We start from the raw sequence: 144,179 nt of genomic DNA, 5'->3' as shown, positions 1-144,179 counted from the left end.
GAAAACTCACTAAGCTCACATGTCAAGGAAGGTTTATTAACTCACCCAACAACAGGCTCCAGAATAGGTTCTGACTTTGGGGAAGACTTAACTGAGTGTCTCAAGCCTAGGAGTCTTCTTTCAGCATGATGACTTCAGTGCTTCTCAGACTCACATCACATACAGGAGGATAATGAAAAAACAGCAGAGAGAGTGAAATCTGCTTTCACAAGTTGCTTCCTCATGCATTACCTGGCTGCATATAGGGTACTCATTCTCAACTCAGTCTTTATGTTCAGGGAGGCAGAGAATGCCATTCATGGTATTAAAGTAGGAGAGCACAGCAGTAGAGCCCAGGCAGGTAATTTCATTATTACTATAAAATGGATGTAAGTTCTGTATTAGACAGGGTCCTCTAGAGAAACAGAGGGAATATATGGAAAGTTACTACATTGTCTTGTATAATAGGGAGTTGAGTGTTCAATAATGCATATTTTGTTGAAACTCAGTAGTTGTCCAGTCTATAAGTCAGATGTCCCAGCAGTCTTGATCCCATGCTGAAGTCATAAAAGTTCCCTTGAAAGCTTTTGGGATTCAGTTCATGTTAAAAGGCTATGGAAGATAACATCTGGTATTGGTGAAGCACAGCAAGCACAGTAATAGATATGTGTGGTCAGAGAGAAGAGACTGAGACCATAAATATGTAACACAGTCTTTCCCTTGACCCTCCCTAGACCTTGGCTTCTGTTGGAAAGTGAGGAGCACTTTGAAGTTGAAGCTCCAAAACCTCCTACAGTTAATACTCTCTGGAAATATTTACCTTCTGTGTCTACTAGGCGATTTCAAATCCCAGATGTTAGCAATTCCATGATGATTGGTGATCACAGATTGGAAAGAAAAACATCACAATTTTCAAATAGAATGAATGATAGGAAAATAAGATGTCTACCTGCTAAAATGGAAGTGCATTCATAATGGCTTTAACCTCTTTAAAACAGTACCAAGATTTAACTGTCAATCTAGGAATGAAAAGTTTAGCTCCTTAGATCATTTTCCAACATTTCTCTTCTGATTGCTTGGATGACAGACACACATCACCATCCCCAACCATTTCTCAGATTAATTGTACAGGAAAAGTCAGTTTCCAAAACTCCTTCTAATTCAAATATGTATCAATAGTTTCTCAACGTGAATTTTTTCCTACAGGATTTTCTCAAGTAAATGTTTAATTCTTCTGTTTTTATTGCAGTATAACTAAATCCTCCCACTCACTCAATTTCCCTTTTATTCTGATACTTGAATTTTTTTAATTTTCTGCTCAAATCTTACATTAAGTTTCATTTTGTTGTTATTTTTCCCTTATTTACTTTGTAAAAGCCAAATCTAAGTGTCAGAGAAATTGTCTTTTTTCTTCACTTGGTTTCAGATTCAATCTAGTGACTGAATTTAATAACTACCTAGAACTAGCCATAGGCTCCCTTGAACTAGGTGGTACAACATCAACACAAACGATACCATCTATTGGAAATCAAAGCAAGATGCTGGCCAGTGAGTATCAAATTCCAGTTACAGGAAAGACTACAGAATGAAGGTTTAAGTCCTAATGTTCTGTTTATCAACATGATAAATCATACATTGTGTGATCTGAACGAGCTACAAAGAACAGTTTCAAATGTGCTCACAATAAAGAAATATTGAGGAAATAGGTACACTAATTAGTCTAATTTGGTAACTATATAGGGCATAGGTTTATCAAAATATCCCATTATGCCCCACAAATATGCATAGTTATTATCATTATCTGTCATGTTGAGATGTAAAATAAAACTTTTAAAATCTACAATGATTATCAATTTAGATTTAAGGCACTTTTTATTGCAAGTTTTACTTTGTAAACACTGCCTAAAATATGTGGTCATTTATAACACACTGTTCAAAATAGCTTCTTTCTGTTCAGCTGAAAATATACCTTTTTATATCATTCTAAAGGTTTTGTACATTAATGTGTGTATATGAAGCTTAATTCTCTTCAATCATAGAGTAGAACTTGGGTTTTCTTTCATTCTTATAATTTGTTTCCATCTAAATATTTTGCTGTCTCAGTTCCAATTTCCCACAATGTAAATGTGAATATAGTGAATATAAATGATGTAAACAGTCATATATGTAGACTCATGGATGCTTCATTCTTGGAATAAATCCGATGTTGTATCTATGAAAGTCTAATTTTAAAAATTTCTCTGACACAATTAAAACTGAGTACAGCAAGACAGCCTTAATACACTTTAAATAAGTTTACACTTATAAACTTGATCATCTCCTCCAAAACCATATAAAATATTCTAAAAAGCATAATAGACAATATCTAAGAACAGTAATTTTTTTCCACTCATTGTTTGGTCTCTATGTAAAACTTTTGCTATTCCAGGAAAGAAAATTGCCAGCTTGGCAAATATTATTCAGACTGTGATGTGGCCTAAGAGGGTAGGTGTTGAAGATGAATCTGGATTCAAATCTTAATTGCATCACCTACTTACTGTGAAGATATAGGCAAGTTACCTCATCTTTGAACATTGGTTTGTTTCAGATTTTAAAAAGTGAATGTCCCCAAATCCATTTAGTCCAAACCTAAATCATAACAGGAAATAAATGAATGCTATTATTAACTCTTGAGTTACTAGTGTTTATTGAAAACTTTTATTAGAGTCTATATAGTTTGTATAGAAGATAGAGAAGAGAGAGAAACATGTAAAAACATATTTGGTAATAACAAATTAAATGTTTGAAAGAAAGTATCTTTACAGTAGAAATTAGAATAATATCTTTTTGATAGATCTTCCTGAAGTTGTCTTAGGTTATGTGTATCATCTGCAATGCAGATCTATGATAGATACATTTCTATATATAAGGTTTCAATGGAACACAAAAACTCATTTCCTTTGTTTATTTGTGTTATTACCTTCCACTGAGTAGAAGTAACAGATACTCATTGATCTACAAATTCTAAAAATAGTTACAATAAATAAAAATAGTTTTCCCTTAAGAGAGATGGTATACCTCAGGGGTAGGCCATCACTTAAGAACAGTAAAGGCAGAGTTGGAAGTATTGGTTGACGTGTCTAAATTATCTTCAACATCCATTTCAACAATCTTATAATACTGCAAATTAACCTCTAAATGGTTCTTGCAAAACAGATCCCCCTTCTTGACAAGATTGCATGTAAACTCTCAACTCAGCCACACAGCAAGCCCAGATACAGAAATTATAAAACAAGTGTAGACAAGGTGAGGAGAGAGAGGTGCAAGAGGCTGCGGCAAAGTGGAGCAAGTTGCTGAGTGACAGCTGGGGAGGATGTATCAAAAAGAGATGAGGCAGCGCTCAGGAGGACAGTGTAGTACTTAACAGTTAAGGATGTATAGATCATTGAATGGGGAATTCTTTCTTTCCTCTCCCATAAACTCTGATACCAGGGCAATGAACTGAACAGTTTCTTTAACCTTTTTATGATGAAATAAATTAATAAGGGTATTTAGGCCAGAGACATACAAGAACATAGCAAAAGTTAATGTTCTTTCTAAGATTTAATAATGGGGTAACTTATTATCTAGTCTCTTTGCTTCAGTTAACTAATTTGTCCCACAATAAACATCCTTCATCCATGAAATTAGTACCTATATGTTATGGATGAATACACTGGAGATTTCTAGAAGTTCAGTTATCTTCCTGAAGACCGTGAGTAAAAGAAAAGTATTTACAGGAACTCAAACAGATCTTCCTGACTCCTGAATCATATTCTCAAACATTTTCTTGACTTGTTCTTTAATTCTTACATTTTTTATCTTGGCCAAACACAGAGCATTTAAAGTTATCCTCTGTTAGAATATCAGTGAGCATTTTAAGTGTCCCCGAACTATGACCAGACTGTACAGCTATCAAGGGCAGTTAATAAAAAGATTGGAAACCTTGAAATGTTTATCATTTTTCAGTTATTTTAATCACTATTTTATAACTGCAGGATAGTGTATATCCAAAGTAAACTTTACTCAGTGAGTATGTTAGAGTACTCACTGAATCCTGGTGGGCTCTTAGACTTTCATTACTTAGCTTCTAGATGGAAGAGAAATGAATTGAGTCTATAAATGATTTTTAAAAGCACATTAAGACTTTGTGAAGTGATTTTCATTGTAGTGTGCCATCGCTTCACAAATGATGGAAAGCTGGCCATTTCCATAGATTAAAAAAGACAAACTGTCATCCAGTACTCTGGGGCAGTGAAAATCAATGAACTTAGAGTCATAAGCCTCAAGTCAAAGTTTAGCCCTGCTATGCCTATGGACCGAGGAAAGTCCTTAGAAAAGTTTGATGCTTTAAAAATATTCTTTGAGTTTTCCATAGATATTCATCTCCAACACTCCCCTATCCAACTCCTATTGGACATCCCTATTCCCTATTCTGGACTTCATTATTGCTTCTTCTTCTTCCCCTCTTCCCCTTTATTATCCTTCTTGTACCTCCTTTCCTTTTCAATAACTTTCTAAGTAAATTTAGCGCTGCCAGTGAGGGACTATAGAACCATTCATTCACTGGACCATAGTCAATCTACAAGGAACCACATCCTTGAAGAAAAATTACTCCCTCCCCAATAGCTATCAGTTAGTACTTAATTGCACCTCAGAGAGGAATAGGACCTTGTAAGCCTGCCCTCTATCCACATATTGGAATATTTGATGGAGGACTCTCATTGGTTAATAAAGAAACTGCCTTGGCTTTTTGATAGAGCTGGATTTAGATAGGTGGAGTAGACAGAACAGAATGCTGGGGAGAAGGGAAGTTAGTGAGACACCATGCCTCTCCTCTCTGAGACAGACACCATGGAGCCAGTCACAAGGTTATACATGCTGAATCTTTCCCGGTAAGCTACCACCTTGTGGTGCTACACACATTACTAAATATGGGTTAAAGCAAGATGTGAGAATTAGCTAATAAGAGGCTGAAACTAATGGGCCAGGAAATATTTAAAAGAATACAGTTTCCATGTAATTATTTTGGGTAAAGCTAGCCAGTGGCTGGGAGCCAGGTGTCAGGAAGCAGCCCGCTGCTCGTTTCTACAAATATTGACTGGCTTCATCTTGTATAAGTCTTGTACTGGCAACCAAAGCTACTGTGACCATATGAGTGCAGGAGTCCTATCATGTTTAGAAAACAGAATTCCAGTGTTCTACCAAATACTCAAAGATTTCCTGAAAGAACTCACTTTCCAGAGTTTCTCTATACTTACAGTCATTCAAAGTAATGCAGATAGTATTCCTCCTTTTTTCTGAGTGACATGTTCCACTGCATGATTGCAGAACTGGAATCTTCTTTGTTTGGATTCCAATTCCTCAGTCATCTATGTAAGCAGGAGAGGAAGTCAAAACAAGAAAGAACACGGATGGGCAGTAACTGTGCTGGGACTAACTGATGGCAAAGTAGAACATCAACGGTCTGTGAAACAAACTCTGCTGGGAGCTTAGGGCTGACTTATCTCTGCCTCTGAAGTTTCAAAGGAAAAGTTTCTTCTTGTCAAAGCTCCAGAATAGAAAAGAAATGGCATGCTATTTCTCTATCCCAGAGCAAAATAGCCTGAAGGGAAATGGCAATGGCTGAGGAAAACATCTTGTGCAGTTTCTGCTAGAAGTGCAGGCTGACACTGACCTTGCTCCTGACTCTTTTTTTTTTCTCCCTCCGCTGGTGATTCAATTCCTTCTTCACACTGAGAAACATTTGCAATGTTTCTGTACTGCAAATGTTTAGGGAAAAAATGTTTAGAAAAAATAACCAGCAGTGACTGCCACTCCACTACAGTCACGGTTGTCATGGTTTGAATCTGAAGTGTTGCCATAGGCTCACTCCCTTTATACCTACAAGTCCACATTGTTTTGGAAGGCTCTTGATTGTTTTGTGGTTTCAGAAGCAAATCAAAGTGGCGCCAGGAGGCTGTTCCTAGGCTGATTTGATTTAGCCCTGCCTGTTTTCCTTTGTTGCCCCTGAGTTTTAGTCCATCATGACATGGTAGGCATCCACCACATTTCTGCCATCATGGCTTAAGAGGTTCCACAAAGGACTTCCCCGTGAAGATGGGTTGGAAGCCTCAGAACCATGAGTGCAAATAAATCTTACTTCCCTAAAGCCCTTTCTGTCAGGTGTTGTGATCACAGTTGTAAACAGAGACTGTGCTTTTCATTTCCCAACCATTCAGACCCAAATAATCATATAAAAACTATATTAATTATAACACTATTTGGCCAATGGCTCAGGCATATTCCTAGAAGATCTTACATTTTAAATTAACCCATTTATATTATTTTATATTTTCCCAAGAGGCTCATGTTTTTTGGGGTTTTTTTTAACCTCACATCTTGATTCTCGGGCTGGTACATGGCATCTGCCTTCCTCTGTCTTTTTTCTCCCTCTATCTCTGTTTAGATTTCCTGTTTTGTTATTTTCTGCCCTGCCATAGGCCAAAGCTGCTTCTTCATTAACTGTAGTGAGGAGCTGTGGGCAGGCATGCTTTTCGTCCCGCCCGACTCCTGCATGGTTAGCTTTACAGCCGAAATAATTACACGGAATCTGTATTCTTTTAAATACTGCCTGGCCCATTATTTTCAGCCTCTTACTCACATCTTGACTAACCCATATCTAATAATCTGTGTAGCACCACAAAGTGGTGTCTTACCCGGAAGTTTCTAGCTTACGTCCATCTTGGGCTGAAGTTTCATCGCGTCTGGCATCTCTCTGAGGAGAGGCACAGCAGTCTGCCTAACTTAGGAGAGGTGTGGCATCTTACTGATCCTTCTACCTCACTTCTTCTTCCTGTTCTGTCTACTCCACCCACCTAAGGGGCGGTCTATCAAATGGGCCAGGCAGTTTCTTTATTAGCCAATGAAATCAACTCAAACAGAAGACTAACACATCAATTAACCAATGGTAATAAAACATATTCATAGCATAAAGAAGGGAATCCCACACCATCTCCCCTTTTCTGTGTAAATAAAAAGGAAGGTTTTAATTTTAACATAGTAAGATTACATAAAATATAACAGTATCAAGCAAGAATTAGTTACAATATTTTTTGTGAGTCTAAAGTTTCATATCTAATTTATATTTTATCATAACTAAGGTAAACTCAACTATCTGTCTTTAACTCCATCAAAGACCCCAGAAGGATATAGTATTACCTGAGTAAATAGGAAGTGCATTGTAAGCAAGTTCCAAAACTCTAGAACTGACAGAGATATCTCACTGCCTTGACAGTCACCCAGAGTTCTTTTGAATGTTGGGGCATCCATCTTCAGCCTACAGTCACATATTATCTGGCAAACATTTCCATGAAGCAGGAAATTTGAAAGACTCTTTTGTCTGTATTAGCAGTTTGTTAGTCACTTTCTTTTGTGTCCTGTTTGTGTAATTAGGACAGCATACTGTCAGAAGTTGAGGCAAAAGCATTTTCTTGCCCAGTAGCTTGCTTTTGTCACAAAGAAAGTAAGCTCCTTGTGGAGTTTCTTTGATGCCCGTTATCTTCTCTGAAGTAGATTAGTGCTTTCAGGAGCAGACATGTTTCATTGTCATAAAAAGAAGAACCTAAGTTATTAAAACATCTTAAATGCCATATTCTGTAGATTTCTGAAGTGTTTGAGGATGACCTGTCTATCTAAAATATATCTTTGCTTGATCTTTGAAACATAACTAATGTGACTACAAGTTCTATTACAAGCAGATTACACTACTAGGTGATTAACTACTAACTTATATTTCCTTATTATCCTAAACAGTTGGTAATAATAATTCTCAAGGACTGAAAATTTGCATTGAATTTTTAAATGAGCTGTAGACATACAATACATTGAACAAAATTAGAAATGTATGTACAGTATGTTTAAACAAAATTAATCTCAAATTTGTATCAACATACAAAATTTGTATACAGTGTACAAAAGTCCAATCCAATGTAAAACATTTAAAACTAATAGTTGTTTTTTAAAAGTAGATTAACTATTCTACCTTTATATATTTTCATATCATATCTTCCATTTTACATGAAAAGTAACTAACATGAAGGCTAAAGTGTGTCTGATTATCTCTAACTAAATACACACAGAGAGAGGGATTCAGAGAGATAGAGAGAAGGGTCATGATAGTGGCAACAGGGAGTTGACTGACTATTGCATACTTGAGACATATTCCCTTTGGTTAATCAACTTCCCTTTCCCTTTCTCTTAGCCCCTGGAAACTATAAACCTACTCTCTAATTTCATGAGTTGGAATTTGTAGCGATCAAATACAAGTGTAGCATATAGTATGTTTTCTTCTGTGACTAAACATTTTTATTGTAATATGATAATATTGTCTGTGTTCATCCATGTTATCACAAATTTCAGCATTCCCTTTTTTTAGAAGTATCATATTATCCTCCATCCAACTTCTAGATGTTTATGCAAAAGAATTAACCTCTGGATCTCCAGTAGGTAATAGCAGGTCATTGTTCTATGAAACTCCATTTGCAATAATAGAAGTGGAAACAACATAAATATCTATCCATAACATAGTAAATAAAGTAAAACTTAAGAATATATGTTGATTTGTGAACATATCTTAGAATGTTATTTGGTCTTTTAACGGTTGTATGTGGTCATTTAAATCAGAATAGAATCAAATATTTTAAGTTTTCTTTTGTTTTTAAATAAACTCCCAATATTTAAAAATAAAATATTTCCCACTCTTACAATGTAGATTTCTCCCTTGTCTTTGTAGTTCAGCAGCTTCATAGTGCTGTCCTACATTTCACTAAAGTGATTGCCCATGAAGCTGAGGAGGAGCTGCCTCACTAGGCTAGATCAGTACTTCTTGCTATATCAGTCCTTTCTGCTACATTTCTGTTACATTTCTGGGATGTCACTGGTAATATGAAAGGCTGATGTTTTTCAATTTAAAAAGAAAGAGGATTTTTTTTAAACTTCAGAGACGTATGTCCTTTGTCTGAGTCATCAGTCCCCAAGAAGAAAGCATACCCAGTTCTAACCCCCACCTGCCCTGTTCCCAAAACAGAAGCCTTTTAACATCAAGCAGAATGACTTAGGTCCATGTAGATCAAACATGAAAAATTGGAAATCACTAAAATATTAGTATCAGGAATAAAAATAATTTTGTTTTCATCATTATTGTGTCTCTAGTGCCCAAAATACTGCTGACATTTAATAGGTGCTTAATATATTCTTGTCAGATGACTATAGTAACTGAACTCATGTGATGGGTTCAAGAGCTTTAAGCATCATAAGTTAGTCTTAACAGTCTGTCTGAAAATCATTCTAAAGTATTATATTCAGTTGTAACTATGATCATATTTTGTTGGCAGAGGTTTCTGTCCCTCCTGGTCCTGCAGCCATTCAGTCCCAAAGAAACACAAAGAGGTCTACATTAATTATAAATTGGTTGGCCTAGTAGCTCAGGGTTTATTATTAACTTATACCTTAAATTAACTCATAAATCTTGTCTGTGCTAACCATGTGGCTTGGTACCTTTTATTAGCAAGGCATTCTCATCTTACTTCCTCTGTATCTGGGTGAAAAAAAAAAGGTGGGGGAAGAGTGCTGTGGGTCTTGTACCCTGTAAATATTTGTCACTTGTATGGTTTAATAAAATGCTGATTAACCAGTAACTAGGCAGGAAGTATAGGCGGAGCAACCAGGCAGGTGGGGTGACGAGAACAGAAGAATTATGGGAAGAAGAAAGACTCAGTCTGCAGTCATCACAGACACAGAGGTAGCAGGATGAGAACACCTCACTGACAAAAGGTACCAAGCCACATACATGACTAACACAGACAAGAATTATGGGTTAACACAGGATGTAAGAGTTAATAAGAAGCCTGAGCTAATAAGCCAATCAGGTTATAATTAATATAGACTTCTGTGTATTTCTTTGGGACTGAACAACTGTGGGACCAGGAAGAACAGAAACCTCTGTCTCATATATATATATATATATATATATATATATATATATATATATATATATGTATATATATGTATATATATATACACACACATATATATATATATGTGTGTGTGTGTGTGTGTGTGTGTGTGTGTGTGTGTGTTAGCAAACAGGTAAAAAACAAACCTCTAAGTCACTTGATTTCTATCCAGAGAGAGTGAGTGGTTAAAACACTGGGAGAGTCAAACTTTGTTCAAATATTTGTTTGACAGTAGGAGCTGATAGTGTTGCTCTACCTGTGAGTGGTATATACCTCTCAAAGTTGAAGACTGAGTAAGAGGACCTATTTAAGGCACTTGGCATGAGGTAGTAGCCAATAAATATGATGTATTGGTATTATGCTTAAAACTTGCTTTAGAATAGAAGTGAAAAAATTATGTTATGATGGTCAGAGAATTCATGTAGGCCAGTAGTGGTGGGAAACAGGGTTAATATTGAATATCTTAGGTAGTGAGCATTATATAATACGCGTTAGGCAGAAAAATTATTTAACCTGTACCTCCACTCTTCTTCCTCACCCCCACACACACATTCTGTGCCCTATAAAAAGCTTTGAGTAGCCCTCATGATCTTTATAGGTACTGGCAAATGAGAAGTCCAGGTTTTCTTTTAATTGTTTATTTTTGTTTGCTTGTTGGAACTACTGTCATCTTCTGTTTTAGACATTTAATTGCTTCCTATACTTGCCACAAAGAACTGAGAATAATACACCAATCAAAAAGAGTTTACCCCACTTACTTTGACATTACTCTAGTACTTCAGCTTTTTCAGAATAAAAGCCACTTGAGGCCCAAAGATAATCTAGAAACTTATTCTGAGAGCTCTTCCTTCATGAGTAGAGGAAAAGTGGAACATGTTGAGGTTTTCAAGCACTATTCTACTTGTACTATTGTAATCCATTTGTGCTCATTTCCATTCCAGTTTTTGGACTACATACCTAGAATGAATAAAAACCATTTATAGGAACAAAAAATTGTTAGCAGAGGCAGATCATTTATTCCTGGCTGCTCAGACCCAAAATAATCACACAAAACTTTATTATTTGCAATACTGTTTGGTCAATAGCTTAAGCATATTTCTAGCTAGCTCTTATATCTTAATTAACCCATCTCCATTAATCTGTGCATCACCACAAGGTCGTGGCCTACTGACAAAATTTCAGCAGGCCCCAGTGGAGGCATCTCTCTCCTGGGTGTCTACTTGACTTCTCCTTGACTCTACCTACTCTCTCTATATATATTTTTCCAGCTTGGCTGTATTCAATTAATCCATTGGCTGAAAGCAGCTTCTTTATTAACCAATGGCAATAAAACATATTCACAGCATACAGAGGGGAATCCCACCCACATCCCCTTCCCTTTTCTGTCTAAATAAAAAGGAAGGTTTTAACTTTAACATAGTAAAATTACATATAATAAAACAGTTATAAAGTAAAAATTATATTTACAATCTGCTTTATCTTTTAGCATAACTAAGGAAAACTATAATTATAACTATCTATCTTCAACTCAATCAAAGACTCAGAAGGATATAATATTACCTAAGCAAACAGAAAATGCATTGTAAGTAACTTCCAAACCTCTAGAATTGGCACAGATATCTCTGGACAGTCACCTAAAGTTCTTTTGTAATGCTGGAGCATCCATCTTCAGCCTACAAGCCCATAGTATCCGGCAGACTTTTCCATGTAGCAGAAAATTTCAAAGACAATTCTGCCTATATTGGCAGTTTGTCAGTCAATTTCTTCTGTGTCCTGAAGGATGTCTTTCAGACACTTTCATAAAGCAGGATCCCCAAAGGACCATCTCACCTTTAGGCAAGTTCAGCAGTCATTTTTCTTTAGGTCCTGCATGTCTTATTCACACAGCATAATATTAACAGTCCAGGCAAGAGCAGTTTTTTTCCAAAATGGCTAACAAACTCCATAAGAAGCCTTGTCAATGCTTATCTTCCTCTTGAAGTAATTGGTGCTGCCAGGAGCAGATCTGTCTCACTGTCATGAAAAGTCCTAAGTATTTAAAACATTTTAAATGCCATATTCTGTAATCTTTGAAAAATCAAAAGAATATCTATCCATCAGAAATACATCTCTGTACATCTAGAAAACCTAACTAACATGATTACAAGCTTGACTATTATAGATGACTATCTAAAAACTGTAGTTTTAATTATATATTACATTTTAAAATGAGCTGTACAAACACAATATCTTAATCAAGAGCAAACAAAATTGACCTCAACTTGGTGGCAAAAAATCAAGACCCATACCAATGCAAATCTCTATAGAATATCCCCCTTTAAATGTAAAGAAATATTAGATAGACGCCTCTGCCAAAGCCCGTCAAAACTTTGCCAATAGGCCACGACATCATGGAAGATTAATGGTGATGGGTTAGTTTAGGATATAAGAGCTAGCTAGAAATACACTTAAGCTATTGGCCAAGCAATATTGCCAATAATATAGTTTCGGTGTGATTATTTTGGGTCTGAGTGGCCATCAACAAATGAACAGCCTTTGCCAACAGAAAATTGTTGAACTAGCAACATTTTCAGCTTTTTCTCAACCAAGTACCTGAAAGAAACGATTGGAATTATATGAGCAACACTTGACCCAATTGATCTAGTTTGTACAAGAAAGGAATTCACAAGCTTTCCAGACAGATCATTTAACACACACACACACACACACACACACACACACACACACACACACACCACTTACTTATCCATCTACTCATTAAATACATAGTAAGTACTGATTGTCATTCTGGACCTACACCTGTTTAATACTGAGTAACATAGTAATATAATGCCACTGTCAGAAGGAATGTAGTAAGACATGGATCCCCATACCTACCGTCCTGCCAATCCACGTGAAATGTCTCTGGTCGAGGGGGGGGGGGTCCATAAAATAAATAGCAGCTTGAATTCTGGAGTCATACAGACCTAGTGAAGAATCCCACACAAATTATAAATTAAATTGTCTTGGGGAAATTAGTTAATTTCACTCAGCAATATCAACCCAGAAACTGAAAAAAAAAAAAATAGCATCTCTCAAATGTTGTTGAATCAGTGAGAAATGCATTTAAGGAATTGTCATCATGTCAGACACTCATGAGGATTGTAACTGAACATACATGAAGACAAATGGGATACCTATGACACTGTTCCACTGCTCAGTGGTCCTCATGAATGTTTTAGAATTATCTCAGTCTAGGAATTGACTCCATCACCACATAAATGTTCTGTCCTGCACAGATATTATAAAAATTAACCAATCTGAAAAAAATAACTAATCTGAACATGAGAAGAAAACCTTAAAATTTAAGTACAGATACAAAATGGGATGATTTAACATATATGCTTACATTAAAATTGTGAGTTCAAGGCCAGCCTATGCTACAAAAAAAATTCTTAAAAAAAGAAAAAATGAATATCCAATTTTGATTTGAGATTGGCAGTGGTAATCAAGCAAAATGCATAATACCCAATCAATAGAAACAATAATCATTAGTGGAAAAATTACAATGTTGTCCCAAATTATATTGTAGTTCTCACAATCTTGGATCAGTGAAAATGATTTGATCAAATTCAAACACTGGAACAGGAAACGATAGAGTCAAGAAATGCTAAAATAAGAAGACAATTTACTTGACACATTTCTAAGCTGCCTTTGTGTCTCAAAACAGAATTAATGTCATATAAGGTTTACTGGCTGTTATGTTCACAAGTGCTCCATTATGTCTAAAGATCCACATTTCACCTTTTTAATATAACACCATTAATGATGGAAAGACAAGCTTTAGAAGTGGCTAAACAAAATTAGCTGCTCATGCTTCATAAATTTAGAGGTCAATAAAATTTTATAAGAGATTTTCCCCACTTGGCTAGAACCACAGTTACTTTAATTACTATTAAAATTTAAATTTCCATGCAAAGGTAAATGTTTAAGCAGCTATCAAATATTTATGTTTTGCATGAATAAATGTATCAACATGTTTATACATGATGATATGCTCATTGACCAAGATTCAAGAGCTTCAGAGGATTGCTAAAAATAACTGAAATTCTCAACCTTATTTCAGGTAGCTGTAGTCAATGCTTAGTCTCATACATAAACTTGCATAATTGCACACATACTTTTTCCTTTCCATAAATGAGATTACATTAAACACATTATCCTTGAACTTTTTACATATAGTGTATTTTACTGGTCTGTGTATGCTTTCTGTGAAGAGCCTCCCTCTATGTATTTAAACATTTTACTTAATAACCATCACCAGGTTATTTCCAAATATTTGCTATTTCAGTGGGTACTAAAATACACGTTTTTATTAATGTCTTAATGCATATGGGTGAATATTTCTTCACATTAAATCCCTATATCCCAAATATAAAATTATAATAATAATCCTTAATGCATTTGAAATGTGATATTACATTAAATTACCCAACCAAAAGTTTTTAGACCAACTTATTTTTTTTCTTTTTTTTTTCTCTTTTTTTTCATGGTTTATTTTTTTCTCATTTTTTTTATTAAAAATTTCCATCTCCTCCCCTTCTCTTCCCCCTTCCCTCCCCTCCCTTCCACCCATACCCCCACTCCACCTCTCTCCAAGACAAAGAGCCATCAGGGTTCCCTTCACTTTGTTAAGTCCAAGGTCCTCCCAGCTTCCCCTAAGTCCAGGAAGGTGAGCAACCAAACTGACAAGGCTCACAGTGAGCCCGTCCATGCTGTAGAGTTCATGTTCATTGCCATTGTCCTTGGTTTCTCAGTCCTCCTCCACCGTCAGCCACATTCAGAGAGTCCGGTTTGGTCCCCTGTTCCATCAGTCCCATTCCAACTGGACTTGGTGGTCTCCCGTTAGATCTGTCCCACTGTCTCAATGGGTAAACGCACTCCTCACGGTCCTGACTTCCTTGCTCATGATCTCTCTCCTTTTGCTCCTCATCAGGACCTTGGGAGCTCAGTCCGGTGCTCCTATGTGGGGCTCTGTCATTTTCTCCATCCAATGCCAGGTGAAGGTTCTATGGTGATATGCAAGATATTCATGAGTATGGCAATAGGATCTGGACATTTCTGGCTCCCTCTCCTCAGCTGCCCAAGGACCTAGCTGGGGGCGTCTTCCTGGACACCTGGGAACCCCTCTAGAGTCAAGTCTCTGCCAACCCTAGAATGGCTCCCTTAACTAAGATATATAATTCCTTGTTCCCATAAGGGCAACATTGAATAAATGGGACCTCCTGAAGCTGAGCAGCTTCTGTAAAGCAAAGGACACTGTCACTAAGACAAAAAGGCAGCCTACTGTCTGGGAAAAGATCTTCACCAACCCCGCAACAGACAAAGGTCTGATCTCCAAAATATATAAGGAACTCAAGAGACTAGACTTTAAAATGCTAATTAACCCAATTAAAAAATGGGGCACTGAACTGAACAGAGAATTCTCAACAGAAGAAGTTCGAATGGCCAAAAGACACTTAAGGTCATGCTCAACCTCCTTAGCAATCAGGGAAATGCAAATCAAAACAACGTTGAGATACAATCTTACACCTGTCAGAATGGCTAAAATCAAAAACACCAATGATAGCCTTTGCTGGAGAGGATGTGGGTACACTCATCCATTGCTGGTGGGAATGCAAACTTGTGCAACCGCTTTGGAAAGCAGTGTGGGGGTTTCTCAGGAAATTTGGGATCAACCTACCCCAGGACCCAGCAATCCCACTCTTGGGAATTTACCCAAGAGATGCCCAATCATATTACAAAAGCATTTGTTCAACTATGTTTATAGCAGCATTATTTGTAATAGCCAGAAACTGGAAACAACCTAGATGCCCTTCAGTGGAAGAATGGATGAAGAAAGTGTGGAATATATACATATTAGAGTACTACTTGGTGGTAAAAATCAATGACATCTTGAATTTTGCATGCAAATGGATGGAAATAGAAAACACCATCCTGAGTGAGGTAACCCAGGCCCAAAAAGATGAACATGGGATGTACTCACTCATAATTGGTTTCTAGCCATAAATAAAGGACATCGAGCCTATAATTCGTAAAAAATCCTTGAGAAGCTATATAAGAAGGTGAACCCAAAGAAAAACATATAGTTATCCTCCTGGATACTGGAAGTAGACAAGATTGCCGGACAAAAAATGGGAACATGGGGGTGGGGTGGGATGGGGGGATGGGGGGATGGGGAGAGAAAAGTGTGAAGTGGAGGATGGGAAGAGCTTGGGGGAATAGGATGGTTAGACCAATTTATAATCCCATTGCATTTACTAGAAATATTTCAAATGGCAAAATCCTACTTAAAAGTAATCTAAAGAGATGAGGCTGCTGTTTGATTTTAGAGGATTTGCCTATCCTAACATATTTATGCAAGGCCCTAGATTCAGGCCCTGAACCACAAAATAAGACAAAAAATAAAATTAATCTTGTGGGAGCCCATGAATGTGGATATGCTCAATCTTAACTGAAGGTCAGAAAGTTCAGGCCTGTTCTTGCTCATTCACAGTTATGACAGGAAGTTTGACCCAGAGTGTGACTGCCAACAGGATGCTTGCTTGGGCTAGGGTGTGATCACTACACATCCTGGCCAAACAACAGACTACTTAACTCACAATATAGTTACTCAGTGTTTCAGGTATTGAAAAGGCAACTACTTTGTTTGTTTCTGTTTTATATCATGGTAAATAAGTCTTTCTCCCCCCTTCTTCGATTAGGATATATAAAGTTTATAAATATAAACACGGGCAAATTCAGTATTCACTGGGTTGCCCTCCCGACTCTATTCTGTGTCTCTGTTTGCTCCATCAAACATTTCTAATCCACATATTGCCACCCTGGAACGTACAAACCTGTCAAGGCTAGACCCTGACATAATCTTAAAGAATGGAAGTTTAATTTTTGTCACAAAACAGTAGGTCTGCATGTAAGCCTCTACTGATACTTGGATAACCTAAAATTTTCATAACTTCCTGTTTGTGAGTCTCTTGATGTCATTATGATGACTGGGTGACAGTGGTTACTCCACTGTCTACATCCACAATGAAATGAATTACACAGGAGCAGCTACACAGTTCCCTCTATTTATCAATAAACACTTTCTCACACACCTTCTCATTAAACTTATTACTCACTAAGCCTCTGTATGACTTTTTGTTAGTACAATGTCATTTGGCCATCATAACTATAAAAGAGACTTGGGGAAAAGGGTGTTTATATTTCTAGCATTTAGAGTTGATGTAGACCAGAGGTATAGTAGTATATACCAAGGTCTTTTAAAAAAGATTGAAATATTTGAAAATGCCCATCTTATTGCATTTTTCCAGCATTAAAAACTCAAACTAACTTCTCAGTTTTAGGATTACAGAAAGACATATATGACTGCAGTGATTAATTTAGCTGTTCACGTAAGTTTGAGCCTATTTTTATTCTAAAATAGACATCTGTAGCGATGCTTCTCTATGAATTTCAACTTTACACTATTCATTTGTGAATCATTTGCATATTCAGGATTTAGATGGAACATACAGTCTAGGGTTATTAAGTCCCAAAATTTGAAGAACTAAGTAACTAAAATGTCTACCAAATGGGAGGTAAGCCCCTGAATACAAACTTCCAAAGAAAGTTTGGGCTTTTTTTAATCTATAACTACAATGAAGAATAATAAGAGTCTTTCCATAGTTAGTACACCACCTCAGAGGACAAACATAAATAAGAAGGTGCTACATAAAGTCCTGATAAGTCAGTGTCGAGATCAGGTATGCCATATGTGACCAACCTTAATCATCATTTAACATTGCCAATGTTTTTGACCTGCATGTCTAAAGATTAACTCAGCAGATCTCTAGTACATGTGCAAATTTTGGCTTCAGTTTTTTTCTTTTTCTATTGTTTCATACCCTTAGCAGGGTCCACAGTTGAATTTAAGGATTTGCAGCCTTCAGAGGAGACAAGAAAATTCAGATGGGTGCTCTCCATGATGCACCAAACACAAAAGGAAAAGCAATGGCAAGAACTCTAATCAAACTAAGCTCACTTCAAGATTGACATAGGTGCTTGTACACACTCAAAATAAAAAATAAATTAAAAGGTAGACAATATAACAACATACAATTGTATAGATTTTTCAAGTGTTAATGAGAAAAATAACTATCAGTTAGCTACTATTATTGGTTTAGAATAAGCATCTTGGATGAACTAAATATCCAGAGCAATATGCATTTTTGAATAGATATCAGTGTTATTGTATACATTACCTGAGATAAAAAGTTTCAATGATGTTGAGAAAGAGCCAGAAAATTCATCACCACCACCTGGCTGGTGAAAATGTTTTTAAAGAAGGAAAATTAGGAAAATGCAGTCATATACCCTGCTCAAGATTTTTCTAGAGTCTAGAAAAATGTTTTTAGCCTTAAATATTATTGATATAGAAGTAGTTAGAGCTCTCCTAAGGCACAGACAATAGGCATGAGCAGTCCAAAAATTAATTCACTAGTATAACACTTTCATAGTCACACAATAACTCATTAGTAACATCAATCAATAAACTTTTATGGACTGGTGTTCTTGCTTCCAAAAATGATTTTACACAAACAAGATATGTTTACATGTGAATAGACACACATGCACACACATATTTTTACACCATTAAATTTACATATCATTTTTAGATGTCATGGGGGCATTATAGGCCTCAATTTACCAGGAATGTGCCTATAAGGATTAGTTGATTTATGCAATTAATGTTTGCTGAATGATCATCACTCTGTCCACTCACCACACATTTTTCCACTCCCATCCCACCCCTTTAATAATTTAACATTGCTGCCTGTCATTTGATGACATAATGTCATCCAGCATATCAAATTAATGGTCTGTGTAACCAAACCTCCTCAGAACCTAAAAAAAAAAAAAAAAAAAATTGTTAGAAAATTGAATTATGGGACTGCACAGAATAGAACAGACCAAGAGGTGGGTGACCAGATCCCTAGCTGGACAGCCCAGTCTCTAGACCCTAGATCCCAGGGCAAAATCCTGGGCCCCTCCCCCACCTGCCTCAGCTTCATTAACCAGGCAATAGGCAAACACCTGCAGGCAGGCTGCTCAAACACCAACCCACATCGATCAGACCCTGTGATCTACAAGTCCCACTCCACCCCAAACCCTACCATCCCTGGAGACCTCAGTGAATCCCTGCTCTCCTTCAGTGACAAACCCTGCATAGAGTAGACCAAGAGAATCTCCCTAAGAAACAGAGAGCAACTGTTAATGATCAGTTCAAAAGAGGATCCCAGAGACATAGACACTGACTGCAAGGATTGGACCAAGAGGCAAAGATACTGCCTGCAACATTTGGAGAAAGAAATGGGTAGGTGCCAAAGCAAGAATACATTCAACAGCCTAAAAAGCAACATGACAACACCAGAACCCAGGGATCATACAACAGGAAGGTCAGAATATCCTAACCCAGAAGAAAATGTCCTTAAATATAACTTTATGAAGATAATAAGACACCCTTAAAGAGGAAATGAAAAATCCTTTTAAAGAAATAAAGGAAAGGACAAACAAAAATGGAAGAAATCAGTAAATCTCTTAAATAAACCCAAGGGGAAAAAAACAATCAAACAGGTGAAGCAAACAGTTCAAGCAGTTCAAGACTTGAAAACTGAAATAGAGGCAATAATGCAAACACAAAGGGAAGGTATTGCCGGGCGGTGGTGGCGCACGCCTTTAATCCCAGCACTCGGGAGGCAGAGGCAGGCGGATCTCTGTGAGTTCGAGACCAGCCTGGTCTACAAGAGCTAGTTCCAGGATAGGCTTCAAAACTACAGAGAAACCCTGTCTCGAAAAACCAAAAAAAAAAAAAAAAAAAAAAAAAAAAAAAAAAAAAAATCACAAAGGGAAGGTATTCTGGAAAAGAAAAATCTTGGTAAATCAACAAGAACTGTACAGATGCAAGCATAACCAACAGATTACAAGAGATAGAAGAGAGACTCTCAGGTTCTGTAGATACTGTGGAGGAAATACATTGATCTATCAAAGAGAATTTTAAATCCAACAAATTCTTAACACAAAACATTCAGGAAATCTGGGACATGATAAAAAGACCAAATTTAAGAATAATAGGGATAGAAGAAAAAGTCCAGCTTTAAAGCACAGAAAATATATTCAACAAAATCATAGAAGAAAATTTTCTCAAGCTAAAGAAGGATATGCCTATGAAAGTACAAAAAGCTTAGAAAACACCAAACAGACTGGAAAAAAGTATTCTTGCTATATAATAAATCAAAACACTAAACATACAGAATAAAGAAAGACTATTAATAGCTGCAAAGGAACAAGGCCAAGTGACAATTAAAGGCAGACTTAACAGAATTATACCCTACTTCTCAGTGGAAATCCTGGAAGCAATAAAATCCTGGACAGATATGCTACAGACATGTAAAGACCATGAATGCAAGCCCAGACTGCTATACCCAGCAATGCCTTTAATCATCATAGATGGAGGAAATAAGATATTCCACAACAAAACCAGATTTAAATAATACATATCCACAAACCAAGCCTTACAGAAAGTACTAGAAGACAAACTACAACTCAAGGAAGTTAGCTGTACCCATAAATACAGAGGCAACAGATAAACTCATACCAACAAACTCCGAAGAAAGGAAACACACACACACTACCATCAAAAATTATAGGAATTGCCGGGCGGTGGTGGCGCACGCCTTTAATCCCAGCACTCGGGAGGCAGAGGCAGGCGGATCTCTGTGAGTTCGAGACCAGCCTGGTCTACAAGAGCTAGTTCCAGGACAGGCTCCAAAGCTACAGAGAAACCCTGTCTCGAAAAAAAAAATTATAGGAATTAAAAATCACTGGTCATTAATATCTCTTAATATCAAGGAAGTCAATTTACCTATAAAAAGACACAGACTAACTGAATGGATGCAAAAACAGGATTCATCCTTTTGCTGCATACAAGAAACATACCTCAAACTCAAAGACAGACATTATCTCAGAGTAAATGGTTGAAAATAATTTTCCAATCAAATGGACTTAAGAAACAAGTGGGTATAGCTATCCTGATATCTAACAAAATAGACTTCAGGCCAAAATCAATCAAAAGAGTTGGAGATGGAACTTCATACTCATCACAGGAAAAATTCATCAAACTGAAGTCTCAGTTCTGAACATCTATACCCCAAACCCACATATGTAAAATAAACATTACTTTAAAAAAAGAAAAAGAAGAAAGAAAGAAGAATAAAGAAATACTCCTAAAGCTTAAATCTCACATTAAACCCCACACGCTAATATTGGCAGACTTCAACACCCCTCTCTCATCAATGGACAGGTCAGTCAGACAGAAACTTAACAGAAAATGAAGAAAACTAACAGATGCCATTGCTCAAATGGACTTATAAACATCTATAGAACATTTCACCCAAACCCAAAAGAATATATCTTCTCATCACCTCATGGAACCTTCTTTAAAAATTGATCACGTATTCACTAACAAAGCAAATCTCAACAGATAAAAAAATGGAATAACCCTGTATCTTATCAGATTACCACGGCTTCAAATTAGAATGAAACAACAACACCAATAGCAAAGAGCCTAAAAACATGGAAATTGAACAGTGATCAGTTGACTCACCCTTGGGTCAAAGAAAAAATAAATATTGAAGACTTTCTAGAATTCAATGGAAATGATTGTACAACATACCCAAACCTATGGGACACTATAAAAGCAGTGCTAAGAGGAAAGCTCATAGCACTAAATGCCTACATAAAGAATGTGAACAAATCACACACCAGCAACTTAACAGCACACCTGAAAACTCTAGAACAAAAAGAAGCAGACTGACCTGGAATGAGTAGATGGCAGGAAATAATCAAATTAAGGGTTAAAATCAATAAAATAGACACAAAGATATTGCAAGGAGAGAGCTGCTTGTTCATTCCCAGCGGCCTGGCTAGGTATGACCCGAAATAATCACACAGAAACTGTCTTAACTAAAACACTGCTTGGCCCATTAACTTCAGCTTCTTATTGGATAACACCTACATCTCAACTTAACCCATTTCTATTAATCTGTTTATCACCATGAGGTGGTGGCCTACCAGCAAAGTTTCAGCATGTCTACCTCTGGCCACAGATCCATGGCTTCTTCCTAACTCTGCTTCCTTTCTCCCATAATGCCATTTAATTTTCCCCACTTACCTAAGTTCTCCCCTATCAACAGGCCAAAGCAGTTTCTTTATTCATTAACCAATGAAAGCAACACATAGAGAGAAGGACCTCCCACACCACAAAGAAAACAATACAAAGAATTGATAAAACAAAGAGTGGGTTCTTCAAGGAAAATCTGGAAGATAGACAAACCTTACTCAAACTTACTAAAAACTAGAGAGAGAATATCCAGCTTAACAAAATTAGAAATGACATTAGAAGGGGACATAAATAAAAACAGACACTGAGGAAATCCAGAGAATAATTAGATCATTCATCAGAAACTTATATTCTACAAAATTCGAAAATGCAAAAGAAATGGACAATTTTCTGGATAAGTACCACATGCCAAAATCAAATCAAGACTAGATGGACAATTTAAATAGAACTATAAACCCTGAGGCAATAGAAACAGTCATCAAAATCAATTAAAGCCTAGGGCCAAACTGTTTCAGCACAAAATTCTACCAGAACTTCAAAGAAAAGTTAATTGTTTCACACAATAGAAACAGAAGGAACACTGTCAAACTTTTTTATGAGGCTACAGTTACCTTGATACCCAAACCACATTAAGGAAGGGGATTACAGACAAATCTCCCTCATGAACATTGATGCAAAAATACTCAATAAAATACTGGCAAACCAAATCCAAGAACAAATCAAAAAAAAAAATCATCCATCATGATTAAGTTGTCTTTATCCCAGAAATGCAGGGATGGTTCAACATATAAAAATCTATTAATGTAATACACCATATAAATAAACTAAAAGAAAAAGTATGTGATCATCTCATTAGATGCTGAAAAATCAATTAACAAAATCTAACATCCCTTTATGATAGAGGTCTTGAAGAGAGCAGGGATACAAGGAAAGTATCTAAACATTATAAATGTAATATACAGCAAGCTGACAGTCAACATCAAATTAAATGTAGAGAAGCTCAAAGTGATTCCACTAAAATCAGGAACAAGAAAAGGCAGTCAACCTTCAACGCAGTACCCGAAATTCCAGGTAGAGCAATAAGACAAGAGGAGTTCAAGGTGATATAATTTGGAAAGGAAGAAGTCAAACTTTCGCTATTTGGAGATGGTATGATAGTATACATAAATGACCCCAAAACTTCAACTGGAGAGCTCCTACAGCTGATAAACACTTCAGTAGTGTGGCAGGATACAAAATAAACTCAAAAAATCAGTATCCCTCCAATATAAAAATGATAAAGGGGCTGAGAAAGAAATCAGAGAAATATCACCATTTACAGTAGCCAAAAGTAGCAAAATATTTTGCAGTAACACTAACCAAAGAAGTGAAAGACCTGTATGACAAGAACTTTAAATCTTTAAAGAGAGAAATTGAAGCAGATATCAGAAAATGGAAAGATCTCCCATGTTCTTGGATAGGTAGTATTATCATAATAAAAATGCAATCTTACCATAGGGAATCTACAGATTCAATGCAATCCCCATCAAAATCCCAACAAAATTCTTCACCGACCTCAGAATGAACAATACTCAATTTCACATGGAAAAACAAAAAGCTCAGAGTAGCCAAAATAATCCTGTGCAATAATGGAACTCTTCCGGAGACATCATCATTCCTGACATCAAGCTCTATTATGGAGTGACAGTGTTGAAAACAGTTTCATATTAGCATAAAAGCCTACAGGTGGACCAATAGAATCAAATCCAAGACCCTTATATCAATCCACACATCTATGAATTCCTGAATTTCACCAAAAATAACTAAAATTAAAATTATAAAATGGAAAAAAGAAAGGATCTTCAACAAATGGTGCTGGCATAAATGAATGTCAACATGTAGAAAAATGCATATATATACATATATATACATATATATATATATATATATATATATATATATATATATATATATACCCATGCATGAAACTCAAGTCCAAATGGATCAAAGACCTCAATATAAACCAAGCCACACTAAACTTCATAGAAGAGAAAGTGGGAAGTAGCCTTGAACACATTGGCACAGGAGACCACTTTTTGAATATAACACCTATAGCACAGACTCTGAAATCAACAATAAATAAATGGAACCTACTGAATCTGAGAAGATTTTGTAAGGCAGAGACCCACATTGGAGCACTGGACTGAGTTCCCAATGTCCAGTTGAAGAGTGGAAGGAATGAGAATATAAACAAAGAGGTCAAGACCGTGATGGGTTTGCCCACTGAAACAGTTTACCTGAGCTAATAGGAGTTCACCAACTCCAGCCAGAATGGGAAGGAACAAGCGTAGGACCAAACTAGTCCCTCTGAATGTGATTGACAGGTGCATGACTGGGGCAGACTGAGGGCCATTTGCAATGGCACCAGGATTTATCTCTACTGCTTCTACTGGCTTTTTGGGAACCTGTTCTCTTTGGATAATACCTTGCTCAGCCTAGAAATAATAGGGAGGAAGGACCTTGAACCTTCCCCAAGACAATGCCTTACCCTCTCTGAGGATTGGATAGGGGTGGGTGGGAGGATGTGTGGAGGAGTGTGAGAATGGGAGGGAATGGGAACTTATATTGGTATGTATAACGAAAAAAGGTAGTTTGTTTTCTTTTTAAAAAAAAAATAAAGAAAAATGAGGTACAGATATGAACAGAATTCTCAATATAAGAATCTCAAATGGCCAAAAGACACTAAAGGAAATGTTCAACATCATTAGCTATCAGGGAAATACAAATCAAACCCTGAGATACCATCTTCAACCAATCAGAATGGCTAAAATTAAAACCACCAATGATAACTTATGCTGGAGAGGATGCAGAGTAAGAGGAACACTCCTATATTGCTGGTGTGTGTAAAAACTTGCACAGACACTTTGGAAATCAGTATGGTAGTTTCTCAGAAAATTGGGAACCAACTTCAAGACCCAGCAATACTACTCTTAGGCATATACCCAAAGGATTCTTAATCATATTGCAAGGATATTTGTTCAACTATGCTCATAGCAGCATTATTTCTAATAGCTAGAAACAGAAACAACCTAGATATCCCTCAACGGAAAAATGGATAAAGAAAATGTAGTACATTTACACAATGGAATACTACTCAGCAGTAAAAGTCAATGGCATCTTGAAATTTGCAGACAATTAAATGGAATCAGAACAAAGAGAAACATGGTATGTACTCACTCACTCAAATGTGGATATTAGACATAAAGCAAAGGATAACCAGCCTATGGTTTATGACCTCAGAGAAGTTTGGTAACAAAAAGAACCCTAACAGAAACATTCATGGATCCTCTGGACAGGGGAAATAGGCAAGATCTCCTGAGAAAGTTGAGAGCATGGGGGCAGGGGGAGAAGGGAGGGTGAAGGGCAGGAGGGGTGAAAGGCAGGGGGAAGGAGAGCATGAGGGAAAGAGATGGTCAAGATGGGGGAAGAACAGAGTGGCAGAGCAAGCAAAGAGATATCTTTTTTTGTTTGTTGTGTTTTGTTTTTACTTTTTTTTCATGGTTTATTTTTTATTTAAAAATTTCCATCTCTTCCCCTTCTCCTCCCCCTTCCCTCCCCTCCCCTCCACCCATACCCCCACTCCCTCCCTCTCCAGGCCAAGGAGCCATCAGGGTTCCCTACACTATGTTAAGTCCAAGGTCCTCCCAGTTCCCCCCAGGTCCAGGAAGGTGATCAACCAAGCTGACAAGGCTCCCACAGAGCCCATCCATGCAGAAGAATCAAAGCCCAGCACCATTGTCCTTGGTTTCTCCGTCCTCCTCCACTGTCGGCCACATTCAGAGAGTCCGGTTTGGTCGCATGTTCCATCAGTCCCATTCCAACTGGAGTTGGTGATCTCCAGTTAGTTCTGTCCCACCGTCTCCATGGGTGAATGTACCCCTCACGGTCCTGACTTTCTTTCTCGTGTTCTCTCTCCTTCTGCTCCTCATCAGGACCTTGGGAGCTCAGTCCGGTGCTCCAATGTGGGGCTCAGTCATTTTCTTCATCCATCGCCAGGTGGAGGTTCTTCTCAAAGAGATATCTTGATTGAGGAAGTCTTTATGGGGTTAGCAAGAAAGCTGGCACTAGAGAAATTCCCAGGAATTCACAAGGATGGCCCCAGCTAAGACCCTAAGAAATAGTGTAGAGGGTGTCTGAATTGGCCTTCCCCTGTAATCAGATTGATGACTAACTTAACTGTCATCATAGAAACAGCTGATAGAAACAGATGCAGAGATCCACAGCAAAGCAGTGGCCTGAGTTCCCAAAGTCCAGGCAAAGAGAGGGGGGAGCAACTATATGAACAAACGGGTCAAGACGATGATGGAGATACACACGGAAACAACTTACTTGAGCAAATGGGAGCTCACTGACTCTGGACTGACAGTGGGGAAAACCAGTATAGGACCAAACTAGGCCCTCTGAATGTGGGTGACACTTGTATGGTTGTGATTGTCTATGGGGCCACTAGCAGTGGGATCAGTATTTAGCCCCATTGCTTAAACTGGCTTCTTAGAGCCCATTCTCCAAGGAGGGATACCTTACTCAGCCTAGATATATGGGGAAGGCCTTGGTCCTGCCTCAAAGAGATATGCTAGACTTTGTTGAGTATCCATGGGAAGTACTGAGGAGTGGGGTGGGGAAAAAGTGGAGGGAGGAAGAGAAGGAGAGAGAGTGGGAACTGGAATTGGTATATAAAATTGCAATTAAATAAAAATTTAAAAATTTAAAAAAGAATAGTGTTTGTCACATATATAAGAATCAAAATTAATTTATTAATTTTAGAAAAGGAAAATTGAATTATGAAACATTAAGTATCCAACTCAAAAATCTGAAAGATTTACAAAGTAATTTCAAAAGATTATATTTTGTAGATAAAATTATGTTGTCCCAAAAATGGTTTGGCTATTCTTAAAATATGCTGGCTCTTGTGGACTCAAATTTTGAACCAGGTTGATCTGAAAAAAAGATCACAGAGACCTGGCAGCCTAGAAGACTAATTACAGGAATGTTTGCCACAGGCATTTTGTGGTAGAAGCACAAGCATACACTGCTGAGGCAAATAGAAAAGCTTGGTTTTAGTTATTAAAAATGTTGGTTAAAAAAATAACAATTGTACAATTAGAGATATGTTATAAGCAGTACAAACTAAACACTTTCCATGTCCTAAGATGAAGAAGGAATTAATAAAAGAATTTGGGATCCTGAGCATGAGTAGGTGACTCAGTGAGTAACGTGCTTGGTGCAGAAGCATGAAGACCAGAGCTTGGATCCCCAACATCCAAGTTAAAAATTGGGCATGGTCACGTGTACCTGTAGGTCCAGCACTGCAGAGGCAGAAACAGGTAGGATCCGTGAATCACTGGCTCGCCAGTCTAGCCAAAATGGCAATGTCCAAGACCAGTGAGAGACCTTGTCTCAAACAGTAAGATAGATAAGAAACAAAGAAAGATGTTCTGACATCAGCCTCTGTCCATGGCAGGTGTCACAAGGGCAAGTGCAAGTACACACAAACACATGTGCACACACACAAACACATGTGCACACACACACACACACAAACACATAGTTGAGGTCCCATCAGAGACACCAGTGTGATTTTCTACAGAAGAGAGCTCATATAGTTCCCTATTCTGTTAGTGTTGGAATACAAACTCGCCAAACCCATTGATGCCTCAATATCACATGGACTGAGCTGTCCTAATTATTATGCAGTTGAAGAAAATGAATGGAAACCACACTGGAAAAGAAAGATCATTTATTTTCAGACCATGGGAAATTTCTATCATCCCTTGGGAATGGAATTGCTTAGAAAAACAAATGAAATTTAATATGGTAGCTTTATGATATAAATTTAATTTATATCTATAATTTAATTGACTGACATACATGCTTATTCAGGCACTTAGGTACAGAATTTGGCGAGCAATTGGTCATTTGTCTCTTATGTCCCTTGTTCCAAACAAGATCCCATTTGGGGTCCCTATGTCTTCTTTTTATACCTTATCTAGTTCATTTGGTGCTATTTTTTATACAGTAATTGTCTATTATTAGCAAACCTTGATGAAAGCATTGTGATTAGCTAAAGCAGATTCATTTCCACGTCATCAGTTTGGTTCATTTGAATCTGTACTCAGTGCTTCTTTTTAACCACTTCTTTATTTAAATAAATTAAAAAGAAGCATCAAAATATCTTCTCTATGCTCATGGCAGAAGGGGTAAATCTGAGGCTCTTTGGGGTTATGTTTTAATCCATTTGTAGGTCCTTCTAAGTGCCTATAAATTTATTTATGTTAAGAATATTTTTAGACTTTAGCTTTATGTCCAATCTGGATTCAAAGGAAGTTTAAAGCGAACATTTCTCCCTCATTGAAGTATCAAGTATCAAATGGTATTTGATGTCCAAGGAACTTGTAAAGCCTTCATTTTCCTTTGAACAAAGAAGGTCATAATTTTCCACAATCAAAAAAGGATATGAAGTCCCAGTTTCTGGGTTTTCGTCACACATGCTCCCCCTTCACTATAACTGTTTCCCTTCTAATTCTCTTCTGTTTCTTAGCAGCTTTCCCACACCAAGATTCCTTGGACTTCTTCACTAAGGTCAGTCTGTAGTTTCACATGCCCAGTGATAAGGAGGGGCCAGTATGTGGATGCAACACTTGGGGTTTACATGGGGATTGGAGGTTCAACATTGCCCTTGAGAAAGATAAAGCACTAAGAAATGAGCTCATTCACTCACAAGCATAAGGATGGGGGGGGGGGTAAGTTCAGTCAAACTCCTCCACATGTCCCCTAAAGCTTTCTTTCTTATGTGCTATAATAAAAACAGCATTTGGGTGGGCATTTGTTTGGTGGTTGTTGTTGTTGTTGTTGTTGTTGTTATCTGTCCCTTTATGACACTGTGATTTAAGAAGATGATAATTAATAAAGTCATTATGATAATGGTTGGGACATTTTCAGAGTTGTAAAATAAACACACACATTGAATTTATTCCTCTTAATATTACCATTAATTCCTCCATCCTCCAAGAAGTCCAGAAATAAATAGTTTAGTCACTTCTATATTGAAATATATTCTTTATATTGTTTGAGAGAAGTTCTTTATACATTCCCATGGCTGGCCTGGAACTCACAGTATAGACCAGGTTGACCACAAACTCAAATCAATATTCCTGCCCATGCCTCCCAAGTGTTGGAATGTGGGCCCATATTTCATATAATTTACAGGCAGGCTCACTGGCCACTAGGCAGCTGCAATCCTGCCAAACGAGCCAGACAGCCACCTAACAAAGGCCAGGATGTATTACTCCTTCTCCCTTGTTAAAAGGTAGATCGCCAGGGGAGAGGTGTTTTCCAAAGCTGGTGAATTAAGTTCCAGGTGTTTCCCAACCCTGCATACCCCAGAAAAAGAATATTAATAAGGATCCACCTTGGTTTACCTGGGGGGTTAAAAGGTGTTTTATATCTTCAGGTAGATCTTCAGGATGGAAGAAGCCAGAGATGCCCTTCCAATATGAGTGTGTGAACTGTGTCTCGTAATTTCTTGCGTCTCCATACCAGTCGAGTTAAGAGAAAAATAGTTTCTATGTTGGAACCTACGGGCTCTGACATTGGAACAATCATCATGTTTAACCTAGAAATGCTTATGATAACTTATACTTGACCAGCACTGTGTAATTCCTAACTTGCTGTGGGACAATGGTTTTACCCTGTAAAGATTGTTTCTTGTACTTGTTTAGTAAAATGCTTATTGGTCAGTAGCCAGACAGGAAGTATAGGTGTGGTGACCACGCAGAAAGTAGAGACAGGCAATAAGAACAGGAGAATTCTGGGAGAGGAAAGCTCATTCTGAGGTCGTGACCTAGCCTCACAGGAAGCAAGATGTGACTGCCTCGCTGAAAAGGGTACCAAGCCATGTGGCTAAATCAAAGAATTATGAGCTAATGTAAGTTATAAGAATTAGTTAATAAGAAACCTGAGCTAATGGGCCAGTCAGTTTATAACTAATGTAAACGTCTGTGTGATTCTTGGGGACTTAACAGCTACAGGACCAGATCAACACTAACTCCCAGAAATTTTAATAAGTATCAAAGGCAATCATGTTAATACTACCAAAATCATAAGAGGAGAGATGACTTAATGGGTAGAAAAACTTGCCGTATTGTACAAAGATGAGTTCAAGTCCCCAGAGCTCTGATAGATCTAAGTGTGGTCGTACATATCTGTTATAGCACTGCGTCTGTGAGAGTTGCTCTCATCTCTTATGTTGTCAGGAGACACAGCTGCAGCTCATGGACCAGTTGACCTTGAACATACAGCAGAAAAATGACAGGAGTCCCTGTCCCAAGCTGGGGGCATAAAGAAGATCACCAGCTCTTCTCTGGCTCTCACATATGGTGTGGCACCTGGGCACACACCATATGTAATCATCTCTCAGCAGCTATTGTGACGTTGAGTTGCTTTAATATCCTTTCTCTGTGCATGAGACACATACACTTGAGAAAGGAAGGGGAAAGATTACAAGTCCCCCAGTGATGTTTGGCTTGTTTGTTTGCATTCCCATCCCTGTGGCCGGTTTGCCTTTCCACTGCTCATGCATTTCCACACAGCAGCAGAAGCTTCGTGCTCAGTGGAAGCATTCACAATTTTGGCTTTAAAGTGATCCTGAGAAATTATGTAAACCAACTCAAAGTCTTGATTGTAAACCATGACTGTTATTGTAACCAACCTGGTCCCCTTTTCTCTGTACTGCGTTTCATTTTGTTTCTCTCCTTACAGTGAAGGAAAACTAAATTTAATTTTTCCTGCCTTGCTCAGCTCTTTCTTGCAGCTGAGGCAGCAACTGATGGAGTAGAAGGTGGGGTCTGAAAGCATGCCCTCATTTTGTCATAAATTTATCTCAAAAGTCTTGTATTCAGAACACATTTTTAAACTCTGCTTTGAGTATCCTATTGTAAATACCAAAGTAATGAACAGTGAGGTTAAACTGGCCGTTTCTACTGATGACTGAAGGAAATCTAGATGCCATTATCAGTGGCATCACATTTTCATGACGTTAAAATGGGGTCACAATCTCCATATATCTAATCAGCTTTTGCAGAATATATGTATTAAAATACTTATCATGCAGGAGATATCTCTGATAAACATTTTACTATATATTACCTTGTAGCTAATATAATTTCAGATTTTGTTCCTTCAAGTATCTTAATTCCTTTGGGTTTTTGTAAGGAAACAGATTATGCTTGGAATTTTAAAAAAACTGTCAACATAGATATTTGTCACTCCGAGTTCTGGAATACCTGAGCTACTCCCTTCATAGACGCTACCTTCTGACTGTAAACGTGAGCGACCTAAACCTCATATTGAATGTATGCTAAAACACCTTCTTTGGTTTTTTTTATTTTAAAATCTTTCATGTGACATATTTTGATCATTTATCTACCTCTGCCACAAGTGGAAGAGTGAGGAACTTTGGAACATTCAGTCCTACCTGAGAAGTCTTTATCGAGATAACCCCTTTTTCAAGGCTCAGGATCAAAGTGGAAGGGAATTGACTTGTAAGAGTCAACAGTGACAGAAGATCCCAAAGAAACAGGACCTTCCAGACACAGTAGGACTGATACACATGTGAACCCACAGAAACTGTGACAGCACAGACAAGCCCTGCATAGATTCAAAACCAGAAAACACCTCAACTGAGAAGGGAAAGTAGATAAAAGGTCCCGCCACTAGACAAGGAGCTATTTGCAATTAATACCTGCTGGAAAGAGAAAATTAGTTTTCTCCAATGGCATGTCACTGAGTATACCAACCACACTCCAGGACAAGCCTCATGCCCAAGAGTAGATGACAAACACCAAATGGACTCCTTTCTGTTACTGGTATTGCTACCAACATTTCCACCCTGAAACTCACAAAGCATGAACCCCGAAGTCACATTTTGTCAAAAACATTAGTGATTCAAATTTTCCCTTATTTTCCTCATTCTCTTAAATAGTTTCACTGGATTTATAACTGTGACTCAAAGATCTGATGTTGTTCAACAAATTTTCTTTTGTTGCAGGTGACATCATCCTAATTTGAGATAAAAGAAAATAAAACTTCTGCAGTCAGAAATTTGAGGTTCTGGTTACGTAGGGAATTGTATATCACTGCTTGGTCAAAAGTAAGACATTAGCCTGTACATACAGGAAGTGAGGTGATTGGTAGAAGGCGGGTTGGTTTGTGTTTGTTCTTAGTGTGGGGATGGAGGGAAGGAAAAGCCTGAGGTCACAGAGGAAATTATCAGGAACAGCAATTTTTGCTTTTCTTGCAGCAGCTAGAAGTGTAGCTGAGGTGCTCTGTGATGGTGAGTTACATCATATCCATTTCTGGTGCCACAAACACCACCACATGAAACTGAATCGTCATCACACACTTCTTCACCCATATGACAGCTGTTTTGTTTCTTGAACCTACAAGCATTCTAGGAATTGACCTGTGTGCTGTGTGGGAAAGAGATACCGTGTGTGTGTGTGTGTGTGTGTGTGTGTGTGTGTGTGTGTGTGTACACTCACGCACCTGTGTGTTCAATCTTGAAGATGAAGAAAAAGAGAAAACCTGCATTTTATAAGACCTTGGGTACGTGTGTTCTTCTGCACCAAGTTTGCTCTTTGAGGTGATCCATTCAGCACAGACAAAACTTTACTGTGTAGCATAAAAATATAACTCTCCTGAGAACTTACTAAACTGCCTGAGAAAATGCTGGAACAATGATCCCATCGCCTTTCATGAGAGTCATTCACTAGGGAAAGTGTAGGCCATTCACCCTTGTGGTAATGACCCACAGCAGTAAACACAACAGGTAGAAATAAAAAGAAAACAGCAGGTGACTCTCGAGCAGCCTTTAATTAGACATTCTTCTTCACATCGTATCCTTGTGTCTCTGTGAAGACAGAAATCTTTGAATTGACTTTCTCTGCATTCCCTTTCCTGGAGCATAACGAGATGTAAGAATTTTTTGCCTGTTTGTAAGCAGTCTGTCTGAGACAGTAACAGAGCCTCTGAAGATGGGCACACTGTGCATCTCCAGGCAATTTGAAGGTTTTTCAGAGAAAGATAGTCAATAGACATAACTTGAAGGATCTTGAGATATGAAACCAAAAAACGACATTCCAAGAAGAGGAAAAATTATAGATTTATTTATTTTAATTTTTTCATAATTTTTGTTACTCCATCTCGCATTTAAACTGAACTGTAATGCTCTTAAAGACTATTGTAGCTTCGCTCAAAATTTGTGAAAGAAAACATTAATTTCAAGTTACTTAAGTAATTCTAGAAAAATAAATAAATATTTAGTTATTTTAATAAATTTAATTTGCCAATTTAAATGTACATTTTTATACAGTGACTTGATAGAATTTAATTATCACTAATTGACTCAATCAATATTTAATAATATGCATTAACTTCAAAGACAAGGTCTCCCAATAAGCTTCTATATTTAACATACACTTAAATCAAAACTCTAAATCTCATTCTTTTAATAATATATTTGAATATTATCTAGCACTTTGTAATAGTGTTGATTAGAAAGTGTCATTTAGATGGTAACCCATAAAAACAGGAAAGAAAAGAGTTTTGCAAATGTAAAATTCTGCACATGTAGGATTTTATGTTTATAGCTGTATATACCTGTATATACATAGTATAAATGTTGTTTTATGAATATACTATATATAATGATACTACATTTATACCTTATATAAGAGGCACATATTAAACATCTCAACTCAGTAAATTCGGGTGACATTTCTTTTTCCAGAAAATACAAATTCTGAAATTGCAATGGCTGTTTACAAAAGAGCTGATATACTTATGATGTCAATGAACTCCCAAAGCCCAACCCCCTTCCAATAGCTTTGGAATGTAGGGCACTGGGAAACCAGAGTTTATATCAGGAAGGATTCAAGCCTCTACACAAGGGGGTCACAGAGGTGGGTTGTCTCTGCTTCTTTTCTGCAGCTTGAGGACAAGCTCCCACCTCTTCAACAGGCTCTGGGATGGTCCACTATCTTAAAACCAGAGCTGCAATCTGCTGGCCACTTGCCCTTTAACTTCAAAGTCTAGAAATATGAGAAAAAAATGAAGAGGTAAATATAAAAGAATTCAATTTTCGTTATTCTGACACAGTGACACAAAAAAACTAAGTCCCCAAACAAGCCAAATGGCTCATTGTTCATTGTTCCCAGACATCTTTCCCCCTTCTCTTCAATGAAAATCTTAACACTTTAAAACAAATAATTACAGAACACTGAGTGGGATATCATCTTAACAGGTATTATAGACACTATCACACCCCTTTTGTATTTATTTTCCTTTCAAATCAAAGAGAAAGCACCCCCCCCCCCAAGTGTTGGAAAGCTGCTCTGACTGCATCTGTGCAGTCACGGAGGCTGGGGTCTAGGTATGGACAATAGGAGACAATTAAACTGTGAACTGCAAAGCTGTTTATCAAAATCAACCCTACTGAATAGGGAGGGACAGTTGTTATATTTGGGATGAAATGTTATGCTGGAAATATTTCCTTGGTGCCAAGTGAACATCTGAACATTTAAAGCCAAATATGCTAGCAGATGTTTCTAGAATAGGAGCATTAGGGAGCCAGATCTCATTTCAATTAGAAACACATTTTTCATTGTTTTAAAAATAACTTTTACAAGCCAGTGAGATAGTTCAGTTTGTAAAGGTGCTTGCCACCAAAACTTAATGACCCTAGTTTAATCCGTGGAGTTCACATGTTGGAAAAGAACCAACTGCTGGAGGCTGTCCTAACTGGCACCATGGAGTTCACAGCCCACACACACACACACAAACACACACACACACACACACACACAAAGTAAATGGTATAAAGCCACAACTTCTAAGAGGTTATCATGTTACTCATAGATCAGTGCATCTCCAGACCCTCATCTGATAAGTTTCCATGTTCAAGAGATGGTGATTGACACAGAGATCCACAACTGTCCAAGATGCCAAGAATAAGAAATTACTGAATGCTCAGTCCCGACAAGACATATACACTGTGCTGCCCCCTCCGAAGGCTCAGGGACCATTGCTGATGAGGGAGTAGAAGCAAAGTAAGAGCCAGAAGTGGTGGATGGTGGCAAGGAAACTATCTGCTAGATACAGCAGGGTAGCTGCACATATGAACTCACAGTACTTGCTCACCTTGTCTTCTTATACTTTTTTAGATGAAATTTGTCTGTTCTTTATATTTTTCCTTTTTCTTGGTGTATATATGTGTGTGTGTGTGTATTGTTGTTAGAAACTGAACCTAGGACCTTACACATATCAGGCAGACATGCATCACTATACAACACTCCAACCCAGAAGTTTAACTTAAAATAAGAGTGGGATTAAAGTTCTCTGGGGGAAAACCACAGAAAGGAACTGTTAATGTTTTCTCATTGTCATATTGGGGATACATTCTCATGCAAACAGAGATTTTGATGATGTTTCCCAGCTCCCCAGACCCAAATAATTACACAGAAACTTTATTAATTGCAATATTGTTTGGTCAATGGCTCAGGCATATTCCTAACTAGCTCTTACATCTTAAATTAATCCATTTTTTATTACTTTATATTTTACCATGAGGCTCATGGTTTGTTACCTCACATCTTGTTTCTTGGATTGCTACATGGCATCTCTCTGATTCTGCCTTCTTTCATCTTCTATCTCTGCTAGGATTTCCTGCTTTGCTGTATTCTTCCCTTCCATAGGCCAAAACAGCTTCTTTATTAACCAATGGTAACAAAACATATTCACAGCATACTGAGGAGAATCCCACATCATTCCCATCAACTTGATTCACCATTGCTGGTGTTAACCTTAGCCTGAGGTGGCATCATGAAGTTTCTCCAATATAAAGTTCATCTTATTATCTGTGAGAAAGTTCTCTGAAAAGAAATGACTCTTCTCAAATCTCATATCAAGGGTGGACAGCTGTGGTTCTCTTTGTGGGGGAAAGCACATAAATAAATCCCTAGGAATTCTCAGCAGATTCCTCTTCTCCATTTATTTACTTAACTATCAATTTATGCCAACAAGGAGGTAAATAGTTGTTATTGTTATACTTGGAGCTTTACTATAACATTTATTTATTCATTCATTCATTCATTCATTCATTCATCGCTTGCTTACACAAATTGTTTCAACGTTAGACAATACAAGAAATTCCCATTCATTCCTAAGCCTCTTCAACTGAAGAGTGGAGTTGCACTATTTAAGCAAATAGCTACACTACAAAAAATCAATAGACCAGGCTCATCTTGTGCATTCTCTGCCTCAATTCTAAAACCAATGATTTCCCCTGAGAGTCTCTGCTTTCTTTCAGTGAAGAATCTTATCAAACATTAGGTTGCAGGCATGTTGCTTGCTAGCCCTGTCAGCCGAAAAATAAAAATACAAGTATATATCCAAACTCATAACTGCAAATGTTTCTGTGGGCTGATCTGTGGTTGCTTATAGTCAGTGGCATCCAATGGCTCTACAGGTATTTCAGAATGCCCATATCCCTTTATGGTGTGGGTGTGAGATGTCACTTACAAGCTCCTTTGTTTGAATATTTTGGAGATTTTTGACCTGGTGCTGAAAATTTCTGAACTATAGGTGAAAATTAACACATCCTCCTTTTTAAAGTTATTTTCTTGAATATTTATCACAATTATGAAAAGCTTATTGACATGATAACATAACCTAAAAATTAGATGGGTTACAGCCATGCCCATGAGATAAGGGAGACATGTTTATTTGCCAAGGAAGATGTTGAACATGAGAATCTGTTGGGGAAAAAAGTTAAAATTTGCCATAAGATGACTGTTTCAAAAGATAATCCTAAGTCTCATCTAAAATTAATGCTTTGGTCAATTTTTGAAAAGTGTGAGAAAGTACATAAAGTTTTTTTTAAAAAAAATAGCTCTTGTCCAAAATTTAACGTGTCATCATGAGGGTGGAAAATGGCCTGAGTTGAGAGGCTGCTGTTATTCAATTTCAGCCATCTGCAGAGGACCCTTTGTTCTGAGCTGCAGACATGCGGGTTCCTGTCAGGCAGGACTTTTGAGTCATCATTAATCACACTGACTTTCTGTCTGATAGATCCCTTCATCCACAAAACTACAAGACTGAGAACACACCCAAGCCCTGTCAGAGAACAGTGCTGGTTTCCAACACCAATCATAATCATGCCTATTTAGCAACTAATAGAATTACCAAAACCCAGGAGGTTTAAAGCTAAATACTTGACCTAAAGTTTTCATAAAATTCTCAGAATACCCTTTAAAAACACTTGAACCTGTTTTCTGAGATTGGAATCTTAGTTTGGCCCAAATGAATGCAATCTTCCTTGTTTCAACTCGGTTGACTTTTAGACTAGGTTGACAACCCATAGAAATTGCCAAAGCTTCATCAGGTACTTTGTCTACAAGTTGAGTTAATATATGTTTGACAAAGAAATGCAGATTTCTTTCCAAGACAGTTACACACATTATCTCTCTGGCTTCACATGCTACAAGTGAGGCCAACAACTGCCCCACTCACCTGAGATGACCTGCCCCATATACCTGTTACCTTTACGGATCAGCTCTTCAGCCCTTGAGAAATCTACACATCCCACTACCTTTGTGAGCCACAAGTACTCTGCTAGAAAATGATGAAAAGGGTTATTGATTTTTCAAGATGAAGTGCAGTATAAAAATTTAAGAATCTGAGAGCTATTATAGGAGGTATTTGGAAAGCTTTCTCCCGAGGCATTTTAGCTAGAATCGGGATGCTCAAGTGATGAAGTCTTTATTTCTGAAACCGCTTACACTAATGGCATACTGTAGCATAAAGGTCTACACAGATGATCCATGTAACATAAAAAAATGAAAAATAAATTATATGAGTTAGTTTGGGGACCTACCCAAGACAAAAACATAATGGGAGTCAGATATAGTAGTGCTCACCTATAATCCTAGCATTGAGAGACTGAGGCGGGAGTATGGTGAGCTCAGGGCCAGCCAGTGATACAAAGTGAAGACTTATCTCAAAAAAACATGTAAAACCAACACACACTCAGATACTCAAACCTTCATACACTCACATGCATTCATCCAAACAGATACTCTTTCACTCATATTATATACTCACACACACCCTCACACATATACACTCTCATACACACACATGCTTATACACACATATATACATACACTCACACATATACACACACTCTCACATACATACATACACACAAACAAACACTGACATATAAACATGGTTATATATACATAAACACACACATATCTACACTCACAATATATATTCACACACTCACACGTATACACACAACCACACAGATATGCATTCACATACACATATGTACTAACACCTACATTTACATACATATATTAACACACATTCATACACACATACACATTTATTCAAACACATACATTCACACAGTGAACTCACACACATATACTCACACATACACAATGTAAAAAGAAAATTAATGGGAGAACAAACATCAGAACTCCAAATTTGGACATCTGTTCTTAAACATAAGTTGCCATTTGTTCCTCCAAAGCATTACAGGATATGCATATTTATCAAATAAAATAAATGTAAAGAACACATAGCATTATTTATTCGACTTAAATGTTTTTTAAAAGATAATTAAATAGTGGCCATTGAGAGTTTCTCTTCATTATCTTCAAACAACTGTGACAGTAGAAATGGATGACTCTCTGGGGGAAATGGGTTGCAGGATGTCTTGAAGGATCTTATGAGAGAGTTACCATCTCTATCGGCTTCAAGAAATGTGGAAGAATTTTGATATATGGGCATACATTGCAAGAAAAGGCAAAAAATGAGTGAGCAGTTGGAGAACATTTGCAAGACATGAAGTAGAGTGTTCAGTGTGGCTGGACACCAGCAAGCATATAAGGAAAGGAGTGGAAGAGCAGGGAGGAAAGACAGGATGTAATTGGCTGGAGTCCTCTGAATGCAATTCAGGAAAGTCATTTTCTGTCACTATTTGTTTGTAAAAATGTGACACATTATTAAGCTGTGCTTCAGAATATTTAAGTATGATAGCAGAATATGTAGAAGAAATCCTGGAGGTAAACACTTGACTTTGAGGGTGAATAAAGTTAAGAAGAGTAGGAAAGCCCAGGGGACAGATGGTAAATATGGGGAATGGGAGGAGCTACCCCCCCCCCAACAGTGACCATAGGACAGAGTGCCAGTTCTCAGTGTACTTAATGGCAACGCACAGTGTGCCTCAGAGCCTGCCCTCAGCAGTGGTTCATTGTCTGATTACTTTCTTTAGTCAAAAGAGACCTGGCTCTTTACTTCTGCCATCAATCACTGGGAGTAACAGAAAACCTGTACTAGAAAAAAAAAGAAGGGGTTTCAAATTCAAAAACTTGGATATGCATGCAGGTTCACCCAGTTATATATACTTGAGTTTGGGGAAAATATGAAATCTTTCTGAGGTTCAATAAGAAGACAGGCATTGTATGTGATGTATGTGGTATGTGTGGGGGTGTGTGTACATGTCTCTATGTGGTGTGTGTGTGTGTGTGTGTGTGTGTGTGTGTGTGTATCACAGTAGGTACACAGTCAAGGGGAGCCTTCTACTTGCATAACTAGCATTGCCCTGGGATGGAAACGTAGCCAACTTTGAAAGGCCACATCAGGCAAGCTGTCTGTGGCTCACTTCTACATGGCCTCCCTAATTGTGACTAGAACAAAACAAAGGCCATTATTTTTTCTTCTTGCTTACACATATTTGTGCCATGTTTGTCAAATGTTCAGGCAGGGAGAAATCAATTTTTCATAGCTTACTGGTGTTTTATGCCAAATGAGAGACAACTCATTCAGGTAAGAGATAAAATAAAGAGAAATATGTTCCGCTTATTCCCAGTCATGGTTTGGTTTGCCATGACAACACATGCTTTCTATTACACATTTTGTAGACCCCCTCTAACCTCCATCTGCCATTGTGCTGCTTGAAACACCCTGCATCATGCATTTTTAACAGGTAATGTCTAAACAAAATTTCAGCTTCAGAGACTGGTTTGCTGCTAACTTTCAGGGCAGAAACAGATTCAGAAATGATATTATATAACATTTGCTAAGTGTTAAATGTCCTATGCTGGGGATGTTCTGAATTCTATTCAACTGTCTTTTTTCAAATCCCATTGAAAGCTTTGCTCTGTCATCTGGGTTGCCCAGCCTCTATTTTACACACTGAAAGTCTAGCAATTGAGTCATTGTCCTTTTTCTTTAATGCACTTTATCTGCATGTCTGCTGCTTCCCTTGATTACATGGTACAATTTCTTGACTCTTTATACATCTACTAATTTTTCATTGCATGCCATTTGAAAGCAGTTATGGAGACTAAGTTTATATAAGACTCAAAACATGTGTCCCCTTTCTTCAGGCTGGTCACTTAAAGCCTATTTAGTTGATTCAGTCTCCGGTTTCAGTGTCTCAGGAGTAAAGTAAGTTTTGTAATCTCTTCAAGAAAAAAACTATGTGTTGTGTAATTGTGGGAATATATTGTAAGAAATATATCATTGTGTAATTTTAACATTGTACAAACACAGCATGTAATTTAGAGAAACTAAAATAGGCATGGCATCATTCATATTGATCAAAATGTCACTTGCTGCACATAACTGTACTTCTCAGGAGTGGAACATTTTTTTCTAAGTACTCTCAAAGACTATATAAAATTGTGTTATCTTTTTCTGCCCAGTGCCCACACCTCCCATGTCACTTTAGCCATGTTGGAAAAATCAATGTTGCAAGAGAAAATCTTCTAGATTTTAGAATGCCATGGCAGCATGAATATCACATGTTCCATCAATGCCCCTTTCTCCCAGAAATAGAAATATCATACTAGCCAAATGACCTTGATTCTGACTTGGAAAGTGTCTCCATGTAGTGGGTACGAAAGATATTTATCTCATTTCAATTATGAAGGTCTCTTTTCTTGAGAATATTAGTCCATTTATCCCTTTATGGTTCTCATACTTCTCCAATATCTGAATTGAAAAGTCTAAATATTTTATCAATTACGGTTGCATGTCTTGCAGAAGCTATGCTTTCTTATTATTTAGTTTTGTCATATTTGGAAATAGAATTTTTTAATAAATTTGTCTTATTTTTCATTCTTATGCTGTGATGAGACACAATGACCAAGGTAACTTAAAAAAGAAAGAATTTAATTTGGGGTTTACAGTTCCCGAGAAATGTGGAGTTTGAGGCCATTAGGGCAGTTAGCATGGCAGCACACAGACATGATCCTGAGAACTTATATCTGAGCCACAAACATGAGGCAGAGAGAGAGCAAGCTAACTGGAACTTTGAGGGGGGTTTTATTTTTTTCTTTTTTTTCTCATTTTTTTATTAAAGATTTCCATCTCCTCCCCTCCTCCTCCCTCTTCCCTCCCCTCCCTTCCACCCATGCCCCCACTCCCTCCCTCTCCAGGTTAAAGAGCCATCAGGGTTCCCTTCACTATGTTAAGTCCAAGGTCCTTCCAACTCCCCCTAAGTCCAGAAAAGTGAGAAAACAAGCTGACAAGGCTCACAGTGAGCCCGTCCATGCTGAAGAGTCCAAGCTCATCGCCGTTGTCTTCGGTTTCTCAGTCCTCTTCCACCGTCAGCCACATTCAGAGAGTCTGGTTTGGTCACCTGTTCCATCAGTCCCATTCCTTCCAACTAGACTTGGTGGTCTCCAGTTAGTTCTGTCCCACTGTCTCAATGGGTGAATGCACCCCTTACGGTCCTGACTTCCTTGCTCATGATCTCCCTCCTTTTGCTCCTCATCAGGTCCTTGGGAGCTCAGTCCAGTGCTCCAATGTGGGGTTCTGTCATTTTCTCCATCCAATGCCAGGTGAAGGTTCTATGGTGATATGCAAGATATTCATGAGTATGGCAATAGGATCTGGACATTTATGGCTCCCTCTCCTCAGCTGCCCAAGGAACTAGCTGGGGGCATCTTCCTGGATACCTGGGAACCCCTCTAGAGTCAAGTCTCTGCCAACCCTAGAATGGCTCCCTTAATTAAGATATATAATTCCTTGTTCCCATATCCACCCTTCCTATATCCCAACCATCCTATTCCCCCAAGCTCTTCCCATCCTCCACTTCACACTTTTCTCTCCCCATCTCCCTATCCCCCCATCCCACCCCACCCCCAAGTTCCCATTCCAAATAGTTCCACTAACTGCAGACCAAATACATTAGCCTATGGGAGCCATTCTCATTCAAATCACCACAAAATTTAATATGAGAAATTTTTATCATAATATCCTCCAATACTTTACTAGATCTTCCATCTTGAAAGATCCTCAAAATTATGTAAGTATTTATTTAGTAAACACAGGCACTGTGGTAGGTTGACAAAACACAGCAAACATAGTATATGGTCCTCATTCCTATAAAACCTTTAACGAAGTGGGAGAATGACAATATTTTAGTGACTACATGATTTTTAATATTGATTGTTGTGTGCATGTATAACATATGTCAGAGGCACACATACTTCTCCTAGCATGGTGCATGTGTGGAGGAGGTCAGAGGATACCTTTGTGGAGTTGGCTCTCCCTTTCACCTTGATATGGGTTCTGGGGATTAGTCTCTGGGGATTAGTCTCAGATCACCAGGCTTTCACAGCAAGAACCTTTACCTGCTGAGCCATCTCACTAATCTGGGAACATGATGGTAAAAGTCAAATGCTATGAATGAAAGATGGAGAAAAATGATGATTTCAATTCCAAGGTCAGGTAAACACTCTCTGAAGTATAATCAAGGTGAAACCTAAAAAATAAGGAGTAATTATTCTAGCACAAAGTCAGACAAGAGCATCTCTGAAAAAGAAACACTGTACAAAATAATAAAAAGTGAGAAACATTTTTTTTTCTTTTTGTCAAACACTGGAGAACATGGAAGCTTAGAAGAGAAGGAGTACACTGATAAGTGAAGTTATCTGGGGATTCAGGACAAGGTTATAGAGCCTTATCACGCTAAGGTTTGTGCTTCATCCATTGACAGATTTGGAAGTTCAGAAGTAGCAATTTGCTCTGTAAAGAATGGTTTAGGAGAGCGGGAACATAAGGAGATGGATTGGGTAGGTATTAAATGTGCCATGTGAACAATGACAATGGCCTGGAGTAGATGGTGGTGGTAGAGGTGGGGAGCTGACGGGATTTGAAATGTGTTTTAAAGGTGGAACCCAGAGGACTTGGTAATAGAATGAAGAAATAAATGAAAGTAAGGAAGATAGGAAAAGTTTGGGTGTTAAAAAAGAGATAAAAATTCCACCCATGCCCTCTCTGTGTTTTGACAGCCTAATTCTTCTTAGCATGAGATAAGATTCTGTTAGCTACATACACTGTGGTGCATCCCTTTACCTGCTGAGGGATTTACCAACACGCTTAACTTTCAGTGATTATAATGATATTACTATAAATATCCATGGACATACATTTTCAAATTCTTTAGTCATATGCCACGGATTCTGGGTTTGTTGGATCAAATGGGAAAATATGCTGTTTAAAGATAGAGAAATCTTAGGTGCATTACTAAAGTCTAATAGCAAGTCTAAAATGTCTATATTCTAGATGGTTGTGTGGTATTCTGGGAAGGGCAAAACTAGAGAGGCAGGAAATGATCAGAGGTCAAGGGCTGTGGTCAGAAAAATGGATAGGCAAAGAGTAGGAGATGTTTTGGCAGTGCAACCATTCTATCTGACACTATGGTGTTAGATGGAAGTTCTTATAGTTATTTAAACACCTAGACTATGCAACATTGGGTGAACCTTAGTGTACACATATGCTTTGGGCCATCAAAATGTGCCCATGCTAGTACATCTAAAACAAAGATTGGATGGTGGTGGAAATTCTCATTGTGAGGGAAGTAACCCTGATTTGTGAACAGTCTATGGGAAATACCTATACATTCTGCTCAAAATTGCTATTGAATAAAGTAGCTCTAAATATAAAGCCTATAGTGAAAAATGCATGTATGTGTGCACACGTGTGTGTGCACGTGTGTAATGTAGACCTGTGCATATGTTAACAAGAATTTTAAAAGACACTTTACACTCTTTCTGACTTAACCTCATAACAACCTACAAGAAGCATCTTCTTTCCTTTCACAAATAAAATAAGAATCAGATGTCTTAAGTATACTGTTTTAGCACATTAATTCACAACTGAAACCACAACCAAATTCTACAACACTTTCCCAGAACTCTTTTTTCCTCTCTTGTTCCATTCCCACAATGTTTTCTAAAATCATATTGCCATGCCCGCTCCAATCAAGTCAAAATCAGCATCTAGAACCTATGACAATCATAGTATCATCTAATGGGATTTATTGATACTTCATAACATTTCACAGATCTTACATGTGTTATCTCTTCTAATTGTCATAATGGTCATTTGGAATAGACACTGCTGTTTACCTACTTTACAGAAAAGGAACCCCAGGTGCAGAAAGATTAAATGATTTATCTGGGTCACTAGAACTACTGATTGTTCTAAACAAGAATGCCATAGTCAACATGGTACTGCCTATTAAGAATTCCATGCAGAACATTTTAAGAGTAAAAGCCCAGACAGTGGTTTCAGACTCAGAGCTTCATTCTTGGTTCTGTCACTAATGAACACCATGCTCTTAGATCTTCTCCTCAGACCCTACCTTGTTCCTCACCTCCATTTCCCTCATGGGCTCTTGCTCATTCCAAACTTTTGGGTGGTTTGGTCTACGTCTGGCTGATTGCACACATTGTCAAGATTTGGTTCATATAGCTTGTAATATTGCCAAGCATCTCCCTCACTGGGCTCCTCCACTGATCTTCCCTCTGCCTCAGAATCCCAGGATTTCTTAGACAATTCTCAGCTGGTACTTAGAGTACTGGGTTGATAGCTTGGCAATTAACTCATCTTGCTAGCTCACTCCCCGTGTTAAACTGCTAAATTGCAAAGGGTGTTTATCATATGACAGGCCCACAATCTCCTGCTGTCAGTTTTGTTTTTGCTAAATACCTGCGAAAGATGTAGCGCCTGGAACACCTGGCCTGGGGAAGCATGCTAAGCTGTAGACAGCATCTCGGGAGATGCATGTAGCCCTCCTGGAGCTGCTCCCACAGCACTCCCTTTTCAAAGAGCAGGGAAGAAATGGGCAGCATCAATACAGACCTTAGTCTAGGCTGAACTATTAAGGAAATTACCCTCACGTATATACCCCTCTTCCTGGATAATTCTCTAACGACAAACTAATATACCATCATGGAGGGCTTATTGCTGTGTAGAAGGAACTGCACCAAAAGCATCACTCACACAAATTTACTGAGCCTTTGCAATACTGTAGATGTTAGCCTTGCCCCTGGCCACCCACAATAAGTGGAATAGCATAGCAGATTCTGCCTGGCTCAAGTTTCAGTAAAGTCTGAGAATTTATCTTCATCCCCTCATCTGCCAGGCACCACTGTGCTGAATTTCTGCTGTGTCTTGCTTCTCTGTTGTAGACTTCTGCTACTCCATGCAATCATTACTGTGATTAATTGCATTTTGAAGAAGGAATATTAAATCAGTGATTTCCCATCTCCTTGTTAAGAGGAAGAAGTTGGATAGGTGCTAATCAGAGCATCCTTGAGACAAAAATCTCTCCTAGACATGTCATAATGCCAACTCTGGTTAGGTATCACTTAGTCTTTTCCTTTAAAAGTAGGGAGTCACTGATCTATTGATTGGATTGGACATACTATTTTATTTAAAACAAATTTTAAAGGTAGGGGCTCTTGTTGATCCTTTCATCAGAGTCACACATACTTGAATGAGAACCCGGAGATTTGTTTGCAGATGAAAAGTATGGCACTTGAACAATCTACATTTTTAAGCATCAGACAGAGTCTCAGGCTAGAAATGAGTATGGCGTTTAATTGCCATAGTGTAGGAATTAAAGTGTAAGATGTATTCAGTAAGAAAGTGTGATGCTTTGAAAATGCATATAGACTCGACTCTGTTCTCTGGAAATCTGAGACACTCAGAGCCCTTGTACCTGTGTTTCTTGACTATAAATGAGAATGATAATTGTGCTCTAGAATTATGCCAAGAAGTGCCTCAGATCCTGGATATGAAATGCCTAGAATGACATGATATGACAGCCTGTCACTGAGAGCGATTAAATTAGTGTGAATAGCAAAGAGAAAGCAGGGGAGAAAGGCACAAAATGAGATAGAAGTCATGGTCCTGTAGTACACTCCTGTAATTCCAACACGGCTGAATCTAAAGCAGGAAGATGGTGAGTTCAAGGTCGGTCTGGACCACGAAGGGAGACCCTTTCCCAATCGCTATCCAAAATCAGTTAAAATATATTAGTAATGGTAATTAAAATTTATTTTTGTCAGTTAAAAGACATTTCAGTCTGACTATGATATTAAAACCTTTTAAATACAAGGCAACACTTAAAAGAAAATTGATGGAAACAGGTATACTAGATCAGTACTGACTAAAAGAAAGCTCGGCTGGAAGATAAATTGTGTTGTAAGATAAAGGAAATGATTTATCGCAATTAGAATCCTGAAATGATGGCAGGTTCAACTCAACCAGGAAAAACATAGTAATTATAAAATTATATCCATTTTTAAAATGTCATATACATCCTTATGTATCATGTTTATATACACAGTTGGTTTCTAGGGACTGAGTTTTACTTTGCAGCCCAGGCTTGCCTGACAAAAATCCTGGGGAGAGAGAAGGGAAAAGGGAAAGACTGGAGAGTGCTTGGGGGAGTGGGAGGGTGGAGATGGAGGAAGGACAGATACAGGAGCAGGGAAGAAGATATCTACATTAAGGGAGTCATTTTAGGGTTGGCAAGAATCTTAGCTCTAGAGGGGATCCCAGGTGTCCATGGGGATGTCCCCAGCTAGGTCCTGGGGCAGCAGAGTAGAGGGTGCCTGAACTGGCCTTGCCCCACTATCACACTGATGATTATCTCGAATATCACCATAGTGTCTTCGTTTGGCGATGGATGGAGATAGAGACAAAGTCCCTCATCAGAGCAACGGACTGAGCCCCCAAGGTCCAGTTGAAGAGCAGAAGGAAGGAGAAGATGAGCAAGGAAGTCTGGACTGCGAGGGGTTGGTCCACCCACTGACATAGTGTGCCTGTTCTAATGGGAGCTCATCAAATCCGGCTGGACCGGGACTGAATGAGCATGCAATCAAACCAGACTCTCTGATTGTGGCTGAAAATGGGGGCTGACTGAGAAGCCATTGATAAAGGCACTGGGACGTGTTTCTACTGCATGGACTGGCTTTTTGGGACCCTAGTCTATTTGTCTATTTGGATGCAAAGCTTCCTAGGACCAGATGGGCGAGGGGAGGCTTGGACTTCCCACAGGGTAGGGTTCCCTGTCCTCTCTTAAGGAGGGAAGGGGAAGAAGGAGGGGGAGTGGGAGAGCAGAAGGGGGAATGGAAGGAGGGGAGGAAATGTAAATTTTTTGAATGGAAAAATAAAAAAAAAAAAAGAAAAAGAAGCCTGCCTGAAACTCTGTAGTATGAAGATTATGGGAATTATCTGCCATATCCGACCTTACACTCACACACTACATACACACAAGTATACACACATGCAAACTCATATGCAAGTTAAACTAAGGGCCTTGTTTGTTCTTCTCAAAGAACATGTGATTCACATAAAAGCATCATGGGAGTATATTAAAGACCCAAGTTCGGCTTCTACCTTCACTGTGGGCTCTTAAAGGGGAATTCCACGGCTTCCGTGCACTTGGATAGAGCCCCATATAGCCACCACTCTAGTTTTACAGACAGATGCAGCGCACATAAAATGTGATGGACTGGACAAGAATAACCTGGTTTTGTAACCAGGAAAAGCAGGTTATAGAAAAAAAAAAAAAAAAGACTTTTGGTGACTAGGTTTAAGAATGCATACGTGAAGCTTAATCTATGATAACAGCCATCTGTGCTGTACTACAACATAAGGTATGCTGCAGGCAGAGAGAGGAAATAATGTTTGTAGTTCAAATAATCCTTCCGAATAACTTGCCACTCCTGGGTTCTCTCCATTTGCAAAACAGACATGCTAAAATCTATATTCTGATCTCCTGGTTTTACGAAGAGCATGGGTACATGATACATGTGCCCATATTTATTTCAGCAGACCTGCAGATACACCCATAAACATGTAACACACATCAGACAGAAATTCTTAAACTTCTCATCTCCTAAATTCACCTAGGAATTTTTGTTAGTTGCCCATATCAGTTTAATCATAATTCTGAGAGTAATACTTAATATCTATGGTTTTCATGCCCCTCTAATTCCAAAGTAGAACCAAGTGTAAGAGATTAGAGTTGGGCATTGCAAATCATACTACCCACACAAATCATTTTTTAATTTATAGTTTTTATGTGTATGAGTATTTTCCTTCTATGTAACTTTGTGTACCACATGAGTACCTAGGCCCTAACATGGTGTCAGATCCCCTGAAACTGGATTTACAGATGTTATGAGCAGCCAGGTGAATTCTGAAAATAGAACCTGGATCTTCTGTAAGAGCAGCCAGTGCTCTTAATTGCATAGTCACCTCTCCAGTCCCAATACAAACCATTTTTGAGCTTAAAATGTGGACGTTGATCCCAGGAAAGATTGATACTGCCCAAATATGAACCAGGTAATGTAGAACACTAGAAATCTTAAATACTGTTTGCAATAGGTAGATGAGAATAAGAAATTTTAAAATATTTTTATAAAACACATTGATTGTTGAAGAAAAGCCTCTTGTTTATTCCTGGCTGCTCAGCAGCTCAGCCCCAAAATAATCACACAGAAACTGTATAAATTAAATCACTGTTTGGCCTATTAGTTCTAACTTCTTATCAACTAGCTCTTACATATTAATTTAACCCATTTTTAGCAATCTGTGTATCACCACATGGCTGTGGCTTACCGGGTAAAGTCCTGTCTGGCTCCGGCTGGGCTACATGACTTCTCTCTAACTTCTTCTTTCTCCCAGAATTCACCTTAATTTCTCCCCCACCTCTGTTCTACCCTATCAGGCCAAGCCAGTTTTCTTTATTCATTAACAGTAATCAAAGTATGCAGAGGAGAATTCCAATCACCTTCCTTTTCTGTTTATGTAAAAAAGGTTTTAACTTTAGCATAGTAAAATTACATAAAACAAAATAGGTATCAAGCAAGAAACTTTAACATAATAAAATTATATATATATATATCAAGCAAGAATTACATTTACAATATTTATATCTACTTTATCTTTTATCATAACTAAGGAAAACTATAACTATAAATTCTTCAAGTCCATCAAAGATCACAGAATGATATAATATTACCTAAGTAAACAGGAAGTACATTGTTAGCAACTTCCAAAACTCAAGAATTGACAGAGACATCTCGCTGCCTGGACAGTCACCCAGAGTTCTTCTGTAAGGTTTGGGCATCCATCTTCAGCCTACAGGCCCACTGCATCTGGTAGACTTTTCCAAGAAGCAGGAAATTTCAAAGACAGTATTAGCAGGTTGTCAGTAACTTTCTTCTGTGTCCCGCAGACTCTTTCATGAAGCAGGAACCCTGAAGGACAGTCTTACCTTTGGACAAGTTCAGCAGTCGTTTCTCTGTGGGCCCTGCATGTCCAGTTCATCAAGAAGTTCAATCAAGAGCAGTTTCTTGCCCAAATTTCTAACAGACTTCATGAGAAGCCTCTTCAGTGCTCATATTCCTATTGAAGTAGCTTGGTGCTTCCAGGAGCAGATGTGTCTCACTGTCATGAAAAGTCCTAAGTTCTTAAACATTATTTTTAGTTTAAACACAGGTCCAATTACAGTTTCCTTCAACAGACATTCTGCAAATAATGTTTTAACATTAATACCTACTATGTGTAGTTATTCAAAGGAACACATTAAATATGACTCATTCCCTTGCATCTGTTTCTATCTGTTGCTAGATAAAGCCTCTCTGATGACATTTAGGCTAGGAACTAATCTATGAGTATAGCAGAACATCAATTATGTTTAATTCTATTCTAAGTCCCTAGGCCATTAAGTCCCTGGGTCTTGGTACTCCAGGCAGTGTCAGGGGTGGTCTCACACCCATGACCTGAGTCTCAGACTGGACCAGCCATTGGTTGGTCACTCACAAATCTCTGTACGACTCTTACCCTAGCACATCCTGTTGTGTTTTTTTCCTCATGGCTTGAGTTTACCGCGGAGTCAGAGGAAAGAAGCCCGGGACCCCACACATTCCATAAGCAGGACAGACTCTAGGTCGAAGGTTATGTGGCTAGGTTGGTGTCCCACAGAACCAAACATTAGAACAAACTCAGAAATCTGCTAAAGAAGAGGACAAAAGGAATGGAAGAATCAAAGGAGTCAAGGACATCACAAGAAAACCTACAGAATCAACTAACCTGGGTTCATAGGAGCTCACAGAGACTGAACCCACTAACAACCATGACTGAAAAAAACTGGCGTTAGGATGTAAAACAAACAAACAAACAAACAAACAAATAAATAAATAAAGTTAAAATAAAAAACTAAGACCCACTCCTTGACCTTAAGTGACATGAGATGCCACTGATAGAAATTAGGCCCTTTACTTTCTCCTGCTAGCTGGAAATTTGGTCTTAAGCTTACCATTTTTTTCTGCCTCTAAAGAGTTTTACCAGCATCAGGAAGCCTTCTTTGAATCCTGCTGAGGTAATACCCTTGGAGGATAAGGGGAATAAGAAGATTAGAGCAGGAAATTCTCCTGTTGTCCCCAGCTGCCCAGATTCTGACCTATTTCACATACAGCAAGGCCTCATTGCTGATGAGATATTGGTGGACAAGGTAATATGCAACTTGGTCATTTCCCAGAGATAGCTATCTGGGCTGCAAATTCACAATGAAACCAGATAATTTTTGTTTCAGGCAATAAGGGGGACGGTAGAGAGGGAAGGGTGTTGAATTTGCAGTTAATTATTCCACAACAGGCCATGCTTTAAGCATTTAGTTCTCAACGTTGTTCTTAATAATTTCAGAATAAGAGATTCATCTTGGTTTGGGATGCAGGAGCGAGAGAACGAGTAATCATGGGATTTGGGGGTCGAGAAATTAGGATAAACATCCAGTTTTCATTAAGCTAGTCATTAGTCAATTTATTAGTTATTTGGTTTTGGCAGGAGAGGAGGGTAAGCATGACTGTTCTGCATAAAGCAAAGGACACTTTACTCGTAGCCAGGAAGTTCATCCTAAAAGATGAGAGCAACTAACTGTTGCACACATGGCCAATCTATGTGGATTTGGTTATTACCTGTTCTCTACAATATTAGTGCTGCATTTCATAGTCACAGACCAATACCACATGCAAATGAGCATAAGGTGTCTGTTCAAGAAAGATATGGTCCCACTCAGCTCTCAGGTCTCCATGAAAATGAAACCTAGGTTTCTGTCCACTAAAAAGACATAGATTCTGGATATGTCTTCATACACATATGAATCACAGATTGTGAGACCATCTTAGTTGTGCAACATTGCTATGTGACTTTGGCTTCTACCAGTTTGGCTATGATCTGTCTATATGTGCTTCGCCTTGTATTCCTCTATTTAGCATTCACTTGGTACTCAAGATAGGCACAATAATGGTTTTCACCAACTTATCGAAAATTTCTAACTATTTAATAAAATATTTTTCTGATCTTAACTCTTTGTCCTTTTCCCCTGAGGCTCTTATCAGGTGCCACTTAGTATATTTGAACAGTGTCTTGCACTTTTCTGAAGCTCTTCTCATTTCAACTTTCTCTTCTGTCCTCTAGTAGAACAATTTTTGTTTTTCTTTTTTTTTTTTTTTTTGCCTTCACTGACCTGTCTGTAGGCTGAATTCCTCTACTGATTTTTCTATTGAATTCCTCTAATTATCTCAACTGCTGTGATGTTTTTAAACCCAGAGTTTCCATTTAGTTGTTTTAAAATAATTTCTCTTTCCTTATTGAAAACTACAGTTCACTTTATTATCATGCTTTCATTTAATTGCTTTAACCATAGCTTCATTTAATTATTTGAATTTGGCAGCTACTTTTGGAGTGTCTGTCTACTAAGTCAAGTATGTTATATACATGGGATCAGGCTCCATGAACTATGTTGATATATACTTTCCCCTGAGTATAAAATATACTCTCTTGACTCTTTGTATGTCTCACAACTTTTAGTTGAAAGTGAGACCTTCATATAAACTAGTAGATCAGGTCTTTACTCTGATTCTCTGTTCCATCGTCAAAGGTTGTTATTGCTGTTTTCCTTTGTATTATTACTTAATTTTTTTCAACCACCGTGAAATCTGTTTCTCTTAGGATACATAGACTGATAACTCTACTCATTCCCTTTCTTCCTCCTCTACTTCTCCCCCCTTCCTTCTCTCTTCTCATTCTTCCCACCTTCTGCTATGTCCCCAGTCTTTTGTCTTGCTTCCTAGGAATCACTTTTAGAACCTCCCAACTTAGTTCCTAGCAAATGATCAAACACCTTCAGGGACAGAGTCTTCCATCCTCCACCAGTGGTTTAGTGTAGATAGGTAACTGCCCTAGGTATTGTCTAGCCTCTAGCAGAGTTAATGCTGTCTCAGCCAAGAATACACCTACTGCAGCCATACTGCAAGTGGCAGCTTGATTAAACATGTTTACCTGACATCCCTCATGTTTACTGAACGTATTGCCAAGCCTGGCCACCCCTTCAAATTGCTTATTTTTGTTTCTACAAAAGCTGCTGATCCTTGTCACTGGTTCCATCCTAGAAAAGGCTCTATGGCAGTGGAGCCTGCCAGACCTACAGTGTAACAGGATTTTAAGCACATGTACTCCTCAGATTGCTCTCTGACTTCAGCCAATTTCCAGATTGCCAAAATTGGTAGGTTTTGACTTTTGTTCTTGTTAAGATTTGCTTTTAATTCTACCTAATTTCCCAGGTGCTTTATAGTGGCAGAGTCTGCTGATCCACCCCCCATAGCCATAGCCCAAGGTCTTGCCACGTGTCTTCTTGCCTGAAGGTACACCACATCTGCTGATAGCATTTCATTATGGATCCTCTAGAAGTAAAATAAGTGAAACAAACCAAATTTTGTCTGTTTCATCCTGTGGCCTTTACAGAGGTCTCCATCCTTGCCAGAGCCACTCCTAGGGATAAGTCCAGGGTTGATTATACTCTTCTTTATTTATACAAGGAAGAAGTGATTAAATGAGCATCGAAAAAGAAAAGTTCAAGACCAGCCTGGTCTACAAGAGCTAGTTCCAGGACAGGCTCCAAAGCCACAGAGAAACCCTGTCTCGAAAACTCAAGAAAAAAAAAAAAAAAAGAAAGAAAAAAAAAGAAAAAGAAAACCAGTATGGGTAAGTAGTTACAATGTAATTTATGGATCAGTTAGATAGGGCTCATGATACCTAAAGCTACAAACTTGGGCAAGGAAACTGAAAATACTAACTAGACTCCAGTAACTTGACAACTAGGCTCTCCGGAGTACCTGCTTCACAACCTGTGAAGACAGTGGCAGAAGGCATGAGAGGACGCCCTTGAGTGTGGTAGGTAGGAGGCTGTCTGCGTGTGATGACGTCATGGATGGAGAGTAGAAATAGGCTCAGGGACTCTGGAACGCTTGCTCTCTCTGTCTACTTGGGGGAATCTAGAAATGAATTCTCTCGAAATCACATCACCTCTTTGTCAAAAGAAGGAATTGCATCAGATGGTTTCTGAGAATCCTTGCAACTCAAATATTAGAAAGTCTTTGACTTCTGCCTTCTGGCCCAACTCAGAATCTCTTTTTAATATCAACCTAGGCAAATGGAGTCCTATGAACAGATGCTACTTCATTACCTTTCCAATATCCTAAACATTTGCACCTTGGTCTTTCTACACATGGGAGACAAATATTTTTGTCTGTTCATTTGTTTATTTTTTTAATATTTAACTGCTTCTTTTTTGCTATAACATTTCTTAATATTTGTTTGTTTGTTTTGTGCCAATCCCATTTCCCCTTGCCTCCTTTCCTCCTGATCCAATCCCTCTCTCTTCTTCCCATCCCACTCCCCATTGGCTCCTCAGAGAAGGTTAAGACCTCCCCTGGGAAGTCAACTAAGTCTGTCCCATCAGCTCATTGAGGCAGGACCAAGGTGCCCAACCCCTTCTTCTATATCCCATTGTATCTAGGCTCTGCAAGGTATCTCTCTATAGAGAGTAGTCTCCACAAAGTCAGTTCATGCATCAGAGTTAGATCCTGGTCCCATTGCCTCTGGCGCCATATGCTGCCCAAAGCCACACCATTGTCATCTATATTCAGGGGTCTTAATTCAGTCTTTTACAGTTTTCCCATTTGTCAGTCTGGAGTCAAGGATATTCCACTAGCTCAGGTCAACTGATTCTTGGGTTTCCCCATCATGGTCTTGACCCGTTTGGGACAAAATATTTTAACAATATGATAGAAGTCAAACTTCCAGTCCAAGGGCTTATCTTACCTCATTTTGTTTTCCGCCTAAACATTGGAGCAGGAGTCCCAATAGCTACAGAATCAAATCATGAGTTTATCAAGACAAAAATAGCTTTCTGGGAGATAACACAAATATCCAAGTCCATCTTTGTGGGTCTTTGTAATAGTAGTGAATCCCATAATCTCAACTTCCTACCTTAGCATCACCTACAATGGGTAAGTCTTAAAGCCTCTTCCTAGCTCAAATTTTTTATTTATACAACTAGGACAAGGGGAAATAGTGCTCTTATTGTGTGTATTGAGATGATTCTTTTCAAGTGCTTAATGAATAGTGGTGGCTATGACCATTTTTTTCCTCATAAGATATAAAACAATGATTCTCAATTATGAGTTGAATGGTCTCCTCAAAAATAATGCATTCAAATTTTATTCCTTGGTGTGAATGTTTTCTTATTCAGAAATATGGCCCTTAGAGTGATAATGAAGTTAAGATGAAGTTTTTTGAATTAGATCTGTCCCGGATTCTGTAGCTGATATCCTGTAGGGAGAGACAAGTTTATACACAGTTCCACAGGGGGAACACTACAGAGGCAAATATTTCAGTCATGCCGCAGATCACTCAGGACTGCTAACAAGCACTGAAAGTTACAAAGAAGAAGAAACTAATCCTCCCCAGAGTTTCTAGAGGTAAAAAAAAAAAACTTCCAGAGGAAGAATGACCCTTGACAATTTGATTTCAGACTCAGTTCTCCAAATTGTGACTGTACAAGAAAATGTTTCTGATATTGCAACTCTCCCAGACTATGGAAATATGTCATGACAGCTCTAGAAAACTAGTAATATAATTTAATATTAAAAATCACCTGGGGAACATCTTGAAAATGTGCATTTTTGGTTCTTAGATGAGCAAACTTTTGTTCAAAATATATAAGAAGAATTGGAAAGTGTGTTTCCTAACAACTTTTCAGATAACTGTATTACAGCAGCAGAGTTGAGAATCATTGATATGTAATGCGCCCACACTTACAGAGAGTTATATTTATTACTCGGTTTATATAGTTACATGCTAAGGTATATATACCTTTACATAGAGGTATGATTGTGTCTAAAGGTCTAAAAACTGGTGGCATAGTCCTTCAAGTTGGGAACTCCACACCATTCCTTCCTCTCACCCCATGGACCAAATGCGTTATGCCATGGTAGAAACTATCTGTTAAAAGTAATGATGATTTAGTCACCAACTGAACTCAGTATCAAAGTTTCTGATAGGTGCCTTTAATGGACTATCTTATTTCTGTAGATAATTCTTTTATATAGTAGTTTTTATGTTTTGGAAATTATAATGTAATTATACAATTTCCCATTTTCCTTTCCTTCCTCAAATTCTTCCCATTGTTTACACTCACTTTCGACCTCTCTGTAATTCATCAACTAGATTTTGTTATTGTTTACCCTTTTAGGACATTATGATTCATAGAGGTGAAGTACTTTTCCAAGGTCACATAAGAATACCAGTTGTACATAGCAGGAAGATAAACAACGTAATTCAAGAAGTAGGTCTCTCTGGAATGCCACTTCAAAGTTTCTGATTTTATTAGTGACATTTAAGGTGGAGGAGAGCCAAACCCTTTATGATTATGAAGAGCATAAAATGACAATAAAATCTGTATAGGTAAATTTTTAGAGCAGAGTTTACAGCATACCTTGAGGCTACATAAAGAGATCAAAAAGTTTATGAAGAAAGGCAAAGAGAAACAGTCATGGACATGTGCCTTTCTAGGGGACCAGGACATCATCCCAAAAAATTTCTGCAGGGAGTTTTCCCTGTGGGCTAAATAGATCCAAGTTCCAGAAGATGTGGCTGTGGTGGTAAGGTTGTTACTATGACATATCTTCAATCTAATCATGAGTTCTAGGCCCAAGTGAGAGACCTTGTCTTAAAAAACAAGTTACTTATTACATGAGAAAAAGACAACCAAAGTTGTCTTCTGGCCTAAACATGTACCTGCACATATGTACACATGTACCTAAGCACTCGCACACATGCATGAACATGTGAGTGTGCACATGTACACACACACACACACACAAAGGGAGACAGACAGACAGACAGAGACAGAGAGACAGATAAGAAAGAGAAAGAGGAAATAAAATAGCACTAAGTCAAGGAGATAGCTAAAATCTGGAAAATGTTACATTATACAGAGTTATAATACCAGGGAAATTGGGGCCCTCTTCATTTAAGCCGTGGTGCTTAAGCCACTATGGAGGTCAGACACATGGCAGACAAACAGTCATGTGGTAGTTAGGAGATATGATTTAGATAAGGAGGGAAGCCAAGAGTGTTAGAAAAAGCATGCTAAGACCAAAGGATAGAAGAGAAAAAGAAAAAGGACATGCTTTCTTGAATAAGTCAAAAAAACAAGAAGACTTATGGAGCAACATAGCTACACTCCATACAAACTGCCAGGCAGAGGGAATTCTGAGAAGTAGAGTACAGAATCTTCCTAAGGAGGATCATCATCCCATATATATATATATATATATATATATATATATATATATGTGTGTGTGTGTGTGTGTGTGTGTGTGTGTGTGTGTGTGTGTGTGTGTGTGCTGAGCATGGCTTATCATGAGCCTACCTTCCTAAAGGCAACCTTGCCTTCCTATGAGGCAGTTGCTTAGCACTTGAGCCACCCAACTAAACTAACTCTTAAGGGAGGAGACAATGACATATCACTGCCTAGATCAGTGGTTCACAGCCCGTGGTTCACAACTCCTCTGGGACTCCCATATCAGATATTTACATTATAATTCATATAGTTACAAAGTAGCCACAAAGTAATTTTATGGTTGGGAGTAACCACAACACAAGAAACTGTACTAAAGGGTTTGCAGCATTAGAAATATTGAGAACCACTGACCTAGATATAAATTTCCTTTTTTACTGTAAGAGAAAAGAGATAGATAGATGATAGATAGATAGATAGATAGATAGATAGATGATAGATAGATAGATTGATAGATAGATGATAGATAGATAGATAGATAGATAGATAGATGATAGATAGATAGATGATAGATAGATGATAGATAGATAGATTGATAGATGGATGATAGATAGATAGATAGATAGATAGATAGATAGATAGATAGATAGATAGATAGATAGATGATAGATAGATAGATGATAGATAGATAGATAGATAGATAGATAGATAGATAGATAGATGATAGATAGATAGATAGATAGATAGATAGATAGATAGATAGATAGACAGATGATAGATAGATAGATGATAGATAGATGATAGATAGATAGATGATAGATAGATGATAGATAGATAGATGATAGATAGATAGATAGATAGATGATAGATAGATAGATAGATAGATGATAGATGATAGATAGATAGATAGATAGATAGATAGATAGATAGATGATAGATAGATAGATAGATAGATGATAGATAGATAGATAGATAGATAGATAGATAGATAGTTAGATAGATAGATAGATGATAGATAGATAGATATTCACTCTACTATTCCTGGACCACTAGAGCACCAGAGAATTTCAACCATAGAGGGAGGATGAAGAGGCAGACCATGCCAGAGGTAACAATATCTTTTGCTTCTCAAAGAACTCTTGGAAGACACTGAGTAATGGAGGTCACTCAAGAGATCAATATTGTGCTAATGAACATGGGAGACATTCCAGAAGGCTGATACACTCCACAGTCAGAGAGTAAGGTCAGTTGAGGACAGATAAATAAGGCAGCCAGGCCCTTAAGTGAAGCACAATAGAATTCTTTGTGGAGATGTTCGCCTTCCCTGCCTCCCTCCCACACACAGAACTGTGGTTCCTGGAATAAATATTTGTATTATATGACCCCTTATCCTTGACTACTATATATTAAAGCAAATGTTGGTAACCTGACTCAAATTCAGCCCAATACAAAATGCCATAAAACTTTAGCATTTTATCAACTGCCTTCAATGTTTTAACTAGAAGAAAATATAAACTAGAATATATAAATTGTGTGGTAATCAGTTCTTGGCATATATATGAGAAAATAAAGTTAGTCTATAGAAGGGGAAATGACGCAAACAGTTCACACAGCTCACAGAGAAAGAATATGGAGACCCAACTGTTTCACCCAGCGAAGCCGAGCAGTCTCCAGTTTTTACTCATGTGTTTCTAGTAGATTACAGCTACCAATTGCTGCACATGGAGCAGATGAACTCAAAACGGAGCACCTTCCACAGCAAGTATTTTCTTATGTCTCATGGTTTTGTGGAATTAGAGCAGAGCTCGTCTGCGTCAGTCTCCCGATCCCTGTCTTTGAGGTTGTTCAGTGGTGTCATTTAACCAGCAGACTAGTTGGGAACGGGGGCATCATGGCTTTACTCCCTCTGTTAGTCAGTGTTTCCCTGCTACAACAAAATGTTTGTGATTGTACAATATCTAAAGAAAATTGATTCATTTACCTCACAATGCTTGAAGCTGAAAGTCTGAAATCAAACATTGTTTGGTGCTCACATGACTACATGGTGAATAACTTGATGTCTGGGAATAAGACTGAGGTCAGGGTCGGGAGAGGGCAGTCTTGTTCTTTTATGACAACCTGCTCTTATAGTTAGAGAACTAACTAGGGCCCTTGAAATAATAGTCTTATATATAGTCCTAGAAATATTGTCCTAGAAATGTTAGTCTTTTTAAAAAGTGATACTGCTAATGATTCAATCATGTTCCATTAGGCTCCACCTTTTAATAGTCCTACCACCTGACAATACTGCTACATTAGGACCAAACTCTCAACACATGAGCGCTTGGCGGACAAACCCTATCAACCCATAAGTGTGGTACCATAGTGAGCTGACAAGAAGGCTTAGCTGAGACTAGAACCTGACCATCTCTGTGTGACTTCTGTTTTATGCCCACCAATCTCAGACCAGTTAGACTCCTTCCCTGGAGGCTATAGACTTCTCTAAAGGACATTCTAGAAGAAAAGTAGAACCCGTCTATTCCTTGATGTCTAGGTGGAAACTCTTCTACCATATTATTAGGTAGATAAGTTTCTAAGACCCATTCAATTCAAGGGAGTAGAAGTCAACTCTACCTATCAATAAATAGGACAAAGGAATTCTGTTATTTTTATTCTTGTTTTTCTGAGACAGGGTTCCTGGAACTCACTAGGTAGGCTAGGCTGACCTTGAACTCATAGAGATCCACTTGCCTCTGCCTCCTAAGTGCTGGGATTAAAGGTGTGAGCCGCCACCACCACCAGGCTCACTGTTATCTTTAATCCAGGACATTGTCCTTAATGAGACTATGTTGTACCTGTAGAGGAAATGCCCATTTTAAGTAAACTAGCTTGAGATGCTTTGGGTTACCTATGCTTATCACATTAGTGCACTGAGTTATAGGAATACTGCTTCACAGTGAGTTAGTACTTCAAAGGTGAATGAACTGAATTCCACTCACTGATTGAGAAACCAGGTTAGGAAAACTTGTTTATGAGTGACTTTCTGGTTCAGGAAAAATCAAGGCTCTGAGACAGACTTTAAAACTTTCTGGGCCCCAGACTACTTCCTTTTCTTCTCTAGACATTGACTTCCTTATCTGCAAATGAGTAAGAATAACAGTCCCTACTTCATGCAGTGCTGGTAAGGAGACAAAAGATAATGTACACAAAACTATAGACAATTATGGCACATAGAAATCATCCAATGACTGTCACTTTTGCTATTTACATTTATTGTTATTAAAGTTTCAATTCATAAAAGCAGGATTACACTCTTGAGACTAAAACCAACAGCAGGAACTCCTTAATGATAGAGAAACAATATTATAAGTTGTATCAAATAAAATCAGAGAACAGCATGGAAACATTAGAATGAAGACCGTATTATATATTTGACATTCAGAAAATGTCCTAAAGTCAAGACTGGGTTCGCAACCCACAACCAAGCTCCAGGAATCCAATCAAAGAGAGAGAGGTGGAAATATATGAGAAGATTTTAGAGAGTTGGAAGAGAAGCAGTAAACACAGACAGGAATGGTCTTGGGTAGTAGACATCCTTATGGCAACTGCGGCTGATAGAACTGTGGGAGGGGGAGTGGAAAGGCAGTAGAGCCTTGAATTCTAAGTTAGGGCAACTGGGATTGATATTTTCACTGGGAAAACGATGAAACTTTAAAAATAAGCCTTACCAATAATAATAATAACAGTCTACAAAAGGGAAAAATGAAAGAAAAGAGACTCTTAAGTTTTATACCTAATGTGCTTGTGAGGTAAGCAAAACTGGAGGCTGGACGGTAACAGTGGAAAACGAATGCACAGCAAGCATAAAGGAGATGATACACAGCAGCAGGACGAAAGAATCATGACCAATTCATGCAAGGAAAAGGGGGTGCTAGGAGTATCTCTCATAGATCAGTTATGAATGAAGTAGGCAAAGATTGCTCCAGTGACAGAAATGTCAACCTCTGTGAAGCAGCCTTAATTGGAGCAAGAGGGAAGCTGGAATAAAGCAAGAGAAAGAAGCCTTGGGTGGAAGGCCAGAGAATAAAGACAGAGGAAATTAATAAAGTGTAAGACAAAATTATTGGTTCAACCTTCAAAGGAGAAAATGCATAGTAGGAGCATGAATCATTCTGCCTAGAAGCATGGGCATTTACACACTTGAGTTAGGGCTTTAAAAATAATGGGCTACGTGGGATGTCATTTGTAATCCCAAGTCCCAGGGCCTGCATGATAAGAGTTTCAAAAACACTTAGCCACAAAGTGGGCTTCAAACTCACAAGTTTAGTTATGAAATAAGGGGTTCTCCCAGCCAAATCTCCACATTTGTTTACAGATACACTTTGAGAGTATACATATACATATATATTTTTAACTGAATTTCTGTGTTACTAAGTTTTCCCCTCAGCAGTCCATGTGAAAGTATACCACATTAACATTTTGCACATTAGCCATTTAATCTAACATAGGTGAAGGCTTTGAGATACAGTGAGGTTCAATGTGATTACCACAACCCAGCGGTAGTTAGTTCTTGCAGATGAAGGATAAGCTGTCTGCTTCTATTTCCTGATGTAGTCTAAACTAAGCCAAGTTAGGAACCACCTTAAACTTCATCCAACATGGCATGCACTCTACCATGGCGTACGGGCACAGTTACTATGTCTTCCTGAACTTGAAAGCAGTGACTTGGATTCTATGCCCACAGATTAAATCTGAGGACCTTCAATTTAGATGCCTACTTGCCATAAGACATAACCTCTAATGTTCATTCAAGGCAGAGAGTATTCCTAATTCACCCCTCTTTCCAGCTCTAATTCATTTTATAGTCTATCACCAAATAATCTTCCCTGAAAACAACAGTGACAGTCTCTATTGCCCTGGGAGATTATTTTATAGATGCTAGATGCCCTTGCTTCTCTCCACATGCTGCCCAGCATCCCTCTTTTTCTTCCTAGTGGTCACATATCTTTTGGGAGAATTCTTCACCCACTGTATATTGTCTTGGTGGAAGAATTTCCAATGACCCTCCCTAAATTACTGAGTTCTGGTACTCAGTTTGTCCATAGTATAGAGTTGCTCATATCATGGTTAGTTCTTTCCTCTTCTGTTAAATATTCCAGGAAATACTAATATAGACACGCATAGGTATGTGTTCCATCATGATTCTACAGATAGTCAAGTTGAAAATGAGAGGGAGGGAGGGGAGGTATGGGTGGAGGGAAGGGGAGGGAAGGGGGAGAAGGAGGGGCGGGAAGGGGGAGGAGGAGGGAAGGAGATGGAAATTTTTAAATATAAAAAAAAATAAACCATGAGAAGGAAAAAAAAAAAAAGAAAATGAAGATGAACCACCAAGCTACCATAGCATAATGTTTTGCTGCCTGCTGTCTAGCCCACTCCTGGCCTCTCAGGAAACCCAAAATATCCAATCAGAATATTTGTCTCTAGAGATTGAATCTTGACCAATGATCAGCATCAGAGGTAGCATTGAAAAAGACAGGTCCTTCCTGACAGGGTCCTCTGGTGACTAGATAGCCTTGATTCCCTGCATCCATTTTGGCCCTCCAAGACTTTGTTTCCAGGAAAGCCAAGGGAATGTGCCCGCCTTGAACCCACCCACTCCATCCTAGATACCCAGGATCTCAGATTTTCAAAGAAAGTTCTTACCTCTACCTAGCCCATCCCAACATGAGAGCAGATTGTATCATCCCTGACCCGTGTTCCTAACCTACATAAAGTATACCACAGGCTAGCATATTGTAAGAAAGGGTGTTGGGAGGACCTTGGACTCGGCATGGTGTGGAGAACCCTGACGGCTCTTTGGCCTGGAGAGGGAGGGAGTGGGGGTGTGGGTGGAGGGGAGGGGAGGGAGGGGGGAGGAGGAGGGGAGGAGATGGCAATTTTTAATAAAAAATAAATAAACTGGAAAAATAAAAATAAAAAAAAAGAAAGGGTGGGAGTTCAGAGGACAACTAGCAAAAGCCAGTTTCCCCTTCCACCATGTGAGAGGAAACCCATGTCATCAGGATTAGAGGCAAGTGTCTTTCCTCACTAAACCACCTTCCTAGTCTATGTGTGAGTTTTGGTTAGAAAGTATAAGAAAAAGGAAAAAAATCAGCTAAAATCCAAGTCACGTTTGTGTAGACTTTTACTACTCCATTTTCAGCAGAATTGGTATCATATTTGCATGGTTTTATGTCTGTGTGCTTCATTGAATATAATCATTTCTCTATTATTTAAAATTATTAAGGAACAGTACTTTTACTAATAGAATTTTGTGTAGAGATTTCAAAGCAGATCTGACCAATCGCCAAGTTTACTCATTGGCATAAAGATTCAGATCAACGTGTAGACATATTTTTTTATATTTCTTATTACTAATATAAAAATAGTCTCCCAGAAAAAATATTGTATATTTTACAATATTGTATATTGATAGTTTTAGAAAATCATCTTTAAGCAAGATTTTTACCAATTTGCCCTATAGCCAGCAGCCCCTGAAACATCTGATTTTCCTATACCTCCACTATTGTTTATTTTTTTTGTTTTTGTTTTTTGTCCATCAGATGCCCTTTGGGCTACTTTTAGCTAACCCAAAGGGGAAACACACGCACACACACAAAAGAACATATCCCTTAATGACCCCCCCACTGAGAAAATGAGGCTCCATGGTCAGTTTAAAGAAGCAGGAAGTTGAACTAATGCAGGAGATTCTCTCTTGCTCTTTTTCCCTTTGGAATTATTTAATCGTCATCATCTTTTTTCAGTTAAAGAGCTGGTTCTTCTTCTGGGAAGCCTAAGGACAACTTTCTTTCCATTATGGAAGCAAACAAGGTGATATTTAAACAAATACTCAGTACAGCCCTAATCTAAATTAAAGATGTGTCAGTGCTCACAATTGTCTCAAGCCAGTTCAGCCAATGTATGAAATGCAAAGCAGTTGGAACCAGAGGCTGAAAAGTAACTCTGGACATCCCCCTCTCTAGACAAAAGAGATGAGGGATTAACACTTTTATGAGCTTCTCAAAATGCATATAGCATTCCCGCGAATAAATAATATAAGCTTCTGACCAGACATGACTTGTGATCCTACTGTCAGAGAACTAATGCAATTAACTTTTAGTCAGGGAAAACCTGAGATCTGTTTATCTTACGAGCTTACAAAATGTGTATACTTCTCATAGATACCTCATAAGGACAGCTCAGTCTATTTAGCTCTGTAGAAATGCCAAACTAAGTAGTTCCCTAGAAATGTTGTCTTGTGAAAAATGTCAAGGTTAAATGTAAGGTGTGTGGGAAGAGAAGCTACCCAGGAAAATCAAATATGCCTATTTTGGGGTGTCTAAAAATAAAAGAAACTTTTCATGAGAGCTGATGGTAAGCCATTGAATAAACCAGAGTTCAGGAAGAAACCTTCCTGGCACTGACTATTAGAAATCCCATGTTCATAGGGTGAACTCCCTGGAAAGTTGTCTCAAAAGCATCACTTTGTGGAAGAAAGAGCTGCTGGTTTCTTCTCAGAAAACTCTTAATAATGAAGTCTTTCGATTAAAAGATTTATCTAGAGACTTCCTAATGCTACACCTCCATCACCCAGCGCTCAGGTACCACCAGGCATTTGCTACTAAGCTGCAGATGGTTCAAAATCCAATCTGTGCATTTCAAGGACATCCCAGCTCATCTCTCCTACTCTTTTATCTCTAACATTTTTAGCTATGATGGGGACACAGATTTATTTCTTTGTATAAACTAGACTGTCTGGGAGTTTTGAAAGCAAGTTCTCAGCCTTTGTTTCAAAATATCGAAGATATTTTGAAAACCTCAAAGATCTGTTTACTAAGAATAGCAGAGGAATTCTGTATATATAGTATGCATTTATCACTCTCAAAAGATAGGCACTTGGGAAGTGCCTTTGCAGTCTTTTTAAACCAGAAGCAATCTGGACTCTAGGGAAGAACTTAAGATATAACACTGGTGTCTGGTTGGAATCCCCCCTCCTTTATTTGATTTTTAAATTCATCCTGAAACTCTCAGAAAAACAAAACCATCATGAGAGAATGTTGTGAGCTATAACGGACCAAGTGAAGAAACCTGATTGTACTCCCTTCAGGTAAGTTTGTTACTAGCTCCGAACTCAATGACGAAGGCATCAACAACTCATGGTGGTTTCATTTCTTTCTTAAAGAACAAATATGGAGAGAAGGAGAGACCACTTTGATAGGTAAGGCACCTGCTGTATAAGCATGAAGACCTGCACTGGATAACAAAACACACATAAAAAGGAGGCATAGTTGTGCATACGGGAAAACTCAGAGAGATGGACGAGAGGCAATCGGAGGTCTCCTTGAAGGTCATTGGCCAGCTGGTATAGATGAATGAATGAATTCTAGCTTCAGTAAGATTCTGTCTCAAAGAATAAAAGTAGAGAGTGATTGTGGAAAGGCAATCAACATCAGCCTCTGGTGTCCACATGCATAAGTATATACATACGCATACAATCACAGGTGTAAACACCCACACAAATAATTGTATGCTATATGTATATATACAGTATATATGCATTGTAGCAGAGATGGTAGGATAGTGATGATGTCTGATGATGTCTAGTCTTAGGGAAAAGAAAGTAAAATGAGATTGACAGATTTACATATCTCAGAAAAATGTGTGACGTTACCAAGAAACATGAGCAGTACTACCAATATCTGTATACATTACCAGTCTCAAGTTTCCAAGCTAAATGTATGAGATATGTGTGTGCATGTGCATGTGTGTGTGCACGTGCGTGCGTGCGTGCGTGCGTGCGTGCGTGTGTGGTGTGTGTGTGTGTGTGTGTGTGTGTGTGTGTGTACTGAGGGGAACAAGATTGGTAGAAGAAAGTCAGTTATTCCCCTTCAGTGCACTTCTGATCTGGAAGCTAATCTTTGAAACTGCATTTGCCTTTATTCTTCTTGACTTAAGCTAATGGAATGAAAATAGTCTCAGAATACATCATTTCTTTTCCAATTTCACATAGCTGCAAACCCTTTATTAAGGAGAGCTGACCTTCCACACTCTAGTGAATGTGTTTGGTTCTCTTAATTTCTCCTGCAAGCAGATAACTGGCTCAGTGTCACTTGCCATGCCTGGTCTAGGACACTGAGCATTTAATTATCCCTGTGTTCAACAAAACCATGCCTAGATGGGAAACAAGATGCTTCATCAATTGGCCAGAAATACCAAAAGAATTTGTGATTTAATATCTGTGGGCGAAATTCCCAGTAGAGGAGACATAGCATAACATATATGTATTTGGATTTTTTTAAGGTGCCTTGATCACCAGCAATGTAATTAAAGATCACCAACCAAAACAAACAAACAAAAAAAAAAAACAGGTGTAGGACTGGTATTATAGCAGTATTGTCATCGCCACAGCTGAGTACCATGCAAGTCTAAGGAGTCTGCACATAGCATCATCTGCTTACCTAACTCTAACCATGTAAGCTTCTTCCTCCTCTTGAAGTTGTATTGGAAGCTTAAGCCAAGAAATCTGTCGGTTTTAAATAAATACTTCTGATCATGCTGTTCTGCAACAAGGTTTAGAAACCTCTTATCTAAATTCTCTACACCTAAGCATCCTCATCTACAAGATGAAGTTCAATGCCTACTTCACATGTTAGTAGGAAAGGAAATAAAGGAAACGCAATGTCTATTCTATTATTTTACAATTGATACTTATTAGCTGTTCTCTTTGAATTAATTCTTGCTATTGTTTGAGTATGGATAATGTCCTCTGAAAGTCTATTTGTAAAAGCTTCATCCCATGCATTCCATTACAGTGAGAGAGAATTCATTGTGCTATTTGGAAGAAAATAATCCCCAAACGGAAAGGCACTATTAGGAGATGTGGCTTTGTTGGAGGAAGTGTGTCACTGTGGAAGCAGGCTTTGAGGTCTCATATATGTCCTAGTGTTTCAGAACAATTCTGGTTGCCTGTGAGTCAAAATATAAGAACTCTCAGCTTCCTCTCCAGCACCATGTCTGACTGCATGCCACCATCTCTATAATCCACAATTAAATATTTCCTTTATAGGAGTTTCCATGGGGGTAAGGGATTTAGCTCAGTAGTAGAGCACTTGCCTAGCAAGCATGAGGCCCTGGATTTGATCCTCAGCTTTGAAAAAAAAGAGTTGCCATGGTCATGATATCTTTTCATACCTATAGAAACCCTAACTAAGACGCTGATTAACACTAATGAAATGGTTCCATCCAGAACACTTGAGCTTGGACTTGGGAGGGAAACTCGGTCTTAACTGCTGTATAATTATCATTTCTTATGCACACGGGTGGTTGCAGTCATACAACTGACAAAAGATGCCAGAGAAACAAATCATAGCTTCTCCTGTTCAAGGGGCATAAGGAAAAGGTCCAAGAAGCACACTTCTTTTTTCAACAAAGGTTTGACTCTGCCAAATCAGTACAATTGGATGCCCCCTCTTGTTTTCATCTGAAAACAAAAAGGGAAACCCCAAGCCACTGTAGGGCTTAGAATCCCTCTATCTTTCCAGGTCATTTCCTCAAGACGTCCTTAGCCTCAGCAGTCACATCTACTCGAAGAATTTTCTCCCATTATGTGCATCAACGCCCCAAATTTGTGACACCTTTTAATAGCTGTTTTCTGATACCTCAGGAAGTGCACTTGTGTGAATTAGCTTTGCCACAGCCTTGTCTTTTGTCAAATCTGCAGCATTAAAAAATAGCCTCAAATATTTTTTCTTCTTTAAAATTTGAGGATAAATACTCCAGGATGATGTCCATGAACCCTTTGGTAATTTTCTTCTTTTCTTAAATCCAAAGATCCATTATGTCAGCTTCCACAAAGCTGGTGGTAGGTGGAGCAAATATTCTTGCTAATGTTTTAATGACAAGATGCTTAAAGAATCAGATAAATGGAGAACCAGAGTTGGTTCAGTAACCAAGGTGGAAAGGTGGAGCCAGAGCAAGGGATTCTTCAGGTCTTCAGTTCAAATTGGTTCAAGTGAAAGAGAACTGGATTTTATGATCAGGGTCTCCCATGATGAGATAGAGTGGTGACTCTCTCTCTCTCTCTCTCTCTCTCTCTCTCTCTCTCTCTCTCTCTCTCTCTCTCTCTCTCTCTTTCTCTCTCTCTTTCTCTCTCTCTCTCTCTCTCTCACTGTATGTGCGCGCACGCATGCGCACACACACACACACGCACGCACACACACACACACACACACACACACACACACACATATTGGAGGCACATATGTTGAGGGAGCTCGTGGAAGCCAGAGGATGAGTTTGTTGGTCAGGTACTGTCTACTTTGCTTTTAGAGGTAGAGGCTGTCACTAGTCTGAAACTCACTAAGAGACCAAATAGCCCAGAGGATGTACCTGTTTCTGGCTCCTCAGCTCTGGGTTGGCAGATGAGTGCCGGCAGCTTTGGTCTTTTCTGTGTAGGCTCTGGGATTAAGCTTGAGTCCTCTTGCTTATAAGGCAAGTACTTATATGACTAAACTGTCTCCCCCATCACTGAAATGCAGTTTTTTTAATATAGGTGGAAGCAAGGATCCTAAAGATATCAATGGCTGAATGTTTTGTTTCTCTGTGTCTGACTCTCATAAAATGTGTGTAAATGTGTCTATGCATGTGTGCTATATTCCCCATCTTTCTGTGTGCCTGTGTGTTTATTTCTGCATCATCTCTTTCTCTACGGGTGTATATCCTCAGAGTTTTAGCTCTACTCTTTCTCTCTCTCTCTCTCTTTTAATCTTTATGTGTCCCTGCCTTTTCTTCCAGTCTCTCTAACATCGTTCTGTGTCTTTCTTAAATTGCCTTTTTCTAGCTGACTGTCCTGATCTCGGTTATACCCTCTGTTTTCTCCTTTTTAAATTTCACTTTCAGGTAGGTTTGTGCCATACTATATAAGACAGCTTCTTGACACTCCAAGCTTCTGTACTTCCACCCAGTACCTCATCATTCAGAAGTCAGGATGCACATCTAAAACTTACTCTCTTTGACCTTATGTTTGCTGCGACTACACGGAAACAGTTAAAGGCCACTTTAGTTACATGCTGGTCCTTGCGGGGAGTGTTTTTGATCCAATTGCACTAGAACCACTTGAGTGCAGAGTAATAGTTCCCTCGGGGAAAAGCCTGAGGCTCTAACCACCGAGAGAGAGAGAGAGAGAGAGAGAGAGAGAGAGAGAGAGAGAGAGAGAGAGAGAGAGGAGGGAGGGCGAGGGAGGGAGGGAGGGAGGGGAGGGAGGGATGGAGGGGAGGGAGGGAGAGGTGGGAGGGAGGGAGGGAGGGAGGAAGAGGAGCTGCTCAATAGGCACAAATGATTCCTATCAGTACAGCTTTAATTTTATGGGACATATAGACCTCTTCATGTGGTATCTTTAAAAATTCTCACTCCTTTAAAATTAAATCAAATAAAGGTTTCAAATATTACCTGAAATAATGCTAGAAGACAAGAAGTGAGCATAAAGAAGATGGGCTCTCATGTCTTACACATAAGCATCATGTACAGAAGACATTTGTAAGAAATCATCTGCTTGCCTTTGCAGAAAGAGAATGGCCAAGGAGAGGAACATCTAGGTCTACCATGTTGTCTCAGGCATGGTTTTTCTGTCTGTCATATGGCAGAGTATCAGTAGCACAGTTCGCAGAATTACTCCAGATGGTTCTCGCAGAAATGATTATCATAACTTTATATAATGCCTGGGATCTATAGGTGACTTCTGTTTAACCAACAAGTTCATTTAGAGGAAATGTCCAGTCAACCCTTAGGCTGCTATGACAATTGTCACCCTCAGTTAGGAGCACGATAATGGAGGTAGGGAGTAGCGATATCACCACAATTGCTTCAGAAAGCCTCACATTTCTAATATGGTACATGCCAGAATACCCAATCTCCACTCTGTCCATCACCTTCTGTTCATCTCTCACACAGAAACATAGGGACAGTAACATAAACCTGTTCCTGGATCTTAGAGGAACCCTTAGACCATGCTGTATCCAAGACATTGATTCTCTGGGCATTTTCAAAATATGGAGTATTGTCATGAAAAGAATTGGCTTTGGAGATGAGGCAACCTGGAGTCATGATTTTCCTTCAGTCTTCTTAACTCTCAATGTCTACCTTCTGCTGAAAATGAATCCCTATGAATAGAAATGAGGCACAGACATATTCACAAGATGCTGTTAGACTGCCTTCTACAAAACTCAGAATATGTTTTCCCCTTGCTCTAACAAGCATTTCCCTGGCATGTGCATTCAATATGCTCAGTTCACCTCTCTGCACATGTTTGTTTTGAAACCATTCTTGGTTATATGTCAGCACCAGGTAACCTCTGCTTCTACTTTCAAATGCTCTTGCCTGAGATCTGTGTCTGAAATCCATGCCTCACAGATGCCTCCTCTCATCCAGGCCAGGATTACATTGTGTGGAAAGTGTCATGAAGTGTTTCGGAATGGATCAATTAGCTTTCTCCTACCTGGACATCAGCCCATTCCTGGGCTGTCACTCAGATGAAATATAAACAAAATTTATTAAGATATTTGAAGTGGGAACAAGTGATTAAAAGGAGAAATGGATGAGTCTGCAAGTTCAAAAGCCAGAGCCTCCATTTATCACATGTACTCACTCATAGGTGGTTTTTAAACAAAAAGCAAAGAAAGCCAGCCTACAAACCACAATCCCAGAGAACTTAGACAACAATGAGGACACCAAGAGAGACTTACATAGATCTAATCCACATGGGAAGTAGAAAAAAGACAAGATCTCTTGAGTAAATTGGGAGCATGGGGTCCTTGGGGGAGGATTAAGGGAGCAGGAGAGAGGCAGGGAGGGGTACAAAGAAAAATGTAATAAAAATCAATACAAAACTAAAAAAAATACAGAGTAACAACCCTGTCTTTGTATTACTGCTGTTCCATATTAGTTAATTTCGACTCTTTTACCTAGAAACAGAATTTTAATTCCTATCTCTCCTCCTCTTTATTTATCCCCCCATCTTTGCTCCCTGCTTCCTTTGTTCTCTCCCTTTTCCTTTCATATTCTTCTGGTTTCACGGAGAACTTCCCATTTTCTGAATATGCCTCCTCCCTCTTTTATTAGTCTATAAGTTTCTGGAGGAGATGGCTCAATTTTTACTATTTTCCTACGGTCCATCAGTTCCCACTAAAGTATGATTTTGAAATAAGGAGTTCTGTTTCAGCGGCACATTAGCTGTGTAGTATTAGACAAGTCGTTTGCATTTCCTCGGTTCATTTATCAGGATAAAATGCTTAAATATTATAATTTTAAAGTATTCAATATAATGTGTATTCCAACGGAGTTTTCTACCACGCACACGCCTCACCATGTAACAGCTCTCAACTCACCAGACCTTATCATGTAACTTCACTATGGATAATTGCTATAGCTTTAAAAAGGGAGACCAACGACAGCTGAAATTCCGCAATGACACTGTGAGGGCTGAGGGAAAAGCCATGGCAAAAACAGTCAGAGAAATGCCTATTGCCAAGAACATCACAGCAAAGCCTTTCCCTGTCCTTCCCCAGAGGCTAAGTTCTCAGCACCTGGTGGCTGTTTCCCTGGATTCTCCTGTATATTTCAGAAACTATTGACTTTCTGGGGTTTTTATTTTTTGCTTTGTTTTTCTTTACTTTAAATGTTTCTACAATGTTTCCTCATTTCCCACTATCTTCCTTTGCTGAGCATCTCTGCTGTCACTTGACCACCATATTTTATGTTGTTACAAGTAAAGGAGGCATCTTCTTTTTTGGTTGTCTGTGGATTGTTTTGGTTTGTTTTGGTTTTGGTTTTTACATTGCATCTCACTGTGTAATCCAGTGTGACCTGGAAGTCACTCTCCTCCCACATCAACTTCCAGGGGCTAGATTGGAGGCGTGTACCATCACCTAAGTTGAAGGCAAGTTTTTGATCCCAGACTGCTCCTCATCATTCCAACAAGAGTAGAAATGGTCTGCTCAGTAAACACAGCTACCCCTACGGGAAGAAGAAAATTTGGATCCTTTTGTGGCTCTGAAGAATCAAAGGAAAATAACAGGTATAAATGCTTTCCAATCTTCCCACACTGCCAATTTGACTGGAATTCTAGGGAGAGCTTATTCCTAAACAGAACACTAGTAGCAGAAGACCTTCGCCCACAATCACCTCCCCTGTCTCAGGAATCTCTTTTTTTAACCGAAAATATATTCCCTCATACAGTACATTCCAAACACAGTTTCTCCTCCCTCCACTCCTCCCAGCTCCTGCCCACCCCTCCCTCTAGATTTATTCCCCCTCCTTTTCCCCTTCAGAAAAGAGCAGGACTCCAAGAGACAACAGCCAAACAGTACAAAACAAGATACAGTAAGACAAGGCAAAGGCCCTCATATTGAGGCTAGGCAAGATAACGCAATAGGAAGAAAAGAGTACCAGGAGAAGCAAAAGAGTCCCACTGTTAGGAGTCTCACAAAAAAAAAAAAAAATCAAGGTAATAGTCATAACATATGCAAAGGACATGGTATAGAGTTTAGTCTCTGTGAGTCCACATGAGCTTTGCTAAGTTGATTTGGTGTGGCATGTTCTTTTGGTATCCTTCAACCCCTTTGACTCCTAGAATCTTCCCTGCCCCTCTTCTTCAGGGTTCACTGATCTCAGAGGGTAGAGACCCAAAGGATACCCCAAATTTAGACTTTCTCTCTTTCTGCATAATGTATTGCTGTGGTCTCTGTACCCACTCATTTAACAGAATACAATTTGTGTGATGTTATTTCGCATGTTAAGCTAGCCAGGAGGCAGAAAGCTGGGCGGCGGGAACTGGCCCACAGCTCCTCGCTACAGAATGGCGCCCACGTGGATACCTGAATCCACAGAAAGCTTGAGAAAGCTTGGGAAAGAATAGAGTAAAGCATGGCTTCTTGGTAGCAGCAATTTCTCGGGTCTGAACATGTGTTTTTCGGTTGTCAGCAGTAGCAGGAAAAAGGTTGTGCTGTTTTAAAATGCTGGCGTTCTGGTCTGTACTGCCAGGACAAACTCTCTTTCAAGCAGGCGGTCCTGACTATGGAGCTTTTGATTGTTGTTTAACACTGTTGCAGCTTGCTTGCTGGCAGGGACCTTGAACCGCCAAAGAGTTGTGGTACCTCTGCCACGAGGCTGGAAAGCTAGGGAATGGGCTGGATCTAGCCGCCAAAGTCACGGCTTTAGTCCTACTGATATTGTTTGGTAAAGTAAAGACTCATGTAGTCAGAAAGAGAGATATACATTAAAAGAAAAATTCAAAGTCGAAGAAAATGTCTAAGTGGTTTACACTGTGTTAAAAATATATGCAGGCTAAAGATTAAAGTTCTTAAAAGTAAAAAAAAAAAGAAAAAGAAAAAGAAAAAAAGGAAGTAGCTTGTTGTGGTGGTACACACCTTTAATCCCAACACTTGGCAGGCAGAGGTAGATTGACCTCTGTGACTTCAAGGTATGGCAGGACACACCTTTAATCCCAATGCTTGGAAGGCAGAGACAGACAGATCTCTGTGAGTTCAAGGTGTGGTAGCATACGCCTTTAATCCCAGCACTTGGGAAGCAAAGGCAAGTGGATCTCTGAGAGTTCAAGGACAGCCTGGTCTATAAAGTTATTCCAGGACAAAGATATACAGAGAACCTGTCTCAAAAAGTAAAAGTAAAAATAAACGAAATAGAGGTTAAAACAAAGCTGCACAAAGATGGAAAATATACAGAGAACCTTGATACTGTATACTATTATGCTCTCTTTGGATTGTTTGAATGCTGAGGAAGGAGCAACAGCTGCTAAAAGATATTTGTTTATAAATGCTGCTGAACTAATACAACATAGATATTTTGAAAATACCTTGACTTCAGAATTTGGATCTAAGGATATGATACTTTGGAAAAGAGATTCTTCTTTTGTTTTTACAGAAAATGAAACCCTGTGGATTGCTTCTATCCCAATATGGTATGATAGACCACGCCCTCCTGAAAGGTTGCTGTGAACACCTTCAGAAAATTACTTCACCCAACTGATGACTGAGATGAACCTGGCACACAGGTTACACCATGAAAGATCTGATTAACAGCGTCCCCATTCAGCAGGAAGCAGTTTGGAGAGAAATAACTGCGCCCATGTTCCCAAATATTGTTTATAAATGTTCTTTTACATTTAAAGGGGGATATGATATAGATATGAATAATTTGCATTGGTATGGATTTTAAGGTCAATTTTGTTATATGTATATGTATGTCTGATCTTGATTAAGGTATCGTGATTGTGTAGTTCATTTAAAAATGTAATGTATAATTAGGAAATATAGGTTGTTAATGAATAATCATTGATAATAGTTAAGCTTGTAGTCATGTTAGTTAGATTTTCTAGATATATAGAGATATATTTCAGTTAGATAGGCATACTTCCTATCTTCCAAAGACTACAGAATATTGCATTTTAAATGTCTTAATAACTTAAGACTTTTCATGACAATGAGACATGTCTGCTCCTGGCAGCACCAATCTACTTCAAGAGGAAGATGGGCATCAAAGAGGCTCCTTATTGAGTTTGATAGCCATTTGGGCAAGAAACTGCTCTTGCCTGGACTGTTGGCATAAACTGGACATGAAGAACCCACAGAGAGAGGACTGCTGAACTTGCCTAAATGTGAGATGATTCTTTGGGGTTCCTGACTCATGAAAGAGTCTGTGAGACATTCTACAGGACACAACAGATACTGACTGAACTGCCTTCGAAATTTCCTGCTTCATGGAAATGTCTGATGGATAAGTATGGGCCTGTAGGCCGAAGATGGATGCCCCAATGGTACAAAAGAACTTTGGGTGACTGTCCAGGTAGCAAGATGTCTCTGTGATTTCTAGAGTTTGGAAGTTGATTATTTCTTGTTTACTTAGGTAGTATTATATCTTTCTGGAGTCTTTGATGGAGTTGAAGAGTGGATAGATAGTTATAGTTTTCCATTGTTATGATAAAAGATAAAATAGATATAAATATTGTAACTGTAATTCTTGCTTTATAACTTTTTTTATATGTAGTTTTTTATATATATGTAGTTTTACTATGTTAAAGTGAAAGCCTTTCTTTTTTGTTTAAACAGAAAAAGGGGAAATGATGCATCTTCTATCTATCTGATGATTTCATTGGATAATTAATAAAGAAACTGCCTGGCCCATCTGATAGACCGGCCCTTAGCTGGGTGGAGTAGACAGAACAGGAAGAAGGAAGTGAGGTAGATGGCTCAGTCAGATGCCACTTCTCTCCTAAGTTAGACAGACCGCCATGCCTCTCCTCAGGGAGAGACGCAATGAAGCTCCAGCCCAAGATGGATGTACGCTAGAAACTTCCCGGTAAGGCACCACTTTGTGGTGCTACACAGATTATTAGATATGGGTTAATCAAGATGTGAGTAAGAGGCAGAAAATAATGGGCCAGGCAGTATTTAACAGAATACAATTTGTGTGATGTTATTTCGCGTGTTAAGCTAGCCAGGAGGCAGAAAGCTGGGCGGCGGGAATGCAGCCCGCAGCTCCACACTACACACTCACATCTGCTACCAGAAGAAGCCTCCTCTGATGATCACTGGTCAAAGCACTGATCTATGAATATCATAAGGAAACATTCCATTGATTTTTGTTTTTAATTCTTTCTAGTCATTTTCAGTTCTACCCTAGGTCTCTGGGTTATCCAATCTCTGGTTCCTGGCCATCCAAGCAGTGTTCAACATGGGCTCTTAATTTTCGATTAACTTGCAATTGTTTAGAACTTGTCAATGTTCTAGCTTTAGAGCATTTTGTTCCATTTACTTGGCCTCACTTGTAATTTTCATTCTTGCCCATATAAGACATTTAGGTAGGTAGATAGATAGATAGATAGATAGATAGATAGATAGATAGATAGATAGATAGATAGATAGATGGATGGATGATGGATGGATAGATAGATAGATAGATAGACAGATAGATGATAGATAGATAGATGATAGATAGATAGATAGATAGATAGATAGATAGATAGATAGATATAGATAAAGATATTTATTGCCAAAAGGGTCCATAGTCCTTAACTTTCTTTCATCATTCTTTTGTACCTGTGTGAAACAGATAAACCAAAGAAGGTGTCATGATGAAGAACAATGAAAGCAGACATATTCTAAGAGATAGCATTTTTTAGTTTTTTTCTAAAAAGGAAACATATATTAAGTGTTGTATCTATCCCCTGAAATACTCACAACCAATAAAAGAGATAGAGAATATGCTGACTTTGGCTTGGGAAAGCATGGATTAGATTCAGGTCCTGTGATTAGATCCTTTAGAGTGAACAGTATTTACATGTTTGCTTGTCTTTATTGTATGGTTGGTTGTTTTGGGTTTGGGTTTGGTTTTTACCTCCAATATCATCTAATATCTGGCAAATGCAGATCACTTGTTTCTTTATAAAAATCTCCCAAAAGTTGTAGAAAAGTGCATTTTACTCATCTAAAGCTCCCTATCATCTTGAAAACCTTTGGCTATTTATATGTTCTATTCTGTACTTATTAACACACAGGCAGTTTGATCTTAATGACAATCTTGTGATAGTTTCATTGGATAATTCAAAAACTGATAAAAAGTCATGGGACAGTTTTTTATTGCTACTCAGTACACTATAAGAAAAAATAAATTCAAGGTCAATAAATAAATTCTCTGGCTCTGAAGATGCATCAGCTTCTCTTGATCTCAGATTCTTGGGAAAACATCTCACAACATCATAATGAGCCTTCGATGACATCCAAAAAGGACATTATTAACCTGAAAAAAGGGGTTCAGGAGACTCCTACCTGCCAACTGGGTCACAAACTAATGGATAGAAGCCGCTGTGTAAGAGCAGGGGAAAAGCACTGAAGATATCTTTCATTTAAAATGTGGAGAATCAAAAGTAAAGATGACTCCAGTAAGTGAGTGTACCTGCAAACACAAAAGCATCCTCCAGGAGAAGGTAAGACAGCATTGAGCTTCTAATTAGGACATTAACCAAATTATAAGTCCAATTTGGCATTCACTTTTGGATCTACCAAGTGGCAGGTGGGCAAAGAGACTATGGAGAATTATTTTCTCTTTCCTTAGTCTCAGCAAGAAAAAGGAAGCACATTGAATAGCCTGAAACAATATAAGTCTGGAAGCAACTTTTGAGATCATTATCATAATGTGCACACAAATGGGTTAATGAAATCAAGTGTCAGATAGTGTAAAACACTTTGATGACAGAGCTCAGATTTGAATTCAGGACCTTGGTCCACTCACCCTCTGTTCCTGGAAGTCTCTGACCCTTTACATCTTGGAAGAAGAGTCTACATTGGTTTATATGATTAGCGGAATCCTAAATAGCTAAATATTTTAAGTGACATGCTGAAATCGGGTATGGTAGTGCATGCATGCAATCCCAGCACTTGGGAGGTAGATAGGAGAAACTGACTTCAAGATCACCCTCATCTACATAGCAAGTTCAAGACTAGCCTGGACTACATGATACCCTCTCCAAAAGTAAATTCATAAAGAGCATGCCAATTTCATATGATAAATATCTAAACTATATCAAGAATCTTGAAAATTGTTCCTCGCTGAGACATCTATTCTCCTAATAATGTAGTTTGAGTCAAAGTTACACAGTCACTAATGGAGATTAAAGTGTGTAATGCTTGGCTGTGCTAATACTACCGAAGCCAGGAAATTTGCTACTGAATTTACATTGTAGGAGTCAGATCACGGATGCCAAATATCAACAGAGGTTATCAAGTCATTTCCTAAGGAAACACAATAAATCCTTGGAAATCACCCAACCATTTCCCTCAGAAGATACTGCATTAGAAGAGATAATACTAATCCTGAGCATATCCAGCCCAGGCTGCACTTGCTCCCATTTTGGAACAGATTGCTCTTTCTTCAGCTGAGCAACAGATGAAGTGGCAAATTGGCTTGTATTCAAGAGTAGTGTTGTATGAAAAATATGTCTCTTTAAACACTAAACACTTAGCAGAATGGACACTTTGCCTTGAGAAATGCAAGCAAACTTATTACCAACGGGAGAAGAGTGGTTCCATGGCTCCCATACATTACTTTTCTGTTGATGAGATAAGACGTTCTGACCAAAAGCAATTTAAGGAAGAAAAGGTTTATTTTGGCTTATGGTTCCAAAGGGATGGAACCTATCATGATGAGGATACAGTACATGGTAACAGGAAGTGTTTAATCTCTTCCTATTTACTTTGCCTGTCCATGATTTGCTGAACCCTGGACTTAAATTCACCAAAATGTAAATGCATGCTGGGACCTGAGTGAACTTATCTGTAAATTTAGCCAAGTTTGTCATTGTAGGTAGCTGACTCAGAGTCGTGTATACTGATTTATGCAGAAGTTTCACCTATGAGTTTATATGTTTCCATGTTAACCATATTCATCATTGAAGAAATTGTGTGGTAAAAAAATTGATAAGGTGATAAAATTGGAAGACATAAGAACTACTAATAGTTCCTCATCCTGGTCCTACTATTAACTAGTTGAGAGCCCCTGAAAAGTCTGTCCAATCTCTCATCCTCAGATTCTTCACCTTCAAAGAGATAGCTTGGACAAGGCAAACAGTTGAACGATGGATCCTAAAATTCAGAGCTTACAAGGCTATTTTCAGTGCACACTGAGGCTTCAGTTATCAAAGAACACAATGGGTTGAAGGTGCATCTCAATGTTCGAGTGTGTGCTTGGCAGGCACAGGCCTGGATTCAGTTCTCAGCTCTATACATTCAGAAGAGAACAAAAGAGAACCTAAGACAACTCTTTGCTAAAATAGTGCTCAACCTTCCTCCCCTTCCCTCTCTGCTTTGCCTTCATCTTCATCATTTCCTGGTCTCCTGTCACTTTCCATCTTCTCTCTTTCCCCCTCTTCTTTCCTTCCTTCCTGGAAAACCAATATTAGGTGCCCATGTGTGCATGCCCTAAAGATAAAGGAGACTGGGCCATACTATGCTCATACATTGAAATGTCTTTCCCCTTCATTTAGTTTAAAAGCAGTGAAGTAAGTCTAGTCTGATACTATTATTTTAAAGTAATTCAGTGTGAAGTTTCCTTAGAAAATTGTCTCATATATCATTTTTAGAGAAGCAAAAGTACCTTTTTAGGTTCTAGTAGCAAGGCACATTCTAAACATTCTAAATTACTGAAGTTTTCTGAAGCTCACTATGCTCCTGTACTTTTTTTTGTATTTCGAAAGAGAAGATTGTTTTATTTTTTATTGATTTTTATTGAGATCTACATTTTTCTCTGCTCCCCTCAAAGAAAAGGAGTCTGGCAGTGATGACACATGCCTTTTATCCCGGCATTTGTGAGGCAGAGGCCGGCAGATCTCTATGAGTTTGAGGTCAGCCTGGTCTACAGAGTGAGTCCCAGGACAGGCTCCAAAGCTACAGAGAGACCCTGTCTCGAAAATAAAAGAGGAGGGGTAACTAAAACTTCCAGCATCCTTCTCCAGGCCACATGTAATCTTTCTACCTCCATACTCCATTCAAACCACATGCCAAAAGAGGAGGATGGTATGGAACTAGAAAGACATAATTCACCGCACAGCTTCATCACATACCAGCTGGGTCACACTGGATGCAGAACATCGCCAAAGAGATGCTGATTCTGCACCTAACTGTACATGATGATATTATCCTCGCAGAATTGTGGAAAGAAAGAAGTAGCAGGACTATTCCTTACCAGAGCTGTACTCCACCTGTACGTAGACCCAAGATAGAAATGCATGAGAACTGTTCAGATAGTGGGTATTTACTGTAATTGCAGAGCCTTGGGAGGGGGCCCAGAGTTAAAGAGGACTTCTGTTCCTACTACCCAAGTTGGATTCACAGCACCCACATAGAGAGGTTCACGACTGCCTGTAATTCTAGCTCCAGAGGAATCGAATCCTCTGGCCTCTACAGGTGCCTGCACTAACACACACACACACACACACACACACACACACTTTAAACAAACAACAACTGTATAATTATAAGCATAATACGAGAAGTCTCACTCACAAAAAACTGTCGTGTGCGAAGGAATGTGTTTATTAACTTTATTCAAGCCTTAGCCACAAAATAATCTCAAAATGTGTGCAGGATGGCTTAAGTAAGAGATGCTCATTTATTGTTCATCAAGGTGTGATTTCATACTACAGCTTTTCTACATGTGGCAATTCTTCCTCTCACCTCGTGTATATGTTGCCCATATTCAGCTAACAAAGAAAAGATGCAGAAATTACCCCTGCTTCCTGAAAGTCTTGGTCTAAAAGTCAGACATATGAGTCACCTTTTTCTTCAGTTGAGCCTAGAGAAACAGTCATAAGAAAGTCACTTCTCATAAATAACTCTGTGTCAAGGGTCATACTCAAATACTAATGGACAAATAACCTCCTCAGGTATGATGACCTAACACATTGGGTCACTTAAATCTATGAAATATAGGTGTTTTTAAGATTATTAATTATTAATATTGAGTGTCATTAAGAAAATTTCAAGTCAGTTTTTAAGCAACCTCCAGGGTCCATTTACATGAATCTATCCCTAACACTGTGTCTTGTGGGACATGGCTCAGATTCCTGAATAGTATATTCTGTACACACAGCTTATTGTAACAACTATTTATTTACATGCCAAATGTCTTCTCATAGGCTCTTTTGGAAAGAACATCTAACTCTCTGGGTCCCTGTTCCATCAGAGACACAAGTGTCTCAACTTTTACTCTTTGTAATATGGTGTGTGCTTTCAAGTGAAATCCCTGCCATCCTTCTCTCTCTAATTTATGACTGCCCTGTTAGACTGCTTAACATCATTTACCAAAGCTAGGTAGGATTTTTGGTTTTTTTTGCCTAAAACCTCTGCTATAAAAAGAGAGCTTTAAATTATTTACTTTGTTGACAAGGAGTATCAGCATTTTGCTGTAAGAAACTCCTAAGCCATGAGACAAAACAAATTACACATTCTCTTTTGAAACTGGCAAGAAGAGACTAATAATAGCCCTTGGCATATTGGGGCTTTGTACTTTACACTCCGCTCCTCACCTCGGATCATTATTCATTTCTGACTCACGAAGTCATCTAAATAAATTTTCCTGCAGCCAGACTCCTATGGGTTCACAATGAGCTTTTCCACACTGTAGAAATGGCTCTGTCTTTTCTCCCTGTTCCCTCCCTCCCTGGATTTATTCACGATCCATACTCCTCTTTCCATCCCAATAGTAGTGTTGTTTCTGTTAGCTTCATTCACCCGATCCATATATCAGCTATATGTCCACCAGGGCCTTGGGAAGCTTGACTATGTGTTCTTAAGATTAGATTTGGGTGAAGGAGTTGGAAAGCAGAGAAAAGGGATTTAGAGAGTAGACAGACATTGACAGGAAATCAAGAGAGCAGCATGAGCTGATATTCTCCACCCTCTGAGACAGAACATCAGAACATCCAGCGCTATAGTCTTATGCATGGTACCTTGGATGGTGGGATTGCCCAAGCACAGCAATCTCATCATTTAATGTGATGCAATATTACATCTAACAATGGGGTTCTGCACTCTCATAGTATGACTAGTAGCATAAAAGATGCTCACAGGATTCTCAGTTTCTAAATGTGTGTTTCTAAATTGGCATACAGCATGGTGTATGTGTATTATGTGCATACAGCATAGTATTGTGTATTATCTGCATACAGCATGGTATGTGTGTATTATCTGCATACAGCATGGTGTATGTGTGTATTATGTGCATACAGCGTGGTATGAGTGTATTATGTGCATACAGCATGGTATGTGTTTATTATCTGCATATAGCATGGTATATGTGTGTATTATTTGTACACAGCATGGTATGTGTATATTATGTGCATACAGCATAGTATATGTGTATTATTTGCATACAGAATTGTATGCACAGTCACTTTGCTGTGTGCATTTTGGAGCATCAAGTGGACTATTCACCCAAAATTTTAATGCTCTATTTTAGAAGTCAGTCTTTACTTTAAAATTTTTCCCATCATCCTTCAAAATAATACTTAAATTTTTATTTTTGTAAATTTTTCTACATTACTTTACTTTCATGGTGGAAAGAACATGACATGATATCCATTCTCATAGCTAAGCAGTCTGTGCACAGTGCAGTTATTGTCACCGATAGACACAGCGCAGTACTATGGAGCTCTAGACATCAGGTAAAGCTGTAGCCTTTTATCTACTGAGCAGCACATCCCTGTTTTCTCAGCCCCAGGCATTTGCCATCTACTGTCTGGTTCTGTTATTCTGACTACTTGGGACACAGCATATAAGTGGAATCTATATTATTTTCCTTCCTATGTCCCTCAGCAGAAACTTCTCCAGGTTCATCCACTGTGTTGCAAATAGCAGTACCTATTTCTTTTTTTTTTTTTTTTTAATGGGTAGAAATACTGTTTTATTGAAGAAACTCACATCTAAGTCACTTTCAGTTCTTAAGAACTCCTAACAAGCATCCAGGAAGAAAGCACATACAGACTCAAAGGAGCAAGACAAACGGGCTGTGAGCACTGCAGGACACCACGTCAAGTGCGCTACCCCCTGAGGACAGCAGGCACACTGGTGTCATAAATAAGACCATCTTACTTTACAAGAGGGAAGAACCAAGATCCTGTCTTGAGGTGTATGAAATACAAAATATAAAATACTCTCTGACCCAGATGAGCGGGAGGAAATCCTCCAACACCTCAAGTCTTATGCAATAAAATCCAGAGGTCTGTTGAATCCGCCTTTCCGATTCATGTACTGCCTGTATTTCCTCTTCTGAGACACGTTTATGGCATAGGCATTTACAGAACCATCTACCTTCTTCCCTTTTGTGGAGTCAAAAGAGGCAAATCCCATTAATTTCATCATTTCTATTTCTTCCTCTGTTTTACCCTCCAAATCTTCCTCAGTAATCTGACGTTCTTTGCTCTTTATTTCTTTAGTTTCTTTCTTCTCGTCATCTCTTCTTTCTTTCAGTCGAGAAGGGGAAGGAGATGTGGATCTATGACGCCTTGGAGACCTGGAGCGTCTTCGGTGTGGGGATCTTGAGCGGCTCCTTCTGCGATCCCTCTCCCGGGACCTGGACCTTTCTCGGCACCTTCTTTCTCGATCCCGGGATGTGGACCGAGATCGCCTCCGCTCCCTCCGCGGGGAGCGGCTACGGCTACGACCCATCGGAGTCCTACTCCTCCGACCGCCCCGGAAACAACTCCAGTACCTATTTCTTAAGACAGAATGGCAGTCTGTGTATACAACAGTCAGTCACATATATTTTTCTTAGCCTATTTATCTGTTGATGAAAGACTATTTCCACAGCTTGACTATTACTTTAATGAACGTAGAAAATTTCTTTGAGATTCTGATTTCAATTATCTTGGTTATAAAATCATAAACAGTATTGTTGTATCACATGGTAAGAAGCCACCATGCTGTTTCCCATATTACTTCTACCATTTTATATTCCCACCAACAGCAGATAATATTTCAAATTTTGCCTGTATATCTATTATAGTTTATATGTATATAATACTTTATATTTTTATTATATTTAAATATAAGTATATATGTGTGTGTGTATGTGAATATTTAATGTACCCAGCAGGATGACTCAGCAGTTAAAGACATTAACTGTACAAACCTGAAGATGAGTTGATCCACATAACTTATGTAGACATATAAGAAGGGAATCAACTTCACAAATTGTCTTCTGATCTTAACATGTATAACACACCACACTTCTAGCCCCCGATGATGATGATGATGATGATGATGATTGAAATAAAGATTTTTCAAATAATTCTTATGGTATGAGCTGATTTTGCATTGTGGCTTTGATTTCCAGTTTCCTGACAATAAAAGTAACCAAACTCTTTTTTCCTACACTTGGTAGCTTTCTTTATATCTTCCTTGGAGAAATACCTCGTTTTTTGTCCATTTTCAGTTGGATCTTCTGAGTTCTTGCTGTTGAGTTATATGAATTCTTTAAAGGGGGACTAGCATACATTTAGTTATACAAATTCTTTAAATGGAGCTTAGCAGTTAACCATACTTGCTGTTCTTGTAGAGGATGAGGTTTTAGTTTCCAAAACTCTCACAAGCATCTGCCACTCCAGTACCATAATATCCAACTCCTCTTCTGGCCTCCCTGGGCATCAAGTACACACATGGCAAAGATACACATGCAGAAAACAAACATGCTTAATCATACAATAAATGTATGTAAATATTAAATATTTGTTATATATTGTGGCTTCTAGGCTTTTGGCAGATGTATGGTTTGCCTTAATTCCTCAATTTCCCAGAATGCTGTTTTGCTCTGTTGTTTTGTCAGCTGTGCAGAAGCTTTTAATTTGAGCAAGTCCCACTTACCTAATTTTGTTTTGTTGCTTGTACCTGTCATGTCACATTCCTGCACTCATTGTCACATTCAATGTCATGGAGGCTTTTCTCTTTGTTTTTCTCTACAAGTCTTAAAGTTCGAGGTCAGATATTTAAATACTTAATCAATTTTGCTCAATGAAATACAGAGTCCCCTAAGAAAGCTTTCTTTCTTTAAGATCACAAGCAAGGTCAGAATGCCCATTTTAGCTACCTAGATCCAATATATTTTGCAATTAGGCAAAGAAAATAAAAATTCATGCAATTCATAAAGGAAAGAATAAAGCTATATCTGTTTAAAGATGACACAAAATTCTAATAAACACACATATCCACATGTATGTTCACACACACACACACACACACACACACACACACACACACACCGAATATGCTAAATTTTTAGGTTCCCAAATCAACACATGCCAAGCAGTTATATTAAAATCATGTATCAAAAATTGATACACTATTAAAAATCTAAACTGGAATTTATGAAAAATGTACTTAAAATAACATTAAAAGAATAAAACACTTGAGAATGAAATTAATCAAAAAGATGAACGACTTGAACACTGAAAATTTTTAAATCATTATTATTCAAAATTCTAGCAGACATAATGGAAAGACATCTCATATTCACAAACTGAAGGACTTAGACTGCTCCAATGTCCATCCTATTGAAAGAATCCTACAGCTTCAATGCAATGCCAATCAATATTCCAATGACAACTTTTATAGAAAGAGATGATGTAATCACACACTTTATGTGAAACTAAAATGGGACACATAAGAGTCAAAGCAAATTTGAAGGGAAAAAAAAAAGAGCAAAGCTAGAGCTGTCATCATCAATTCATAGTATGTGACATGGAGGCCTGGTGGCATACAACGATAATTCCAGCACTCAGTGGGTTACTGACATTGAAGTAAATGTATAGATCAAGGGTACAGAACAGACAGCAGGGAAAGATGCCTACCTTTGACAATGCTATCAAGAATAGATCTCGCATAAAGAATAATCTCTCCGATATATGGTGTAAGCGAAACTGCTTATCTAGTTGACTGAAAATATGATAAAGCCAAACTTACCTGCTCCTTCAGCATTATAATTCATCTTTTCTCTGTCCTTGCAGTGTGTTTCCACCGTCAACTTCCCCAAGGACCTCTTTCTAATGAAACACTAAGAAACTGACTTTCCTTTCACACAATATAGCCTGTAGTTGGTCTCAGAGAACATTGGTCTGATAAAAATCAAAGACTCCCGAAAATTTCAATAGAACTTCCTACTTTCCCCTCTTTTCAAGATATTTGTGATGCACCCTAACAGATCAAAATATTTGACTGTGTCTCTGTTTTTAAAAAAAAGCAAAAATCTTTTTAATGTAGTGTCATAGTTCCCATATTTAATCTACTACAGAGTCTCACCCGTGTCTCCTTTATCATGAATCTTGTAGGCAGGTTTGCTGGAATGTAACAGTCTCCATGTTAAATATCCTGAAGAAAGTTTCCCACCATCATGTTGTTTTTTAAAATTAAGTGACTTTCTGTTAGTATTTGATTTTTATCCTCAACTGCATAACACATATGTGAGCTGAATTATTGATTACAAGTTTTTGTCCCTCACTTCCCGTAGTCATCATTTCTGCCATGGTGCTTTTCAATTCTTCCCATAAATAATGAGTTACATATAAAACATGTGACTTGCTTGGGCCAATGACATATCACTAGATTTAATATGAGCAACTGACCTAACATCTTCTTGAATATTGGCCATAATTATGGAAAAAAATACCACTAATCTGTGTCCCAGAAAGAGGGATAAAATTATTATCCTTATTGAAATCCTAGCAAAAGAAACCAAAAGAATTTTAATTGGAAAATCTGCACAATCACCATAAGAATATGATGGAGGAGAGTTATCTGTCTATGTTACTTTCATTGGTTAATTAATAAAGAAAACTGCCTTGGCCCTTTAAGAGAACAGAAAATTAGGTAGGCGGAGTAGACAGAACAGAATGCTGGGTAGCAGGAGTGGGGAGATGCTTCAGGCAGTCGCCATGATTCTCCTCTCTGAGATGGACGCAGGTTAAGATCTCTCCTGGTAAGCCACACCTCGTGGTGCTACACGGATTACTAAATATGGGTTAAAGGAAGATGTGAGAATTAACCAATAAGAGGCTACAGATAATGGGCCAGGCAGTGTTTAAAAGAATACAGTTTCCATGTAATTATTTCGGGTGTAAAGCTAGCCGGGTGGCGGGAAGCAGCCCCGCTGCTCCTATCAACAAGAATAGACTTTAATTTCATGTTTACCATGTGCTAGGCTCTTAGTACTTTTCACTTGTTATATTTCCTATATAATAAGAATCTTATGAGTAATGTTTTATTAGTCCACTAAATAAAATGACATAAGTAAGGGATGGAAAAGGAAGGTTACTTTCCTATGGTCACACAGTAATGAGAGCTACAATACAACATGATCCTTTTCTATCTCAAAAACTCAATCCATAACTACTGCATTCATTATCAGCACAAAATCAGAATCTTCTTAGGGGGTGCAGTTAGACAACACCAGTATCCAAGTCCTATCCAAACTGTACAATCTAGAACCTCTGTTGGTGAAGTCCCAGGTATCACAAAGGTTCCAGATGGACCTTTGATCACACAGGAGTCATGGGGAGAACAAGACTGTAAACAGAGTCAAAGGCAGGCAGATGAGCCAGATCCAAGATTTCAGAGGAAGGTCGGTAGCTCCCTGCAAAAGCAAAACTACCTACCAGGGACAAAAACCATATGGGATAAAACTTGCCTGTGAGTTTTTTTCATAAGTTCCTAAAGCAGTTGGGAAAACGTAGACATTAACATACTGATAAAGATAATATCCCAGTTGGAGAAAGATGTCTATAATGGGCCACTGGGGCAAAATTGACCCACACCAACACAAGCTAAAGCATCAACAGCAAAGAAGAACATGAGGCCTTTTCAGAATTATAGGCTCAAACCAACAGCAAAGTCTATCGCATTTCTCAGCCTGACTCTGCCATTCTGAAATAGTCCAAAGTAGAGTTGGCATCTCCCCTTCTCAGGTTCTCGACTGCCTTTGAATCCTTTTGTTGGTTCCTGAGAGCTACGAATTTTCCTTAGCTCCCCACTACAATAAATACACTCAGCTCTGTGAAGCAACTCGGCTTGTGGTATGTCAGCCTCCAAGTGGCATGGAGCTTATGAACAACATACCCTCTTGTAAAACCTTTCATTGAGGATAGATATAGGCTAATCAGTCTAGCCAGCATTGGCAGAGCCTGAGAAGCAATTGGCACAGTGCATGGGGAACATGCCCTTTTCTACCTTGTGTGAGAGTCAGAGAAAGGACTGAGAAGACTACAGACACAATCTGAGCTCCAGCGAGAAGGGATAAGGCTAGAGGATACAGGTACTGAGGGCAGATGAGTCTCATATCTCCTCCACTTGGGTTCTTTTGATCTTTCTCTGTGAAGTTCAAAGGTATTGTGTTCAGTTCTACTTGAAATAATTGACCTTATATTCATTTGCATCTACCTTTCCATGGACCCCTTTGCCAGCAATGAACGAAGATTTAGTACCTCATGTGTGCATGGTTTCTTGTACTGAAATCCATGGCCAAGTACAGGACTCTTCAGCCTCTTCAAACTCCCAGAAGTGAGACAAGGAAACTGGCATTGCCCCAACTAATGAGGTGAGCTGAAATTGAAATACAAAGGTATTAATATTTTAAAATACTAGTGCCGGAAGAAAAAAAAAAAAAACTCTGCTCACAGTAGTCTTTGCTAGAACTGGAACTATCGATTCAGCCAACATTTGTCTAAGCAGCCAATCTGGAATGGCCTCAGGCTTTATCCGGGTAGCCTGACCTAGGTGAATATATCACGGTTGTCTTAAAATTATCTGTAGTCTAGAATGGTGACAGCAGACTGTGACATGGAACAGTGATCCACAAGCAATGAGCTATGGAACAAACCGGTCCCCATGCCTGTTTGACAGAAACACAGCCCCTTCTGCTAAGATGGCTTTTGTGCCAAAATAGCAGAGGTATACAACTGGGGCAAAATCTTTGTGGCTCACAAAGCCCAATGTATTTATTACGTCTTTGCAGAAAAAAAAAAAAAAGTGTGATGGTCTCTGATCTATTCCCAAAAGGGCTAAATGAAATGAAGTGTGACAGGTTTTATGATAGAATTCTGTGAGAGATGTAATAGCATAAGCTACAATGAAGCCAGGAGTGAGTTCATACAAAAGAAAATACCTTGGAACGTATCCAAGCAGAAATGTAGGATGTAAGCATGACAGACAGAAACAAAAGTGTCTGTGAAATAAAAGAGATAGGTAACAGTCCAGCTCATCAGAAATTCTCCTGTAGTTGGGAATAGCTGGCACATACATTGCGATGGCGGTTGAAGAGAGGAGTCAGCCGAGAAGGGACAGCAGGACCGCCTTCATGTTCAAAGCTAGAGTTGCTGACTGTGGGCCCAAGAACCCTTTAACCTTTAAAGTGACAGATAAAGACTGGATTGAAAAGGAAATTGTATTTCTCTCTCAGACTGAGCAATGGTCTAAGAAAATTTGGGGTCTCACAATCATTGTATCATTGTTATATCATAGCAGGAAATTATAACTTCAGCAAAGCAAATTCCATCTCTGTGACATGCATATAAAGCAGTTCCTACCATTATAATAGTCAGAGAAGCTAGCACAATAACTGAAACAGAAAATGATGGTAAAGAATGGGAACCAATGAATAAGACATCTGGTTTACCTGGCGTTAGGGGAGCAGGCTGAAGAGAAAGCAGGTTCTGAGAAAGTAACGTTGAAGACAAGGCCTGGCAGTTGAATAGGCAAAAGCCAGGAAGAAAGCCAGTGTGTAATGTGAGAACTCTGTCTTAACTTGCTCAGCTGAATTGTTCCAAGACAACCCTCCACACCCTGGTGGAATTTCTGTAGTTTGTAGTAAAAAGGATCATGTCCTTGAATATTGGTCTCTAGTTGACAATGGGCAGTAGTAGGGCCTTTAAGAGATACTGGGTCATTGAGGGTATCACCTTTTCCTCAGAAAGGATTCACCTTCCTTGTGTGAGTTAATTCTCACAAGATGGGACCCTCCCCATTCTCGGGCTTCCTGTTTTACCACACAGTTTTACCTCTCATACACACTGTGATATCATCACCACACGTCTCCCTCAATAGAGACATGCATTTCAACACCCAGAACTGCGAACTTAACAAGCTTCCTTTCTCTCTACATTATCTATCCTTATCTATTTTGTTACAGCAATAGAAAACAGAATAAACCAAAGGGCCACGGGAATTGAATCCACCTGTAAAGCAGGAATAAGAATGATGCCCACCTTGTGGGCATGCCTTAAGGACAAAATAAGCAGAAGTACCTGAGGTTCCTAACAAAGACTAGCACAAATTAACCATAAAAGGATGTCAGCTGTCAATATCAGTATCTACTACTTTTTCTTCAGGTCTTTAAAATGTTTTAGTCGGGCTGGAGGAGTGTCTCAGAGGTTAAGAGCATTGCCTGCTCTTCCAAAGGTCCTGAGTTCAATTTCCAGCAACCACATGGTGGCTCACAGCTGTCTGTAATGGGGTCTGGTGCCCTCTTCTGGCCTGCAGACAAACACACAGACAGAATATTGTATAAATAATAAAAAAATAAATAAAATATTTAAAAAAATAAAATAAAATGTTTTAGTCTCCTATTTCACCCTGCACTCCTCTAAAATTCTTGGACATAAAACAATCAGGCTCTATAAAAAATTAATTTTGAAACACAAGTACACCATTTTTGATCAGTGACTCTCTTAATCAAAATGAAATCAAACTTGATAAAATTCCCTCTCCCAGTGACTTTCAGAATCCCTTTCTGATACTCCTAGCAGGTGGTCCTCCAGTAGCACTTGGATCATGTTAGTGATGGAGTAACTTGCTCCCTGAATAGAAATCTCTGATCACAGAAATATTTTTCCATATTAATCAATAAAGTTTCCTAGGAAAGCTATATTTAGATTTAAGTTCTCTCTTCTGACGTTGGAGGTAACCTCCGATCCTTCCATGTGAGGACTCAAACCATCTGAGAAAATTCTCATGTGAATTCAAGGTGACAGAGGGAGATCCTTCTATGCCAGGGCACTGTCTTCTCTCTAACGTCAGTACTTGTATCAGAAGGCACATACTTTTCCACAAGTATGTATTCATCTCTACAACCCAGCACTCAGCAGTGTTTCTCACTCACAGTAACACATACCTATAATGCATATTAATAAACACAGATGGGAGAATGCCTATTTCAAAGCAAAGTACTCTTTTAAAGGCAAAATAAATCTGAATATGCCTCTGGCCCACTTTATTCTAAACTCTAATGTGCATCAGTGGACATGCAAAAGTCAGTAAAGATGTAGACTGCTGGGCCACACTGTCACAGATGAAAATTTCATCGACCTAGAGATATTTGAGCACCTGTTTTTATTGTTGTTTGTTTGTTTTTGTTTCTTTGGTTGTGGGGTTTTTTTGTTTGTTTGTTTGGTTGGTTGGTTGGTTGGTTGATTTTTTTGTTTTTCGAGACAGGGTTTCTCTATGTAACAGTCTTCACAGTCTTGGAAGTAGCTCTTGTATACCAGGCTGGCCTCAAACTCTCAAAGATTTGCCTGCCTCTGCCTCTGTCTCCCAAGTGCTGGGATTAAAGGTATGCGCCACTATCACCCGACTCAAGCACCTGTTGTTGTTGATGTTCAAGGTACCTGAGCATCTGTATTTTTGTCAGGTACCTTGAACATCTCTGAATCATTTCCTTTGGAATTCAGATAATAAGAAGCACTCTTTAAGAATTCCAGGTATCAAGTAACTTTAACTGCGCCTGATATATGGAAAAGCTTGCCATATTTCAGTTATTCTCACCTAGGACTTTCCATTTGCTCTCTTATCATTTCTTTCTCCTTGAAACATTTTTTTCTGAGCTACCCAGCCATAGCTTTCCTCTCATGCTGAGAGATAAGTATGCCCCATCTATTACATTCTTTTCGGGCTTCCTAGGGAGATAATTAGGCATTGCAATTGATTGCAATTTATTAATCAGAGCAGGATGTTACAGAGATTGGGAGGAAAAGCAGAGTCTAGTATAAATGCAAGACAAGTGTCCCAGTGACAAGGAAATAAGACAAAAATAACAACGAAATCATAAGACATTTTGAGCTGTTGCCCTATTATATACTGGAACATTCTAATCTATTAAGTATAGATTAAACTTCTCTGACATATAACCATGGCCAGACATGTGTCTCATTCACTAAATATATGTTGAATATTTATTATATATTATGTACTGTCCTTGGTCATAAGAATGCACTATTAAATAAGAATAAATTCTAGTCTTAAAAAAAGATTGATTTTAAAAAACTTGTTAATACACATACTCGTAGATTATAGGTTATTTTATCCTACATAACACATAAATAGATTTGCCCAATGCAATAGAAATGGAAGGATGAAAGAGGATTGATCAGGGCTGATGTTACAAAGGATGGCTGGGGAAAGACCATCCAAGTAGTTAACATTTCTGAAAACTTCTAAGTCATGGAGTATGTTTTATGAAGACCCTATAAAAAGACACTTCAAAAAAAGAAAACAGCTATGTTAAAGGTTTTGATGGCCATCAAAGTGGATATGTACACTCTATAAGTTGGAGAAACATCAGAAAGGCTTGGATGATGGAGCAGAGTAAGAGAGGAAAGGCGAAGTGGGTGCAATATAATTACACAGGTGGAAGCACTAGGAGAGGCACTCTGTAGGGGTAACAGTGTTCCCAGGATGTTAGAGCAGCAACAGTCTGGGCAATCATAGCCTACTCATGACACAAACAGGCAGCCATCAACTCTGAGAAGCTAGCAGACTCCCTTTAAGGAGAAGACTAGTGCCCAGGTCCTCTGAGAGGCAGAAATTTGGTCCTTGTTTTTCTTGGTTTCTCCTGTTCTTGTTTAAAAAGAAACAACCTGAAGACACTCCCAAAGTTAATCTTGTGGGAAACAGTTTACTCACGTATAACATAAGGGAGTAATAAATGAGGTTCAGAACTTTGGCAAATTTACCATATCCTTCCTTCTTAGTTCTCAACTACTCAAGAAAAGAATGATACTATAGTAACGCAAAGTAACTCTCAGAATTGCTTTTCCTCTTTCTCCCCTAACCACTAATCAAATAACAAAATATTTTAGCTGGGTTGCATATTTTTACTTTAATATTATTACAATTATATATTTTACATGAAATTTCAAAAGGAGTAAGGAAAAAAGTAAGCTTTGTTGATGGTTTTCTGCATGGTGTTAGAGAATATGGAGAATAATTCACAATGGCTTGGAAAGTCAGCTTATATTTATAATACTTATAAATATAAATATTATATTTATAAATATTGTTGCACAAAATATCACAAATGAGATGTGGCAAATCCTCTCACCAGAAAATGATGAAGCTGAACAGAATTCTTCAAAGCAAATACACTGTGACTCTGGGAATTGACCAAAACCATACAGTCACCTTTGATGTTTAACTTTTAAAAATTACTTAATATTTCTTTTAAAAAACCAGAGACCATGTGAGAAGTTTGAGGCTGTTGTATCCCAAACTTTCTAGTTCCGCAGTCTGGAAGTCACCATAACTGGGCAGACAGCAGACAGTTATGGAAGGGGAAGGGGATAGCTCCACACAAAGCAGTGTGGAGAAAAAGCTACATGGCCAAGAGCGTTGTTAAAACTAACATCAACCTCACTGTCAATCCAGGAGGGCAAATGTCATAGCTGGCTGAGACTCTAATATTAATTGATACCAGAAATCAAATGCCAGAGCACAGTTAGAAACTCTGAAGAGCAAGATTGACATTCAAGATCTCAGTAACATCTCAGACATCACCAATAGTAGGAAAAGGGATGTGCTTATTCTGGAGAGTGAAGAAAACTCCTAGCTTCCCACTACCCAAAGCTAAAAGTGAGACTTTGCAGGAACCTTGGACATAGCTAATGCCAGTCTAAACCTTTAGAGCATTCTATAATTTAAATGCAGTCACCAGCCAAAACAAAACTTACATAGTGTTTGAGCATAACTTCTGACCAAAATTTACCCTTTAAAATAAGATAACACCAGAGTAAAGATGACGCTCCCTAAGAGAGTTTTCAGAGGAAGACAAAAAACTGTTGAGAAGGAAAAAAATGGCATGAGTGGAGATGCTAGTGGTCACAAGAAGAAATAGGAAAATCAAGATATGTCACTGAATAAATTAATAATAATAGGCACATCTCTTATAATTAGAGAAATGAGAATGTAGAATGCTTTGTAAATTATGTAAGATACCACAATTTAAGAAAACCATGAAAATTAAAAACTTATTCAAAATAAAAAAATCAATAGGAATAATCTCTGAATGGATCCAGAAGTTGACTTTAGCAAAGGCTTTGAATGAATATATAAAAATATATTTAAAGGATTAAACTATATCTAAAAGGTACAGGAAAATATGACAATGAGTGACCTCCCCCTATTGGTACAGTTTCAAAACCTCATTAACTCATCCTGCTTTGTAAACCCAGTTTAAGTGGAAAGGAATCAAGAGTTTTCATTTCTAAAACTAAGGGGAAAAAAGAGAAGGGAAAAAAAACTATTTACAGAAAACAAAGTCACTTAAGAAATTTATACTGCATGTTCTGGCTTTTTGGGAGCCTAGTCTGTTTGGATGCACACCTTCCTAGACCTGGATAGAGAGGGGAGGGCCTTGGACTTCCCGCAGGGCAGTGTACCCTGACATCTCTTAGGACTGGAAAGGGAGGAGGGAGGGGGAGTGGGGGAAGTGGGAGGGAAATGGAAGGAGGGGAGGTGGAAATTTTTAATAAATAATAAAATAAGATTTCTTAAAAAAAAGAAAATATAAAAAGAAACAAAATAGAAAGTATAAAATCTGCACACAAAAAAAATGGCTATCCAATACCACATAATCAGCTCTGAAAGCAAGGGACATTATACTTATTGAACATGTTGCATTTAGGAACATATATGTATTTATATATGTATACAAAAGCAATTAGTGGGGGGAAAAGGCCATGAATTTGAAGGAGAGCTGGAAAGGGTATATGGGAGCATTTTGAGAGAGGAAAGAAAAGAGAAAAAGGCTAAATTATTGAATTAAATTATATTTAATTAAATTAAAATCTTAAAAACACAGAGGGTTAACAGAATATTGGAAGTGATAAAATAAAGAATCAGTAAATATGATAGTAAGTGGAGACTGTATAATCTGAAAAACAAGAGATCTGGAAGAATAAAGTATTGAGATTACACAAGTGGGAACAGAGAAATGAAAAGCAGAAAGAGAAAGATAAATAGAGTAAAAAGATAAAGAAATAAGTCAAATAAATCATTATTGGAATTTCCAAAAATTATAAAAACTATGCATTTGAAATATACAAACCCTGGGTCTGATTTTGAAATGATCAACATCAGACACATCATGTCTTTGCTGTTAAAATTCAAAAACAAAAGACCGGACCACAGAAATGGCTATGCTTTCTTTAAAATAAAAAAAATAGAATTCATGAAGCACCTACTCAATATACTGGGGAAAAAATCCAGCAAATAAGTCAGTATCCTCCAAAGTTACTTTCAGAAAAGGAGAGAATAAAAACTTTCTCAGAACAGCAAATATGGAGAGAATTTGTGCCTCAAGCATCGATCAACTCTCAAAGGAAATCCAGAAGGTAGAATGGATCTGACCCCAGTGAGCAATTCAAAGTTATATAAATAAAGAACGTGATAAAAATAACTCAGTAGGTATGTACAAAATAAGGATACACTTGTCCTTTCCTCTTTAACTGTTAAAAAAACTATGTAATGAACTTTTAAAAGCTATATTACTAGGATTCTGCTTAACAATATATAAATATATGTAGCATTAACTGTCTTAAATGGTTAAAATAAATAAGTAAAGCTACATTCGAGGAAATTTTCTATATTTAAATATGTACACATTTGAACATGGTTTGATAAAATAAAATTTGTCATAAAATATAGCACAAACATTAAAGAAATAACTTAAAATATTTGATAAAATCAACAAAAGAATTTAAATGATATGTGAAAAATCAGTAAGAAAAGAATAGGAGCTTGGTACAGTGACATACCTGTAATTCCAGTACCACATAGAAAGCAGATACAATAAAATCAGGAGTTTATGGCCAGCCTCAGCTGCATAGCTTTGTAGACAGTCTTGTCTCAAAAAAAAAGGTTGGGGACAAAGGAAACAAAAGGAAAAAAATGGGGAATTTAGGAACTACAGAATAATAAAGATGAAGAATATAAGAATATAAGTCACATAGGAAACAGTTATCAAAATATTCAAAACAAGTTGTTTTGTTACTTCTCCTATTGTTGTGCTAAACCACCATGACTAACATGGCACCGGAGCAGTAGCTGAAACATAGCATGCTGAGACAATGACCACAAGGCAAGGAGAGAAGAGACCCTGGGCTGTTGGGGGCTTTTGAAACTTCGAAGCTCACACCATGACACACCTCCTCTAACAAGGCCACACCTCCTAATCCTTCCTTAAGCAGTTCCATTAACTGGGAGCAAGTATTCAAATATATGAGTCTATGGGGACTATTTTAATCCAAAGTGCCACACAAATTAATCACTGTGTCCAGGTGTAGTTATATGAAGTTATAATTCTGGAACTTGGGAGACTGAAGTGGAGAGGGTATCAAGTTTTATTTCAGTCTGGACTACCTACTGGCCAGCTGTGGGTACATAGTAGTACTATGTGTCAAGAAAACAACAAATAAGTAAATAAATAAACTGAACATTAGGTGTAAATAGAATAACTCATTTCAAGCAAAAGGAAGAAGCAATTAGAGAACACAAAGCCAGCAATATGCTAATACATTGCCATAATGATACAAGATTTTTTTTAAAAGATGAGGAAAGACATATTGTGAAGATATTAGGGGTGTAAATGCTGTAAGGCTATATTAGTACCAGAAAACATAGATTTTTAAGGAGAAAATGTCAGTAGAGACAGGAAGGGCATTTAAAATAATGATATACCACTTATAAATATGTACAGACAACAGAACAATATTAAAATTCATGAAGTAAAAGTCTATAGACCTTAAAAGATGAATAATGAAATAATTGTAGAGAAATATTTCCTCAAAAATTTTACAAACTAAACAGAAAGATTATATTAATATGTAACTTAATGTCATTAACAGCATAAAAATCATATCTATTTTATCATATATATAAAACTGCTCACCAAGGAATAGAAAATGCACATTATTTAAATAGTACATGGAGAATTCTCTAACATATACCATATGCTAAGTCTTATGATAGTATTAATATAATTTTACACACAGACATTATAATAATTAGATTCTTAGAATGAGATTGACTTAAAAAGAAAATTGGGAAAATGTACAAATATTAGAAAATATGGCAATGCACTTCTCCAATAACTCATAGATCATAGAAATCACAAAGAATATTAGACAAATATTTTGAACTAAATAAAAATGAAACCATAACACTCAAGATTTATTACAGAGCACTAAACTACTACCACTCAGTGAAATTTATAACTACAAATGCCTATATGAGGAAAGAAGAAATATCTCAAATACATAACCCAAGCTTTGAATACAGGAAATTAGAATAAAATGTACTCTAAACCTTCATAAATATTAGAGCAAAAATCAGTACTATCCTTCATAAGTAAATCCTCACTTCATATCTTAAGTCCTTTTATATTTAACTAGAAGTACCCATGGAAACTGGGATGCTAGAAAGGGACCATTGGTGGAAGGGTTCCTTTATGGAGCATAGAGAAGCAGAACATATGATAAAGGACAGGAGAGTGGAAGAATACTAGGGTTGAGCCGGGCGGTGGTGGCGCACGCCTTTAATCCCAGCACTCGGGAGGCAGAGGCAGGCGGATCTCTGTGAGGCCAGCCTGGTCTACAAGAGCTAGTTCCAGGACAGGCTCTAGAAACTACAGGGAAACCCTGTCTCGAAAAACCAAAAAAAAAAAAAAAAAGAATACTAGGGTTGTAAAATTTAAAGCTCTATAGGATTGGGGTGATGGAAGAATGGAGTGTGAAGGGGAGGGTTAATCAAAATAAAAACTATATGAAAAAGGCATATGCCAACCTCAAAATCATCTTGTCACTCAAATATATAAATATATAAACTTTAAAAAGGGAAAGAGACAAGTGTGACTTACCAAACAGAACTTGAAGAGCCAGATGTGGGATATCTCTGTATGAGCTTTTGATCAGGAAAGCCCCAGAGGACCCACCCTAAAAATACATGTTCTTGCTACTCCTCTTGGTTGCTTGTCAGAACTAGATGATAAGACACTGCCTATTTGTAAGGAGAGGAGAATTGAAGCATTGCAAGTAAGAACTCCAAGAAGTACCAGATTTCATCAGTCATCATCACAATAATAAAGTGATTATCACAACAACTGTTACATGCCTGACAATCATAGGAAGATAAATCTAAGTGAATAGATGGATCAATGAGTAGAAAAATAGCAGCTAATTACCCCTGAGAATTGTTGAATACATTTTGGTGTAAAGCCAGAAATACTTTCATGGACTAACAAGCATAGTTGAGAGAGAAAAGGAATAGGAAAGTATTCCTTTAAAAAGTCAAGAACTCCTAAGAGGTTTGATGACACCAAAAAGATCTGAACCAGTGTACAGCAACTCTTATAAAGGAAAAACATTTAATTATGGTGGCTTACATTTTCAGAGGTTTAGTCCATTGTCATCATGGTACTACAAAGTAGCAAGCAGGCAGACATTGTCTGGAGAAGTAGTTGAGAGTCCTACATTACAGACAAGAGGAAGTGGTTTGTCTCACTAGGCATAGTTTGAGCATATATGAGACCTCAAAGACCTCTACAGTAACACACTTCCTCCAACAAGACCACACCTACTCCAGCAAGGTCATAACTTCTAACAGTGCCTAACTCCCTTGTGGGGATGCATTTTCTTTCAAACCACCATACCCAGACCACTTCAAATGGCATTGGATTGCAGGTTTGGGCAGACTATACTATGTATGGAATTACATTATGGGCAGTGGGGTAGGGCCACTTTGGAGACAGGTACTAGCAAGATGGGACACCAAAGGAAGCTGGGAAGCCTCTAGGTACAAAGAAATCCAAACTAGACTTGGTAGACTTTCAGGTCCTGAGAGGGTAAAGACCAGATATTTTCAACGGGCTGCTGGCACCCCATCTACCTTTTTCACAGAGGCAAGACTTCTTGCTCATCTATCTCGGAAAGTGAGCAATTTTAGGACAACTTGAAGGGCAGGGACAGTCTCTTTCTGATGCAAGGGGGAACATGAGTTGAAACAAGGGAGATCCATGTAGAAAGGAGCGGCGGGCTGTGTCCCGCCACCCGGCTAGCTTTACCCAAAATAATTACACAGAAACTGTATTCTTTTAAACACTGCCTGGCCCATAGTTTCAGCCTCTTTTTGGCTAATTCTCACATCTTCCTTTAACCCATATTAGTGATCTGCATAGCACCACGAGGGGTGGCTTACCAGGAGAGGTCTTAACCTGCGTCCATCTCAGAGAGGAGAAGCATGGCGACTGCATATGGCGACTGCCTGAAGGGTCTGCCCACTCCTTCTTCCCACAATTCTGTTCTGTCTACTCCGCCTACCTAATTTTCTGTTCTCTTAAAGGGCCAAGGCAGTTTTCTTTATTAATTAACCAATGAAAGTAACATAGACAGATAACTCTCCTCCATCAGATCCAGAAGGTAAAAATCTAAGGGAGAGACAGCTGGCAGATAGCAAGGAGACTTCTATAAGATTTGTTTTACTCTTTGCCTAAGTTGGAAAGTATTTGAGGAATGTGTAACAAACAGGGTACAAACAGCTAAGTGTGAATGTAGCGTGACTGTTTTATGGTGGTGACGTGGGCACAATAGGTGGTGCCTAAGGGTGGGGCATAGAGGATATAAAGCAATTACGTTTTTCCATTCTAGTTGCCACCTTAAAATAGGGGTGATAATTAGAGGAAGCAAAGCATGAAGGAGAGAGGGGATGGAAGTTCCTGGCAAAAGTCAGATGGAGGGAAACATGGTCATAGGTTATAAAAGAGGCCCTCCTCACATTGTCAGTCACCACTCAGGTTGGTTTGCTGGTGAAGCATGGATTCAAAGCCAGAAATATGAGTGTCTACCCCAGACATGGCAGAACTCCCACATGCTGGACATGAATAATATAGCAGCTGAGAAGGAGGCTGGGAATCGAAACAGGTCAATGAAAGTAATAACATTCTGAATGTTTTCAAAATACAGCAAGACCTGCAAATACAAGTCAGGAGTTGGGTTGTGTATGGGGGTATGGGGACATAGGCCTTTGCTGTCGTGGTCAGCTTTGGTATGGCTGGGGTAAAACTAAGAATAAGGAATTGTTTAAGGTTTGTTGTCTGTGTGGGGTTACTCTGAACACTTGTCCAAAGTTCAAAATGGACAGTGATGCTGCCCTTCTAGGTGGAGCTTTCAGGAAAAGAAAGCCCTCCCCAGTGATTTTGTGCAGGAGCTACTTCCTTCACCTCTTTACAGTAGGTGAAGAGATGATCCAGATGTCCATGGAGAGATGCTTACAGTATAGTGACACGGGAGAGTGATGGGCACAGTGGCAAAAGTGAAGGCAGAAACAAAAATATATTGGTTGGTGTTGTGGGACTCCCCTTTGTATGCTGTGAATGCCATTGGTTAATAAGGGAACTGCTTGGAGCCTATATCAGAGCTATAGGGAATCCGAGCTAGGCAGGGGAAACTAAGCTGAATCCTGGAAGAAAGGAGGCGGAGTCAGGGGAAGCCATGGAGCCGCCACCGGAGACAGACACGCTGAAATTTGCTGGTAAGCAACGACCTCATGGTGATGCACAGATTAATGGAGATGGGTTGAATTAATATGTAAGAGTTAGCAAATAAGAAGCAAGAGCTAATGGGCCAAGCAGTGATTCAAATAGTAGTTTCTGTGTGATTATTTCGGGTCTGAGCTGTCGAGCAGCTGGGAACTAACAAGCGACCTCCCTTCAACAAGTTGGAGGTTCTGATTCAAGTAAGTGTCCACCTTCACAACAACTTTGGCTTAAACCATAACAGTTTTCTGCTGGAGACATGCACCACATCTTTTTCTGAGGATACAGTATTTACTGGATCCTGCTGAACTCTTAATGAATCTCCTGAAGTTAAATTGGCTGGAGGCACCAAATATTGTCATCTTGATGTGTATCGGTGGAATGACACTGAGTGGCCAATGTAGGGGCTATCAGCAAAGAAGATTTCAAAGAGAGGTGAACCACTGAAGAGAAAGGCAACAGTGTGAGACAGTCCCCACTAAAAGTCTGATAAATGAAGTTCATGGAGGGCCCCTGAAATCACCCATCCGCCTTGATGACTGGATGGCCGAAAAATACAGAAATAGCATGCCTCACCCTGACTGTATCCCAGTAATCTTTGCTTTTCTCTTCATAGTTAATTATGAACTGTAAAGAGGTGGTTCTAGTAACAGAGCTTCACTTAGTAATCTCAAGACTGCTTTGTAGCTGAGTTTAAGGAACAGTAAGGCTCTTCCCCTAAACATGAGAATTCCTCTTGGGCACCTATCTTATTTTCCAGAACTTTCTATTCATCTTTCTCATTAGCCAGCAAGCTCTGTGATGATAGGTTGTGTTTATTACCTTTTCTTCTGTGCCGCCCAATCTGGAGACAAATGTCCAGAGGAGGAAGTGTACAGAACTCAGAACATTTACCCGCATGGCTCTGTTTCTCCTACCTGTGCATTGCCGAGAACACCAAGGGACTACAAACCTACCAGAAGGATGCCTGTTTCCAGGGAAATGAGATGACCTAGACAAGTCTGCTCAGCTAGATTTTTGATTTGTTTTGTTTTGTTTTGTTTTAATATGACATTGACAGCCAGCTTTCATGTATCAGATCCCTTTCTATAAAAACACTCTTTCCCTTTGGAATTAGGTGCTTGCATCTTAAACCAATGTTCTAGTCTCCTTGAAATAAAATTCCATAACTACGTTGCAGAAAGTGTCACAGGTTTGAAGATGATCATCCGTTTCAAAGGGCAATGGTGTACAACCTCTCTAACTTACGGGATTTGAAAATCTGGCACCTTGAATCTGTTCTCCAAAAGCCGTGGCTTCATTATACACTGATTAGCATGCACGATGCCAAGGCTTTTCAGTGGATGGGATCAAGGATCCCTCTTTATGCACATCATCACTCTAAATGATTCTTATTTATGTGTTTCACTTTTCACTCAGTTTCTTCAGATCAAAGAGATTCAAAGGAAGGACAAGAAAAAGAGTCAAACATGAGCGGGTTTGCGTTTGTTTCAGCATTTCCCTGACCTCTTCTGGTGACGCCTAGAGTCAGTCAAGGAGGAAAGAAAAATAAGGCCTAAGACCTTATTTTTCATCACACATAGGTTTGTCATTGTTCTCTGAATGACATTTGACAAGTGAACACCATACAGTCACTGTTTCTTCAGAAAAAGCTAAGCATGTGGATGACTTTAAAGGAGTAGGAAGCCCGGTCCCAGTCAGACTAGGTATGGTCACATGCATCTATAACCCAAGTATATGAGTTCGTACATAGTCATAACCCCAGAGCTCTCTGATCAGCCAGCCAATTTATTTAGTCAGTGAGCTCTGGGTTGAATAAGACAACCTGTCTAAAAACAATGATAGAGAGCAATTGGGGAAGCCATGTCATATCAGCACCTAGCCTTTACACATAGGCCTACATATGTGCATATCCAGTTGCACACACACACACACACACACACACACACACACACGCGCGTTACTTGCAAAAAATAAAAATATTAATAAAAGAGATCTGATCACATGAAAATCCTCATGAGCAATATCTATTTCCCTCATCATTTTTGTTTGTGTGTACTACATTGATAAGAAGGTTTATAAGATGTGTCTATGATGTTTTCTAATTTTCATTGCTTGTTTTGTTCTTCTAAACATCTTGAACCAAGTTTTCCTAGGTACTATGGGTCAAAGGAAATTTCATAACTTCTTCCACTAAGCAAGCAGACTTCCCAGCCCCTGTCATTCCTTTCCCCTAGAATTTGAAATTCTTTATCCTCCCTGCTATTTCCATACAGAATAGATTTCTGTCTCTGAAGCTTTGGGCTGACCGCTGAGGGACTGGAAGCCTAAAGGGTCTAAGGAAGGCAAATTTCAAAAACAGAAGATGTCTTCACAATAATGAGTCATTATTAGTAAGAGTTTAAATTTACATAGGGCATGCAGCCTAGATTATAATTTGCATTGTGCAATATACTAATTTGTAACCTCGATCAAATGGATTTGTAAATTTTCAGTTTCTCTGTAGAATGGAAATAAATGAATATGTGGTGTAATGTTTGGATGATTACATGAGGTGATCTGAGAATAATGCTCAGGCATATGATCACATAATCATTAGGGAATAGATCTGGATGTGAGGGCAATCTGGCTGTGACATTAGCCGCACTCACTGCCTGGCTTGATATAACTGATTTGGCTGGCTATGGAGATGTTTCATCCTGCCCTCACTGTTTCATGTGCATTCCCCATGATGCTGTGTGCCCAGTGAAAAAAAGACCACATTCCCCCAACAGAGGAGGGCCCTCCCAGGATTGAGGAGGTCCCATCTTTTTAAGAGTACATGAGAGGTAGCGATCCCCTGCTAGAACCTCCAAACAGGCTCTCAATAAACAGATTTGTAAGACACATGGTATGTTGTAGACATTCAGTAAGGAGTAATATCTTGCTAACTCATATTTTAATGATTCAGAGTCTGTTGCATATTTTGGTAGATAACTTAAAAATTAAGGAAAAGAACACTTGGTTTTGCTGTTGAGCGGTAGGAATTTCTATTATCATCAAATTAAAAGTATCTATGAAAAGAAAGAAGCCAGGATTGACTTTGAAAATGTATTTTTCTATGTATGCACGAAGCATCTTTATTTTAAAAAATTGCTTTGCTCGTGCCGTATTACAAAATATCATCAGTTTTTTATTAAAGAGAGTCTGTGTTCATGGTTGGTCTTTCAGTTTAGCAAATAGGTCTAGCCAATAAGATTCTGTCCTGTAAATATTCAATAAACTTTAATTTCATGTGCCTTTCTTTAGAGGGTATCATCTTTTTATGGTGGGCAAGAATTTATGCCACCTAAATTCTCTTCCATGAAAGGAGTTCTCCTGCTACCAGCAGGCATCCAAGGTGAAAACTACCCAGGGACATGCATGCCCTTCTGGGTAACCTCATGTATAATGACTAATCAAGGCAGCAGAAACAACTTTATGCCGGAAGTGGCTTAAACTTTTTTAAGCCTGTATCCCAGTTCAGCTTCTCCATTTGCCTAATCCTTCTCTCACCTCACTCCCATGCTCTCAGATCCCAAATACTTCACAAACCAAACCTCATCTCAGCATCTGTACCTAGCAATGCAATTTAGTTTAAAAAATGTAGATTGGTTTTACTAGAGGTTCGGGTAATGCTTCATTCTGCAGATTAGAAAAAAGTTCCCTATGAGTTGAGTGGGAAAAGTTGGCTTTGTAGATGTAAAAGACATTCAAACAAGAGAAGAAATTAAAGGGGAACAGAGTAATCTTTTCAAATGTAGAACCTTGAAAGGTGGGGACAATGGTAGTATAGAAATAACTGGTGAGTTAGCACAGGTGACTCCAGATGACCTTGGATGTGGAAGAATGAAGGCAAAGAAAACATGTTATGATGCCAATTGAAAGTGCTCTGTTTGGGAAAATTTGCAGTTAGCTGTCTCCTGATTGCTTGCCATGTCAACAACTCTCTTTCACTTCAAAATACAGCATGGGCAGCTGTATTTTGATTTTTGTTCTGTTGTTGTTGTTGTTGTTGTTGTTGTTGTTGTTGTTTTGGTACTCAATGCAGGATGTTAGTTCAAAACAATGACCTTCCACAATGTCTGTTGAACACCAAGCTGTGCCACAGAACGTGGGATAAAAGGAAATACATGAATTCTTATATTCAAGGACCTCTTTAGGAAGACTACACATGAGCATTTAAACCTCCCCATACATGAAGATGAACCCCTCAACTAACTAAGTAAGAGTGTAATATATAAGTGACAACATTTGTTATACTGTAGTTACACAGCAAAAATAGCAAGTAGAGAAAATATGTACAGAAAAATAACAACTGAACAGGCAAACTTGGGGAAACAAGGCAGGCTTCTGGGAACTGTAAAGATTGTAAGGAAATGTATCCACACCCTCATATGTAATTTTTTTTTTAAAAAAGTTTTACTTTGTGGGAGAGAATTGTCAGACCAGACCCCACACTTCATGATAAACAAACTGATTCGATTCTGCTACTAATCCCATGAGTCCTTGCAGTTCTTCTGGAAATTGAAAACCCGGAGCCTAGAAATCACTGTACCTGCAGCAGGATGGAAAAGCCATGCTAGTTTAACTACAGCTGACCTGGCAGCTTAAGGCCATTGTGATGTATTAGTACAGAGCATGATGGGTACACTAAGGAGATGTGAAAGGCTGTAGATAAAAAGGCTTGGCAAAGACAAGGTCTGCATTGTTACTGTTCTCCACAATTCTTCCAAGACATCTTCCCACCTGCTTTAAATGGTCAAATGACCAAGCTTCCGTTAGATTAAATCCTAGGTCCCTGATTGTATACACCAGGAATTGAGGCTTGACAGACTTTTGTATAATGTCTAGCGAATGAGCCAACGAATGAGCCGATGAGACGGAAAACTCCTTTCTATATTGCCTTGAATATTCATTCAAACATCTATTCAACTTGATTCATTCATTCATTCATTCATTCATTCATTGGCAAATGGCAGGAGTATTGTTAGTCCTACTTGTAGAAGTCATTAAAATCAGCAATGACAAAAATAGTATTTAAACAGAAGTATATCAAAACATAGTGTGAAAGAGGGAAGAAACTCTAACTCAGGTCATGGGGAAGCACTTTCCAATGAAGAAGTAAGAACTGGAAACCATGGAGCCAGAAAAATCTGAACAGAGAGAAAGGTATCAGATGTAGGCTGGAGCATTAATAGTTAGGCAATGGGAAGAACATGAAAGAGAAATCTGGGAAAGCAGACATCATGACTCATCTAAAAACTACAAAAGGTCATATGACTACAGGACAGCGAGAAGGTGATTTGTTTTTTTAACTTTTTAAATTCTTTTTATCATTCAGTATATTTTTATCATGTCTTCTACTACCCAACTCTCCCCACACACCCCCATCTCCCTATCTATCAAACTTCATAATCTATCTCTCTCTTTCTCTCCAAATAATACCAAACAAAATAAAAATTAAAACAAACAAATAAAAAACAAAAATAATCAAAATAAAACAAAAACGCACAAAACAAACAAACCTGGAATCCACTTTGTGTTGGACAACTACTCCTGAGAAGGGATCTGTCCCGGAGTGTGGTAGACAAAGCCAGTTATTCTTCATTGGATAAAATTGATTTTGCCTTTTCCATCAAGTAGCAACTGCAAATAGCTTTGTGATTAGGAGTGGGATTTGTTTCCTGTTCCTCTTCTCAGTGTTGGGATTTCTGTCTGGTTTGAACCTGTGCAGATCTTATGTTCTGCACATGTTTCTTCTTCTTCTTCTTCTTCTTCTTCTTCTTCTTCTTCTTCTTCTTCTTCTTCTTCTTCTTCTTCTTCTTCTTCTTCTTCTCTCCTCTCTCCTCCCTCATTCTTCTTTTTCTTCTTCTTGATCAAGTCTTTTTATTTTCAATAGAAATATGTGGGAAATGTCTATAGCATGATAAAATATGATAAGCCTCTCTCCAGTGGGATTCTTATAATTCAGATAAAAGCAATCTGAAAAATGAAATGGTAGCAAAGGTTTCTTTTGCAAAACTGAACAAAGAAGCTGGGTGCGCTTCCCCCGGCTAATGTGCTGATAATTATCTGTGAAGACATACTCTGCTCCCTAGATGAGTTTCTGCAGCTTTCAAAGGAACTCATTCCACAGTGGCTGTAAGGGGCAGACAAGAGGTTGTCAACACCTGAAGCTGTCTAGCTTGAAATAAAGGATTATGAAACTCAGCATGAGTACACATCTTCTAAAGGCTTCCCCTCAACATTCAAAAATCAGAATGTCTTAAAATCACAGCCATAGTCATCATAAAACATTTATAAGCCAGCCCACAGTTTAATTTTATCTTTATTCTCCATTTGTTACTTAAATGCAGTAATGAATTAAATATCAGAAGTGAAAAGGCCTTAGAGACAACTTCATGCTTCCTTTTATGTAAAAAGAAGGAAGTCTACCCAAAGAGATGACAGGACTTGGAAGAGATCACACAACAAATTGGAATCAAAGCACAGATCTAAATTTTGTCTCAAATCTTGTTTCTCAATTTGACAATATAGACTTGTACATTTTATTATTTGAAAATATGGTAAATTCTTGTTGCAGAATAGTCCTCCATAATTAGCTATAAAGATATGAACATTTCCATTTTCATGGAGCTTAATACTGACCTTTTAAGAATAATACTAAATCATTTCTTTAGTGACCACAATAGCAGGAGCATTTTAGTAAACCGCCATCTAGTGGATCTGTGAAGCAAAACACATCCCCTATCCACCCACCCATGCATCCCTCCCAAAGAGAAATACCTTCCTCAGGCTCACATTTTAATCAATATCATTATCTCCCTGAGTGTTACATGATTAAAAATAACATTGAAAATTGTTCTGCTTCCTGAACCCAGCAGGGAGGATGATACTGCTCTACAAGAAGTTGGTTTGCTAGAATGAAGGTGTTTGAGGCCACATTGGAAGTAGTAGAGTCAAAGGGTCTAACATTCCTATCCTTAGTTGGGTGGCAGTGGCTCGTGTCTTTAAGCCCAGCATTCAGGGAGGCAGAGACAGGTCGATCTCTGTGAGTTCAAGGCCAGCGTGGTCTCTAGAGTGAGTTCCAGGACAGCCAAAGATACACAGAGAAACCCTGTTTCAAAAAAACAAAAAGAAAAAGAAATTCCTACCCTTAATTTGTGGTAAAAGAAAACAAAATAGAAGTGAGTTTGTCATGACCTACCATATTCCTTCCCATGATAAGGATACCCAAGGGGACATAGAAAGTAGTGGATGCTAAATTGAACACATTATCCTACACAATGTAAGAGAAAAACAAAAAGAAAAGCAGGACCTGGGAGAGAAAGGGAAAGAAAGGAAATGTTCTGGAAAAGGAAAAACCTAAGCACCAACAATCATCTTAAATATGATGAGATCTGGAACCCTATGATGAGATCACCACAACAGTTTCAAGACCCTAGCCAGAAACAATGTAGAGAGCCCTTGTGGCAGAATGCATGGGCCTCTCTGTCAGATTCCACATAGACCATGAAGGCTGAAGGACAGATAGCAAGGCAATCACACCACCAGAGGGAGGAAGGATAACTCAAACTTGGAAGTGTCCAACATGGAAGAAAGGGGCTATTTCTAGAAGACTGGGTCAGTATAAATCAATACTGTAACATATCAGAGCCTTGGAATTATCCATGAAGAGACCTAATATTTCAAAGGAATTGGAATATTGCCCGAGGGGTGAAGACTTAGGACCCAGTCTTTGTATTGTGTGGGGAGGACTGAACAATGTCACACAAGAAAGAAAGACCTCTGCAGATCACTTAGGGAGACCTAAAAGCAGAATGGCAACTTCACTGGCCTGCCCTGAGGCAAGGGAGGCAGATACCTGCCAAGCCGTGAGGGTTTCAGTAGCCCTCTATGAGTGAGAGTAACTCCAAGAGATCAACACAGCCTCCAAGACACTAGGCATACACATGCACACACACACACACACACACACACACACACACACACACATCCACACACATTCGCAACATCCTTGTCTAACCAATTGCTTTAGAAATTCTAGACCCATTTTGGAGGTCTAAAAAGTTAAAATTATTTCTAAAGCAATACTGTGAAATCAATTACCTTTTTCACTCTTCTGTTTGCTTGAGTGGAAAATGGAGTTCACCATGACTGCATGAAGTATGTTGAGTTTTCTTTTTCTGTATGAATACATGATGAACTTATTAATACCATTTAAAAATAAATTTGAAATATTGTACCTTATTTTTCTAACTGAGAATGTGATAGCTATTGACTGAAATCTTTGGGGGGCCTTGAAATTGTCACAATTGCATAAGACCTTGAAATATTTGAGATTCATGGACTTGGGGGAACTCATTTGTTCCCTTCTAATTCTCACATCCTTTGGCTCCCAACCACTAAGTCTACCGATGAATCTCCCTGACTTATTTAGGATGTTCCTAGCTTTGAACACTAAGATTAAGTCAGTATATAATCTTGGAGATGGGTATGAAGGAGAGAAAAAATGAATTTTATCCCATTAACTCTTCTAAGTTCATAACTGAAGCATAGTCCTGAATCCCAAGGCAGATTAACAAAGGAAAAACTAGCAGGTTTAATCATCTCTCACTGGAAATCAGCTCTCAGAAAGCAATGGCTTAGAACTCAGGTTTACTTCAGCAAAATATCATAAATCTCAGGCCAGTGACAAGATCAAGGGGAGGGTAGCACCAGGCTTTGCAAGAGATGGGAAAACTGAAAAGGCAGTAAAATCTGTTCCCAAGTTTCCTTGGCCCGCTGATACCTCTCACTGAACAGATTAGTGAAATGATCATTTTTGGCTCTGTCCTTAGATTAGAAAGTGGAGAGAAATGTGCAAAAACCATTGTTCCCCATGAATTTCTGTCCTGCCACCAAGCAGAGAATATCTGTCTTTAGTTCAACAGTTCTCATTTTAAGGAGTCATATTTCCATTTCCTTCAGGGACTGAGAAAGGAGTTAGAGAGTATACAGTATGCTTTTTTTCCTCAGAGAGAAAGGTATGTATCAGAAAATTTTTCTCTACAGTAAGAACCTGAACCAAAAAAAAAAAAAAAAAAAAAAAAAAAAAGGCAGGTGGCACCAGATGGATCGCATCAATTGCGTGAGTCACTGATTAAGGAAATAGCCCAGAGATTTGCCTACAACCAATCTTATGGGGGCATTTTCTCAGTTAAGATTCCCACTTCTTAAATGACTCAGGCTTCTGTCAAGTTGACAGGAAAAAAAATCAACTCAACGGTCAGGATGTGTGAATTATAAGTCAAATAAGATTCCTCAAACAAGTCATAAGCCTTAGATCACAGAACTCTGGAGGAATTGGGGAGTGAAAAGTTGCATCGCTTTTTAGTGTGTTCTTCAATAAAAACAAAAAATAGTTATTCAGACAAGGAAGAAGCGATGGAGAGATGAAGGAAGAAAGTGGCATTTGACAGGGGTTGGGAGGAGGTTCTGAAAGTCTGAGAATGGAAGAACGCATTCCGGGAAGCAAAAATGTGAGCAGACTGAAGGATAGCAAACACAGAGCCATAAAGAAGAGTCTGAAGTAGCCCAAAACTAGTGGAAGACAAGGAAGGATGACAGTGGGAGAAAGAACCCCCGGAGAGCAATGTGTGTCATTGATGATCAAAGATTCAGACCATCTACGAAGAGTATAAGGAAGTAAGTGTGAGATTCTCACTGGCAGTTTCGGCATCTCCAAGATCTCAGAGCTGGAGTGAGCCTGCTGAGAATTCCTGACAGTACATCCACACCCTGGTCTTCACCTCACCAAACAGCATTTCTACTCTCGTCTGTTCCTTTCTTCCTGTCTTGGTTACTCTTCCTGTTTCTATGATTAAAAGTAAAACTGGCAACAGTTACTTAAGGAAGGAAGGATTTGTTTGGGCTCACAGTTCCAGGCTCTTCTCAACCCAGTGGGGAAATCAGGTGTCAGAAGTTGCCACCATTCAGATCACAGCTATGCTGGGGAGAAGAGAGTCATGAGCTTTTGCTTTCATAACACCCTCTGTATTGTTTTTCAAGCTAAAAATTCCTTTTTATTTAAACAGAAAAGGGAGGTGATGTGAGATTCTCCTCTATATGCTGTGAATACCATTGGTTAATAAAGAAACCATTTTGGACCTGTAGAAGGGCAAAACTTAGCTAGGCGGGGAAAAGTAAACTGAATGCTAAATTTGAGTGGTATACTATTAATTTTTCTCATCAGGCAGTTAACCTCATTTTCAATCAATTCTTTTAAACTTACGATTTTAACATGATTTATATAAAGGTTTGACCTCAGAGCACTTCATATTCAAAAAGTATAGTCAATACGCAAATATATTGAGATATTCCATTTTCCACTACACAGCACAAAAGAGACAAAAATAAAATGTTCAAAGCAAAAATTACTAAAACTTTTTCCTTCTCAATCCTTTTCTCCCATTCACATCGGTCCCATCATTATATTTGCCCTGAGAAATCTCTTCTCTGATCCTGTAAGACAGTGTCCTTTCCTTCTCCCTTCCGCTGACCTCTCTCTTCTGGCCTTTATTTTACAGACTATCTTAGAACGCCTCTCAGTGAGAATTGCTGCTTTTAAAAGAAGGAGAAATTGATCCCTCAATTTTGGGATTCTCATTTTTGTGGCTGTGTGCATTTGTGTCAAGTCTTCTAATTCCCACCTTCCGATCCTGCTAACGCGATGTGACTTAACCTCAGAGCCCTTCTCCCACACAACAGCACTTCCTAGATTTGATGAAAGCCTATCCCCACTCACTTTTTTGTCCTCACACCATACGGGTTTGCCATGAAGTCATTTTATTTCTGGGTCTTTATCTACAACATATGTTGCAAGTATCCTATGCAAAAGAGGCTGATACAATAGAATTTGGGGGTCTGGGAAATATCTCGTTGGGAAAAGGGTTCACTGCACAAGCACAAGGACTGGAGTTTAGATCCCCCAAGTCCACATAAGTTTTGGATGGGTAAGGCTGTTCCATGTAACAACAGTCCTCTAAAAGTGGAAACACTCATCTCCAAAGCAAGCTAACCTGACTGCTCATATGGTTTATATATATATAAAACCACATACATAGACATAAGAAAAACAATGGCATGTGGCATTGTTGTCAACAAATATTAATTAAGCACCCTTAAGTTGAATGAAACATCTTTCTATATAATGTAAAATATGGAAACTTTAAAATAAAATATTAGTTAATGCTCAAATGTTGTTTATGTTAGCTGTACTGCTCAAGGAAGATATTTGGAAGATATAACATGGGGATACAATCATGTGACAAACTTAAGGTCAAGTTCAAAGACCTTAATGGTTACAGTTTGGCATGCTTAAGGAGAAAGAAGGATAAAGAAAGATTAGGGCCATGGCATGCAGAGTGGTCATAGGCATGAAGGTAACAAGACTACACTATACTTTAGCAAGGTGTTATAACTTGGGTACGAGACCCACAAAAGCTCATGTGTTACAGACTTGATCTTATCAACTTGTCAACTTGGAAGGTGACAGAATCTTTATGGGGTGCTGGATGTTAGGATGTTGATAAAATGCTATTAAATGGATTATTGAGACCCATTATGGGTCTTGATAGTTTCCTCTTGTTCTCCTTGCTACCATGAGGTAAGTACCTTCTTCTTCCATGCATTCCACCGTGATGCACTATCTTTACCACAAGCCTATTAACAACATAGTCAGCCAACCATAGACTGAGTTCTCTAAAGCTGTGAGTCAAAATAAACCATTCTTCTAAGATGATGTATCTCCGGAGCAACAGAAACTGAACTAACACATGTGATAATGAAAGTTAATGACATCAGAATTTTCATTTTAAGTTCTTTTATTGCTATATGGAGATAGGAGACAAGAGAGAAGAGCAAAACACTGGGCAGTAGCAAGGCAGGGGCATTAACTAAATTATTCAGAGTTGAGACAGAGAGCTTAATTTCATTCTGAAAGATTTTGAAAACAGAGTCAATGGAATATCACATTTCAACTACCTGCCTTGGCTTGAGAGGATGCCAAGCCTGTATAATTTCCCAGAAGTCTTCTTAGCTCTAGTTTCTGGCAGCTGTTAGATACTATTCCAGCAACAGCATATGCATTACCATAGAACAAACCACTACTGTTAGTCATGTTTAAATCTAAACCCATTATAAGCAAGTAAAATTATCCTCAGAATAGTCAAAAATTATGGATCTCTTCCTATGACACTGATAATGGCCATCAGTTGCAGCATAGTGTAGCCCCCTTACAGCCCCAGGGCCTCCAACTCTTTATCTCCTTTTCATGGTTTCACTGAAACCTTTACTTTGCCCAATGTTCATATTAAAACCCAGAAACCCAAGATTAGTGTTTTGAGTATTAGTTGGCCATTATAGAAGATCCACAACATTAATTTCATTCAAGGAAATCATTCTAAGCCAGGTCAAAAAACTGTCATGATCCCTGTTATCAACCGATCTGACATATACATGTCACCTACCCAGCTATTGTACATGAGAAGACAGTACTCTGGGGACTTCTGCTAAAGAACTCACTATCCCTAAAATTAAAACAGAGATCTCTCTCAGGGGTCTCTCTATGAAATGAAGCCTATTCTAAGGAGGACAGAACTTGCCTCCTGGTGACAGTAATAAAGCTCTGATCCCCAAATGCCTGTGATCTGCCTTTTCTCTAGACATCTGCTTGTGACATCCTAATTAAACTACTATGTGTTACAATTTTCAGCCGCATTGATCCAAAGCTGCTCTATTGAGAAGACAGAGGGTCATTTATGAAAGTATCAACAAATATTCAATCAGTACCTGCACTCTTCTCAGTGTTGGTACCACAGAAATGAATAAGATGATACTGTCTATTCCTAGAATATTCTCATCTGAAAAGAATTGCATTTGAGTAGATATAAATGAGTGATATCAGACAACATTAAATGGTATGAAAGAAATAAAGCAAAATAAGAGAGAAAAATTACTAGGGGTTGTGGGAAGGAGAAGGTGGTCTTAAAATATTGAATCTATTCAGAAGTGTGCCAAATACAAAGCTGCTGTTTACATTAAGGCTTGTATTAGCATAAGTTGTGATACCAGGAATAACTTAAACATCCATCTGTAAGGGCCTGATAAAGTAAACCATGGTACATTTATACATACATTTTTGTGATGCTGGCTACAAGGTATATTGTTAAGAAAAATTAGAAAGGAAAGGAAAAGTTAAAAGGTGAGACTGAAGAGTTAGCTCAGCAGTCACGTCTACTTGCAGCTCTTGCAGAGTCAATCCCTAGAACACACATGATGGCTACAACCATCCACAGCTCCAGTCCCAGGCGAACTTACACCTTCTTCTGACTTTAGTGTGCAGTAGGCATGTGTGTGGTACACAAACACATATGCAGGCAAGGCGGTTCTACACACAAAATAATATAATAAATAAAAGCTCCTTGTAAAGTAGTCTTACACCTATTGTGAGAATTGTAAAAAAAATATAATAGATAGATAGATAGATAGATAGATAGATAGATAGATAGATAGATGATAGATGATAGATAGATAGATGATAGATAGATAGATTCAATAGATAAAAGATAGATACATATATTGATAGGTGATAGATAGATAATAGATATTTAGATATTAGAAACAGATATAGCCAGAAATACAGACAGAAATGTGTATGTGGGTGGGTGTGGAAGAATACGTGTTAAAGATCTAGGTATTTAGTTCAATTTCTATATGTAGAGCTTGTGAGCATTGTTGGGGCCCTGGGTTCAATTTAATCTTCAGTTCCAAAAGAAAAAACAACAGAAATGTTATCAATAGGAAAGCTTGAAATATAAGAGATGTTTGAGGTGTTTATTTGTTTTAATGTGTTTTTTCACACAATTTTAGAATTTGCCATATGAAATTTAAATTGCATATAAATTAAAATTTCCCAGTGTAGATCAAAATCTGGGAATTATATGCAAGTGAAGTTTATCGTTCAGAAGGAGTGACTTATGACATCACAGCAACAAGACCTGACTTGAAATACGAGTCAAAGAAAAGAAAAAGATGCCATCTGTTCTACTTGGTGTCACCTGGCAAATATTACCTTCACCACCAGGGGTAAAAGCTGCAGGAAGAGATTCAAGATGAGAATCTCTGTGAGTACCAAGAGCAGCACCACATGGGACCAGCTGCCAGGATTAGCCACAAGACCATTTCAGCACGGAAAGATGAATCAGCGAGAAGGATAATACACTGTACTTGTGAGTCCAGAAGGGGCTTCACCCCCAAAAGATCACAGAAAGAGCTGTGGAAGAACACTCCATGAACAAAAGGAACTTGAAAAACCTAGAAGGTGATGCAAAGCTATAAGGTTATAGCCTCATATAACTCACATGACCTTCCAGGTGATCTTAAGCCTAAATCCTTTTATCTGAAACAAGCCAGGAGCCTGTGTGGATTCCATTTAAGCAGAGGCCCCCCACTTCTCTGAACATGTGTTTTGTAAAATCTTCATCTGTTACACATCAGACCCATATTTTTAACATGATCAGCAGGTCTCCAGGGGAGGCTGTTTCAAAGCCAAGTTCAAGAACACAGCAGATTGAGTGGTACAACAGGTATGTAGAACCCGCAGCCTACAAACCACATGCAGTCTAGGATAGAAATAATTTTGGTCCTACAAAAAAAGTCACAAATTTACTTAAAACATTATGATAGCTTTCTATAAGGGTTTTAAAAATTCAGTTGTGTTGTCTCAAACATGAACGTTGTAAATGAAAATGTCTTATCCCAATGCCAAAAGACTGGACACACAACTAGACTAAGGGAGAGGTAGGGGGCTTTCCTGAGCACTGATTTTTTTTCTGTTATGTATTCTTATCAGTAAGTGTCATGTGGAATGACAAGAGAGAGTTTTCTGATTAATAACCCATGTGTTAAGAAACAATAGATCAAGATGAGGAAAATGAGACTTCATTCATCCACAGTCGATTTCACACACCCAGACTGTTCCAAGAGCCTGTACTTCACTGTGGCATAGGCAATGTCCCTAACAGTAACCAGAGAAGTCTGAAGCCTACAACCTCTTGATGTTCTGGATCTTAACTGCATCCTTTAACCTCTTTCTTCCTTGCCCCCTGGGTTTCTAAAGTGGAAATTTAGACAGGGAAGACAATGTAAGGAAAGGGATGGAAAATACCCAGTGCTCTGATTTTCCAGTGTTTCATCTTACTAACCTTGCTCTCTCAATGTTTTCTAAAACTCTCTGGGAACAAGATTGTGACACATGTCCTGTGCACAAATTCAGCAATGTGAATTCCATAGCAAACCACTTCTTCCTACTGCTTCCCAATGAACTCTCTGAGCTCCTAGTACCAGTTAGAATGGACCAAGATGCTGCTGTGTTTGCTAGTTCCCTGCAGCTGCTATAGTCAGGCTTTTTATTTGAATCCTTCCCTTGGTTTGAGAACCAAGGACATTAATTCTCCTGGCATGTTTTTACAGTACCACATGTGTGTGTGTGTATATATATATATATAGTACAGTAGACCATGTCATCACTGATAGATGACTGCTAATGACCTTTTCACTTGCATTGAATACATACTGATACTTAAAAGGAAGCCCAGTTCTACTCATGGATCATTGTCTGTCATTGAGGAAAAAAATGAAAATGTGTGAGTTCCCTACTAAACTGCTTTCTTGAGACGTTTTGTAAGTCTTTAAAAGCAACTGTTTATAAGGGAAAAGAAATTTTAATTTTTCCCTCTGAGTACCCTTTATTTAGCGTTTGCAGAAAGTAGAGGGTATTGCTAATATGATGGTCAGAGGTCAGTGGCACAATTATTTGCGATGACACCTACTGGATGGCCCCTCCTTTAACCCATCTTCAACCATATAGACTGTGGACGGAAAGTCAAATCAGGACTTGCTCTTGGCAGGACTGTCACTTTCTTGTCTTGTTCTCAAACTTCCCTTCTTCCCTTGGAGTGTAGTTTTCTCTCTCTCTCTCTCTCTCTCTCTCTCTCTCTCTCTCTCTCTCTCTCTCTCTCTCTCTCCCACTCTCTCTCGCTCCCTCTCTCTCTCTCCTCAAAAATCATGCTTAATGCTGCACTGGGTTCCCAGCTCATTTGCCTGCAAAGCCTTCCATTAGACAAAATGTTTTAATCCCCCACTGTATTTAGAGCTTCTCATAGTTAGAGGCACCTAGGGATGTGCAAAGAAGGGCAAAATGGATATTACTTTCTCATAATAAAGCCTATAGTTTATCAGATGACAAGTTCTTCAGAACTCAATAAGGCAAGCCAGTCGACTAGGGAATGGAGGGGGAAGAGGAGATGAATTCTTATCTTTGGTTAGATGGTCAGGAAAGTCAACGCTGAGAAGGTGACAATCAAGGAGCATCTAAGGGAAGAAAGTCCCAATGATGTAGCTGCTGGGGAGAGCAACACTGAAGATCCAAAGTGTATAAAGGTCAAAAGAACAGGAAACGTGATTAGGTGTCGGTAGGCAGCATACGGCCAAAGTGGCTGGAAAAGAACAAACAACTGGGAGAGTGATGAGAGATCAGACCATAGCAATACCTGAGTTACAAAGTGGATTTCAAAACATTCATTGCAAGGGGTGGCAGTGATGGCTAGGTTTACTCAGGATGAACAGGGATGAAGGTGAATCCTTCTTTCCTTTTGCTGTTACTACACATTTGTTATCATCGTCCCAGGTTTAGCTGTTCCATCCAACACAAATCTGTTTCCCTAAACTTCTGACAGTCAGAAATCCAGAACTGGCTTTGCTGGACTATAGGGTCAAGATACATAGTCTAGGGGCAAACAAGGCTGGTTCATCCTAGAGGTATGAGAAGACACTCTATGTCTTTGCCTTTACTGCCTGTATTTGCTTATTCTTACTACCTCCACCTTTACAGAGTGTCATTCCAAACTTTCTTGCCATCAGCACATCTCCCTTTCCTCTGTCTGAGACTCCTCCAACATCCCTCTTACAAGGGTTGTTGTGGTTTTATGTCGGTAGTGTCTGGGTAAACCAGGATAATCCCTTCATCTCAAGATCCTTAATTTGATCACATCTGAAAATTTCTTCTGCTATATATGGTAACATCCTAAATCTCAGAATTAGATTACACAAATATTTAGCGGATCATCATGCAGCCTACCGTAGATAACCTTGGCAGTATTCTCAGTTTTCTTTGTTGAAAATGAACTTGGGATGGAAGAGGAGGAATGAAGAAAGCAGTTAAGAGACTCTCGTAACACCTCAAGCGAGTGTCGATGATGCTTTAGTTCAGGGTAGTGGCAGCAGAGGTGTTGAGAAGTCCTGTCTTGAATGCTTTGAAGATAAAAGTCAATTTGTTTGCCAATATAGGCCATGGGAACAATAAAAAAGAAAATTGAACCTCCAGCTTCCCCAGTATTGGCAGCTAGGAAAATAAATAAGTCTGTTGAAGGGGCAGGTTTGGAGGAAAGATAATGAGTTTGCCATTTTACATATTAAAATTGAAAAGTCCGTGGAAGACCTGAATTGATGTTTCAACATTTTTCGTTAACTATTAAGAATCGAACCTATTCATGTGAATCAAGCTAGACCTTGTCATGATAGAGTGCTGAGTTATTATACATTTTGCTTTCAATATCATTTACAGTTCATTTAGTACTCTTTCCTCATTCAGTTTCCTTCTCTCTTTCATCTCCCTGTAGTCAACTGCGATCTGCAAATGTTAAGTAGAAAATAATTGTTTCACAAATTTGAATAACCTTTGTTAGAGCTTTTTATCATGGGTCTGCTTTACTCGTTGTTGTTACTCTCTCTTTGGACCTGGTTTATAAATTAAACGTTTACATAAAGTATATCTAAAACTCATTACATATCTGTAGTTTAAACACTGTCTTAGCATTTTAAAATAAAGGGGAAATAGAGTAAAAAAAGTAATAAAATATAAGAACATTATGAAGTAAGATAATGTGAAGATAAGCAGTGTTGAGTCGAGTCAAGATTTATGAGCATTCAAACTCGGGTTGTAATTCCATCAAAATATCATCAAAAGGCCCAAAGTACAATTTAATACTAACATGTCAAATATAGTGAATGTAGCTTTGCATCGCATGGCTGGTACAGAGTCCTCTTATATCTCAGGTTATGGTCTAGTTAAGTGACCTGAACTCTGTTTCCATCAGACTCACAGAGTACCAGGCCCAAGTGCAGCATCCTCGAGTCTATCTTCAAAGCTTTACTCGGGATGTCTAGGTGGTCACAGTAGATGACCAAAACCTAGGCAACAATGGAAAGGAAACAGAAAAGAAAGGACCATGGTGAGTAAATACATGTGCTGTGTGTGTGGAATGTGGGTTTTCAGATGAGAATTCATTGATCATTTTCCATAGATAGCCATAATTTTATTTTATTCTGTTAATACTTTAATAAGTAGGAAGAAAAATACAATTATTAGTCTTGTGTTATTGATAAGAAAACTGAAACAATGACAAATTAAAGATATTTTTTCCCAGATTTTAGAATAGTTCTGTTTGACTCTGACTTCCAGACAATGGCTGGCACACATTGTTCTTTGCTGGGGATGAACATGGGTTGATGAATGGTTGGAAGTATGAACAAGGATGGTTTTAAGGTGTTGTTGAGAATGTCTAGACTTTTGTTGAGATTACTGGGGCAAGCTCTGGGGCCAAGCAGCTCTAAATCTAGACACTGAACTTGACAGAAATGTGAGTTTGTTATGATATTTGACCTGGTTCTAACAGTCCATCTCTAAAGATGGAGAAACAAACAGCATCTATATATCATATATATATATATATATATATATATACATATATATATATATATATCTCATAGGTCACATTTTGCTGTTGGAAAATAGTACATAAAAGGTCTGTTACTTGGTGGCCTGTGTGGACTCCACGTGGCCCTGTATCGGTCACCTCAGCCTCCTATGTGTACTACTCTCTCCCACTCTTCACTTACTCAAAATGCTATGTCTTTTGATTTTTATTGAGCTCTACATTTTTCTCTGCTTCCCTCCCTGCCTCTTCCCTCCCCTACAACCTTCCCCCAAGGTATCCATGCTCCCAATTTACTCAGCATGCTATCTCTTTTATTCCATATACAAATCTGGCTCCTTTGGAACATGTCTTAAAATATCCATCTTCCAGAGAAACTCTTTACACAGATCTACTAAAAGGAAATATCATTCTTATCCACTGAGGTCTGATTTTAAGCATCTGTCCCATTGAGAAATTTTCCAACGAAAAGTAGCCCTCCCTTCCCCATCACTATGGTAGCATTGCATTTTATTTATCTTTTCATAATATCTACCACTATCTGAATATGCATTGTTTACATTGTTTATTTATATGCAGTTATTATTATCAAAGGTACATGATGTCACCTGCTCACCATTTAAACTTGAACTCTTAGAGCAACACTAGGCCTTCAAAGAAAGCTCAGTAAACTTTGTTTAAAGAAAAGAAAAAAAACTAGAGGAAGAGTAAGAAAATGGAAAGTTCTTAGCATACAACTTAATGTACAGAAATGTTTTTTAAAGCACGAGTGCTGTCATTATTGGTAAAGATCTATTTGGAACTCCTCTCAAAGGTAAGCACTCTGCTAAGCTAAATTTCTCAGCCTTACAATGGGGAAGAGCCCTTTAAAACACCCTTGTGTACAAACTAAAATCTTAGGGAGGGAAACCATGGTGTAGTCCATGACTCACTTATGTGATTCAGGACTGACAATGCGTTGTTAATATTTTGAGACAACCCAATCCTTACTGGAACCTGTCCCATGCCCACAGCCTATTCTCCAAGTACCTACCAGGCTCAGTGACCGAACAGATGGACTCTGCTTTGTGTCTGGGAGTCAAGCCAACTCTTGCTGAGCTGGCGACAGCCGGGAACCTTACAGAAGCGGTTAGAAGTCACCAATTTCCAAAAGGGACATAGGTCTCAGGTCCTACTTCCAATTTTCATTTGCTCAGGTTATGTATTTTAAATGGACTCCTCATTGTTTATCCTCACTTAATGTTTGTTCTTTTCCCATCTAAGATGAGGAGGCATCATGGCTACCAGTATCCTCTTGGTAGAGAATAAACTCTGACATACAGATTACCCCTCAAATCAGCACAACCCCCATAGTCACCCAATTTGACTAGTGTTCACACTACTAAAGGAAACAAATTGAGATGAGATGATGGGGGGATTTTCCTTTTCACAAAATAGTGTTAGTCGATAAAATTTAGCCAAAGATAGTAAAAAAAAAAAAAAAAATTAGCTGTTTCCATCTACAACTCATGGAGGGAGTATAAATGAAAGTAAAACAAAACCCTGAATTCTGTATTACTCTGGTTATTTTCATTACAACTGTACTGTTTGTATTTGTGGTTATTGCGAAAAGAAATCACAAATTTCATTTTCATTACTTAAGTCGAAATCTGAGCAAATACAGAGATAGCAGGGTTTCCCCCAAAGTCCTAGCTAAAGCAAATCAGCAATGGAGGTGGCATTGATGTGCTGAAATGCTTTCACATTTTAGAAGCTACTTCTTTATAACTGGACAAAAGTAGCTAATTATGCTCAATCCACAAGATGGGTTAAGGGCCATATGCCTCCCAGTTTAGATTGAAGATAGTGTTGAGAGGTGGCACTATAGAGTCCTTCATTTCCTCCCACTTCCTGTCCCCACTTCAATATAAACATGTCCTCTATTGTAGACTACCCTCGAGTCTATCCTACCTTAACTCCTTAGTTATGTGTTTCATCTATTTCTGTGTCCTACAGTCACGTAGCAAAAGAGTATCTCCTCCTTGTTTCTTCCCTCGCCTTATCCACAGGTCATGTACATATGAATAACTCATGAATTAACTGATGAAAAAAATAACTGAAGAATGTTCTTTTCCCTTGTCAAATCTTTCTCTGTGCAAAATAGGAAAAAAATACGTTTCCTTATATGAACCCTGTTATGACCTATTCATTTCAAAGGGTCTCATATTGCCTACCTTATTTTCCATATGCATAGTATATATTCCAAACTTGCACTTATCAAAGCATACATGTCTTATCATTTATGAATTTTCAGACTTTTAAGGTAAACTACTATTCCATCAAAATAAACTCATATTTCAGTAATTGGTGACTCATGGTAACCTCTGTATGCTATTCCAATCTTACAGAAGATTCTTACAAATTCCTTTAGGTTATATATCTAATTCTAGACTTGTTGAGTGATCAATGTAAAGAAAATTCAGTGTTGAAACTGTTCAGTGTCCTTCAAATCTCTCAGCCTGCAGCCTGTTTTAAGATCCAGTTAGAAACAGGCATTTATACCATGATATGAAAACTCAAGATTAAATAAAGCATCAATCATTTGATTTTCAAAAAAGCCAAGCCTAGGTGACTGGTGCCAGAGGCTTCATAAATGAACAGCTGCCTGCAAAGAGCTTTGATCTTGTATATTTAAATACATTCATCTTGGAAATGTGAGCAAGAAAGCAGAGAAACTGAATGTTTGTTTGCTGTTGAAAACCTGGATCTTCACAGCGCCCTCCTCCACTGGATTCTTCTGCATCTGTCATTTTGAGATAGGTTGCCAGAAGTCCGACATGTGAGTGATCATTACAACTTAAGTAGGCCATTTTAGCTAAAGAGACAAATCTAAATGGGAAGTCAGAGGGAGACATAAATCTTCCCTGGACTGCAAATAAAAAGAGGTCACTATGGAGAACACATCTCTGCTTCTAGGTGAGAGACTGAATAAGTTTAATGTTTTAGACAAACTGTGGGGTTTATAGGGAAAAGAAATAGCTGAATATAGAAATCAAGAATAGCAGAAAAGTAGCAAAACATAAGACAACATCTTGATATTGTAATAAGATGTTGGGGATTACGGGGCGTGTGTGTGTGTGTGTGTGTGTGTGTGTGTGTGTGTGTGTGTGTGTGTGTGTGTGTTTGCTTGTTTGCAGACACTGGTTCATCTCTTCATGTAGCCTTGCTGGCCTGGAACTCTCTCTGTAGACCAAGCTCACTTTGAATTCCCAGCTGCCTGCCTCAGTCTATTGAGATTAAAGGTGTGCACCACCATGCTTGTCTTTGCTGTTATTGTTGTTGCTCTTTCTTTATTGAGATGTGGTCTTCATTAATAAGATGTTTTAATGAACCAAAGATGATTGGTATGGGACTCCAAGTTGTCCCATATGAAAAATGAAGATGTTGAGCCAATGCATATTTGGAGGATGATTTCACGGTCAAGAAGTTCAAAAAATGGCTTGGGGTACTTTAAGTCTATCAGCTCTGACTAAAATCTCTTGTTCTCTTTCCTCCCATGTGGCCTCAGTATGCTCAGGAGATGAACAGAGGGTTCCATTCTCAGCCTTCAGAAATGAATAATTAAATTCAATGCCTTCCTATCACTGACTTAAACCATATATTTGTTTAAGTTTTCTGATATTTCTGATGTATATAACAGATTGTGAAAAATAAACTCTCTTCCCTGAACCATAAATACCACATCTCACCCATGCATGAGTTTTCTAACAGAATTTGTTTACAACTAGCCATGAAAACCAACAAATATGATGAAGTAGAAGTTTTTTTGTCATTCCAGAGGGTTATTTCTAGATAGGAGGTTGTTCAAACAGAATATTACTTTTAGAGATTATACCATATTATTCTCTCCCCTTAAACCTCTCATAGTAAGAGCTGCACACTGTCTGGTTCAACAAAAGTGAGGGCCTATGAGTACTGACATATCAGAGATCCAGAATTAAGGCCCTTGTCAGCTATGTGATCTAACATTAACCATTTAGAGGCCCTGAGACTCAGACTACTCTACTGAAAATTGGTGAGATGTTATAGTTTGTTGTTTTGCTTGACTCAGGTATACTGGGAACCTACTAGGCTTCTTGTTGATGGATTTTCCTGAATTTATGTCTAGATGTGCTATTGTTCAATCTTAAAATATACACAGGGACATTCATGCCTAAGAATATCCCATATGATGAAGGGTTTTGAATCAGTCCCTCACAAGACAGAAAGCAGTTCCATCTATAGGGCTTGTTATATTAGACATTGATAGGCCCAACTCCCGGGGCTTCTGATCTTTGGGATCAGAACAGGATGGGTTGGGTGGTGGTTGGTGCACACCTTAAATTGCAACTCTCTGGAGGCAGAGGCAGACAGATCTCTATGAGATTGTGGCCAGCCTAGTCTACAGAGCTACAGAGCTAGTTCCAGGACAGCCCGTCTCAAAAAGAAGAAGGAGGAAGGAGAAGGAGAAGGAGAAGAAGAAGAAGAAGAAGAAGAAGAAGAAGAAGAAGAAGAAGAAGAAGAAGAAGAAGAAGAAGAAAAAGAAGAAGAAGAGGAAGAAGGAAGAAATAGGGGGAGAAAAAGGATAAGAAAGAGAATGGGGTTACTGGACAATCCCCTGGATGGCAGAGATGATTTCTATTCTCAAACCACATTTAATTATTAAGATTAAAGCATTATTGCACATACAAATACTAAATATACCAAACCTAGTTGATTATTTAGAGCATAGTAAATGCTCAGTGTGAGTAAATATTACTTTAGGATTCTCTAAGTAAAGCAATGAAAGGAAAGAAAGGAAAGATAATTAACTGTAAAGCAAACTCCAAAATTTTTTCAAGAGTAGTAGCTCTGTGATGAACCTTTCTAAACTTCCCATTAACTCACTACTTGCGAAAAGCGAAATCCTCCCTTAGAAATTAAAGTTGTTTTCTTCCACTTAACTTTAGTTTTAAGGATGTTTCAGGATACCATATGTTTGAAGAGTAACCTTGAATTTTCAAAATGTGTGCTACTAGAAATGCAAATAAAGAAGAATGTCTGTGGACTTTTTTTCAGGCAAATAAGATTTTACTCAAGAAGTGAATCATCTGTCTCTGTTTTCACCAAAGACACAAACAAGAAAAGTGCTAAAAAACCAGCCCTGAAAAATGAATTGGAGATCGAAATAAAAATTCCCCTCACTGTGGCATTAACTACCCTCCAGAGCAATTGTGAGAAACACTACAAGATGTGGGCCAGCTAGCTTCTCAAGAGTTTTTTGACCTTGGGAGGGGGAGAACATGAGCAAGGAAGTCAGGACCGCGAGGGGTGTGTTCACCCACTGAGACGGTGGGACAGATCTAATGGGAGATCACCAAGGCCAGTTGGAATGGGACTGATGGAGCATGTGATCAAATCCGACTCTTTCAATGTGGCTGACGGTGGAGGCTGACTGAGAAGCCAAGGACAGTGGCGCTGGGCTTTGATTCTACTGCAAGAACAGGCTCTGTGGGAGCCTTGTCAGTTTTGGATGCTCACCTTCCTGGACCTGGGGGGAGTTGGGAGGACCTTGGACTTCCCATAGTTTAGGGAACCCTGACTGCTCTTTGGCCTGGAGAGGGAGGGAGTGGGGTTGTGGGTGGAGGGGAGGGGAGGAAATTGGGAGGAGGGGAGGCAATGGAATTTTTTAATAAAAACAAATAAAAAATAAATATTTTAAAAAGAGTCTTTGATAGCAGCGTCAACAAAAGAAGAGACTGAGAGTCAGGTCAACTGTAGGTCTCCACCTGGATACCATCTAACCACGAAAAGCAGAAAGATTTTTTTTTTCTGAAAGCTCCAGTGAACTTCCAGCCACTGCTACCATTTACACACTTCTGAGAGTAACTGGGGGAAGTCTGCCTTAGTAATATGAGAAAATGAAGCATTCCAGCCTGACCACACGTAAGGAGTTACAGGCCTCCTCTTACAGAGTCCTCTTTCTAGACTTAGTTTCTTAGGACTCCTGCGGAACTGACAGTTGAGATGGCTTTGTACTACCCGAGTCATTCACAGACTCCTTTAACCATTCACTGAAAAGTGGGACCCTGACTCCAGCTCACTTGGTCTTGGTCTCCATCTTCACAGGCATAGCAGTTTTAGTGGCAGAGATACTCTGATCTGACATAGTTTTTTAAAAGACAATATCTTATAGGATACCAATTAGCTATGATGTGTCAAAGTACATCTCCAAGACTACACCCTCTGAGAGTTCAGTAAGTACAGAGTAAAGCCAGGAATCTTAATATTTTACAATTTTCCCTAAGCATCCTAATGTAACTGACCTTACAAGCACACTCTGGAAAGAATGCCCTGCCCTGTTAAAGGTCGTCATTCTTTGCAGATGGATTATTCACAAAGTTTTCTAAGTGTAAGCAAGACAGATTGAATTCCCCTCCATTTTAATAAAGAAGTGAGACAAAATTAAATCTCTGTGCTTCACTTTCTTCCTCTGGTATTTCAAAGGCCTGTGGGGAGTGGTTTTAATTAAGTAATTCATGGAGAGAACACCTGTTCAGGTACACCTTGGATTTATTTGAAAAACAGTGATTAAAAACCAAAGCACCACTGTTTCTGGGAGTAGATATGAATCTATTCATTTTAAGATGTAGATAATATTTGCAAACCTGGAGAGAACTGAGAGCATATGTATTCAACTGCGTATATATCAAAAATGTTAACATTAGTCCATGCCAAGAGTGCCAAGCTATCATCTCACGGAACTATCCCAGCCACTGATGGTGCCTGTGTGAGCACTGTGATGAAAACAAACCTAAAATCATACTTCTTTGGTGTAGGAGTTATAACACGATGGGAAGAATATTTAGCAGTCTGAGCATCAGTCCCTGCTCCTTCTGGGAAAGGACACAAGTGAGAATGAAGCAGAGGTAGCATAGGACCAGATTTAGAACAATGCCAAGACAGAAGTAGAAGTCATCAGGCCTCCAATCCACCTGAGGCCTTTGAGCACTTTGAAAGACTTTCCAGCACAAACTCTGCTGTCCCAGAAAGCAAGACAACATCAACAGGACGTTTATGTCCCCCCCCCCTTTCTTTTTCCAGTGCATTCCCCACTGGAACAGTCAAATGTTCTGCTAATGGTCTTTATGTGTTCTCAGGCTTTTGCTCCCTCCCCTACAACATGAGCCGTGAGGAATAAGGGCACAGTCTACATTGTTAGAGCAGCTTGACAAGAAAATTGCACAACCTCCAAGAACAAGAGAGAACTTTAAAACAAAAACAGTTTCTTAAGAAAAGTTAACTGGAACCATGATGCATTTAAAATGGTTAGAAGTTTTTAGACTCCAGCTTGGTAGAACTAGAAAATATCAGAGAGAGGTAAAGTATCTGGGTGTGTCTGTCAAACCAAAATAGTTTCCATTGCTAACCTATGCCAGAAAGCTGAAAATGAGTCTTAAATGAACAATCTAAAGCATGACCCCAAGAAACATTTATAGTGATGCTTGGTATCCATTCTCTTGTTAAAATACCCACACAGAAAATCTCCGCAACTGAGTCATCCATCATCTCAAAACTCACCCATCTGTTGTCATGATGTCTCACCATTTGGCACTTTTTAGGACTTTAACACATACAGAGCACAGGGCAAGCGCTCACTACTGAGAGAAGGACACACAAGTCCTAATATCCTCTCCCTACAAGGACACAAAGTGATGTGAGCCATGCTATCCTGCCACATATGTGGACCTCACTGTCCACACCCTCATTGACTTCTTGCAAAATGCAAGGGCAAGAATGTGTCATTGGCTCTGAATGGACAAAACAGTCAGCACCTGGTGCAAAGGATTGGCGTGAAATGGGTGATCCTTTACCTGATAAAAAACACAGAAGAATGCTGACAAATAAAGAAGTATAGCTTTAGTTATCAAATTCAAAATAAAATATTTCCTAGTGATGAAATGGTACAACTGGCAACACAGAACACATGGAATCAGAGCTGGTAAACCATGCACTGGAGTTGGTCGTAATTAGCTATTTTTCTTGAGAGAAAATCAGAGCCATGTGCCAGTGGTGATAACTGTCATGTATTTTCAGACAAAAATACCCATCTAAGAAATTATGTGAAGGCTGCTAAATATAGAGGACTTGTAGAACGTTTATAAAGTGGAGAAAATTTTATAAACTAAATGTTAAGATAACCTAGAAGTGAGTAAGTTATGCTATAATCATGTGACTAAATTGTTGGGAGAATAAGCGCTTGAAAATGTTCCACTGATAAAAAAATGTAACCCAGTTTAAGATGGGAGAAAAACAGGTCAGGGAGACCAAAGAAGGAAAAGAAGAAGAACAGCACAGAGGGATAGGAAAGGAAAATGAATAAATAATGCCAGGATGTTTAAAAAAAAAAAAGCCACGAAGCCGGGCGGTAGTGGCGCACGCCTTTAATCCCAGCACTCGGGAGGCAGAGGCAGGCGGATCTCTGTGAGTTCGAGGCCAGCCTGGTCTACAAGAGCTAGTTCCAGGACAGGCTCTAAAAAAGCTGCAGAGAAACCCTGTCTCGAAAAACAAACAAACAAACAAAAAAAGCCACGAGAACTTTATGATTTCATATCCACTTAAAATTACATTTTATATATTTATATATATATGTTTATTATATGTATATGTATAAATATACACGTTTATATAGTCCAATTGAAGTTATACCAATTGGGGTGGCAATGTCCCCTCAAGTAGACTTTAACTAAAATCTGAGTGCCAGGCACGTGAAACCTTTTGGGTTGGTGGTCAAGAGAATCCAAGAGACCCACAAAACAACCTAGGCTACTTCCATTGTCCTTGAAGCCTTTGAATAAAGAGGTTAAGACCCTATTGCTGAAGACATAAACGTGCTGTGGCCACAGCATTTGGAGTCAATCTGGTTCTGACCTGGGAGCCTCTTCATCGAGGAATAGTTCTCATAGTTTCAGAAGGGGCCAGACAAGCTACCAACAGAGAAAAGTAGTTGGTAGTTCATACAGCTGTAACAACGATGAGCCCTAACAATGACCCATATCCAAAAATATTCTGAAGGGAGAAATAATGGCACTAATATCCTCGGGATAACCAATAGTTACCTAATTGGACTTAAGGACCTCTCAGTACAAGGGAGTTCATGGTTAGCGCTGTAAATTTACCTACCTCACCTATGGCTGGTGAGGTCATGGAACCCAGATGAGAACTACTTCCAATGCCAGTTTCCTAAGCCAGTATAATCTCTCCCTTCACTTTGAATACCTACCCTTATACCTATAGAACAATGTAGTTCTCACCCGTCATCAAGGAAATAGCTCCTTACTACAGAGTCCATGTCAGAAAACCGCAACTGCTCAAAATGCAGAGATCAACTGACCATTGATCACAGTTGATACATTTATAACATACCTCCTACACTTAAGGGAACATAACAGAAGAAATTGCAGGAAAATCTTAAGAGCCTGAAAGACAAGGCAGTTGCTGTGAGATTGCGTCTTTAAAAAAAATATACAACGAAGAAAAAAGGCGAAATCTGAGAGGAGTGGGAAGACCATAATGTGATAAAGACACACTGTATGAAATTCTCTAAAAAATAATAAAATATTATATATTAAACTATGTCTCCAAAATCTATCAATAATAGTTCACTCTGTGTTACAAAGTTAAGAACAGTTTACGTTTTTCTATAGTAGGAAGCTGCTTGTTCGTTCCGGCTGCTCAGACCTGAAATAACCACACAGAAATTGTATTAATTAAATCACTTCTTGGCCCATTAGCTCTGGCTTCTTATTGGCTAACACTCACATCTTAATTGAACCCATTTCTATTAATCTGTGTATCACCACAAGGCTGTGGCTTACTGGATAAAGTTCCTCCGGCATCTGTCTCCACCGGAGCTACATGGCTTCTCCTTACTCCACCTTCTTTCTTCCAGCATTCAGTTTAGTTTTCCCCACCTAGATCTGCTCTACCCTATCACAGGCCCTAAACAGATTCTCTATTAACCAATGGTATTCACAACATACAGAGGGAAATCCCACATCATTTTTTCCTTTTCGTTAACAGTCATTTTTAAACTTTCTGTAACAAACAGATACACTACACTTCAGAAACTTAAAAGTCATTCATTTAACCATGGAAATAATAACTTATATGGATGGAAATCAAGTTTTTCCCAAGCTCGCAGTGGGACAACACCCTTCGCATGGCTTGGTCCCACATGGCTTGGTCCCACCCCCCACCTCAGCCGCTCTCTTTGCTATTTCAACTCTAGCCCTGCAAGTCTCTAGGTTTTTTGCCATTGCTTTCTATTCCAGAGCCTTCCTCTAGTAAATGCTATTATTTTTGCAGTTATTTACTCCTTCCCACAACCATGTGACTTGTCCTACTGGGAGGACCCTGCATCTCTAGCCCATTTCTTTGCATTTCTATCAAACAAATGAAAGCAGACCCAGTGAAAGGCCTCATCTAAGTAGATCTTCAGAAGCAAAGCAAGTCTCCATGAGGCCCTTCTTTCCCATTCCATGACACCAGTGTGTCCCATATAAGAGCTGTCTCTTCAGCAAAGTGTAGGAGACTTGCAGGGTTCTGGTCAATGTATAGCATGCTTGTGGAAAACCTTTGTGCCAGAAGCCATGCAGATATGAAAATTATTTGTTGCTGCAGCAAAACTGAGCACTACACATAGTACGCATGTATCCACGGTATTATTCTGGAATGACTGACTCAATACGACTGCCACACAAAGTAAACTCCATTCCAGTTCCAATCCCACCCTTTGACAAGGTCAAGTCCTTATAAACAAGGACCAGGAACTTCTCTTTCCTAACGTTTGTTATGACCACATTGTCATAACTATTATGATTGTCAGAACACTATCTTCCTTACCATGCACTCCCTGAGAGCAGGAGATTATAGCTTTATTGATTCATCATTGCTTCCCCCACAATGAGCATTGTTCTCAGCAGACATTGATCTTTGATCCAAGGCAGGAAAATGAAGACATAAAGGAAAGTATGGGCTAGGTAACAACATTGAGCATAGAATTGGAAAACATACATCTAGCAAAACAAATATTCTGGAACCCTAGTGTATTCCAGAGCACCTTTATAATGAAAATGGGCACTTGTCTGGGATATCCCAAAAACATAATGATAAAAATGTTTGTTATAAATTACTTTTACTATTAACACTTGTAGACCGGGCTGGCCTTGAACTCACAGAGATCCCAAGTGCTAGGATTAAAGGCATGGGCCAGCACCGGCTTAAAAATATTTTTACTTTTAACAGCTCTGTAATAAGTGTGTTGTCATTATTTCTCAAGGTCAGTACTTTCAAAACCACTCAGCTATGAGTTGGAAAAGCAAAGCTTTGGGACAGATCACCCCAAGAAACCTGGAGGTCACCTGGAGGTAACAGTTGTTAGAGGCCTGAGCCTCAGGTGGAGCCAGGACAACCTCTGTGCTGGTGCAATAGCTTTTGGGGCCATCATTGCCATGACCACGTTTTAGCTTTAGCATCTGTGAGAAGAGTGCCTACCAAAGTTCATTTGTGAGTTGAGAGCAGAATTAAAGTATTAGAGTCGGCTGGAAAGTTCTTCTAAGTCGGAAAAAATGGGGAATAGGTCCTGACCCCATGATTCTGACTTAAGAACCAAGAAATACCAAGTAGCAAGACCACCGTGGGAATCAGTGAAGGGAATTTTTAGCATTCATAGTCCTGAACTCTGCAGAAATCTTTATTTTTAAAGGCCTCAGACAAAGCTCAGAGATTCTAAAATCTGGCAATCTCTGATCAAGAAAGAGATAGCACTAATTTCTATTTTCAAAGGAGGGAAATAAAATCTGTTAGATTTGGAAACTGAATGGTAAGTGCTACTTTCTAAGAAGAATTCACATCGTTATCTGCAAGACCACCCATGGATTCCACGGACCAGCCATTAACTGCCATGTGAGGCTGCGACGTAGTAAGAGACATGACGAGGGTTTGCTGCCCTTTCTTTCTTGTGTCCTCATCACCACCAGGAGGATAAATATAGAGCCTTGTTAGACTTGGTGGGCAGACCTGTAGCTCTCCGTCTCTGCTGAGAGTAATCGGAAAGTCAGGGTGCAAATATGGCTCATCTTGACACTACAGGCAGAACCCCCTTAGCCTGGAATAAAGCCCACTGTGACAGCTGCTGGTTTAAGTCCCCCAAATCCTGGTATCTAGCCTGACAATTGTCTAAACAAGCCCTAGAAACTGGAAAGTCTTCACTTTCCCAATGTCTGGCCAAAGTTTCATGTTCTCAGTCCAACTCAAAGTGCTCTCTAAAAATCAATTGCAGGAGTCCCTGCAGGCTGGTGAAAACCAGGGCCAACCAAATATGCAGCCTCTCTGAGGCACCTGAACTGGTCAGGCCTGTCCTGCCAGGATCCAAGAAGGGAGAGGAGGGGAGGAGGTACAGGGATTGGAAGGGAGCCTAGAGTTGGTTGAGGGAGGGTGGGACGAAGCAAGTTTCTGCAGCAGGCCACAGCGAGCAGAGGAAATCAGGAAGGACCGATTATGCTCCAGTTTCTAAAAACTGAAGGCTGAATTTGCAGAGACATAAAAACGAAGTTCTCCCTGCCACTCCTCTTTGATGGCATATCTGGGAGTCTTGCCTCCTGGTACCCCCACAGCATAAGAATGACAGAGTGCTGACATCTGCGATAGTGTGAGACCTGTGGCTCCCAGGAGGGAGGAGGTAAGAGCTCGGCCTCGGGCGGGAGGAGGGCATGCTCTTTTCCCTTCAGCTATCCCATTGCTCGCTGGTCTGAAGCTGCAAGCTGCAACTGACCTAAGAGTTCGGGGTTTGGGGCCAGCGGTGTGTCTAGCTAGCGGTAGTTTCAGGGTCTCTCATTCTCCTGTCCATCTCAGAAATTCTTGGCCCAAGCCAGCGGGCCCGGGGCATATAGACTCCTAATTCATGGGAGCTATTGCAGGTGGGGATGTTGTGAGGAGAACTTTCTCGTATCAGTGAACAGGCAGTGCTGGTAACTCACCTATGTCCTTACTACCTACTGTTTACAAATGACTTACCTACATGGAGAGCCTCTTACACAGAAGGTACTAGTCAATATTTGCACTATTTTAGATCTCCTTACAAATGCTTGCTGTAGGATTTTGAAAGAAATTAATGTTTGTGAACAAAAAAAAAAAGAGTGTCTTAGGATGGCATATAATAAAATTAGTAATGGTGGAGGCTGATTGAAATCCTCTCATATACAAAGTATGACTATGAAATGCTTTAAATGTTATTGCAAGCCCATGGGGTAAGTGTTGTTCTATCTGTAGTTCTGGGCAAGTGAAAGTGAGACTCGAGGAGGCTAAGTAAAGGCAGCTTTCATTCCTTGCAGAGCCCATACTCTCTGCCTCTGCATCGATGGGGTTCTTTGTAATCACTGGCCTTCCAGGTTCAAAGTGCTCAGCCCTGGTACAGAACAACTTGGGTTTGTAAAGAGCCTTTCTCCAAGCAGAACCAAGGTGATACCACCTGGTCTCCTCTTTCCCATCACATCCACTACCTTAGAACTTGATCTCTAGGACTCGGGCTTCTGCATCCCTTTCCTGTGGTCAGAATAAGGCAGTCCACGCCATCTATGGCATGAAGAGTGCCAAGGCTGTCCAGTTGAGGAAGTTACTCTGGAAACTGTAGAACTGGCAATAGAAGGGGGAGAGAAATATATTTGAGAAAGGAAGAGCTGGACACTGCACCAGCATCCTGGGGGCAGCTGGAATTAAGGCTCACCACCGGAGCATAGTTAATAGACTCCTCACAACTGCAGAGCTGACCCGCTCTCTAGTTTCCGCTCCAAGTGAATCAGCGACACTGACTAGCCTATCCCGCCACAGACCTCTTCCCTCTGCCTGAAACACTTTTCTTTGTAAAGTGAATTCCTCTCAGTCCACCAGGTTTTGCCTATGCAAATGTTGCCAATTCAGTGAACACTCTTCAAATCAAGGCATCTAAAACTTTGTCCCCTCACCTGACTACTGTTTCCATAATGCTTATCACTCTTACAAGTTTCTCTTGTTTGAGTTTTGCCACTAGTTTCAGGAGGATAGAAACTTGCCCCTTTTTACCTACTGGGCATTACCAAGTCCTTGGGGCTAAGTTGTACTGTTATGAATAGCAGATGCTCAGTTAATGTTTGATGGGCGAGTGAATGATAGAAAAGATGAGGAGATGCCTAGACTCCTAGTTTGCCTCCCTCCCACTCAGCACCCCCACTCAATCCTCCAGAGGAGACAACCATGTGCGCCTCTAAAAACTGCAGGTGTTTCAACAGCTGATTCTACTCTAGGGTAACACAAGGAAAGAGGCCAAAAGGCGCCAATTAGACTTTGTTCTATGAGAAACAACCAGGAACGGAAAGGCTGGCTCTGCAGGCCAGTGTGATAAACTGCACAGCCTATGACTCACCGCAGTTTGACCTTCTAGACAGGGGAGCTGGAAGAGATCTTAGCATTGCCTGGGTACCTGTCATGTCAATATATCAGACATCCTAAATTACTCCTTTATACTCCTGCTTTACCCAGCCACCACTGAAAGTCATGCCAGGCTCCCCTACACAGCAGTTGTTCGGGGAGGTGTCATTGACTTTCAGGATGACAAGAAGGTCATATCTGAGACCAGGGGATGAAAGGACTTTGTATGCTCTCTAAAGCCGGTGGCTCCATTTCCCCCATTTCTGCTCTGTACAAGTGAAATAATAGTCCATGCCTAATAGCAAGTGAGATGGGTGAAATTTCAGTGATGAAAGCACTCTCTCAAGAATTATTATGACAGTGAGATAGGGACCATCACAGTCTCTCTCTCGCCCTCGAGCTCTCGGTCCAGCAAGAGATGGAGAGCAAAGAAAGCTCGGGGAGGTGTCTTGATTCTGGAGAATTTCGTTTTCAGAAAGGCTACAGTTGCAAACTTCGTCTATCAGAGAGACTTCCTTGAAAGATTCCTTTCCCCCCCCCCCCCACAGCTACCTCAAAAATCAAATCACACACCTTAATTAACACCTAGGACACTTACTCTTTGGGAAAAGCACGAGACAGTCTTGTGCAGTGCTGTTTCTCTCTGGCATGCACACCGCGGCTGGCACCGTTTCACAGGCTGCTGGGTTTTATGGGTCCCTCTGTGCACTTCCATGTTCTCCGTTGTAATTGATGCTAAGCTTCGCCAGCAACAGCCCTGGCCCTGACCTGTATGATTTAAAAGACAGCTGATTCTCTGGCTGGCTCTGTGCTTCTGTTTTTAAGACGCTGCTTATGTTGTTCCATTAGGTTCCCTGTATAATTCTTGATTGTCAGGATTTTAGAAAATAACTTTTTAGTAAGAAAATAATTTTTTTTTGAATTGGGATCCAAGCCTGGGTCCTGTTGCTTCCTGGAGAAGCACGGGCCTACAAAACAGTATTGTGACATAGAGAATTACAGTAAGCACCTAGGTAATCCCTTTTCATTCGTGGTGGCAGTAAGAGCAGAAGTGGCAGAGGAACTTTGCTGAGACATTTCTAGGTTCTAAGAGCTTTCCTAGAATGACCTTCTTTCGTGGGATAAGGATATTGTGATACTTGGAGGGTGAAATACCATGGTGCATTGGGTGACAGCATCCAGAGTTGTACTGCACTGGTTGATACAGCAGCCTATATTTCTACACATCCAGGAAGGCACCTGGAAGTCTACTGGACAAGAGCACCTGAAGCTCATCTTTATGCAAAAGTTGAGATCGCCAGGCCTTTCCTTTGCAGAGGGTGTCTGCCAATGAGAGGATGCTAAAGATGGCTGTTGAACATAATCAGCACATCCCACTCTCAGCTCACTCGCCAAGATTTGGAGGCATGTTTGAAAGGGATCCCACTTCTCGGGGGCTGTCTTTGTGACCTCTAATAAATTGGCAAGTGTGTTTATAAAGACAAATGATGCATCTATCAAAGGGGAACATGAGCATCAACCCAGTCGTAGAATGTACAGTCTGGACAGTGTGAAACTGGAGCATTTTTAAAGTTCTAAACCTTTGGAAGAAAGGTTAATCCTACAGTGGGGCCAAGGACTAATACCATAATAATGCTACTCATCATTTATTAGTTGCTACTTCATATGCAGCACTGCTGGACGGGCTTGTCTCATGTCATCTCATGTGCCCAAGATAATTTATCATAGTGGATAAAGATGTTATAGGTTATAGTTTTAAGTGCCTGGCATTGTTAGTCCTCATCTGTTTGATACTGAATCAATTTCCAGCCACTCTGCGTCTTCAATCCCCATCTTGAAGTAAAGATAATAATAAACCTACTTCCTAGGGATGTTGTTGGGTTACATGAACTCATTCATATAAACAATATTTGGACCTACATAAATAATACATGCATATTGTTGTCCATTTGTGTGTGTACACATGCACATGCATGTGCCATGTCCAGTATAATAAGTTCTCAAATGTCTGTTTCTGCTACTTTCCTTGCTAATAGTCCGTGAGACAGGTCTTTTTGCCACCAATTTATAAGTTTGAAACTGAATAGTAAGGTCAAATGGCTAGAATAAGACTCCAAATTTCTCCAATGGTCTTAATCCAAGGCCTGTCTTCTTACATAACATATTTCAGTTAAGGTACCAAGGAGGAATTTATATTCCTCTGAGAATCTACTTTGAGAAAATGTGTAGTCTTAAACCTGACTAACTTCCTTCTATATCAGCAATAACTTATTGGCCTTGTGCCATCAAAAACTAATGAGCAAAATATGTTGAGAAATTATGGACCCAGAATTTCACCAAAGGCATCAGAACTTTCTCTTCTGTTTAGAACTCTTTCCAAGATCAGACAACTAGCCTAGCCTTGGGGTTAAAGTTTGTCCCCTGCAAGTGATCAAAGGAGCTCCTATTTCCAGGATCATGTGTGGGACATGATTGACAGCATTTTTGAAGGAGTTTTTCTTCTAGCTCTATGAAGGCATTGTCAAATATGGCTCAATTTGTTAATATCAAATCTCTGGAGCTGTCACCCCAATACTAGTGTTAAAAGAAATGTCCCTTAGGTCTTCGCTGATCTGATTGAAGATGCTGATTCTGTGTGCTCTGTTAGCCATTATTATCCCTTAATATTGGGACTGTTTTACTAAATCTCTCCCCACACTTGCTCCTGCCGGAATCCTAGGACCCCACAGCCAGTAGAAGCCAATCATCGTTCTGCGGACTACATGGCTGGAGCCTGCAGAGCTCTTTAATAATCCCCAAGTATTAATAATAATTAATAATTGAGAATAGTTTCATTGTATTGAATGTTTGCCATATGTGAATTTAATTAGCTTCTGTAATTTTAACACAGCCACAATCTGGAGAAGTTTCTCATCCATCTGACCCTTGATATTTTAGGGAAATCTGAAGTCTAGGGGGCACACAAACTCAGTCAAGACCACCTGACTGAGAGTGGCAACACGGGGTGTAAACCTCATAAACCTGTGACCCAGTACACACGCTTCACCTCTGGGCTCTGCTGCTGCCACAGATTTCTCCTCTCTGAATCACCCTCCTGAGATGGTTTGATAATATAGTACAGATTAGCCTTGGAAAAACCCGTCCTGCTGGCTGCCTCCTGAGGTGAACTCTATACAAACCTGTCTCACCTGTTTCCCTGAGTCCTCCTGGCTTTTCAGTCCCTGCCAGGAGTTGGCTGTTTAGTTTCGTTTTGCCTCCTTTTGTGGACATGGCTGAGCTCTTCAACCGTTCAGCCCGAGTCCTCCAACCCTATAATCCCAGATACAATAAGATATGAGGATGAGGGGAGAGTTTTTCTCTCCAAGGAAATCCAAGGTCCAACTTTACTCTTTGGACAATAATGGTCCCTGCGGGTTTTTTGTTTGTTTGTTTGTTTGTTTGGGTTTGGTTTGGTTTGGTTTGGTTTTGGTTTTGGTCCCCTCCCCCCCCCCCCCCCCCCCCCCCCCCCGGTTTCTGCTTTCTTCCCTCTTCTCCTTTCAGCGTGGCTTACTGGGAGGCTGGATTTCATGGCAGGGCATACAGCATATTTTTACTGTACTGAAATAGTTACAGTAATTGGCACCTTAGAGTGAGGCCTGGCCTGTGAGTCCATCATTTACAAAGGTATGACTCCGTATCAGAAACATGCCTTCCTTTATAAGTGGTGTTTATACAATTGGAGTGTTACCATAAGGTATGCAGAAAGAGGGCAGATAAACCTAACTAAAGGATAGCCTCTTTACTTCCTGTGTGAACACAGACAAAGAATTACTTTTCCACAATATTTTCTAATCCCTGTATGAGAGTTATCTCATTGATTTTTACTCCAACCTAATGAAGTAAATATTTCAGTCATTTCACAGACAAGACAGCTTGGTCTAGTTTGTTTAAACACCAATAAGATGGTGAGGTTGGATTTGAACCCTGTTCTTTCAATGTCAACATCCATTCCCTGAGGACCAGTAAAGTGAGCAAATTATTAATTTGATGTTCAATTATTCATTTTCTTCTTCAAGACCATGGACAAATCATCTCCATATCCTTTTGAAGCTCAGGCTGAGATCATTTTCCAAAGACCTGACCAACTGGCTTGCCCCTCATTTGCTGACCTTTCGATTAATGATGGCACAGCCCCAACCTGTGCCCAAGCCATGGCTCCCTACCCCTCTGTTAACTCGGCTATACTGCCACATGAAAGAAACCACACCAATAGCTGTAAGGTTGTTCCTTTTCAATAATTGATTTTCTAAACAAATACTATTGCTTACCTCCAAGAGGAATATGGGGGACAGCTTTTTTTTTCTCCTTCTGCATGGCAACATTCCCTTCTCTTTAGAGTTCCAGTATACTCCGAATTTTGAAGGAATTTGCAGAGTCAGGGCTTGGGGTAGTACCATTAGAGGGCAAGCCCATGAACGTAAAAACTTTCTCTGTCACATCTGTGACTGTGCCCTGGTACCCACAGTTCTGACCACAGTGTGCTCAAACATGTCTTTCCTAAATTGCTCTCCTGTCTTGTAAGTGTGAGGCTGCTAACGAGTCATTTTTAAGATCTGTTGACTTCACTTATGAGCATGTCATAATAACTTGAATCATTGCCATTCTTTTAGGGACATATTTTCTTCTATAAACCTCCTAATAAAGGATTTGTATGCCTACTTGGGTAGCCACTGGGAAAGAGGGGGTTGGACAGTGACCATCTGAATGTTCCAGCTACACCCTTCTCACCTAACTCTTGCTACTTCTCTGCTATAAAAAGTCCAGAACTGTTAGGTTTCTATTTTTTGAACAGCAACAATATCCTAACACAATAGCAAAAAGTCTGACTCAATTTTTAGCTCAGCATCTTGAGGTGAGAAGAACTAACTGACGGAGTGATCTGAGTGACTAGCCATGAGACACATAGCTGGTGGGTAGTAAGTCTAGACCTCAGTGGAGAAAGGCTCCCAATTCCAATCTCTTTCCCCTGAGCTACCCAGTGAACCCACCTCTTGCCTTTGCCTGGGTCTGTCAGGAAGCACTACCCTGACTTGTTTCAAACCACATGCCCATTTATCATACTTGGATTGGCAATAGCCTATAGAATGTGACTGTGGTTGGTTTTCCTGTCTCTGTCTGGGGATGCAAACTTGTTTAAGAGACTTGGTACTGTGTAGTCGTTTAGAGTTTTGTTGAGGGGAGGAAAAGACTGTGTGATCTGACTTGCAGAAAAATGGCTCTAGACTTTAGAAAAGGTTCCCTAGGAGTAGAAGTCATGAGGTTCAAGAAGGAAAACCCTTTGTGGTAACCAGCCTGTGGATGTTAAGGTCAACTGTGTTTTGAGAAAAACAGGAGGCATTCATGGCTTGAGGTTTTCACTGCAGCATTCAGAGAAACACAGGCTTCACTAAAGCCAAACCCTGTTATTTACATGGAACTTAGGTGTGTTTAAAAAGAAAAATCCTCTAAGTGGAAATGAGTGGTACTTACAAAGAAAGGAGTAAATGGGAAAAATAAGTACAATGAGCCCAGAGCACTGTGAAAAAATTACAGGTAGGTTCTCCCTCCTGAATGATCTGACCCGAAGACAGGTTTTAGTTCTGTCTAAGAAGAGTTGAGTGCAAACTGGCATTAGTTAGCAGGCACACAGCAGGATGAACCCAGTCTGGAGATACATACTAGCCCGGTAGTGTAAATATGCCTACTGCCACTCAATTATACACTCAGAAATGGTTGAAATTGGTGTTTTATGCTGTGTGTGTTTTACAGAGGGATCTCCTTATGTATAGCTAGGAAACAATCTTCCAGATATAGTGTGAAGTTGGGCACATACACAGAGAAAATCTGAACACTATCATCTGTGAATTGTTAAAGAGATGTAGACATATACACTTCAATTGCTGAATAGGCAAGGGCCCCTGTGGAAGAATTTAAATCTGTAGAGGGAAAGAGGTTCTGGCAGTTGGAATAGAAAAATAACAGGCTCTCTGTTCATGGATCACCATTTGATTTGTGTTCTGGGTACATGGAGGGCTAATTCATAGAATTTTATCCCTTCAAAAAAAGATCAGCAGAAAATTGAGACTTCTTAAAGCAGTGGTTCTCACTGAGGGTGGCACCTGGATTCCAGCTGACCACTGTAATGTCCCCTAACCAGCAGCATGGACATGACGTGGTGTTGTTCCGTAGGCATGGCATGGTACTGTGACAAACCACCACCCCACCACCATCAGAATCTACTTTTTTTTCTAAGTAGTGTATATAAAGATTACAACTTGAGATTGGGGAGGAGGCAGATACTTAAATCAGCACCTCTGGGGTGGAGCTTGAGCCTGGTAGATGATTTCCCAGGCAGCTGTCATGATGTAACAGGGAACACTGAAGCCTTTTAAAGTAGGACCAATTTTACTGTTGTGTAATTCCATCTTATTCCGTGTGAGGCCTCATTCCTGTGAGTACTGGCTAGAATGATATATTGGGTCTCCTGAATGTCACACAGAAACATGCAATGATGAGACCTTCCTGGCCTTGGTGAGCAAGATGCCCACATGTATTAGCTTTGAATTACTTCTCTCCCTATCTAAAATGAAATCACTTTGGGATGGAGCTTTGTGGTAGAGTCATTGCCTAGTATGCACCAGGTCCAGTATTCAACACTTGGCACTAAGTGAACAACAGTAAGAACAAATTTGACTAAAAACAAATTTGATCACACAACACCAAAGCTTTAAAGACCCTTTATCAGTGACCAGGCGTAAAGTCATAGTGGTGGTAAAGTCAGTTTTAGAAATCAGAAGGATATAGGTTTGACAGCCTCTCTGAGTCTCTGACAGAGAGACTTACTACCTACCCTGGAGGGCTACCAGATCCAAGACACATAAAGATAACAGGTGGTGCTTGGTCTACTGGGGCGAGGCAATCATAGGTGATAATTATGATGTTTGTATCCTCTCATCTGCCCATTCTGTGTCCTCAGTTCTATCCCTGCCTCTTCACATCTGCTCACTGCATCTTGAGCATTTCATGGGCAGATGACATTTTTCACATTGCATTTGAAGCCAAGGACCTTGCATGCTGACCCTTCCATATCTTGACAGACATAGGGAAAAAAAACCTCACAGTTTCTTACCAAATTATCTGCCATAATTCGAAAATATAACTGAAATCTCATTACATGGATGAACGGCTTTCCATCAACTCACTCCAAGCTTTGATATTAATATAATTGTTATAAGGGTATTGCAGTTAGCCTCAGAGGCAGTAGGAACGTCATCATTGTTAGTAACCTGAGCTGGATACAAGTGTAAGGAGAGCTGGTGGGGACTCGGGGGACTTTTCCACGGGTAGATGATGTTATGTAGAGGGTTCCCTTGATCCCTCCCTCTGATGACAGATATCTGTTGAAGGCAGGGAAGGATAAGGTACCTCAATCAAAGCAAAAGTCCTTCTCTATAAGAGTTAGAGCCATTTCAAAATAGAAAGCTGAACGGCTTTAAACTCTGATTAAGCCAGTTACAGCATCGCCCTGGTTTCAAAACTGTCAGAGAGTATCAGCCCTTTGAAAACAAAGGATACTGATCTTGATGAGCTCTGTAAATTCTAGCTTCTCGCTGCTACACCGAATCATCATCTCCTCCAGCCTCACTTGTCTGTTGAGTTCTTGAAGAACTTGCTTTGTGTAAGTCCCAGCTGCAAGGTCAGAGAATAAGTCTCATCTTGTGTAGTATCATAATCATAGGTCTAGGACAGTCGCTCATTCGCAGAAAGAGTAAACAGGATCAAGGATGTTATACAATGGTTCCCCGCCTGGTTATATTCAGTGCTTGCTCTGTGCTACCCAGTGGTATGGAAATGTTGGGTGTTGTCTGTCTGGGTAGCAAGGTGTTTCCCACTGCGAAGATGTTGCCATCTTACCCACTTTCCTCTTAGGAAAGTTTACTCTAGCCAGCAGTCATCTCCTGCACGAAACTGTCTTGCTGAGTGAATTTCTCTCGGAGTGGCTCCTGCTCTCCTTCTGCCTCACACAGGGCCCTTCCCTGCTTAAATCAGGTCACATCTCCTGGGAGCCCTCAACTATGTCTAGCTGCCAAGGAAACAGAGGATATGACAGCAAATTCAGAGGGAAGGCAAGTGTCAGAAAGGCCAGTTATGACTTAGAAGAAAGTCTCAAATCCCCAGACATGATCAGTCACCCAGAACTAATCTCAGCAGTCTCTGGAGACCTTTGGGGTAGGAGGTACCATCTTCCTCTTCTACCCAAAGCAAAAATTGTATGACTCCCTGTGAAGATTAAGATGTCCTAGGTGAGCCGCCTGCTTACTCTCACCCCCAGTTCTACTACTGGTATCTAACCATGTTTCTATCTTTGACCCTGGAAGAACACTGATGTTTACGGCATTGAAAAATCATCCTAAAGTTTTTGTGCTATTTGTCCCAACCTGGAAAGACTGATGGGAACTTCCCCAATCAGCTTGTGGTTACAAGGATTTCACTTCTAGGCAGTCAGGAGAAAAGCTACAGGGGTGTGGACATGAGGTTGTTTGACAGACCACCTCCCAGGTGGAGCTGGGAAGTGACCTGTTAACAGTGAGAAAAGACAGAACAACATCTAGTGTCCAAGGACGTCACCCCTAGCTGGGCCTCTGAGCCACTGCTTACTTGCCACTTGTTAACTCTACCTCCTCGTCCTCCTGTAGGACAAATGGAAACAGAGGAGTGATTTTCACATCCTCTTAGGAGCTATAAAATTTGGAAGTGATTAGTTTGAATCACTGTGGTCAACAAAGGGTCGGAATTCTGAGACTTTCACTGCACTCACTGATTCTTATGTCTCACATTCCTGCACACAAACACTCCACACACACACACACACACACACACACACACACACACACGCACGCACGCACGCACAGAGTCCTCAGACAAACCACAGACACCCCTATTCTCTCCTCAGAGAAGTCTCACCTGTTTTATGTACCAACCCTCTGTAAGGAGCACATGGCCCTAAAGGCAATAAGAAGACAGAGTCGGACATGGAAAGGTTCAGAAGTCATTGAACCAGATGAGCTCTGAATTTATCAGCTCCTTGAGCTTTGAGCTCTAATATGAGATGTACATCTTCGGACCATCTATTAGAAAGAAACACGGGGCCATGCAGCTAGATTGCCTGGCTTTAAAATTGGCTTTTACTGTCTACTTCTTTTGAAAAGTTTTTTAACTTCTCTCTGTGTGCTTACCTCACAGATATGTGGTAATTAAAGAGTTAAATATATAATGTCCTTAAAACAATGAAGGATACAATAAACATTCATGTGTGGGCAGTTAGAGTTTCATTGCTTAATATCAAGACAGATTTTCTAAACACTGGGGGGAATCATAGATTCCTCCATAAGTCTATTATATAGTCATGGTCTCACTGTCTGGGTAACTATGGGACAGAACATAAAATACATTCAATTTAGGGAACATGTGGCCCCATATCTTCAGTGGAAAATTGAGATCCTAAACAAGAAAATGAACCTCAATCCAAGGGTAGGCAAAACAAAGACTGGTACCCACCTTCCCAGTTCCCAGGCTGGTACTTTCACCCCTTAGTATGATCTCCATGACAGGGTCATGCAGGTTGCTCCCATTGTTTCCCTTCTGTGGACTATTTATAACAACTGGGAAATGTCAATTTCCATCTCTGTGGGATGGGTTCATGTATTGCAGTTGTTTCTGTGTGGTTAGACAATTACCAAAAATGATATGCGATCAGAGAGCGGTTGAGCAGCCCTGTGTTTCTGATGACTGAAGATATGCAAGAGTCTAAGGATGCTGAAGCTCTACCTCCAAAATACATATTGGTCCTGGAAGTTAGATTTCTGTGTTTGGGGGATTGTAGAGGCACAGAGAGGGGGAAGAGAGAGAGAGGGAGAGAGAGAGGGGAGAAGAGAGAGAGAGAGAGAGAGAGAGAGAGAGAGAGAGAGAGAGAGAGAGAGAGAGAGAGAGAGAGAATTACATTTGATTATTTCTGTGATGTCTCCCTCCCTGCCTGCCTGGATCTCCAAGAAGATGGCTCCCCCTATAGCGCCTGCCCGGAACAGCCTTCCTCCCCATCGTCAGTGCTATCTCATCACATCATTTGAACTTTTAAGGGCATCATCACCTAATAGGATGTGAGTGAGGAGTTACCTGTGCGGCTG

General features: G+C 39.1%; 1 protein-coding gene across 1 annotated transcript; it reads right to left on the bottom strand.

Annotated features, from left to right (window-relative positions):
* Positions 1 to 82,908: 82,908 nt before the first annotated feature.
* On the bottom strand, positions 82,909 to 83,516 carry LOC119813222 (U4/U6.U5 small nuclear ribonucleoprotein 27 kDa protein-like). Its single transcript, XM_038328426.1, has one exon. It carries the CDS (start codon positions 83,503 to 83,505, stop codon positions 83,038 to 83,040), a length of 468 nt encoding a protein of 155 aa, XP_038184354.1. The 5' UTR covers positions 83,506 to 83,516; the 3' UTR covers positions 82,909 to 83,037.
* Between the last annotated feature and the right edge of the window lie 60,663 nt (positions 83,517 to 144,179).

Source organism: Arvicola amphibius, chromosome 4, assembly GCF_903992535.2.
Source record: "Arvicola amphibius chromosome 4, mArvAmp1.2, whole genome shotgun sequence".
In the NCBI taxonomy this organism is placed as follows: domain Eukaryota; kingdom Metazoa; phylum Chordata; class Mammalia; order Rodentia; family Cricetidae; genus Arvicola; species Arvicola amphibius.
This window is presented reverse-complemented; position numbering and strand designations above follow the sequence as displayed.

Bases quoted from the DNA above. Each gene is read 5' to 3' on its own strand.
- LOC119813222 (XM_038328426.1), bottom strand. From the start codon at position 83,505: ATGGGTCGTAGCCGTAGCCGCTCCCCGCGGAGGGAGCGGAGGCGATCT.